Source organism: Polypterus senegalus, chromosome 5 (genome assembly GCF_016835505.1).
Source record: "Polypterus senegalus isolate Bchr_013 chromosome 5, ASM1683550v1, whole genome shotgun sequence".
Classification (NCBI taxonomy): Eukaryota; Metazoa; Chordata; class Cladistia; order Polypteriformes; family Polypteridae; genus Polypterus; species Polypterus senegalus.
In genome coordinates, this window is record NC_053158.1 from 133,115,701 (window position 1) to 133,259,879 (window position 144,179).

The 144,179-nt window shown below is 37.6% G+C and overlaps 1 protein-coding gene across 5 annotated transcripts; it reads left to right on the forward strand.

Annotated features, from left to right (window-relative positions):
* Positions 1-1,611: 1,611 nt before the first annotated feature.
* dspa (desmoplakin a) lies at positions 1,612-115,860 on the forward strand. 5 transcript variants are annotated; one of them, XM_039753380.1, is made up of 25 exons: positions 1,612-1,744; positions 13,082-13,236; positions 18,986-19,082; positions 30,903-31,054; positions 37,226-37,376; positions 44,054-44,179; positions 44,485-44,538; positions 48,438-48,599; positions 50,629-50,733; positions 52,902-52,997; positions 64,940-65,065; positions 69,968-70,120; positions 76,074-76,228; positions 78,528-78,654; positions 79,681-79,918; positions 81,785-82,131; positions 84,260-84,438; positions 88,704-88,842; positions 95,071-95,264; positions 96,498-96,660; positions 104,546-104,629; positions 104,830-104,937; positions 106,600-106,698; positions 109,138-110,964; positions 112,574-115,860. In XM_039753380.1, exons 2-25 carry the CDS (start codon positions 13,157-13,159, stop codon positions 115,832-115,834), a joined length of 8,223 nt encoding a protein of 2,740 aa, XP_039609314.1. In that variant the 5' UTR covers positions 1,612-1,744; positions 13,082-13,156; the 3' UTR covers positions 115,835-115,860. The 5 variants fall into 5 exon arrangements, with proteins under 5 accessions (XP_039609314.1, XP_039609313.1, XP_039609312.1 ...); XM_039753379.1 differs by having other exon boundaries at positions 13,099-13,236; XM_039753378.1 differs by lacking the exon at positions 1,612-1,744 and having other exon boundaries at positions 12,857-13,236.
* Positions 115,861-144,179: the final 28,319 nt, after the last annotated feature.

A 144,179-nucleotide genomic window follows, 5' to 3' on the forward strand; every position in this document is an offset into this window, starting at 1 on the left:
GAAAACTGATAAAAGAATGTCTCAAAAAAAAAAGAAATGGAGATTCATAGAAAACCAAAGTCAAAGACAAGATCTTAACATCACAGGTGTGTAGGACTTGAAGTGTGCAGTACATGCAAGAAAACTCAAACATCACAAATTTTAAGCAGTTATGTAAGAAAGAGTGAACAAAAATATATCCAAGCTGATGTAGTAGACTGAAAGGCACTTACAGGAAATCTCTATAGAATTTATTTCTGCTAAACCAGGAACACAAGATATTGAAGTTAAGGTATACTTATCTTTTTCCACAGCAGACATTTAAACTTCTGAATTTTTGTTGAATAAATTATTTTAAACAATAATTTTAATTTTTACTTACCTTTATCTATAAATATATTTGAAATATAGGTCAAATACATTAAAATATGCTGAAGTATATACCTTTTCATGGGGTATACATAGTTTTAGTATTTTAGTATTAGTTTGTTACTGTTAAGTTATTTTGTCTGTTGTTATGTTTATTGCTATTAATGTCATATATTACAACAGCCACATGCCTGAAGTGTTTAAAATTATGAAGGGAATTAGTACAGTGGGTCAAGACTATTATTTTAAAATGAGTTAATCAAGAACATAGGGACATAGTTAGAAACCTGTTAAGCTTGAATTTGCACAAATTTATTCTTCACACAGAGAACCATGAATACATGGAATAGGTTACCAAGTAGTGTGGTAGACAGTGGGACTTTTGGAACTTTCAAAACTAAACCTGATATTATTTTGGAAGAATTAAGTGGATATGACTTTAGAGATTTGTTGGGGTGAATGTGCTGTTCTTGTCTAGACTGTTTTAATATTCTTATGTTCTAAAAAAAAATAACAGAACTATAAAAGATATTGACTGAAAGGCAGGAGCTCAATGCTCATTATACCACCAAGTAATTAACAGTAGTTATAAACTGACAACATCAAAGGACCAATCTGAAATACAGTACACATCCCATTAAATATGATTGCTGCTTCTTGCATCTCATTTTCACTAATGAAGGCACGTTTTAAAGCTCGTGGTGAAAGGGCTTTCTCCGTCTGTGCACCCAGGCTCTGGAACTCCCTGCCCTTAGTGGTTAGGCAAGCCGCTTCAGTCGCCACATTCAAATCTCGCCTAAAAACGCACTTCTTCACATTGGCTTTTAATTCTTAACCTGTTTCATTTTCCACTTGCCTTTTGCTATTTTCTCTATTTTATTTGGTCCCCTGACCTGTTTTTAGTATCTCTGTTTTAATTCTCTCTTAATGTTTGTTTTTAATATTTTGCTTTTAGTCCTGCTTGTTGTAACTGTACAGCGCTTCGGTCAGTTGTAATGCTGTGTTTTTAAGCGCTCAACAAATAAATATGGTATGGTATGGTATGGTATTCCTAATTTTTCAAATACTTGGTAAAATGCAACACTTTGGAGTACTAATGCTCCAGCATTTGTGATTTGGTCAAAAACACTATTTTGCACACATGTGAAACTAAAACCACTCTAACAGGCTTATTTATCTTGACTTTGCTTTAAGCACTAAGCTGTCATTTTACTGTGAGTTAAAAAAAGCAGTCAGTCCTGTTATCCCAGATGCTGAGGCTCTTGCAGCACACCCAGGCGAACACTGAATTTTTTTACTAAAGCAAAAAGCGAAAAAGACTAAATATTTCTACGATAAGAGTTGTACATTTCTTCACTAAGAAACGGATTGGAAACGGTGAAAACATGAGTAAGCGGTAAGTTTGTGATCACTCACGGATAAAATGCTGCAAGGGCAAAGAATACAAAATGAAATGACAAAACAATAAAAGAAAAAAGCAGCAAACAGGTGTAGCTAGAAGTTGTGTAATACAGAAGGCATTTACTACAGTCAGTCCTTCAGGAATAGCTTAGTGCAAAAATATTTTGTGCATGAAATTCAAGAGTAACAATTTTACTTTTTAAACGTTATAATAAATTCATATTTGTAATAAGAAGGTTAAGAATTGTTTCCGTAAGGTAGAGAATGAAACTTAGGCTTGCCTGGTAGGCTGCAAAGCAACACCAAGCACAAAAAAGTTTCTTGCTGCCAAACAGTATGAATAAAATGTAGCTAAATATAAATTATTGCTTCTTAATAAGCACTGTAAGCTAAAACTGTTTCTGAATTTTAACACAAAATGAAAGGAGCGTCTTAAATGGCAACAAGAGAGGATACATTTTTATGCATACAATAGCAAATTACTTGGTAAAAAATTATTATATGTTGCTCTAATTCTACATTAAGAATGTATTGAAACATACAATAATGTAGCATTCACATCTTGTAGCACTTGTACTTCACTGTTATTTAGTGTACATGTGAAGCACAGAATGTATGATCTCCAAGAAATAAATTCAGAAAATATATACATATGAAGCAGCTTTATCAGCATGGCGATTGTTTTGTTACCAAACAATATGTCATTTAATTTATTCTTGCAAAGCACATTTCCACCAATTAAATCGGACTATATTATAAATGTAGCACTGTTACCATAAAACGCTAAATTACATAAAACAAAAAACAAAAACATAATGATACAATGATTATAGATAAAACAGACATAAAAAATGCAAAAAGGGCCTTCTTGTTAATAATGTTATCCCTGATGGTCTGAAGCTGTTTTAATTTTTAAACTATAAAGTATCCTTCACTCTATGCTAGGACTACACATGATGGACTGTTTTTTACTAGAATGACTTTTTCAATTTCAGCATTAATTAAAAATTAAAATTCCCTATACTGTCCAATGCCACAGGGTTAAGGTAAAACTCCCCATAATGTCATAAAGGAAATATATAGTTTATGAAGTGGATGAATAAATGGATGTGTTAAATTGGACAGGTCTTGATTTAAATTTGTACATTTCTGAAAAACATTGTGTCATATTTCATGATACACAGGGCAGCACTGGCTCAAATATATGTCTATTGCCATATCTCCATCCTTAAAGTGCTCCATCCTCTGTCTGAAGAAGCTGTTTTTGTAGCCTGTTTGCAGCCACTAAGCCTGTGTTTAGTAAAGATTTTTTATCTACACTGGGCTTTATATTATTTTAGCAAACATATGTGTCAATGCGCATTACATTTTAAAGTTCAATAATAATATTTTGATTACTTATGATGTTATTTATTCAGTAAACTCTGAGTTTGTTTCTAAACTGAATTTCTTTAATTTTTGTTACTGTTATTTTTTAACTTGACATGCTGACACTTGGCTCATCTAGCAGGGTTTCACAATCAGGTCACTGAGAGCCTGGCATGTAGCACAAGAGTGGTAATTAGGAAGGTTTGGTTCTGAGAATGTTGGTTACTTCATTCATTTCTGAAGGATAAAAATATTTATGTATGGCTCTCATCTCTGTAAAACTTGTTAATAATTTTAACAAGAAAAACTTTGCTTGCAACATACTCCATAAAAGTTACAGAATTTACATATATAATATCCTAAATTAAGTATATCTGTTCCTGTGCTCCAGAACCAAATTCCCTATGTCTTCAGCCTGTTTCCTGGAAAGGCATAGCTTTCTTCTTGCCAAAGTCCCTTTTCATGACAGCAGGTCCAGACTTTTCTGTGGACTATTTTCAGCAATAGGTCATGCTCAAAGAGTATACATTTTATCTCATTACTACAACACTATTTTGAACAAATTATCAGGGTAGGATTGGCAAACTTTGTTGGCTGAATAGCTTGTTATTGTAAAAAATGTTTTAATGCTCAAAGTATAGCCCTGTGTCACCTCACGGATCTGACTAAAAAACATGATTCTTTACTTCTTAAATTCTGTTTTGCAGTTGATTTCTGCGTATGATTGTTGAATAAGAACACATCGTTTATCCTATACGCCATTCTCAAGAACTTTGAGAAATCATCCTGAATGTCAAAATAAAATACTTTAGATGCATTTCCAACTTCAGCATACAAACTCCCTCATTTTATGTACATGGCTATTTACAACAGTATCTAAAATGTGTTTGGACATAAGTTGATTTTGGAAAGATGCAAATGCAAATTTGACTTACTAATGACCCTGTGCTCTGTAAGAAAGCATAAGTGTTAGTTGTTAAGAATTCTACAGAAGGCCATCCCGTATCACGCTGATTGTTGCTGAGCTTGATTTTGAGATCATTTGTAGATTGGTTCAAGATGTCAAAATGGCATCCTATCCATACCAGGATAGTTTCTGGATGTCTTAATGATCCTAAATTGTACTAAGCAACTCAGAAGACATATGGACTGGTATAAATGTCAAGTATCTCAAGCTCAGAACCAGTTTGAAGGTTTTGTGAATACTATCCATTAGTTTAAGACTGTTGTGCTTCATTATTTCGTAGTCAATGTTATTTTGTCTGCAGGCCTTTCTAAACATGGGTGTTTTTCTTTAAGTTCAAACATATTATTTGATAGTCTAGGGCAGTGTCTCTCAAGTTCATTCCTGAGGGCTCTGTGGGCTTACAGCATTTTCCTTCATAGTAAATTCTTGCTTTTAACTGGACTCCTCTCTTAAGTGAGTCCACTATTATATCCCAGCTTTCACCTTTACTACAAAGTTTCTAGCACAGTTTATTTGCTTTAAACAAAGTAAAGTATGTTTAATATGTACATATAGGTACATTTGATACCTGACTATTCTTGTTAAGATCTAACTGTTGTATATATTTTGAAATATTTTGGTCATTTAAGCCTTTATTCACTTTCAAGCACTTGTATGAATAATATATAAAAATAGATGCTGAAACTGTTAGTCTTTTTCTGTTCTAGTTTTTGGATACTTCCAATACTGGAAAATAATTAAGTGAGAACTCCATATTAAAAATGAAATTTAATTAAAAAATATATAAACTCTTGAATCTTTAATAACATGGTAACAAAAATACACATCATTCTGAAAAATAACTACAGAAAAAGAGCAGAAAAAGTGCCAATTTATTACCGTCAATGAAGCGCTCATTAAAAAGAGGAACGAGTCATTAAATATGACATCCAGGGCTACCTCTGAGAATTATTGGAACAGGGAGTTGTGCAGAAGGATGCAAAAGATAAACTTCACTGATGTCTAAGGGAGTAAGCCAGGTATCAGTTGAAGGAACAGTCCTCCCAAAAATATTTTTTTGTATATTACTTAACCCATGTAGTTTGAAGTGATGATGGAGAAAAACAAAATTAATCTCATGCTTTCAATGTGAATGGAGATGACAACATGAGGAAATCTCCTGTTACTGATGTTGCATACTCCATAAACTAAGTCATCCAGTTGTTTGCTCATAATAACCAAAAGGCAATAATTTTATATTGGTAAATATTGGTAAAAAAAACAAAAAACCTCAGAAAAATAAAAGTAGTCCACAAACAGGACACCCCTTCACATGGGGTTGTCCTTTTCAATTCAAGATCCATCTCCTCCTCTTGACTTTTGGTCAAGAGTCCTGTCTTCAATTTAAAAGCTGAAAAATTTTTCTACTAAAACATTTTTAGATATGTTATTTAAGAAACATTTTAGATTACATGGGTTTCCATAGATAATAATTTATGATAGAGGACCACAATTTGTTTATGGCTCAATTTATGTTCGAAAATTGGAATTAAACTCAATGTTTAATCTGGGCATCACCTCGAAACTAGTGGTCAATCTGAGTATGTCAATCAGGACAGAGAGATTTCTAATGCGCACAGTAAATTCTTTTCAATCTAACTGGAGCAATTTATTGCCTTTTTCAGAACTTTCTAAAAGCATGTTGTAGAATATTGCTATTAAGATGTCCTTTTTAAACGTATGTATGCGTTAAAGCCACCTCTCTCTCCTTTTAAGATCATCTGTGAACTCAGTATTTCCTGACTTGTCTAACTATTTAACTATCTTGGAATAACAGGAAGCAAATTCTGGGATTGGGTGGCGCAGTGGGTAGTGCTGCTGCCTCGCAGTTAGGAGACCTGGGTTTGCTTCCCAGGTCCACCCTGTGTGTAGTTTGCATGTTGTCCCCGTGTCTGCGTGGGTTTCCTCTGGGTGCTCTGGTTTCCTTCTACAGTCCGAAGACATGCAGGTTAGGTGCATTGCCGATCCCAAATTGTCCCTAGTGTGTGCTTGTTCTGTGTGCTGGCACGCTGCCTGGGGTTTGTTTCATGCCTTGCGCCCTGTGTTGGCTGGGATTGGCTCCAGCAGACCCCCGTGACCCTGTAGTTAGGATGTAGCAGGTTGGATAATGGATGGATGGAAATTCTGGGATCACCTATGAGAACCCCTACAAAGGATTTCAGTCATAAAAAAGCAAATTGCTTTGGACTATAAAATTGAGCAAAAGGTTGCTGCTCACAACTTGAGACTTCCATGTAAAAGTGCCATCTCACAAATCTGCTCCACATAATATTTCTCCTTAAACTATTATCCATAAGCGTTGCCCATTTATTTATAAATTGGCTCTATATAGTCATGTTAAGGTTTAAATATGTCCCAGGTGTCTTGTCTAAAACCAGTATATAAGGCTATTTTACTTCTAATATGCCTTCACCTCCTTGAGCTATTTAAATCAATGCCAAACAAGAAAGCAAATCCCAACAAATTTTAAGTTCACTGTTTGGGCCTTACTTTCCAGCAAAGGCCAAAATCCTGAAGAGAGGACTTGGGTGACTCTTCTGGTTTTCTAACAGTCACAGCCATACTCTTTATGATTTCTGGAGTGGTTTCTCTCATTTGACTGTTGTGTTGGCCTGATTATGGCTTCACTCATCCTTCTTATATCCATTTTGTTGGATTCAAGAAACATTAGCAAAGCCTTCTTAAAAAGACCAATCTTTGTTAGGAACTATTGTATAATGGTGACAACCTGCTTTATTATTTTCTGACTTTGACTTTTCCTTTGTTTTTTACAATAATTTTACTTTGACAATGACTTCTGTATGCTTTTCATGGTCATTTTTTTGCCTCCTCTAATCATTTTTCATTTACAATATCACAATCATATTCACAACGGTTTTAGTCTCTTTTATGCTATTGTTCCTCACTATTTTGTGATTTACATCTGTTCCATTAATCTAACAGTAATACAAATTAACTTAACTGGCCAAAAATAACCAGGGCTGTATATTCTTCCCTTTTATTAATTGGTCCAATGTTGTCTGGCTTTAAATCCTCCGGAGATTGCCTGGTTTATACAGACAGCCTAAATTCACTGTTTTTGATTGACTTAATGATTACATTCAAGTTAGTCAAATTGAGTCACTGTTTTTATTCAAGTTATGTTGAGTCATAGTTGAGAAGACTTGAGCAAAACGTGCTTTCAATTTCACCACTTTCTGTAATTAATCTAATTATGATAATAAGTGATTATACCAACATCTAAGCTAGTACTTTCTCAGAGAAAACAATTCTTAATAAGAAGCAAGAGCAACTGGTATATAAAATAATTGTTTAACTTTGAAATAATTTGCAAATACACTATCAATTTTGCACATTCCGCCTTAATAAAATAATAAATGTCTATGTGTATGTCTGTGTGTTTGTCCTGTTATTATGTCTCTGTCATTCCAAAAGATGGTGCATCTCAAAAATTTTTATAAAAAGCATTGCATTTGCCATTCCAATGGATGGCATATCACAAACATTAACACTGCTTTTACAAATCCCATACCAAATGGCAAATAACAGAGACATATACATATATGCATTGTATGGTGCACTGCAAATGTTAACGCTGAGGTCTACCTTGATTATTTAGATTTCAACCCATCTTAGACAAGTAGCACAGCTAGTTTCCTTATAAGTGCACTGCATCTAATGCACACAGTATTTAAAAAAATAAATTTTGTCAGCCAATGTCACTTCAGAGTATCCATCCATTTACTAAACCATGTTTATCATGCACAGAGTTGCTGTAGCATATCCCAGCGAGCATAGTGTGCAAGGCAGGAACAATCCCTGGATGGGGCTCCAATTCATTACAGGGTGAACACACTTGCACACAAACATACACTAGGAACAATTTAACACTGTCGGCCCACCTAACCTTCATGCCTTTGAACTTTAGGAGGAAACTGGGGCACCTGGACACAGGGAGAATACATAAACTCTGTACAGAGAGGACCTAGGACGTGAACTTCAACCTCTCTGTTGCAAAGCAGCTGCACATTAGTAGTTACATCAATACCTCTCATTTTTAAAATAATTTCTTTACATAATTTTGCATATCTATTAACTAATTAAATATTTCAGCAACCCTCATCATTTAGAATGCATTGTACCTGCAGAAAATTAAGCCTTGTGTTAGACTATCACTCCTGCCCCCCCCCCATGTCTATTAAAGACCTGCTTAACAAGGTAACTGTATGAAAGCACTGCTGGTATTCTCACTACAACTTTGAACAATGAGGGAGAATTATTTAGACTGTTCTGATCATTTTGAGCACCGTAACTTTCAACATTTTTTTTTTTGCATTTTATGGTACGATACAAACAGCTCTGATTCACTACTCCCCTCCTGTGGGTCCTGTATCTTAATTTTACAATGACCATCTCTAGTAAATAAAAGTATATAGAAACACTGAAGCAGTTATAACAGATAGAGGGCATAAAATAAAATATGTATAAACAGATGAAAAACCCTGATAAACTGACCACATAATAAAGTAATTATTCATATTAAGCAGTAAAGATGTACATAGACAAGGTTTGCTGTTATTTATGTATTTTCTTTCCATTAATGACAGCCACACACAGAGGGCTTGGACATGGAAAGAGTAGTAGACACATTTGCTAAAGTGCATAGTAACAGAAAAATGATTGTGTCATAATTGTATAATATTCTGAAATAATGCAGCTATGAAATTCTGTAAAGTGCAGGGAAAGTGTATGTGAAAGAAAATGGTGTTCATTCTGTAGAATCATACATTGAATGGTGTTCCATGATCATTCTGCATTAAAGTCAAAATTCAGGCAGCACAAAATGAAAATTGTTCGTGCATAGCATTTAATGTGCTATCACATGAACTTTTTCTGGTATTTTTGGTATTTCATGTAACCACACAGGAATTGTTTTATTTGCTCTTTTGTCTTGTTAAGATGTTTTACAAGAGGAAAATAAAGTAAATGTACAGTAAAGGGGATGTAGTATGTTTTCTGATAATCTAACTTAATTAGCAATCATAGACAAATATTTTTTGCCAAGGTTGTTAATATTAAAATGCCTCTGGCGCTGCACACAAATTTCTAGTGAAATACAAAAACAAAGAAATAAAGTAGCCATAATTTCTGTCCAGGATTAAAATGTAATAAATTCAGTCTCTTAAAATGTTTCTTATCCCCTTTAGATGCATTGCCCACCAAAGGGTCTATGCATGTTAATCACTGCAATATACCCAACAATGAAAAAATGTAATGACACGCCAACTGTAGATTTTACCATATCCCTTTGGAAGTGTTTACCTTGTGCATTGTTTGCTTTTAGTAGGCAATATTTCCTCATCTCCCATGAAACAAATCAAAGTTACCATGTTAAAATGAAACAGTATGAAGGCTGTGAGTGTGAGATCTCCATGCTGGCTTTAAGATAATGAGTTAAAGATATAATACAATCTTAACCATAACATCACTCAGATTACATTATGCATTTGTTTTAACCATCAAAATATTACCTAATTCTAGCATCTCAGGCAGCATACTATAACATCTCAGCCTTTCTAAAAAATGTAAAAATAATGAGCTACAGAAGGGAACTGCAACATTGGCCACAACAAAGTACTTAGGGAATAGAACATAGCTGTACTTGCAGTATACTGTATGATAAAGCACATATTGGGCTCTTCTCTGCGGCATCCCCTTGTGTGGCATGGTGGCTGGATCGACAGTTCTCAGGGATGGGAAAACAAGTAGATTATGCGTTGCACTCATACCCCAATGGGTTATACAATTTTGCACAGGACAGCAAGGACAGGGGTTATGGAGGGGCAAAGTGAAACATAATCAGTGGAGTTGATATGTTGCGACATAATCAGTGGAGTTGATATGTTGCGGAGGAGAAACAATTAGTTGAAACAATGACACATCACAATGTTTGGGGTCATCTTCCCAGCAAGCATCCCTTTCTTTAGGAATCTTGAAATGACAAAGCTTAAAGATGTTGTTGATGTGTTGCTGAAGTCTGACCCTCTGATCTTGCAGAAGACAATTCCATTCTTTCTAGTGTAGTCTGCAGTAAATGGAAAATATTCTAAATTGATAAACCCCTTTGCTGATGTCCTCCAATATGCTGATTATTCCTAATGATATATGTAGGTATGGAGCAATTAGATCATTTTAATGAAATGAAAATGAAAAGAATGCAAAATAATAATTATAGTACAATAAAATGATGAGTCATTTATCTGTCCGAATCAAGTCGAAAGTCATTAACAAGCAAGTCCAAGTCAAGTTGATACATTTTTTAAATACTGTCAAGCAAATCACTAAAATTAAGACTTGTGACTTGAGTTGTCCATCTCTGATAAATAGTGTCTGGTCCTCGTGATTTGTTCTTATGCTTTAAAATCTCTCTGTAATCTCCATTTTTTTAAGTCCAGGACAGAAATTATAGGATGATATATTAGCAACCCAGCATTCTGTATTGTCTGGCCATCACAGGGAAGCATGACACTTCCTGTTCTCTAACTAACACCACCATTTAATAGAACACATCATATACAATTATTACTTAAAATTTAATTCTTCTTCACTGTTGCATTTTGGCATCCTTTTTACCATTGTAGATCTCTGTTGTTTCTGATCTGTCAGGTAGATGAATCACCAGGAAATTCTAGCCTACTGTTTCTCGTTGAAAGATTGTAGTTAACCATATATGAACTGGCTCACATGTTTGAAGGTTGTGGTGTTTTGGTGCTTGTTTAGGAGATAGTTATTGAAGGCACTGTTACCGGCATTGTCTGTGTAATTTTTAGATTGCAAGTTTATGTGAGCTTATTGTTGTCCAAAGTCTCAGCTATAAATTTGTAGTTTAATGATAGGGCCTATGTTGGCATTAACATTTTGTCTTCTACATAGGTTCTCCTTGCTGCTGGTAAAAAAAAAAAAGATTTTGTAAAATTTACATTTTTTATGTGACTGCTAGTTGCAACAATTTCCACTGTATTTGGTAGCTCGTTGTTTGGATTCCTTGCACTACTGTACTTGCAAACTTGCATTTCATGTGTCACAGTGAAAATTATTGATACTGAAGCTCAGCTTTGATATACTGCACAGTAAAGTTTGTCTGCATGTTACAGATGAACCTCAAAAGTCATGACATAGATCAAAATTTACACTGAATTGATCTGAACTTCTGCAATGTGGCAGCACATTGGTTGCTGTGGCAGCTTCTCACATCCAGACTCTTGGGTTTAAATTCTGCCACTGTCTGTAGAATTTGCACATGAGACTTCTATAGATTTTCTGAATTCGTCATACATGCAAAAGTTGTAGATAACTGATTGTTTGAGAACTCTACATTATGTCTAAGTGTATTATGATGAATTTGGCTCCAGACTAGTGCCAGATCGTCCTGGAATATGGCTTTGACTCTCTGTAGCTATAAATTGAAATACTTTTATTTTCAGAATGGGTGAAAGACCTAGTCACTGTTCCCCATGAAAGCTTTAGTGTCTGTCATACCTCACAACAATAAAAAACAAAGTGCAAACTACTACATATGTTGAAGACCCACGACTAAACATATAAAACAACATACATTTTGTGCATAAAATGTCACATGCATCAGTGTGTACTGCATCAACTGATTTATGTATTTTACAAACTGCTCCCTTACAACTGACACCATTCCATCCCTGATAAAATATGATAAAGCAAATTAAATATGAACCACTATCATAATGAAGCAGGCTTTTCTCTTCTATGTTTTTAGTGAGTCAAACTTCCTCTCTATCCAGTTCAATTGCAGATAAAACTTCCATCTTGCACTCACTTGTAACAACAGTGAGCCCAAGAAGGACTTTCCACAAGAAAAATTAAACTCTCAATTGACAGCTAATTTCCTCCAGCAAACTGAATGACAGTAAGTAAAATTTTCAGATAAAACTTGTTCTTTGCACGTCCATAATACCTAACAAACTTTTCTAAAGTTTTCCATGCTTTTTATATTTAACATAAATGCTTTTCAGTTTTATAAAGTCACACTTCCTATTTTTCTTCCCCATTTTTTATAACCCCAAATTATGCAATTACATGAATTACAGTTTTGTAAGCTCTTGGTCATTTAGGGTAAGTCTTCGGCAATCAAATATCCTGAATTGTAATGTGTGGACTGGAAAATGAATGGGAAGATGTCATGCCATCATGCCACCCATGATCTCCTTTATCCACTACAGGAAATTAGGAAGTTGCTGACTATATCAGCATTAACTGACAAGACAGCCAGCCACCTATCAGACATTTTTGAATGTAACAGGAACAGAAAATACTGATAAACATCGGGTAGATAACAGGTATGCACCAACATAACCGTTTTGTAGTGTGGATAACTGGAAAGGTAGAATATGGCTGCTGAGCAGAGGGGAACAGGAGGCATACAGAATCAGGGCTTGTTATCGAAAGAAAGAAAGAAAGAAAGAAAGAAAGAGATTCGCATTGCTTTCCCTGATCTTTGATACGCCTCATGCATAAATAAAAGAATGGGAACAATGCAGTATAAGGTTGCCCGCACATACCCTTCCAAAAACACCCACCGTCCTCCCACCTCTTTCAACTCCTCCTCACAAAAGACAATAAAGGTGTGACTGAAGCTTGACTGGGCGTGTGTCAAAACTGCAAGGTGTGGCTTGTTTGGACTGCCAAGGGGGGATTCTTGTCTGACGACGATTGACACCAGTCAGCGCGCGCAGAACGACCGAGAAAGGTGAATCTGCCCCCCTGACGTTTCGTTTGTGTGTGGTGGTGTTTTTAGTTTGTTCTCCGAGAGATTTTTACAGACGGATTTTTCATTCTGAGAGTATCTTGCATGGGGAGATCAATATGAGTGGAATGGGCTCAATGAACAGGATCAATACGATTGGAGAAAGGTCTAACTCCAGGCAGGATCTTACCTCTTACAGCTATACCCAGAGGAGTGACGGCTATGGCGGCGGCGGTGGCAATGGATACAACACCGAGATGCTGAAGTACAGTCGCAGTATGAGCGGAGGAGGTGGCGGTGGAGGTGGCGGTGCCAGCTATACGACGTATATGATAAGGTAGGAGAAATAAAGCAAAAAACGCAAATGCTTCCATTAGGTTATTGCAACAGATTCGATACAATGTATATTTTTTTGCATTCTCGGTCACAAGCGTGCCCTCTGCTGTACTTAGCCCAACTGCAGGCGAAACTTTCTGCCCCGCGCACACTTTTGCGTATAACACATTTTTCGCCAGGTGAGAGACTGTTTTAAAAATATTCAGAATAAGTATTTATTACCTTCCACACACACATTAAAAAGTAAAGAAGCTGCACCTCTCTGTCAAAAGGAAGAGCTTATTAGTGACACAAAATGGGCGCTGCGTTTCGCATGTCAGCGAACTGGAACTCACCTGGACTGCGCGGCCGCGCCCGCGTGCGACATTTATTAAACAAAAGAAGAACCAAAAACATTTCAGGGAAAAGTAATATCTAAACTAATAGCATATATACACGATGCACACGATGCAAAGTTTGCAGTACAATGATGTATACTTTTTTTTTCTTCAGGGAAATGAATGTATTACCATCTAAATAGAGGAACATCCTTTATGTAAAAAAAAATACTTAAAAAATTTCAGAAGCAAAGTATTTTTTATAGATTTTTAAAAATATTACTGTATTTATGGCAGCATAGCACCCCAATGCTTAAAAGCTTCAACCAAATATTTAACTCGCAATATTTATTTGATTAATGGTATTTAATAGAATTCAAATTAAAGATAAATCTGATTTTTGACATAGTTTAAGCCGTTATACGTTGGCTTGATTCTGTTACTTCTTGGTAGCACTGTTCCGCCCTTCTTCATGGAATGCCATCCAGTTGGTTGCTGGCATGATTGATGTTAGTGACTATGTATTAGAAAAATATTAGAAGAGACACAGAAAAAAATAGCTGACGGTAAATCTACATATTCATTGGAGATACTGACACTTCCATTCGTCTTTGTAAAGTTCAGAATGTTCAGAATAGAATAAAGACAAATCGGTCCGATGCATCATTTATTATCATCAAGCTGTATTGTTGCAGAGGGGTGAGGAGATCTGTCATTCTGGTCAGTCAGTGCCACATCTTTTTGCCTCAGGCAATATCCTCCTTCAGGCCTTTCTGTACTAATGATTTCTGATCATCTAATTTTATGTCTTCCTTTGCTTCTCCTGCTGGTGAAGTCCATCTTCATCATTGTCTGACTATAGTGCTTACTCCTTACCATACCACCAAACCACTTTAACCTTATATTTTGCCCTTCGTCATTGAGGTCGACTATTCCCCACCTTATTCTGATGTCACTGCTAATTTTCCTGTCTCCCAGGCTCACTCCAGCAATCAATCGTAATATTTTAATTTACGACTTCTTCAAGAGATCCCTTTCTCCATTTCTCATTGCCATTCTTTCCAAACCATATAGCAAAACTGCACATATTGTACACTTGTAAACTTTACTTTTTAGGTACTGTGGTATCTTTCATCCATTCATTATACAACCCGCTATATCCTAACTACAGAGTCACAGGGGTCTGATGGAGCCAATCCCAGCCAACACAGGGTGCAAGGCAGGAAATAAACCATGGGCAGGGCACCAGCCCACCACAGGGCATGCACACACACACATCCACACAACAAGCACACACTAGGGACAATTTAGGATCACCAATGCACCTAACCAGCATGTCTTTGAACTGTGGGAGGAAACCGGAGCACTCAGAGGAAACCCACACAGACACGGGGAGAACATGCAAACTCCACATAGGGAGAATCCGGGAAGAGAACCCGGGTCTCCTAACTGTGTGGCAGCAGTGCTACCCACTACGCCAATGTGTTGCCCACTGTGGTATCTTATTTGGGTGATTTCTTCTCAAAATTGTCTATGCCACTTTAATTCATTATTCTATACTCTATACTATATATAGTGTTGCTTTGGTTGGTTTCCTCTTCTCTTAATGATCTTAATTTTTTATGGCTCTTTAACACACACACACAATTTGTTTAGGTCTGGTAGAAATTATCTTTAACCCTTTACCTTCCGGACAATTCTGCTGACATTCTTCCTCTGAATCTACTGCTGTTACTGGGTCTTCTGCGTAACTTATGTCCCATGTATAGGCTTTCTCACACATTTTAACTGATGGCATTCATCATTGTTATGAAGAGTAGGAGACTGAGTGGCAACCCTTCACGCACATCTACTTTCACTTCAAATCAGTCTGTCACTGCCCATCTCACACAAGTTGTGGCAGTCTGGTATATGGCTTTGGTCCATTATATATTTTCTTTAGTTACACTCTTCTTTCTTAAGCTCCAGTATATCACCTTACTAGGAACCCACATCCCAGCATGTGGTTTATATTCCCTTTCAGCATCTAGTGTAATTGTCTGGTGATAGCAATGGCATCCACATTTCCTCTGCCTGGCAGAAAACCAGTGCAGAAGATTTGCGATTTTCATAGCCTTTTTTAGCCCCTGATACATCACTTGTAGTAAGATTTATAGAGGTGTTGTAGCAGTTTCATCCCTGGGTAATTTCCATGTCTGTCTGTCTGTATAAGTCACTGGATTTTCCTTCTCGAATAATGTGTGTCATAACACATTAATAGCAGGTGCATTGATATTAGTGCCCTGTAATGAAAACAATTTATAATAAACACTAGGTCTTCTAGAGCTTTCCTTTGATTTGGCAGGATAGGTCGCTTATTTTTGCACTCTATGTGTTAATTGGGAATCAAAATGTTGTAGATTTGAGTTCTAGTGGGAGAAACCTATGGGGAATGTAGTGCAAACAATATGTATGATATATTTGAGGTAATGTCTCTTTGGGGTCTCTCCAGTTTGGAGTAAGTCCCACAGAAGCTCATTATTATTAAGACATAAGCTGTCTACCTATCCTAAAGTAACAACAAAGTAAAACAATTTAACAAAATGAGTAGTAAAACAATTGTAAACAGTACAGATGATCTTATCATGTTTTCAAAGGCCAATACCAGTCACCAATTTCATGTTACTTGATTTTTTTGATTCTTATACCGATTCAGATTTTTTTGCCCTTTATCCCTTTAAAAAAACTTTCTGCACTAAGCTCCTGCATAACCAGACACAAAGAAGCCTTAAAATAAATAAAATTTCCTAAAAAAAAATACATAATAAAAACATGTATCCACAATATATATGGCATAAAATAAAATACTTCTCATAATTACAAGCTGGCATATTTTTAAATTTTTTTATGTAATGTACCTATCCGAAATAAGGATTATTAAAAAAGTAGTTTTCATCATACACAGAGTATATACACTCACACAAGCAATCAATTGGGATTGACAGTTAAACACTGCTCGAATGTGAATATACCTGCACTTACTGGTTAAAATCATTTTTAATCATTATATTGCATTACAGCTTTTATTGTTAAAATAATAATAATATTAATAATAATAGTAATAATAATGATAATAATAATAATAATGATAATACATTTTATTTATATAGTGCCTTTCCCATGCCCAAGGTGCTTAAGTAGTATACATTTACAAAGTATATTTTTGCTATATTTATACAGGTGTGTTTTTTAATTGCTTTGTTTAGGCTACAGGAAGTTCCCTGCAAAAAAAAAAAAAAAAAGGATGAGAGCTGACTCAAAACTGCTAAAATGCCTCACAAAATGAGCACTGCAACTAAATTACCATGAAGCCTAGAAAAGCAGGGGCAGAAAAGATTGATTTTTGTGATTGGACAATTTACCAATCACCAGTCAAGCTTTTTTAGTGAAAATAGACTGATTTAGATTGTCAGCCAATCAATCGGAGCATCTCTAGTAAACAGAAACCACCTCAGCTCCACTCATCCTTCCTTTTACAAGTAATATGTAACATAAGTGGGCAATGTGTGGTGGCATGTTCTCTGTTGTCATCTATCTCTGACTGCATATTTCTTTTTCTTCTTTCTGTTTTCTCATTGAACCAATACTAAGACTTACCTTTTGACAACAGGCTTATTGAGCACTGTCCTAGAGAGATTGTTTTAAACTTCTCTGGCCTGGAGTAATTCTTTCCAACTTCTTTGTTGATTTTTCAGTTCAAAATATAACTTTGTATTTTTACAAGCTACGAATATGCAATCATCTGCAGTGGGCTGGCACCCTGCCCAGGGTTTGTTTCCTGCCTTGCGCCCTGTGTTGGCTGAGATTGGCTCCAGCAGACCTTCGTGACCCTGTAGTTAGGATATCTCGGGTTGGATAATGGATTGATGGATAGAATATGCAATCATATTTGGATAGCGCTTTGAGTATTGAGAAAAGCGCTATATAAATGTAATGAATTATTATTATTATTATTATTATTCACTTTTAATGAAATGTGTACTCAGTACAATGAAATTCTTACTTGGCATGTCTCCTCAGAACAGTTGGAAATAAAGCAATACCAAGAGAAGAAACACAAAAATAGCATGCACTAAAGTATATAAAAATTGGTTCAGATGGACATGTGATGTTTAAAGGGTCTGGGATTAAAATTCACTGAGATGCAGATTTAGATTCCATCATTGCTTTCTTACTGTCAGTTTTGTAATTCATTTTTAATTAACAGAAAATAAATACATTTATTCTGTTATTAACAAAGCCTAGTTGCAACTGAATCTGTTGTACATTTCACTGAATTGTAAAGCTGTTTTGGGGAGGTTTTTACTCAGAAAAAATCCCCTTCAAAATAAAGTTTTAATTACATGGCTTCTTTGTTTGACTTTGAGTTTAATATTCAGTTTTGTTGCTTTGTTTTTTATTACTCTTTAGAGGATGAAGGCTAAATTTCTTCTAAGTGCTGCTTACTTCATTCTCCTTTCTTAATTACAGAAACAGAGAAGCTGCACATGACTTTATAGAAAAGACCAAGAATTACTGTATTTTCACATTTGACGTATTTGGAGTTGTAACAGAGATTAATCAGTAGATTTTTTTACATCTGTTGACTACTCCAGTTTAAATTTGAAAAGTTGTTGTAAATTTATGGATCAAATGAAATCATTTAAGTAACTGAATTACTGTCTATTATTTTACTAGTTACCATTCAAATATACATGGCACCAATCAGACTCTATTCTTAAGGGATTGCACATACACTATAATTCTAAGCATTTGACTGTGGAAATCACATTTATATTTTGCAAACAATACCTTACATACTATAAGGTTGATTGTAGCTGTATGTTTCAGCCAGAAAACCTTTAAAAATCTGAAAGACTTTAGACTGATCATATTATAGATTATTACATTTTTTTCTACAAAAATTCATTTGGAATAAGGGGTGTAAACCATGAAGCAAGGTAGGTATTTTCGTTTATCAAAACAAGCCAAATTTTGTGGTTTTAAAAAAATAAAATTTGAAATTCTGTTCACTAAGCATATTTTTATAATGAAAATACAGACAAAGATATGCAGTTTAGGCAGGTAAATGGCGAATTTTAGGTAAATGCAGAACCTGTTCCTAGGTCAGATGACAACTTCCACTAACCATTTATTTTTGGTAAAAAAATCTAATTATATTAAAGTTTTTCCATGTAACAGAGATTTAAAGCTTGAATGAGAAACATTCAGTAAACGTAGTTAAGACATTATATTGTCTGAATAAACTTGGTCACCTGTATCAGGGAAAGTAAGTTTAGAAAATAGATGTTTTCTTTACAGAAAAGATAAACTCTAAAATACAGACTGCATAATGTACAGTTAAACTAGTCATAGGAAGTAAATCTTACCAGTGTCTTTGATTTGCTTTCACAGCCAAGGTGATACCATTCAAATGCTTCACAGCCAAACATCGGAATTAATGAGGACATGTGAAGAAACCTTGAGAAAAGCAGAGGCCAGTCTTCAAAATGTAAGTATTGCTTCCTACTTTTTGTACATTTTCCACATTTTGTACTTCAAAATCATAACATGTTTAAAAAGGCCTTGCACGAGGAATTTCACAAAGATGGAATGATCACAATGTAGGCATTATAGAAACATTCAGAAGCTTTTTGTACAGCAAATGTATACTATTAATTTTGCTCAAGTATCATTCCTCAGTCGTAAATATGTGTCACTCAAAATGAAGTGATCTACACTGTATGTAGTATAGCTGATATAAATCACAGAATGATGTGTAAAAATGATAGGGTTTGCTTAAACGGTACAACAAAAAAAATAGGTGATTTAGCATACAAAAATGTTTTAGAGTATTTTATAACATACTAATGACATAAGTAATTATGTCCTTTGCATTTTGCTTTTATTTTCTGAAGAAATATCTAATATTTGGAAGCAATGTACATTTTTTATTATACTATAGGGATGCTTGTTTGCTATCAAAAGAACAAAGTGTCTTTGCCCTGGGGGAGGAATCTGGTACAGAAATCTTTATAAACTACTGTATGTGAAACTCAGTTGATGTTCACACCCTCATTGCTAAAGTGGTTAATGTTTGAGAAATTCACTCCCTTTTTTCAAAATTTAAGAAGCTGGAGCAACAGCTTGAAAGCAGGTAAACAATTAAATGCAATGCTGTCGTTTATAGTTATAGATAAGTTTCTGATCATCATTTGAAAGGGGGCAGTGATGTACCTGAGAAAAGTTAGAAAGATGCGCTAGTATCTGTTTATCAACAGCAAAAATAATCTTGTTTTACAAATCTTTGTAAAACATCAGGAAAATAATATAAACAAAGTACAATTTACAAGATCGCATGACATAGTTTATCAAAATTTATTTAATTATTTTTGATGTTCTAATGTTGGTAGTTGGTTATAGGTCTATGTTAAAGGTCTTGATATATATTTCTTAAATTGAAGCAACCATGATTGTCATAATACAAATTCTTTCTGAGCTTTTCAACTCAACATAACAGATTGCAGAAACTGAGTATATTACTCTGCATTTGATTTTCCTATAATGATAGTAACACAATTAAAATAGCTAGATAAAAGTGGAATAATGTTGTAAAGTTAACTGCAAACCTAAAAAAAATGAAGAATTTATTGTATGTATTTGGATTATAAGTAAAGGTAATGAATTTATACATAAATAACTATGCCCATATACTTTGCATGATAGAAATGTCTGTGTAAACATTTGACATTCTTGTCTTCTATATTTTGGTTTATGAGTAAGGTTAATAAACCCAGATTTTTTTTCCGCTAAATAAAGCTTTCCTTCCCTGAGATGCTGCTCAGGATAAAATGGGTTTGGAAAATGACTTACACAATTTTTATGCTGAGGGAAAATTACTGTTATTATTATTATTATATTATTATTATTATTACTATTATACATGATCACATAGTTTTATACAGTATTAGAATATTAAACTGTATATAATATGATTGAATTCTAAATCTATTAGTTTTCAAATGTTATAAAATTTCACATTCTTACATTTTATTTATAATTTAATAGATTTAGATCGATTGGTGAAAATCTGCAATATAGAAAGACCATATATATAACCATTTTCTTTATAGTTTAAGCCTTAAAATACCCCTCCCACACGCTTTAAACATATGTATTAAAACACACTTTGTAAACACATATGATATGGGGATGTCGTGCTAAGGATATGAGTAACATCTCTTTATTATAAAAAAAAAATCTTGGCAGGGAGACCAGGGGTCGTGAGAGACATTTTAACGTCATTAAAGACAAGGCAGTGAGACAGAAGGACAGCTGCTGTAGAGGCTTTTAAATGATCGTAGTGCAAAGCGACAAGCAGAACAGGCATCTTGGCAGAAGCAGCACAAAGCCAATAGCTGATTCGTCTGCTTTCCCTTAGCTTGCGCTCAGCTCCCCCACTTCATAACGTGAGCGGGAGAGACGCGAAGTGGCAGGAGCATAGTGCGCCTCCAGGGAGGTTGACCGAAGCGATCCTTACCAGATCATCTCGGGGAGAAACTTTGACGACATGCAAGACTAGACATTACAATCTTTGGAAGCAAAACTCGTCAGATGGTGACTTTTGCACGTCACGCCCTACTTACAAAATTTAAAACAAGTTCACAAACATCTAACCTAGTAGTTGTTGGAATGCTTTTGGCAGACAAACCTCAGGTGCTCCCAGCTCTTAAAATGACAAACAGAACACTGCAGCAGACCAGCAGATGATCTGAGAGTTCCCCTTAGTGTGTGTTCAGCCCTCATCCCCCTCCCAATCCCCTCTCTTTCAGAACGCTGGCGGCAGAGGCGCGAAGTGGCAAAAGGACAGCTGCTGTACAGGCTTTTAAATGATTGACGCAAAACGCAACAAGCAGAACACACAGCTGGCCAGCAGCTGAACTGATTGCATCTCTTTAGTGTGCGTTTAGACACCCTCCCCTACACAACACGAGCAGCGTTATAAGTCCCGTGAGAAAGATTTAACCACGCCCAGGGCAGGAAATAAAGGACAAGTATTGTTTTTATAAAAATTCAAAAGTAGAAATGAAAATAATGCATATGTAACAATTCCCATGAAAATAACAATCATTTTAAATTGTTTATCCGGTAAGCTAAACACATGACTGAGACGAGCAGAGGCGGAGCCCCTAGTAATAATAATAATAATAATAATAAATCCGGGATGTAGTGGGTGCGCAATAGCTGAACCGCGATATAGCGGGGGATTACTGTACTCCAAAAATTGGACAAACTTTAATCAGCTTTAAATAGCTTATTTAATCAATATCAGAAAATATGCAGTGGTAGTGCTGTTGCCTCGCAGTTAGGAGACCCAGGTTCACTTCCGGGTCCCCTGCATGGAGCTTGCACGTTCTCCCGTGTCTGTGTGGGTTTCCTCCCACCATCCAAAACCATGCAGGTTAGGATGATACCCCATCTACAGTAACTGCTTTGAAGTTTTATAAGGAGAAATTATATTTGTGGACTGGTCTAAATTTTTCAAATCACAGATAGATGGATTCTGTTTTTCACCGAGGCAATATACAAGTGTTTGTCATATTTCAGACAACCGATGAAGTGAGCAGAAATATTACTAACTGGTCCTTCACACAATTCAGACAAATGCAATGTATAAACATACTTAAGTGACATAATAAATTTATGCTAAGATGTGCTTAATGGTGTGCAGTTTTACGATTCCAGTTATCTTCAGGTGTAACAGTAATGCTGAAATTGGAGGTAAAGTTTCATGTCTTGGTTCTTATTACATGTTATTTACCTTACAGTAAGAGAAAATATATTAAAATTATAGTTTCAAAAGCAATAAAAATTACTTATTTTTTGTTCTTGGTCATTAATTGAGTTTATCTGTTCGATCCCAGTTTGTGTTAGTATGTTCATTGGTTAAATAATGCTAAAAAACTGAAGAATTAATGTCACTGAAGATATGAAAGATTCCAAAAAATATAATCCTCTCAGTTTTCATCCCTAATATTTTTTTATACCCTCAAAATTTCTTTGTTTCTTTTGCATTTAGATTAAAGTTAAGTTTGAGCAAGAGTTAGTTTTTATTAGAATTTTTAACTAACACAAGATTGGCTGTTAAAAAAGTTTTAATTAATCTGGTGGCTGCACCTAATTTATTTTTACATTTATTGTTTGTAGTCGGTTGAAAAAATGGATGCATGGATAGATTTAGTACAGCATTTGTGTTTCTGTGATTTTAAAAAAAGATGCAAAAATTGCTTCTAGCACGAACTCTGTTTGTAGGAATGCAAGTGTAAATGTGAATATTAAAATTTACCTACTGTGGCATGCACAAAATGTATTTTCAGATAGATGTGTTCAATTAAGGTTACATGCAGATAACAGTCTAGAAAGCTTTTGGCCTTGAGCATAACATGTAGTGTGCATGTTCACTTGTGATGTGACCCTTTCCTACTCTCATAGAACTAGCCATAACACAGATTTATTTTGAACTTATTTTCATAGCACTTACCAAGCCTCAATTAGCACAGGCTTTTGTGACAAAACACTTAGTTTTGTGAAGTGATACGGTATTTTACTATCAGTACATAAACAATGAATTTGTCCACTGTGCCCCATGAAAATTATCACACATTAAATATCCCTTGGCATATCATAACTGCCGAGTTTGAATGACAACTCAGTGCCTTGGCTTTTAAGAAGTTAAATTTCCCAGAGCAGGATATGCTCTTTAACCTTGGGGTAATACTTTTTTCATTTTTGGAACTATGGCAATTGGAATTAGAAACAGCATTTCTGAATGATATGATATAACGTGAAAATTTATAGTGTTTCACTACGACTTCTTAGATTTATATTTATGTTTTTATGCTGTAGTCAAACTGTACCTTTAGCATCTTTGACTGTTTATTGTAATTACCTGTAGAATGAGAATTTTTGTTAATGTAAACTCCAAAAAATTGTTTTAAAAGTTTATTTTCAAAAAGTCTCATATTCTTCACTGCAGTATCTGGAAACATTTTACCTTCTTTATCAAGGTGGTTTACACAATAGTAGTGAATGTAATGATTGTTTAAATTAAACCAACACAAGGAGGTTTAAAGTGAAAAATTATGTAATATAAAATAATATTGTTTAATTATCATGTTTAAACCTATAAAACTGAACAGAGCACTGTGTCAGAGATGGTAGTAGTAGTAGTAGTAGCAGGATTGTTAAGAAATAACTTCAATTTGAAAAATAAAAAGAATACCATTACTGTGACAAGTAGATTTTCTGAGCCTTCGATTTAACTGCTTGATGAAGATCAGCAGTATTTTCAACATACTTGGTAATTTTTTTACGGAGTGAAATTAGTTTTCAACAATTTTTTCTTGCAAAATTTAAATGACATCTTCTATAAAGAAGCTTTTTTCTAAAATATGTTATATATGTCTTTAGAAGATACATTAGCAGTTAATGTTACTGTAGTTTTCCGCTCTCTTTATCTTCATGTCCTATGTTTAATAGAGTATCTAAGTGGCTGCCAATATGGTGGAGGATGGCTGGAAACCAAGTGTGTAAGATGTGAGTGAGCATGTGATGATGGGGGAGGGGATGAGGCTTTCTTGTCTGTTTTTAAAATAGGCTGCCCAGTAAAGGACTGCAGATGGCTAACACACTGTCTCTTATCTGCACTAGAAGTAGGATTATAGATGACAAGTGGAAGCTGCTGGAGCCTGTAAATGATAGTGGGACAGTTAATCCAGAATGTAGAAAAGAGAAAATAATGTTAATTAGATTTGTTTGCACATTGTGATGTGACATTGTAGTGAGGTTGATGGGGCAGTCCTACAGTCAACCTGCACATGAGACCTACACAATCCTTTTGCAATACACTAATGGCAAAAGGAACAAGCTTTGTAGAGAAAGCAGGTAACTCAGAATGTGTACTTTGCATACCTGACTCTTTGTTTAATTTGAGAGAATGGTTTGGGGAGACTGGTAAGAATTTGCAAGACTTCCTAGCTCCTAGGTGATAGCAAGGGGATTATTCTTGTAATGGAAGAGACTATATTACTTGTTCAGAGCTAGACAAGCAAATTATAGCCATCATTGACCTGGAAGTGAATTTGGGGTTTAACTGAAAGTGACACAGATAGGGGGTTTAAATCCCTGTTGTGGCTCTTGGTAAATGAGTAAATGAGAGACACAACTCATGGTAGAAATGGTTTTAAGACCTATTTTGGGAGGCCCGGAGGGGTTGCAGGTTTCTTATTTTGCTTATTTTACTTGATGGAAACTTATAGAGACCATTGGAAATGGCAAGGAAAAAAAGTTTGTCATGAAAAGGATGGTAAAAAGAAAAATGGGAACATTAAACACGGTGGCAAGAGAGTAGTCAAAAATGGCAAAGTTTTTTTTTTTACAGTGAGGCAAGTTTCAGAACCAAAGTAAAACATGTATAGTTAAAAGTTGTTAGCAAGAGTCTGAAAATTCTAAAGGAAAAGTCTAAAAACAGGAGCAAATTCAAAAGTAGAGATTTATCCCAATGGATAATGGTTACTCTGCTGCCATGTTTTATACACAATGTTTTTGGATGTGTACATTCCCTCACACTGATACCAATCAGTCTGTAACTACATGGGGAGAACATGCAGAATGCATTTATAATCTTATACTATGCCAGTTGAATGTCAGCTCTGTGCTCACTCTGTTAAAACATCTGTACTTATTAGACTTACTAAATTTTTTCCTGATTAACTGCCATTTCTTAGGTGGCCCTAGCATGTATGTGTTTGTGTGTGTCTGCCCTGCAATGGAATTGCACTGTATCAGGGTGTTATTCTTGCGTTTCATCCAATGCTTGCTGATATAGACTTCAGCTACCTACAATGCTGTCTGGGATATGCGGGTTAGGGAGATGGATGGATAATGATGACGATTATTATTATTATATTGGAGAAAAATATAAATAGATTAATGGATGCAATGTTTTATACCTGCTGCTTCTTAAAATCACAAACAAACTTAAATTTAGTCTTGCAGACCAGCCGTGGTTCTCAAGATGAGAATATATGTCTCAGGAAACTATATATGTCTCAGGAAACTTATAGCCCACACAGGGTTTCATCTTTAAACATGCCTCCAATAATTCCTGTCCATACACTTTAAGCTTTAAATGAGAAATGCTCTATGTAAAATATTGAGAAGTTGATTAATCAGGATTTATGAGATAATTTACATATGTTTGAATGCAACCATATGTGATGCTTACATGTAATTTGTTATTTGGTGTTTAAAGTGAGTAGCTCATTTGTCTGACTGGTCCTTCTTAATTATTGAAGCTGTCATCTGTTGTTGATTTGCATCATCATTTATCTCTGGTGTAGCAAATTTCCTGCTTTAAATACAACATAAAACACATTGTGATGGACGGCCGGCAGCTCAATCTGCCCGACACACCCAGGACGTTAGTTGGCGACTTCCCTGCAGCTTAGAGTTGCCCCGGATTCCCACAGGGCACTATGGGATATCGGAGTTCAGCTTCACAGCCTGCTGGGTACTGTGGGTGCCTCTGTGTGAAGGAATACGGAAGACGCAGGGATTTTTGTTTCCCATATAGCCTGGAAGTACTACCAAGTCACGGGATGGAAGAACAGATGTACTTCTGGGCTAAAGAAAATAAAAGTCTCCATCTTACCTGGAAGTGCTGGTGAATCACATGGAGGGAATGACAGAAGCACTTCCGGGTCAAGGACTATATAAAGGACTAAGTGGAGACCCAGCAGGGAGCCGGAGTTGTGAGGGACTGTGAAAGAGCGTCTTGGAGGAGAATTGTGTGATTATTATAGTTATTGCCTGGTCATTGTGGTGCAGGTGCTTTGGGGCACTTTAAAGAAGAAAATTAAAATATTTTTGGTGCTTTTAAACCTGTGTCTGCATCAGTCTGTTGGGTTGCACGGGGCAACAGTGCCCTCAAGCGTCCATTTACTTTCAACATAAACCTCCTTAATTCTATTTGCAGTTGTGGTGGTTGTAATAAGTCAGTATTAAATGGAAGGCAGAAGGTTTACCTGGACAATATACATCAAGTGGCCTACTAAAGACTCCCCTGGGGAAATTTTAGAATTGCCAGTTAAGATAGCATGCACGTAAAACTGCTTTAGACACAGGGATGAAATGAATTTTTGAAATTGGCAGGAAACTCCCTATTAAAATCTAGAATACTGATGGAAAATTAGCATCTATGATGGGAATCAAAGTCTGTATTCCATCCATCCATCCATCTTTTTCCGCTTATCCGAGGTCAGGTCACAGTGGCAGCAGCTTGAGCAGGGTTGCCCAGACTTCCCTCTCCCCGGCCACTTCTAGCTCTTCGGGGAATCCCGATGCATTCCCAGGCCAGCCGGGAGACATAGTCCCTCCAGCATATCCTGGGTCTTCCCCGGGGCCTCATCCCGGTTGGACGTGCCCGGAACACCTTGCCAGGGAGGCATCCAGGAGGCATCCTGATCAGATGCCCGAGCCACCTCATCTGACTCTGAGCCCTCCCAGATGACTGAGCTTCTCACCCTATCTTTAAGGGAAAGCCCAGACACCCTGCGGAGGAAACTCATTTCAGCCGCTTGGATTTGCGATCTTGTTCTTTCGGTCACTACCCATAGCTCATGACCATAGGTGAGGGTAGGAACATAGATCGACTGGTAAATTGAGAGCTTTGCCTTACAGCTCAGCTCCTTTTCACCACGACAGACCGATGCAGAGCCCGCATCACTGTGGACGCCGCACCGATCTGCCTGTTGATCTCACGCTCCATTCTTCCCTCACTCGTGAACAAGACCCGAGATACTTGAACTCCTCCACTTGGGGCAGGATCTCGCTCCCAATCCTGAGAGGGTACTCCACCCTTTTCCGGCTGAGGACCACGGTCTCCGATTTGAAGGTGCTGATTCCCATCCAAGCCGCTTCACACTCAGCTGTGAACCAATCCAGAGATAGCTGAAGATCACGGCCTGATGAAGCAAACAGGACAACATCATCTGCAAAAGCAGTGACCCAATCCTGAGTCCACCAAACGGACCCCTTCAACACCCTGGCTGCTCCTAGAAATTCTGTCCATAAAATTATGAACAGAATCGGTGACAAAGGACAGCCCTGGCTGAGTCCAACTCTCACTGGAAGCGGGTTACACTTACTGCCGGCAATGCGGACCAAACTCTGACACTGGTTGTACAAGGACCGAACAGCCTTTAACAGGGGTCCGGTACCCCATACTCCCGAGCACCCCCCACAGGATTCCCCAAGGGACACGGTCGAACGCCTTTTCCAAGTCCACAAAACATATGTAGACTGGTTGGGCAAACTCTCATGTACCCTCCAGGACTCTGCTAAGGGTGTAGAGCTGGTCCACTGTTCGCGACCAGGACGAAAACCACCCTGTTTCTCCTGAATCCGAGGTTCAACTATCTGATAGACCCTCCCTCCAGAAGCCCGAATAGACTTTTCCAGGGAGGCTGAGGAGTGTGATTCCTCTGTAGCTGGAACACACCCTCCGGTCCCCTTCTTAAAGAGGGGACCACCACCCCAGCCAATCCAGAGGCACTGTTCCTGATGTCCATGCAATGTTGCAGAGATGTGTCAACCAAGACAGTCCTACAACATCCAGAACCTTGAGGAACTTTGGGCGTATCTCATCCACCCCTGGGGCCCTGCCACAAAGGAGTTTTTGACCACCTCGGTGACCTCAGTCCCAGAGATGGGGGAAGCCCACCTCCGAGTCCCCAGGCTCTGCTTCCTCATTGGAAGGCATGTTAGTGGGATTGAGGAGGTCTTCAAAGTACTCCCCCCACCGACCCACAACGTCCCGAGTCGAGGTCAGCAGCGCACCATCCCCACCATATACAGTGTTGACATTTGTGAAATTTGTGAATTTGTTGACACTGCACTGCTTCCCTTCTGAGACGCTGGACGGTGGACCAAAATCTCCTCGAAGCTGTCCGAAGTCATTCTGCATGGCTTCCCAAACTCCTCCCACGCCCGAGTTTTGCCTCAGCAACCACTGAAGCTGCATTCTGCTTGGCCTGCTGGTACCTATTAGCTGCCTGTAGAGTCCCACAGGACAAAAGGATCTGGTAGGATTCCTTCTTCAGCTTGACGGCATCCCTCATGTATTAAAATGCATAATTTAAAAGCAGTTTTATATGTACTTGCTTACCTTAATGCTGACCTCCAATGACCTGTAATTTTTATTTGTTCTTAATGTTGCCTGTTTTTGTAAACAATTTCCATTGCTGTCTGTATCTAACATTACTGACTCATTTTACTATAATTATTATTTTACTTTACCTCACTCTTTCTCACTCCTCCACATTTATACATATAATAGGTCTTTTAAATTGTTAATGCTCTTTAAACCACATTTCCATAAAAAGCTATTCACTCTTTACAAAGTTTTGATGAGAGAATCCATAAGTCTTGATAATTTGTTCGCTATGTAATCCAGTTTACAGTATTTATAGATGCATACCAATCCCAAATTAAAAGATAATATAAAGAAAATGTAATTAAATTATGAAGAAATTTCTCACAGCTTCTTTCCCACATTCCAAAGTCATTCAGTTTAAGTTGAATGGTGACTCTAAATTGGCCAGGTGTAAGTATATTATTGCTTGAGAAAGTGTGCCTTGTGATGCAGTACCACTTGTCCAACCTCCCTGCTATAGCTGCTATGTTGTGCTTTATATCAATGGTAAAATAGACCAGACTAGTGTTTGGCAAAGTAAAAGCAGCTGAATCCATGACAGTCTTCTTCTTCTTTCAGCTGCCTCTTAGGGGTTCCTACATCAGATTATCTTCTTACATATCTTTCTGCCCTCTGCATCTTACACCTATCACCTGCATGTCCTCTCACCACATCCATAAACCTTCGCTTAGGCCTTCCTCTTTTCCTCTTCCTTGGCAGCTCTATCCTTAGCATCCTTCTCACAATATACTCAGCATCTCTTTTCTGCACATGTCCAAACCAACGCAATCTCGTCTCTCTGACTTTGTCTCCCAATCATCCAACTTGAGCTGACCCTCTAATGTACTCATTTCTAATCTTGTCCATCCTCTTCACACCCAGTACAAATCTTAGCATCTTTAACTCTGCCACCTCCAGCTCTGTCTCCTGCTTTCTGGTAGGTGCCACCGTCTCCAACCCATATAACAAAGCTGGTCTCACTACCGTCCTGTAGACCTACCCTTTCGCTGTTGCTGTGAAATAACACGTTCTTCACAGATATAAAGATAAATCCAAAAACACACAAATTTGTCAGTAGGAAATATTTTGTTGATAGAAATCTGGGAGAAGTTGCATTTTACATGAAGAACTGAGGGCTATTTAGGAAAAAAGAAAAAAGATCTTTCTCCCTTGCAATGCAGTACAGTAGTACCCCATTTCATCATATGGCATTTTAATGAATACCTGCTATTTATTGTTTGCAGATTTATTTCACCAGAGATCCCATAAAACTGCATTTTTGACTTAAACCTATATTATGCATTACTGAAATGCTGTCCATGATCTATCACCTGTTAAACTGGTTTGTAAACTTCAATGATTTGTTTATAAGGTTGAATCAAGCATTCATGGTTTTATTTTGCAGGCATACATCCTGTCTCCAAGTGCAATAGACACAAAAATATTTTATGCCCGCAACCATTAGGATTGCTACCGTAGATTACCAGTACCACTTTAGGCTATAAATAAAGTAGACATTGGGGACATCAGGTAATATGTGAATAAACAAGATTAGGTCAAATTTGCATGACCCAAAAAAACATTTTTTTTTAAACTTTGTACTCTATATAATGATCAAGCTGTGATGTTGGCCAGGTATATATGAAATTATCTAGTATGTTAGTTTGTTTAACAAAAGAGAAAACAATGGTTTATTGAAATTTGAAATTATAAAATGAAACCTGAATTGTTATTTAGTGAAATTGTTCAATAAAGAATGAAGATTTATAGGGTTTAACTTTTGAAATAATTAAAAAGTTTAAATTTGTGAATTTTTATACATTGTTTTTGAAATATCAGCTTAATTAGTGATGTACTTGTATACACTGAGATTTGGCCATCAACTTATTTTTTTTTGGTTTAATATGGTAGAAGAAGTCTGTGAGGAGACACGTTGCTTTGCCCCCTTTAAGTAAAAAATATTCCAACACCCTGTTTATTTTTGTTTTGTTGTGAGTATCTTAGTCAATTATAAAAATAAAATGTGTGGCTTTTGCTGCTGGTGTTTTTTGACTGAGAAATGTACTTTTTTCATTTAAGGACATGAGGTATGCTGAAACTGGGCAGAGTTTAAGGCGAAGGTACGAAACGGAATCGTTATTAGCCATGGCAAATGACCAGTTAAAGGAACTTGACATGTGTATCAGAGACATGAAACAATCGGGTCAACCTGTTGATCATCTGCAGAGAAGGTAACATTAACTATCTCTCTATTATATTAATAACGTTTTCCGTCATGAACTACCCTCCACACTACTCGCCCAATAGTTACTCCTACTGCACACATCCTCACATCCTCTCTCCAACGTGGTCTATTATAATGACCAGGCAGAAGAGCAAATTATTCAAGAATATCGAATATTAGATCGCAATAAAAAAAATAAGAGCTTATAAAGAACATTGATAAAAAAATGAACAAAAAAGAGCTGCATATAATAAAAATCAAGAACAATGAGAATCATCCAATGAATGAAAAAAAGAAAAATGTCCTGTACAATATGCAAACAGAAAATCTAAAAAGGAACGTTTATAGAATGTAAGTTAGAGGATAAAGTAATTCATAAAATTGTTTTTGACAAGGTGTTAATGTAATTTAATATAAAAATTTACTTTTTATTATGTGTTAAGTTTTATTTTTTAATTCTACATTTACTTTTTTACTTTTACTTTTTACAATGTTTTATTATTCATTAGTATTTAAATAGACAGTTCTAGTGAAATACTCAAGTAACTGATTTTCTACGTATCTATAATAACTAAGCACCAAAACGTCTTCCTCCTGCACCCAACATACTCTTCCATATACCATTTCTTTAAATACAATCGCTTTCTCTAACAGGGGAGCGTCCCAATGCCCTTTGAGTGACACAGCCGCGATATAGCAGGTACCCAGCACCCACCCCTGGGGGTTGGTGAGCAAAGTGAGCAGAGTCACTATGTCATTTTAAAAAAACAGGGTACATTTTTATTTTATTTAAAAATTTTACATTGAAATTTATTGATTCATTACATAATATTAAAAATGAATGAAAGTTGATAAAGTAAATTAAATTTCGAAACACAATACTTTCGTTATTGAACTTTTAGGAATAGATTAGGTAGAATGACCAGTGGGGGCTGGGCGGTCTCAGCACTATTCAGCAAATTTTAAATCAACCTCCAGGAACTGTGATTGAGTCTATAGATATAAAAAGTGGAGAGCTTTTCCTGGTGGATAATTGGCAAGTGGCTTCGTGTCTTATGGGACCATCCGCAAAACACATGAAACATAACATAGGTAGCTCACATACATTAACACAATAAAAAAAGTAATGCACATAATCAACAAAAGTAAAAGTAACATAAATATAAAATGAACAAAACAGACAAACATTAATTTGAACCTCAGCAGGGAGAAGGAAACCTGACTGAACTAGAACACTAGTGAACTCCAGTAAAGCAGGGGTGAAAACTAGAGAATCCAAGAACAAAAAAAACACAAATTAAAAATGGTAATTCAAAGCCAGAGTACAATGTGGAATCTTTATCACAATCTCAAGCTTCTTTTTATATACAGCTGGGGAAAACCTCCATCTGCATAATTAGGTTTTGTTGCCTCCCTGGGCTCCACATACAAGAGACAGGACAGACAACAAAAGGAAAAAAGGCCAATTTATAATAATTAACAATACCATGTGAAATAAAAAAAAAAAACAAAATGCCAATAACAGAACTAATAACATAATATACAAAATTGTATTGAAATGAATAGGTCTTTGTTGTTAACAGTACATATATTTTCCCTCTAAACTGTCTTAATATTTCATCTTGGTAAACTGTAGGTAATTGTTTAAAAAAATATAGTAAATAATATTTTGGTGCCTGCAGTGCCGGTGACCTTTAAATTGGATTAAGAAGGTTCAGAAAATGGATAAATTGAAGGGTGAATGGACATACAGCTTTCTGGTAATATAAGAGTCATAAAATGTAAATTTTAGTAGACTGTTGTGCATAGCGAAATGAGATTTGTCGTTTTAAATTTTAAGCTAAATCACAGCAGTGGTTTTCTGTCTGTCCCTGCTAAGAGTTACAGGCCCCCTTACCATGGATAGCACCTTATTTAAGTGTCCCTCCTCTATGCACCACAGTGACCTCACATTTACGCCATAAGCACATACTCTGCCCCAAGACACCTGTTAACCTGAATGACAGTATATTTATAATGAGTGAACATCTCATAGCATCCAAGACATGGAGTAATAAAAGACAAGAAAATATATTTGAATTAAACTGTAGTCTTGTTATATTTTGCTATATATAGTATTAATGGAGTTAAGCATTACAATACGTAATCAACAATAACATTTAAATAATACCAAAAGAAAATATAGAAGTGTCGGGTGAGACAAATATCCAGAGGCAGATTGCAGGATAGAGTCTTCACTCACTCTCCTCTGCTTTTATCTTTGCTTGTGGCTTGCTAGAAGGCTGATGGCTATTATCTTGGCAAGGGCATTTCTCTTTGTCTAACTGTAGCAATGTCTTTGAAAATGTGCATCTGCTCTTACCCCATAAAATATAAAGTGGAACCTCGTTTTGCGAGCATAACTCGTGTATTTAATCCAAAGCACTTGTATATCAAATTTCACCATAAGAAATAATGGAAACTCAGATAATTTGTTTCACCAAACCTACAAATATTGATATAAAAATGATTAATACAAAATTCTCACTCTATCTAATCACTGCTATCTGTTGGCTCACTGGAATCTTTCTTTTTGTGCGACTTTAACAAGGAAACCTATCCAATAACAGTTGCTTTTGCCTGAAGAGTCGCTATACTTGGACACAAAATTAAAAAAATGCTTTACGCACTGTAAGGTTTCTAAACTCTTTTGGGATTCCCCCAATGGGATAACACGTGGAAAAGCGTCCCGAAGCAAGCAAGCGCAGGCTCTCAGCACTGTAGCAGTTCGCCATAAAAGAGAATCAGAAAAGATCGCAGTCAAGGTATAAGCACCTGCCGTCGATGGGTGATGCAAGGAACATTATAAATGCAAGAGCACAGTATTACTTAGCCACTAACATGGTCACAACCCTGCCTGATTGCTGTGTCTCTGTATAGGAGAGCGGTAGATCCCGCTACAATAAATATCCGTGCTGTTCTTGTTTCATGCTGAATAAAGCTGGTTTTGCTAAAGTACTGAGACTCAGGCTCGTGTTTTGGTGTGCATGACAGGGACTTACACGTTACAGCACACACACACGTGATCACCATGCTATAGTAAACAGTATACGCTCATACGGATGTTGACTATATGAGTGAGGCACACCAAATGAGAACAAGCATGGGAGATGATTACCCACAATCCCCACGTGACATTTGGCAGACAAAGCATATACGTTCTACTTGTATTGCAAGACCTTGCTCGTTTACCAAGTTAAACTTTATTAAAAATTTTAGCTTGCCTTGGTTTCACTGTACAAAATTCTGCTAAATTTACTTGAGTCCATTGAATTCAATAGGTTGAGAGCATGTCGATGATCAGTAGCTTGATTGTAGAGTTCATATGCAGATGTCAATGAGTTCTTAGAAGGTCTACCCTCTTGTCAATATTTGGGAATTAGTGAAACTGCCCAGGGTGGAGTTGTTAACTTGGTTTTAGTGTTCTTTCTTTCTGCATATATCATTATATTTCAGCTCAGCTTTGGAGTCCTCACATGTACAGGATTTGCAAAAGTATTCAGTCACTTTGAAAGTCATCATAATTTTCTGAATGACAAAAGATTTGCACACATATTTATCTATTCAGTATTTTCAATGTGAACTCTTACTCTGTAACAATAAATTTCCAAAGTCAAAATAAACCATTTCCTTTAGATATTTAACTGAAAAAAAGAAAAAAAAAACTCAAAAGTTATTAAACCTCTGTACTTTGGAAGCTCAAAGTTTACACAAATGACAAATTAATCACAAATAACACAAAGGTTGATAGTCATTTGACCATAATTAAGCATAATTAGGTACTACTTGTTTGTCCTTTATATCTCTCTGGATATAAAAATCACACTTTGTGATTGCTCCACAAAGCTCTATGCAACTGTTGTTTCTGTTCTGTACAAGAGAACATGTTCTGGTCTGCTGTGAACCTACGGCTCAGGAGAAGATTCATCTTTCAACATGATAATGAGCCCAAGCATAAGGCCAAAGCAACACTGGAGTGGCTCAAAAACAGAAAGGTGAATGTTTTGGAATGGCCAAGTCAAAACCCAGATCTAAACCCTAAGTAGACTGTAGCATAGTCCTCTGCATTCCATTCCCACCTACCCAGGTTTGACAGGTTGTGCATTCAGAAATGCTATTCTATACCCCACTGTTGTAAATATTTGTTATTTGAATATTTGTGGACTTTTAACTTATACAGGTAAAATTCCGTTACAACAAACTCCCAGGGACCTAAAAATATTTAGTTGTAATGATGATTTCATTTTAATGAGATTCTGTATTTGTTACTCTAGTGCTTTCTTTAACTTGCCCAGGCGTTTGCAATCATTTCAATAGCTTCTTTTGCGTTAATGTTAATCTCCTCCTGCCTACAAGTTATGCTGATAACAATTTTTCTCAGCATTTCCTTACGATAATACACTTTCAGGGTGCGAATGATGCCCAGATCCAATGGCTGAAGCACTGCTGTGCAATTGGGTGGGAGGAATTCAACACAAACATTATCTAAATGTGGAAGCATGTTGTGTGCAGCACAGTTATCAATCAGAAGCCGAATCATCTTCTCTTTTCATATTGTGAGGTTTCTGAACACTTTTGGGATCCCCCACTCCCCACCCAACAGGAACGACACGCTGAAGTCCCGAAGCACGATTTAGCGTCTGTGGAAGATTGTTTGTCCGTTGTTGGGGCAGGGCAATAGCAGGCTCACAGCGGTGCAGTGAAGCGCCACAAAAGCAAATCATAAAATATCAGGGTCGTACTATAAGTCCCTGTCTTGCACCCCAAAACACCAGGCTTAGTCTCAGTACTTTAGTAAAACCAGCATTATTCAGCTTGAAACAAGAACGGCAGTTATTTATTGTAGCGTGATCTGCCATTCTGCTATACACAGACACAGCAGTCAGGCAGGGTCGTGGCCAGATCAGTGATAAAGTAATCCTGTTACGTGCATTTATAATGTTCCTTGTATCACCCATCGATATCTTTTCTGTTTGCTTTGGCAGAGAGACACATCATAGCTGAGAGACTCAGCATAGCTTTGAGCCTGCTGTTGCCCTGGCAACAGATAGTCTTCCATAGACGCGGAGATTGGACTTCAGGATGCTCTTCGATGTGCTGTCTAGGTCCCAAGAGAGTTTACAAACCTCACATTTTCTTGAATGAGTGCTGCATTAATATGTAATGTTTCTTGAACAAGCATCACTGAACCACATAAAAACTAATTTTTCGACGTCTTCAAATGCAGCATTTCACATACGTTTGCAACCCAAGGTTTTTTTTCTTTTTTTGCTTGGTCTCTCAAGAAAGGTGACAGCGTTGATGACAAAATTCTGGATTCACTGACAACGTCTTTTTTCTTTTGCTGCATTTGAGAGCTGCAAAAATGTAGTTTTTTTTTCTAATATGAACTGTTATCATTTTTTCGTGTCTGCTGTTTCTATAGGAGGGTGACAATGAGTTAAATTCCAATGGATGTTTTTCAAATGTTGATGAGCAATAAGCAAAAGGTATCACTGAAAACCGCAGGCAAAAAAGGCAAAAAAAAACGTACAAGGAAAGTTCAAAGAAAGAAAAAAAATTACAGTATTTCTGTTTAGGGATCGTTGTGCAACTGAGCTGCGCCACAGAACTAACTGCTCTGTAGATGATTCATTCAGGTCTTTTGGGGCACTTCATTGTAATTAAAGTATCTGCTGAATGTACTTTATAGTAATGAGATTTCTATAGACTCGTATCATATGGGGAAACTATCGGGACCATAAAAATACTTCGTTGTAATGAAAATTTTGTTGTAAAGATATTCGTTGTAACAGAATTTTACCTGTACAATTTATATTCTTATGTCATGGACTTCAAGAACCACCTTTTACAAACAGTTATAAATAAAACAATACTGAAAACAAAATCACACACCAACACACACATTATATATATATATATATATATGTATGTGTGTGTGTGTGTGTGATTTTGTTTTCAGTATTGTTTTATTTATAACTGTTTGTAAAAGGTTGTTCATAAGACATAAGAATATAAATTAAGTTGCTTTTGGTATTTCACTTTTCTGCAGATATCTAAATAAAATTACCAAATAATTAATAATAATAATCTGTTTTTAATAATACTTACACAAGCCAAAATTTGAAATGTTTTTTAGGAACAGCCAGTACAAAGATCAACTGCGAGCCCTGTACTCTACCATGGGTACTCAGAAATACAGGAAAAGCAGCAGTGGGAATATGAATAAAGGAATGGATGAAATGTACCAAAGCTATGAGGATGCAATCAACTGGATACAAAAACAAAAGGTAAATATTAATATATAGGGTGTTATAGCTGCATTGTTTCCAGGTTGCCTTTTAGTGATGAGTGAACCCTGTCGAGTTTGCTTCATCGTGAGTTTAGTGAAATCACAGAAACTTTAAGAACATCACCAAACTCAATGGAGAAGAGGAACTGAACTAGTTTTGAGTGGATTATAATGGTGCAGTGGTCTTTTAACTATCCTAGAGACACAGGGAAGCATATGTCAACTATGCTGGACCTATTATTATGGTCAAAAACGTGATCTGAGCTGTAAGGCAGCAGTGCCAACCACTGTATCACCGTGCCTCAAACAACAAAAGATGCAGACAAAAGATAACCATAAACAAAATAAAACAAATGACCACAAAAAAGTAATAAGCAAAAAACACACATATATAAATGTCATTATGCTCACAGAGTTCCAATTTTGAGTCACACATTGACCTTACCACAAAGTGGCAGTGTGGAACTAGCTCCTGCTATTATTTGAAGCAACATCTCTAGGGCCAGCTGAAAAGTCTTTTTGTTTCCGTTTTATCTGTGCAGATACTATGCACTTTTTCTTCCATCAAGAAAAAGAATCACCTTATGAATAGTAATAAATATTTTATTATTATTATTTCTCTGGGTCTCATTCTGATGTGAGGGTTGGGTGGGGGCTCTTTTAAGGCTAGCTGCACATGGCTAATTATGTGTGCATAAACGGCCATGTGGTGCTATGTGAGAGACTGAGATAGACCACAGTGATCAGTTTTAAATATTTTGCGGCAGTACTAATAATATTCTCATTATAGTCAACTAATATGCCCCTCAAATGGAAATACTGCAAGTTTTTTGTTTTCTATTTTAAACATAACCGAGGTACAAATTACCTGGATCGGGTCATGACATCACATGTGCACACAGTCAAACAGGCAGCAATCTTACAGTATGCCTGTGTGAAAGTTCTGCGCAGACTGCTACACTTCTGTGATGACCTTGCAAAGATGTGTGAAAAAAGTTTTTGGCTAAGCACAGCTAATTTCCTGGAAAATATTCGTCAAACAATGCCTTTGGTGAACACAACATATTCGCCGTGAAAAACGCTTTGACAAATTTTGCCAATCAACACTAGTTGCCATGGTTAAGAAGCTGTTGAGTTCATATTGTAGGATATAGCTTTGACTCCAATGTGTAATTAAAAAAAAATCTGCAGTACAAAGTTCGTTTGAAACCTTATTAAAAATTCAAAGATCATTTAGATCAATTTCAGGAAAAATGTAATCATGCACTCAAATACGCAATGTTTTCTGTAAATCTTAGGTTTTCTTATGTTAAGCTTCAATTACATTCTGTGTTCAAGTAATGATATTTCTCTAGTTGTATCTATAAAGTCCAGGGTACAATTTGAAACTGTTTGTCCTCATTCTTTACCAACTGTAAGACAGAATAAAGACTGACTGAGTCTTTACTCAGATGACAAGACAAGACAATAAGTTAAAACATTATATTTACATATTGCATTGCAGGGGAAAAGATTAAAACCTGCAATTTATATTTAGTTATATGCTATGACGTCATACATGTTTAACTGTAATCTTTCATAACACAGAGTTTTACATAACATTACCATGGTAAGAATGTTTTTATACTGTATAGTATATATATATATATATATATATATATATATATATATATATATATATATATATATATATATATATATATATATATATATATATATATATATATTTATATCATGAAGCCCCAGGCACCCCAACCCAGACACAAAGCAGAGACATGAGTTTGCCACACAATACACTGTGAACGCTGGCCCCGGCACAGACAGACGGACGACATATTTTGCCCAACACACTGTTTATTTACAATTATTATTATGTACAAAAGTCACGTGCACTCACACAACCCCAGTGCTGCTGGCACTGAATCCCCCAAAGTCCAGGGCCCACAGTCTATAGTGCCTTTCTTCCTGGCCGCCTCCTGTCCTCTTTCCAGCTTCGTCTTCACTGCCTCCCGACTTCCACTCCTGACTGGAGGAGGCGGCCCTTTATGGGGAGCGGATGGGCTCCAGCTGCTTCCCGGCACTTAACGGTGGCCACACCCTGTGTGGCGGAAGTGTCTCCCGGGGCTCCCGGAATAAACAGGCACTGGGCGCCGCCTGGCGGTGGCCACGGGTCCCTACAGGGCTGGGCTTCCAAGCCCTGTACCCGAGCCCCTGTCTAACCAGGACGGACGCCCCACTCGGTCTGGAGGAGGCATACGCCCTCCTCCGGTCCTCTAAGCGTCCGGCGGGCTCCATCCCGGCCGAGGGCCACACAGGATGAACCGGCATTGGGCGCCGCCTGGCGGTAACTACGGGCCCCTACAGGGTAGGGCTTCCATGCCCTCGACCCGTGGCTCCCAATAGAACCAGGACGGGCGCCCCTCGCGGTCTGGAGGAGGCACAAGCCCTCCTCACGTCCTCCTGGGCGTCCGGCGGGCTCCAGCCCGGCGGGGACCACAACACATTTATTCAGGTGGGAAGTGCTTTACTTGCTTCCCACAGCAGCACAACACAAATAAACAGCACCAAAGCCCAGTCCTTCTCTTCTCTTTCTCTCTTCTCCACCTGCGCTCCTTTCGTCCACCTACTTCTCACACTGGCTCTTCATGTAGTGGTGGCGGGCTGCTTTATAGGACACGTGGAAGGACTCCAGGTGTACAATGATCTTCTTCAGCAGCACTTCCAGGTGTGGCGGAAGTGCTGCTAAATAGGGCTTGGTCAAGGCCCAGGTGTCCCCTGACAGAGACCACGGACCCCAGCAGGGTTGAGCTGCCATGCTTCAAAACCGTGGCCCAGCTGTAAGCCAAGGGGCTGCCTTCTATCAATTCAGGGAGATAATGTCCTGAAAAAGCTCTCTCCCCATTCCTTCCATTGTAGAGGTGCCCGGCCAGGTAATATATATATATATATATATATATATATATATATATATATATATATTTATATATATAAGGTTAAGGATCTGGTATCTGGAAGGTTGCCAGTTCAAATCCTGTTACTGCCGGAGACAGGATCTTAACCTGTCCCTTAACCTGAAAATTGTTCCAGGGCACTTTACAATGGCTAACCCTGTGCTCTGATGTCCATATGTCATGTGAAAACAAAATTTCTCCTCAGGGATGAAAAAAGTATAACAAATCAATAAAAGACTAATAAGTGCCTGCCTACCAAATTAAAATAAGTCTCATTTGAATGGAACTACTCTTCTTATACTAAAATAGGCCACAACAGCAATAAAAATGTAACTGAAAGTATATTAAAGAATCAATTACTGTGTAATTCTGCTAATAAATACTTTTCCACTTTCAAGTCACAATTCCAGCAAAGTTTGTAAATATATGTTATTATCAAATATGTGCATTGATTCTAAAAGAGAACAGAGTGTATAAAAATGTGACCATGTGGTATATCTTTCCAAATGGATTCTCCTATTATCAGCTCAAACATGTCATTTTGTCCAGTTTTTCAAGCTTGCATGCCCTACATTATTACATAAGCCTTTGTAATATTCAATATACAGGCATTTTTCTAGTTCTGTAGATATTTAAGTAGAATAGCCAATTTATACAGTTCTTTCTGAATATATTTTAATAGATCAAAAGCTATGGGTTGAAGAGTTTATCAACATTCTAAGTGACTAGTCTTTCTTATCTATTTATTTGTTTATTCACTGGATAATCTATCTCAATTTTAAGGTGAAAAGAAAGTGCTAACTGAGCTTTTAAGGAGTAAACTGCTATAAGTTTTCCAGCAGTGTACATGATGTCAGCGTATCCTCACAACCGATAGAGGATGGTCCTGACTTTGGGCTAGACAGAGAAGGGAAAGAAATACACATGTGGCAATGTGAAGGGTACCCAGAAAGTAAATTTCTAAAGATGTGATAAAGAGTTATGTTTTCACCAACTGCAAGCCCCTTCAGGCCAGTTCAACTCTAGTGGCTTTCTAACAGTTCCCTGCACCCCTTTTTGTGACTTCAGTTTTGTCTTCATGTTTCCTGGTAAGTTTTTAATCTTCATCTTAAATGAATGCAATTAGTAAGTACTCTCATCACGCAGTCACTCAGAGTTGGATATGTAACTAAATTTAAAAAATGCATCCAAAAGTAGGTGAAGACATGGCACGATATAGTTATACCAGCTTGCAATGACATAATACCTCTGTGCACATAAGCCCTACTCTCTGCAGCTGTAACAAGAGTGTAACATTACTGCTGATGCTTCTTTTATGCAGAGAAAGAGACATCTGAAAAATAATAATACAGAATAAAAAATGAATGCCTGAAGAAGAGCTGACATACTTAAAAATTAGCTTTCTCCTGATCATATGATTTTTTTCTGATAAAGGCTTCAGTCGATTGTCCATTGATCTAAATTGGCTGATTTTCAATATACTGTAAATGACTTCATCGGTGATGGGCCTATAACAAAAACTATTTTTCAGCATCTACTTTTCTGAGTTTTATGGTAATTTAGTTGTAGTGTCTTTTTTATTTTTATTTTTTGCTGCAAACCTTCTGCAAACAGAGAGCTTATAAGGTTAACTTTAACAGAAAGAGAGTGAAGATTGGAATATTAGCCTATACATTAAAGAAAGTGGAATATTAAACTGAGAAAAAGAAACAAGAGGAGCTGTTCTGTGAAATTAAACAAATGGCAAAAAGCTACTTTAATGAATTAAGACATTTTATTTTGTCCTTTTAGTAAAATGAACACTACTTGTCAGAGTTTGGACAGTAAGCAAGTGTTTCTTAAGCTTACATTTTAAATTCGAAAAAGTTGTAGGAGTTTCTCAAAATGCAATATCAGGAGTCAAACACATATGAGAACCTCCTACTCTTAGTAAGAAACTAATACTTACAGGTTCAGAACATGGAGAAAACCTTAGCCCTAATTTGATCCTATTTGATGGAGATGTAATAAAACTGACAAAGCTGGGCGGGTGTGAGGTTTCTGAACTATTTTGGGACCCTCCCCAATGGGACGACATGCCAAAGTACGTCCAAATGCACGATTGCTGCGTCTGTGGAAGATTGCTTGTCCGTTGTTGTGGCAAACGCAGGCTCACAGCACTGCAGCGGAGCAACAAAGAAGCAAATCAGAGCCGATCGCAGTTGTGCTGTAAGCTCCTATCGTCGATGGGTATTGCAAGGAACATTATAAATGCAGGGAACAGTATTACTTGGCCACTAACCTGGCCATGACCATGCCTGACTGCTGTGTCTGTGTAAAAGAGAGTGGTAGATCCTGCTGCAATAAATAATGGTGCTGTTCCTGTTTCAAGCTGAATAAAGCTGGTTTTGTTAAAGTACTGAGACTCAGCCTTATGTTTTGGGGTGCAAGACAGTGACTCACGTGTCACAACTTACTCCCCATTAGCAAATCATCCATGACATTGAACTGAACAAATAACCGAATACTGATGTGTATGACCCTATCTGTGAATCACCCCTTTGTAATAAACTGTACAGAAAAACATTCAAGCAGATAAAGTAAATGAGACTGGAGAAACATGACTACTTACAGACAGCACATGGATATACACAACACATACATGTATATACATATATAAAAGGTATAAGTCACTCATACACATTCCCCAGTCCCTTTTGATCATCCTCTTTGGCTTTGAATCTAACTGGCAGGGTATTTCGCCATTAAATACAGCGCATTGGTAAAAGGTCACACTGACATGATTCCACTCTACAATATATAGGAGCGTTCTCACCTTTTTGGAAATAAGTCCTTTCCTGGATGCCAAAGTCCACCTCACCCGGGTATAATGGCATTAATGCATCCCTCAAGGCGAAGACGCAAGCATCACAACTAATAGCCAGTGCCGTGCACACATTTGTCCTCCACTGGTCAGTTAGCACTTTTTGCGTGCCTCCAAACCAATCTACACATGGAGTGTCCGTGCCTTTTGGATCGCTCCCTTTTAATCCTCTCTCCCAGCTCCTTCTCCTCTCTTTTTCCAAATGCGTGCCTCCTTTTTTTTTTGAAGACGGTCCATTCACTTACGACATACACCAGCACATTTATGCCAGGACCCACAGGCATGGTTTGGCCCCTTTTCTCTCCTTAAAGAGATATCCTTAAAATACTCCATACCTAGGACATATATTCCAAAGGGAGCAAGGGGGCAGAAACAGACACAGCACATAAAATTTGTAGCAACCATTATGTTTAGTCATTAAAATATCTGTTTATGAATATTAGTTTAAAAGTGTGTTTGTAAACTTAAATTTAAATCTAAGAAGTATGAGATTGTAATAGTACATTATCTGAGATTTTAATTGTAATTTATGAGACTACTGGCCAGTGCAGCAGTCTGTTGAGTCTTTGAACCAGTAAATACTCTCTCTAAGAAACATTTCTATGTAGTGTTTGTCTCCTGGCAATACACACCTTGACTCAGTCTAGACACTGAAGATCCACTTTTTCATCTTTTTTTCAGTTGTTTGCAGGCATCTACCTTCTGTTTAGCAGGTGCATATTTCTAATATTCATTGGTCATACAATGACATAAAATAAAAAAATAAAAATATGCTCTTGTAAAAATCATCTAAGTAAAGATTTTAGTAAAAAAACATTAGTGAATATTAAAGAATGGAAATAACTACTTTTCTGTTTACAGCATGCGATAGATAACTTACCATGGGGTGAAGACAAAACAACCATTGAAGAGCAAATTTTCCGACAAAAGAATTTTACCAGGGACCTGGAGAAAGCACCAACAATACTAAAGGCCAAAGCAGATATGGTATGTGTCATTATTTTTATCATTTTTTTGTGTGTGCCATTTTTTGTCTCATGTCTAATGCATGGATATGGTCAACATTTAGAGTCTTCCTAGTGAATTTTATTCAAAAAAGATTTTACAGTACATGATTTAAAAAAATATTTAGCTAGTATTTTATTTCTTAAGCTATTTTCTTTACATTGATCATGCAAGCTTTTATTTTTAGCTTTTCTCCATTTGAGGGATATATTAAACTACCAGGTTCTTATCTTAATCAAAACAGTACTATAAAACATTTGATGTTGTTTTATGTTTCCTTTTAATAGGAAGGTAATAGGTCTATGGTTGCAAGGCTTGAGGAAGAACACAGAAATTTGATGGTAAGAAGCACAGTAGTTGTTCTCAATTAATTATAATTTGGATATTTAATTAAATTTTAATGTTAATATAGTTAGCCAAAGTAAAATTTACATTTTCACTTATCAACTGTAATTTTCAAAATGATTACAGATTTAAGAATAAGTTGAAGTCATAAGATAAGACCTATAAATTAAAATATTAAATTTTGCTTATTAAACAAGCACATAATCTCCAATTTTATGGTGAGTCCAGAATAAGTAACACTGGTTTTACATGTACATTCAAATCATTTAAAGGTTAACATAATAATTTGCAGTTAATTCTCAGATTGCTGCCATGTCTGAGTTATCTAATAGAGTGCTGACATCTAGTGAATGGCTTGTGGAAAATAGTGTCATAAACAGATAATGTTGTCTCACAAAAGGTATAAAGCTGCCGATATTTTCAAACAACTAGTTTTATTGCAATATTAATATTTTAATGATAATGACAGTAATCAAGGTAGTGACAATCAATTGAATGATGTGGAACCTGTAGGCACTGGCACTGATGTGGATCGCTTATCCAATGGTGTTTCTTCATCACAAAGTGTTCGACTCATCACAACTGTCAGGACAGCTCTACATGGACATTTTTCTGCCCATTGAGCGCAAACAATTGCCAACTACCAAATGTGTTTTGTGCAACAAGCGTGGGCAGTGGAAAGAAACACATATTTACAGCACATGTTCATCTAAGCCTGCACTTTGTGAGGAGCCATTATTTTAGGACTTTAGTTGTGTTGCTGGTCAGAATAATTTTGACAGTTACTATTGATGACAAAACCATGCCTTTCTAATACATTTCTATACAGTTTTGACAGAGTTCTTTATCATATATGCATACACCAATACTGCAGCATTCTGGTTATAAATGGTCCGGCAGTCAACATGTTAAGATGTGCTCTTAGATGTGAAGCCTCATACTTAAGTAACCAACTATAGCTGGTTTACTAAACAGCAGTGTAATACTTTTCCATGATGACCTTATGAAGGGTTCAATTTGGGGTCACAAAATTTGCCAGGGAAGCTTGGGAAGTTCGGTTGAAGTTCATCTTATATTGCATTGAATACCTGCATAATTTTTCAAACAAATGGAATATAAAGCACAGACAGAAACATTAGAATTGGGACTTCCCAGGGGGCATCATGTCAGACATCGTACATGTTTCAAATTCAGGTGAATCAGAGCAAAAACTTGCTTTGTCACATTACTCAGATACAACTGTATGTATGATATCACTCACAAGCCTCTCCATTTACATGGCAATAACATGATAAATATTCTTGTTCTTTGAAGATGAGTGATGCTGAACAGAGTCCACCTAATGTGATGAAATATCATGCATTCTGAGGCATACTTCATTTGTTTTTGTGGTAAGCCTGCTTTTTCAGAAGATGGCACACCAGAGAATGAACAGGAGGTGCTTCATGCTGTTATGCAAAGTATGTTTGTTGTACAGTGATGTTGACATGAGCATCTGATCAGTCTGGAGGCTGACACACTTATGATGAGTTGTTTCATTTCAAAAACAAAGTGATCTGTCTGAGAATAAACGTGCTGATGATGTTATTTATGTTTGCTATAGTCATATTGGTAGATCTGTGCATATGTAATGCATTGTGTTTATCATTCATTTTAAAGTTGGATAATGTGAGTTTTCTCTAAAGCGAGTGTACTAATTATGTATATTTTCATAGACATTATTATGTATGTTATTAGATCTGTAAATTGAGTTTCTAGATAATTTGTTTACTTTGGACCTGAGTAATATCATTACTTCACCCTACTCTGCACTGCACGTATAGCAGAAATCACATGAATGTTGTCTGCAGATTTACAAACCCATTAAGTGATTTTTGTTACCTGTGGTAATGTGTGAATAGTTAATGCAAGAATGAACTACTAATGCTATATATTCAACACAGCAGGGCTGTTGACTCTCTCTTTGCCACTTTTTCTTAAGAGATATTAGTGACAATAAAAAAGTCTCATCCACATAATTGCTTTTCTGGGTTGATTAGCCTTTAAAAGCCTTTAAAGAACATATTACAGTTTTTAAAAAGCTGTGTTGCAATAATCTGGTGTGCCTTTTTAGTAACATTTCTGATTTTTGTGTTTGTAGAGCATTTTACAAATGACATATGATCCTTTAGCATGTAATAATTGCATATTATTGTAGATGAATTGCTGCTGAAAACTAAAGTACACTTAGGAGTCACAGTGTGTAAAATTTCTGAATTTTGCACTAGTCAAGTCACGATCACAAAAGTGCCTCAGTTTACACTTAAGAGGAGTCGTGAAAAAAGAGCTTATGATATATAGGTTATGGAGATATGTGCATAATTTAAAATGTAAGTACTATGAAGTTAATTTGGAGATAGTATAATTGGTTTCATCTCGATTTTGAAGTAGCTTCTCCTACTTAGATCTGATATGTCAGTTTCTTCTACTGACAAATTAAACAAATTATTGTAAAATAATAAACCTGTGTGTATTACCACTTTCCCACTTCATCTAGAAATTTGATTGTCATTGATGAATGTGGAAATGTACACTGAAATAACTTAATTCATAATTCTTAGTTTATACTCTAATTTGTGAGTACAGCAGAGTCAAAAATAAGGCTTACTAGATTTGGGAAGCTACACTGATGCACCCATTAAACTATGAATATTAAATAGATTTATCTACATTATCTGTAGGCATAATGAGCAAACCTCACTATTTTAAAAACTGTAGAACTGAAGTTTGGTTTTGCAGCTTCTATTGCAGGCTAAATAGAAAGTATAATAATTCCAAAAACATATTATTGATTTGTGCTGAATCAGACACTTAAAATTAACCTATATTTACAAATTATTTTGTTTTATTTAATATGTAAAATAATTTCTATTTTAAATAGGAAACATAATGTTTTAAAACTCCTTAATTCAGTTCTGGGTCTTTGGGGGCTGAAGCCTATCCCTAGGTATCACTGGGCCTAACACAGGAGTCATACTTGGATCAGGTACCAGTCCACTACAAGGCCCATTTGTACACACACCCAGATAGGGCCAATTAAGAATTGTCAGTTAACATAACCTACATGTTTTTGGGAATGTGGGAGAAAAGGCCAAATGCACAGAGGTGCAATACAAGTTTGCTGTTTGCTTGTGTTCTCCATAACATAAGAATTTAGTAGAGGTTAGGAGCATGCACTGATATAGTACGTTACTGCACCCACCACACAACGTACAACCTCAGCATCCCAAAATTATGACACAAGTGCAGCCATGCAATGAGTGACACCTCAGCACTACATTAGTTCGAATGGAATGGAATTGTGTAAGGATTTTTTTTACCGTGGCTGTAGCCACCAACCACTGAGTGCTCTCTGTAAGTTGGAGGACCTACTTTCAGGGTTGGATGCAGGTTAACGTCATACAATAGCATCATATTTAAAAGTGGTTATAAACCAACAATAAATAATGTTCCTATTTAATTGCATTGCAAGTTAAGTCAGGTCACACAAGAGTAATAACACTCCTAAGTCTGACAAAACCTCATCTGTACCAGTGATGTTAATGGACAAGCTACTGGCATTGTTTAAACAGCTGTCTTAAGAGGACTTCATCTTCATATCATAAAGCATCTGTCTCACTGTTTCATACTTTACCAGGACACTTGTAAACAGATGATGCTCACTATTAGGTTGCTTATATGAATGACTTTGATTGTGTCTTATCTGTAAAATAAAGTCCTATGAATCCTCTTTCTTTGCTGTATAGTCATGAAGAAGTACGAAAATGTACTATGAAATGTAAAACTTGCATTTAAAATTATTCTCAAAATAATATATTTAGATTTCTTATTTTTATCATTATTTTTCCTTTTCTAGAAAATGTCCAATGAAAGATTGGATCAACTGAGGCAGTTGTCAGAGGTAATAGATGACATTTCCAGGGAAATCATGTGGGTAAATGAACGTGAAGAAGAAGAGTTGGTATATGATTGGAGTGATAAGAACAAAAACATTGCCCAAAAGCAGGAATTATACTCGGTAAGTTTTATGTAAAAATGTTTTTTTATGAAGTATTGACCATTGTATAATTTAAAATGTTAACTTCACTTAGAATGGTTTGGGATTTCATTCCATATTTGTTCTGTAGTAGTTGATGTAGCAGTGGTGGCTACTGGCTATTGACTTGTTTAATGCATTGCTAAGGTTAATTTACAGTTGGTTTGACTGTATGCCTTCAAACACTGAAAGTAAATTGATTGTGCTTTTGCTAATTATATTAAAAAAATTAATTTGTGTGTAGCTTTATTTTGCCTGAGTTGGACTGATATACCTGTGAGATTTCTATGGATGAAAACTCAATTCTGTTTTAAAATCATTGGTTATGTAATGAATAAAAAGTAAAGGTATGAATCTGAAGACTAATGAACACTAAGGAAGTAAGAGTTATATTTAAAAGTCTATCAAAATTCCCAATTCAGGTTTGAGTTAAGCTAATGAGCGGCTGACAACAACCTTTAGATTCTGCTGGATCATCTCAGTTAATATTTTTGAAAAATCTGAAGACTAGAATTGGATCCCTATGTAGTCTTCTCTGTTTAAGACTATGAGTTTTTGTTCCCATTATCTTTTAGAATACAATAGGTCTTTAATATAGAAGTGAATGTGGCTGGTGTTCTCTGAATAACGTCTAGTGCTGCAGTGTATATTTTGAAGTGTGGCATGTGGTTCTTTCATGCAGTCTCAGCAATTGCTATATACTGTAGGTACATAGGGTTGAGGTAGCCATTTTAAAATGACTGTTTTATCATGAATGTTAATTTGATACTACTGTACATGGTTGTAGTACTTGGTGGAAGAAAATGGTATTAATTTAGTGGAATTTCTGTAGGGGTAAGAGGAGTGCTCAGATTACAAGTTAACCTTCTTTGGGATGTAATTCCCTCATTATCAGCCGTCTTCTTTTCATGAATATTGTTTTTTTTTATTGATAATTGTAACTGCTTCATCAGTTAACACTTGAAACTATTTATTTACTCATTACATCTAAATCTACTCATTCATTTTCATGAGGGTTACATTACTATTACCTAGTCTTTACATATTGGAGTTTTTTTCAGCAGCATTGTGGACTAGTGATAAACCAACCCTAGATTATGGCTGGTCTTTGCAGGCATACTTAAACTCAGACAAGGCTCACATTCATACAGAGCCAATTTGCAATAACTAGTTAATCTAACATGCCTGTTGTCAAGTTTTACACAGAAAATATGAATTCAAATAAATTTAAAGCATACAAGTCCTACACAAACATTCTCAGGTTTCTAGGTAAGCATTTAGGCTTGTCCTCTTTGTTTGTGCAATTTACATGTTCTGATGATGTCAACATGGGTTTTCTCTTTGCGCTCCAGGTATTTCACACTTCCCAAAAATGTGCATATTTGATTGATTAATGGCTCTAAACTGGTCCATAAGGAGTCGGTGTCTGTTTTGACAGCGTATCATGTTTGTCTGTCCCAGGTGATTTTCAACTATATGACTAATAATGTCATAGGCTCTGGCCCCACATGATCTCATATAGAACAAAGTAGACAGAAAATAATTATTGTAATATATCTTGCCTGATCTTATAAGATACTTTGAGTAAAGGTTTTGGCCAAATATATGATAGTTGTATAACTGTTTCGAATAAAATGTTGTTTCAAAGGCCAACCATTGTGAACCATAAATATAATTTTTACATGCACAAAGGTCTGTAACTAATGTGGCCAATGTTGCCAGAATGTAATGGGTGGCACAAAAATGTAAATAATTAATTCAGTGTTTATTAGATAAAAGAAACTTTTTATGGGATTGTTGAACCTTGTTAAAGCACATTTTAGCTGATTACACTAACTACTAACTTGTTTTTCTTTTTCTTACAAGAATGAGAGAACTATATATAAGATTATGATGTTTATTTTCCTTTTAACTTTTTATTGGGTACTACTGTAGAAGTTGTTAGTTTTTCCACAAAAGGACTTGGCAAAACGTTAATGAAATTAATGATTTTGTTTATTTTTTTGTGAAGAAACTAATGAGCCAATTAGAAGATAAAGAGAAACAACTAAATAAACTTAAGCAAAAAGTGGACAATCTGCTAACAAACGGTCACCCTGCAAAAGACAAGATTGAGGTAATTTATTTAGGCTTTGACAATTTAAATTGTATTTCAGAATTGTAGGTTCTCATTTTATACTGCATTTAAACTTCTTTGAATTTTGTTTTTGTTTCATCTGACATTATAAACCCAAAAACATTTAAACACGGAAACTTTTGTTTAGAAATAAATTATCAATTACATTTTAAATGCATTTTCCATTTGTCTGTTGTGTTACCTGCTTAGTCAATTTCATGATTGTAGGGTATCACAGTGTTTCCTTGCAACCTCAATGAAATACAGAGACCTTTACAAAACATACTAGGGTGGTGCATGATGCATTGTTCATTTTACTGAACTTAATTGAATTCCATATATAACAGCGATTCATAAATTGCTTTATGTATTACTTAGACTGAGGTGTTTCCTTTTCTTTTCAAGGTGTGGTCATAATCTTGCTTGTTTCTTTTAGGAAACAAACTGAAAGGACCATAGTAGCCTTTTGCTTCACCATAGATTGCTTTGTGTAATATTTGTAACATTTACTTTTGTTTCGTTTACATTGCTAAATTGCCAAAAAACTTGCATTTTTGCAGTACCCAGGCAACAAGAAAATTAAGTCTCCCCTAGCTTTGTGTGATTATAATTCAAAGATATGAAGTGCTTTTACTTATTAAAGTGATACATGATACTGAATACAATGCAAATATTTATTTTTTTACAAATAAATAGCATTTTTGTGTTTTCAGATATATATTGGTACTGGCTTTTCAATAATTAAGAATTACAGTTAAGATAATAACTCAGTTTAAAAAATACAAACTTATCGATGTTTTTAGTATGATACACAGAAAGCTATTGCATGACTTTTTAAAGTAATGCACTAATAATCAGCTTTTGGATATGTAAATCGATGAGGCTCAGAAAGCCAGCAGCCATACAACTTGCACTTCTGAATAGGTAATCCATTTAAAGCTAATCATATGTGGTGGTTGGTGGACTTGGAGGTATGCTCCTGACATGCCATCAATATATAAAATGATATAATATTAACAATATAACATTAAAATACTGAAATACTGTATATTGAATTATACATACATTTGGTATTATTTTCTTTTTTGGTTAAAGATAAAAACATCCTCAAACTTCACTTCATGTCAGCCATTTTTAGTTTTTTTACCTACCATAGGTTGGTCATTTTTTATATGTGCAATAATTTGCACTGTTAAAGCATGGGGCTATCTGAAAACAAACTCTACCCATGCTCATTAATGGAGCTTGTCAGAATGAAGCAAAATAAAATGAATGACAATTTTTTAGTGGCTTCTAACAGACAATACATGAAATTTAAATAATATAACTTTTTCTAAAGAAATATTGCATATTTGCAAAGAAATAGGGTACGGCATGAAAAAATCTCAACCTTATTGCACTTAGTATATGGATCTATTAATATAGACAGACAGACAGATAGATAGATAGATAGATAGATAGATAGATAGATAGATACTTTATTAATCCTAAGGGGAAATTCACATAATCCAGCAGCAGCATACTGATAAAAACAATATTAACTTAAACAGTGATAAAAATGCAGGTAAAAGATGTCAGACTGTCCGGCTGCATGCCTACAATAGAGCCTGCATTCCTCACAAGTTTATATATATATATACTGTATATATATACTGCACCCCATCAAAATAAAAACAGGAAGGTCTTAAATAATTCTTATTAAAAGCCACAAAATCATTTATTTTCATTTACTCTTACTCCCCCTTGGATAAAGCTGCTTTTACTTAATTAGAAGGATACAGAAGAAAAACAGACTGCTTTTCCAAATGTCCCTGAAGTTAAGCTGTGTTATTCTAGTTGGATGGAAATTGAAACCTAAACTTAAACATTTCCCTGAATGCTTTGTTCTCTTAAAAGTACATGCAAAGTCCAACATTGGGTCCCCGAGAATGCAGGAGACTCATTATTTATCTATTAAAATTCAACAGAATATTGGCTAGTTGTACTGTATGCTGATTGTCAATCACTTTTAAATAGCAAATAAAACCACTGATAACAATACCTGATTGTTTAATTGGTGTATCACTATGTATTTATTAAAGCATATGACATGTTATACTAATTTGTTATATATGCTTTTTGTAAGGACAGACAGTTAATGCAAAAACAATTTGTGTTGTGTTTCTCAGGCATACATGGAAACTTTGCAGACTCAATGGAGCTGGATTCTTCAGATAATAAAATGCATTGACGTGCACTTGAAGGAAAATGCAGCTTACTTCCAGGTATACACACTAATAATTATTCATTATGACTCATTCATGTATGGGAATAAACAATATAAAGCTGTTACGTAACTGAGCTTTATGTAAAAAAATGTAACCAGAAATTTAACGATTGATCACAAAATTCTATTATACATTTGATTTTGAATACTCTTCAATCTCAAGTTTCTTTAATGCATTGTTATACCTTTATCTTGAACAAGGCTCAAGTAATACAAAGTGAATAAAGGAAGTCAACACACTTTGGTTTGCCGTCATGATTTCAAATTAAAAATTATTTCTGTCTTGAATTACAACCATACTCAATGATGAACTGTAATTTAGGTTGGTCAAGTAACTTGATCCCTGTGGTGGACTGGCACCCTGCCCAGGGCTTGTTCCTGCTTTGCCCTGTGTTGGCTGGGATTGGCTCCAGCAGACCCCCGTGACCCTGTATTAGGATATAGCGGGTTGGATAATGGATGGATGGATAATCGCCTACTTTAACACTTTCTGTTCTACGCTGAAAATCTGGCTGGAGTTACCTTGGCATTTTTGACTGTAACTTGGTGTTATTTAATTCTATAATCATATTTTGTATGTCTTCTGATTCAGTAAACAATCAGTTTCCTGGTATAATATTGGATTGTGAAAACTTTATGAGGATTCCTATGTGTCCTTAAAAACGTGGAAAACCTTGAAATTAACAAAATGGGTTTTCAGCTGTGGAAAACCTTTGGAAATTGAGAAGAAATATCAGATGTTTTGGAAAACACTTGGAAAATATTTAATCTAAAAATACAGATTGTTTTTTCTATTATTATTTCAGTGGACACAGCAAAAATATTGAAATGTTGTGTGGATAAATAAAAATACATTACTTTGTGGAACATAACACCAGTTAGAGAAGAGCCTGTCTTTTTTCTGCATGGCTCTCATACATTCCAACTTCCAGCGACAAGGCAATATATAACATATATATATATAATCACACTTTATTCAACAGTAGGATGAAGCCTTGCAGTAGTGATAGTAATATTCATAAATTACTGGCTATGAATTTATAAATTAAAGCACCATGCATAAGGAGATACTTGGTTTGCTTCATGCTGATGGGAGACTCTTTGTTTTTCTTTAGTGCTTCAATTATATATTCTTTTTTGTGATGATATGTAGTTTTTCATGATTAGAAGAGGCTCTCACAAAAGGTATTAAGGTGTTAAGTTCTCAAAATTATTACAATTGGCACAGCACATTTAACAGTTTACAAGGCTTTCATTCATTACCATTGTTATATAAAAACATTAATATGAATTAACAGCACATAAAGCATAACCTGCAGATATCTTTGGTTGCTTTTCCGTGGTTACCTTATTAACCAGTATATTTCTGCCTTCTATGACACTATACCTTATAATTTGAACATTAAGCATTGAACATTAAGCTTGTCGATGTTGCATCCTACTTTTTTTTCCATCTCCTTTTCTAGTAAGATGCGACAACGAAGTTCCTCTGCAAGTTGAGCCATGAACACTCTTCTTTTCACAGTGGCCCCTGTGCATACCTTGCACAGTACATGTGCGTTCATCCTTCTGCACTGAATAAGCTCACGCCTTCTGGTGCACGATGTCAACGCAGCACGGAGAAAAAAGAAAAGAGACAAATATATGGGACATTGGGTATAAATTTATGGTAAAAAAAACCCCAAACACCCCCTCCCCCCCATTTGACACTGCTGTTTTGAGCATCATGATTTGAGTTTACCTCTGTTATAGCTTGTCTATGTGAAAACAACAGTGAGCAGAGTGAGAGTTTATTCTCTTAGCCGCATTCACGATCCCAGGGGGATCGTGAATGCAGCTGAGAGAATTAAACTGAATAAAAAAACAAAGCTAACCATTACAAGTATCATATATTACACCGGCTGTTACAGAATGGAATCAAATGTATGTTTTTTTCTAAAATAGTAAGAATACTTGCAGCTCAATTCTCAAAACAGACTCGTCCGGGATCAAACCCGTGAAGTTTAGATTATCAGTCAACAGCTGATACTGTTGCGCCACCGAAGCGCTCGTAGCAAATGCGTGTCAGTGTCGCACACGAATGTGGGTTGTTTTTCTGAAGTTATATTTTTGAATATAAGCACATTTGTTCTATTTGTGCCTTTTGTGAAAGTGTTTCTTTGATATTTGGAATTCAGGCTTCATACATTATACACTTCATGTCTACATTTTGTCAATTACTACTGAAACATGAAAAACTTTTCTGTTTTAACGATGTGTTTACATAGGTCGTTGTAGACACGGAACACATATGAAATGCAAGTGCTCCAAATAACGATATAGTATTTATAAAATTTGTCATTTGCTTGACTTCTCACTCTATACAAGTCTAAGCAACAGACACGCAGGTAAACAGACTTGAGCTGAGACAACTGTGCGGGGTGGGGGGATGTGATAGCAGGCTGCTTGCTGTTTATCCACACATTTACAGGACAAAGGACGCTGATGGAGAGGTACGAAGCGTTTTAAGGTGTGACGGATCTACGGGTTTTTCATAGGCTCTAGTAATTCTAGTTTTAAGCTGGCTTGACCGCATCCTTAAAATGAACCAGAACAGTATACCTAAGTTTGGTCTGAGATAGACACCACCTGGGAAGTGCAAACAAGGACGGCCTAAAACAGCCTGCCGGCGAACTGTGATCAATGAGCTGATGGAGATGGATGTAACATGGGGTGAAGCCGAACACAGCACAAAGAGGATTAATCTAATCTAGTCTTTTGGATTCCTAATTATAAACTAACTAGCAAAATACCCGTGCTTCGCAGCGGAGAAGTAGTGTGTTAAAGAAGTTATGAAAAAGAAAAGGAAACATTTTAAAAATAACGTAACATGATTGTCAATGTAATTGTTTTGTGACTGTTATGAGTGTTGCTGTCATCAAGGATTTGATTATCATTATTTCTTTCAATCAGGTTCGTATTTGGAGGATGTGTTGTGTTCAAGTTATATTCCGTGTTTGTCAACCGTTGTAAAGATACCCAAATCGGTACTCGTGAATCTAAGATGTTTAACAGGCATTCCCGGTATTAAGTTGTGGATTTGCCTGCGAATATTTAGCGACAACATGTCTATGAACTTAATTTAAACTTAAGCTTTACACCTTGCTTTCCTATTGATATGTCTACAAAGGCTTGTTCAGATTCAGAGGGTTGTTCCTTTCTTACTGCATCAATAAACAGCTCGTATTCCTCTTTATCTGAGACATCGCACACTACATGCACGGGTTTACCTTTCCCAGTCCTGCAAATTTTAGCGAAGTGGTTCAATTTACCACATTTTTTACACTGTCTTCCTTTAGCTGGACATTGACTTTTTCCACCGTGTGCTTTGTTTCTGCAGTACCTGCACTTATGAATATGCTTGTATGCATCACACACTTCATATTCTTTGCTACCTTCTCAATTCTGTAATGTTTTTTGTTCAGAGCTCTTTGGAGCTCTTGCTTTTTGTGTGCGTACTGCGTTCACAGTCAGTTCACGTGAGCCCTCAGAGTACATGCATCGAAGGTTCTCAGCTGTGGTTGTGCTATCTCGTGCAATATGCAATGTCCACGGCTTTATTGACTGTTAGCTCAGACCCGGCTAAATGTTTCTCTCGCACTTTCACTGAGTTTGTGTCAAACACTATTCTATCCCTGACCATCTCATCTTCGTTTGCATAAGCATAGTCCTTCACCAGCAATTTTAACTCCGTTACAAAGTGATCAAAAGTCTTGTTTATACCTTGTGTCTTCTCACTAAACTTGTATCTCGCGAAAATCATATTCGTCTTAGGCATAACAAAAGCCTCGTGCGGCAGCGTGTCTTTGGATTGCTGCTGACGGACGGCCTTATATGGGCAGGCACTCAATTACGTGGGAGGCGTGGGTATGGGGGCGCAATAAGTAAGCTGTAAGGAATGAGCCTCCCAAATTTCAGCCTTCTACCTACATGGGAAGTTGGAGAATTAGTGATGAGTCAGTGAGGGCTTTGCCTTTTATTAGTATAGACTAGCAAAATACCTGCGCTTCGCAGCGGAGAAGTAGTGTGTTAAAGAAGTAATGAAAAAGAAAAGGAAACATTTTGAAAATAACGTAACATGATTGTCAATGTAATTGTTTTGTCACTGTTGTGAGTGATGAGTGTTGCTGTCATATATATATATATATATACATATATACATATACACATATATATATATACACACACACATATATACATAATATATATATACATATATACACATACATCCACATATATATACATATCTACATATACACACATACATATACATACACACATACATACACACACATATATATATATATATACACTCTTTGGGGTGCGAGCAACTGTTGCTGGGCATGCCAGAATCCATCAAGGAAGAAAAATGAAAAACAGTATTTGTACAAAATCTTAATTTATTTATCCATTCCTAAATAATTAAATGGGCAGGCCATTTCGTATCAGTGCAATAAGCTGTTTGTTAAAACAGATGACTCCTGCTCTTACGTGCAAGTCTGTGTGGATATTATGAACTATCGTATCTGTTAAATTTTAAATAGAAGGAATTTTTATTTAGTCGACAGAAATATCTTTGGTAGGAATGTAAGTTAAAAGAAGGCATCATTGCATACATTTTTCTTCACCATACAAATGTAAAGAGTAAATTAAGCCTTACATTCCAACCAAAGATATTTGTGTCGACTAAATAGAACTTGAAAAGATATATTTTTTCGAATGTGATCACGCAATTCAGATCGAGTTGACGCACTACATCGAGCGGCATGCTATTGAATATTTATATTATAATATTAATAGTATTTAATGTTAGCTAAGACCCAGCACTTAAAAGTTTCTCTCGCAGTTTCGCTGAGTTTGTGCCAAACACCACCCTGACCATCTCATCTTCCTCTGCATAAGCACAGTCCTTCACCCGTGAATATTTAGCAGCAGTGTTTCTATTGGATTGCCGCTGACGGATGACCTTATATGGGCAGGCACTAAATTACGTGGGAGGCGTAACTCCGCCTCCAACGGGCATCAAGCAGAAGTCTATTATAGTATATGGACGAAAAAATAGGTTCCAGTTATGACCATTACGCGTAGAATTTCGAAATGAAACCTGCCCAACTTTTGTAATGAATGAGTCTGCCAAATTTCAGCCTTCTATCTACACGGGAAGTTAGAATTAGTGATGAGTCAGTGAGTCAGTCAGTGAGTGAGTGAGTCAGTGAGGGCTTTGCCTTTTATTAGTATAGACTAGCAAAATACCCGCGCTTCACAGTGGCGAAGTACTGCATTAAAATTTTTATTAAGAAGAAAATGTAACCTTTTTAAACTGAGGGAAAATATGCCAATAATTATTTGTTAAGGATCTCTTTGTATACCATGTTGTCAGTTCGCCCTCGGTTGTAATATGACCAAGCTATGCGCTGAGCTTACTCTTGAGCATGCAACTTACAGTTGGCCATGTGAACAGTAATATTGTCTCAAATCTCACAGCTTGGATTGCTGCTGTCATAATCGGTTTGAGTTTCATGGTTTGTTTCAATTATGACAGTATTTGCAGGATTTGTTGTATTGAAGTGCCATTCCGCATCTGTCAAGCGTTGTAAGCACACAGCCGGTTTCAGCGATAAAATCACATCCAGCTTTTGAGAGTTTAAACATTCATAAACATCAAAGTGTCCACTACTGAAATCGTCACCTGTGAATGTAAGATGTTTAAGAGGCATTGGCGGTTGTCGAAAGGTGTAAAATATTTGGCCATTTCGGTACACTTGAAAGCAACAACCGAACAATTCAGCGGCAGCCATCAACTCACATGCAGAACCATAGGCGAAGGGCTTAAGCATTTCATTCTTATAGTGCTCCTGTGTAGTATAATTACCTCCTGTACCGTCATCAGTCCACACCTTGAACCTGTCCCAGTCATTCAATACATAAGACACAATGTTCCTCCGGATATCAAGAGTGAGCCTGATATGGCCGTGCAATATGTAACAAAGAGAATGGAAAAGATAGGTGGTATCTCCGGGCATGGAAACCACTCGGTAAGTGATAGTTCTTTGATCGATATTGATCATCTCGATAGACATGGTAATGGGGTTGGAATGAAAAGGAAATGGGTACCTGAGCAATGTAAAGTAAGTGTAAAATACCTATACAATAACTATAATTGTAATAAACAAACAATAAAACAGCGGAGAAGCTGTGGATTAAACAAAAAGGCTGTAGTTATCAGTAGGGAGGCGTGAATCCCATGGCGAAGCAAGGAAGGGAATGTAGAGACTGGAGCGGCGGACGGCCTTATATAGGCAGGCATCCAACAACTTGGTGACCGAGCTGCAGGCTATGGGCGATATATATATGTAGGTAGGATTCAGTTAGCGTTGGGAACCCGTGTACCAAATTTCTTGAAGATGGGCCCATAAGTAATAAAGACTGTTGAAAAGTTCAATATGGCGGCCGACAATGGCATCATACCACCGGAATAAGTACGTACATTGGTTTCGGTTAGTGCAGGGAAGCTGCCTACCAAAAGATGGGGCCATAAATAAGAAAGTTCAACATGGCGGACTTGTTGACCGTTATGACCATTACACGTAGAATTTCGAAATGAAACCTGCTTAACTTTTGTAAGTAAGCTGTAAGGAATGAGCCTGCCAAATTTCAGCCTTCTACCTACACGGGAAGTTGGAGAATTAGTGACGTTGGAAAGTTCAATATGGCGGCCGACAGAGGCGTCATACCACCGAAATAAGTATGTACATTGGTTTGGTTAGTGCAGGAAGCGCCTACCAAATTTCGTGAAGATGGGGCCATGAATAAGAAAGTTCAATATGGCGGACGTTGTTGATCGTTATGACCATTACGCGTAGAATTTCGAAATGAAACCTGCTTAACTTTTGTAAGTAAGCTGTAAAGGAATGGCCCTGCCAAATTTCAGCATTCTACCTACACGGGAAGTTGGAGAATTAGTGATGTTTGGAAAATTCAATATGGCGGCCGACAGTGGCGTCATACCACCAAAATAAGTACGTACATCGGTTTTGGTTAGCGCAGGAAGCCACCTACCAAATTTCGTGAAGATGGGGTCAGCCTTCTACCTACGGGAAGTTTGAAAATTGGTGATTTTGGAAAGTTCAATATGGCGGCCGACAGTGGCGTACATCGGTTTCGTTAGCACAGGAAGTCGCCTACCAGATTTCGTGAAGATGGGGCCATAAATAAGAAAGTTCAACATGGCGGACGTTGTCGACCGTTATCGACCGTTATGACCGTTACGTGTAGAATTTCAAAATGAAACCTGCTTAACTTTTGTAAGTAAGCTGTAAGGAATAAGCCTGCCAAATTTCAGCTTTCTACCTACATGGGAAGTTGGAGAATTAGTGATGAGTCAGTCAGTCAGTCAGTCAGTGAGGGCTTTGCCTTTTATTAGTATAGATTCCTCTTTCCTGACCACGATATACGTCTTTTGATTTGACCGAGTTTCTTGATCCTTATTTGTTTTTGACTCTGTTTCTACATTCTCTTATATATGAGTTTAATCTCACAATATGAACTTTTTCTTTAGATCTCTGACATGCTGATGTGAAAAGCATGCCCCCGAACACAGACAGACAGACACCAGAATGTCCAAAATGCACACGTCTATTAATTTTACAGCACCACAAATGCCAACAGTCTCAGCCTCTTTCTCTTCCTCTCAATGTTTTTGAAATGCTTTTAAATGTAAAGTATGTTATATCATAAAGGAAAACAGGAAATGTGATTTTTATGTTGGTGTATTATTGTCTTTGTAATGTCTTTGCATGCTGAAATTTTGAAGTTAAAATCAATATGTCCAGTTTAATTATCATCTCTAGCAGTTAATGTTGAAATATGGAATATTTTGCTTGTAGATTTGGACTGCACAGTGCAGGTTTTAGTTAAATGGATTTGTGTTCCCTCTTTATTTTGGTTATGTAGGCATGAGACAATAATGATTTGTACTAAATTTTGTCACATGAATTTATATCAGTACAAAATGTGGCTTTTTATAGTATATTGTATGTCATTACCACATGACTGAAATGAAACACCAAGCTAAGAAAAAAACATCTTTCATCATAAGTGGAGATTTAAATAACGGATTGAAAAACTATGCACTTGTGCTTTGACAAAACTGATATTCACTATCTGCATAGTCCTGTGACATGGCATAAGTGGACTGGGACAATAGGTTATGTGTTTTACGTACACACATTTAATTTACTGAGTCCCATTCTCACAGCTAATCACATTGTTTCATAGATACACCACTGCATCTACACACTGCAGATGTGAGAACACATGCTTGAGACATAAATACACTTTTTACTGTTGCAGATCTAGAAACATGGGTATATTATAGCAAGGAGGAATTATATAGCAGTAGATCTTGACAAAGCAGTCATCTAGCATGGCAGAAAGAATAAGAATCCTAAATCCTAGTGCTTGTTTTTATGGTCAAGCCAGATATATGTACCCAGTGAGTGAGTGTGTGTGTTCAAATCCACAGAACACTGCAGAAAAATCTCTGTTTCATGCAGAGTGTTGATAGTCATATGAATTATAAGCTCTTCATGGATCTAGCCAGAAACCTCAGCTAATGGACAAGTGATGCATTCAAGCAGGAATTAATAGGGCAGCCATTGTCGGAGCAATGTTTGATGTTAACTCAGAAAATAAAAAGATAAATGTAAATTTGGGCAGTTTTGCACTGCAGTAGCTTTAAATTATAGGTTTATAGTGTTACTATTGTCATGTGTATAGTGTGTAGTGAAATTCTTACTTGTGTTTGCTAATCAGTATGCTTCTCATTTTATGTTACTACAGTGGAAATATTTTATGTAACTAAGATTATTTTATTGTCTCTCTATTATACATGAGGCTTTGTGCCAAGAGATTGGCCCAGGACCGTCTCGCGATGACGTAGAAAATGTTATTCTTGCAAGACACGCCCTACTTACAAATAAATACAGTAAGAGTAAGGGCAGCCAGCAACACACTCAATAGTGTTTTGGCTTTGAGCGTTCACAGATCCTGGGCTCTCAGTGCATATATAGCATATAAGGACAATACGTTATAAATGAAACGTAGACTACAAAGCAAAGAAGAAAGCAGCGTGGAGAAAAGAGACTCAAAAGCGTTGAAGAGACTAAAAAGAAAAAGAATAATCTAGTGTAGGTGCAAATTCAGAAAATAAGTAATTATCAGCCCGGAACAAGTGGAACTGAAAAAAAAGCACGTCCAATCAGGACGTTTGCGCTATACACATGCAGAGCAGGTTAGAGATTATAAAAGTAATGATAACTAATTATCAGCCCGGAACAAGTGGAATTGAAAAAAAAGTACGTCCAATTGAGACGTTGGCGCTGCACACATGCAGAGCAGGTTAGAGATTATGAAAGCAGTGGAATTCGAAAGGCTCAAAAAAATAGTTGGCGCGATACACATGTGGAGAACGTTAAAGAATACTGAAAATAGGAAAATTAGAAAGTATAAAAAAAAGAAAGTAAAGATCGCAGGAGAGCAAACAAACTTAAATTATTACTCGAAAAAGGGAAAATAATCACCATGGACCAGGTGTCATTAAAAAAAAAAGCAGGATAAAGCGAGGTCAGAAATAAAAAACAGAGTAGAAAACAAAGTAAAACGTCATAAAAAGGTTAAATAACAAGGGGGCCAAACACATGCGGAGCAGGTTAGAGATAATGAAAACTGGAATTCAAAAGACTCAAAAACGTAGGTGCGAAAACACATGTAGAGCAAGATACAGAAAGCAGAAAGCATGAAAGCAGAAAAAACGACTGTCAAAAGAAAGTAAACATTGCATTAGCACAAAGAAAGAGAAATTATTACTCAGAGAAATAACGAAAAGGCAAGTAAAGATTGAATATAAGGACATAGGTAATATGTCAGAAGTATGCAAATATTGTAAGGCTTTGAAGTCTAAGTCAAAAGAATTTCAAAAACTGAGTTAACCTCACATGCACTTATTGGTTACTTTGCAAAAAAAAATTATTAAGTGCTGATGATGTAGACTGTTTTGTCTGTGCTGAAATTCCAAACAGAGAAAACTATCCTGAATTATGGTACAAATTCATTAAACACATGTTTCACTGACCTCATTAAGTTGGGAATCGAAACATTTCAAATATTGTTTTTACAGAAGTTCTGAAATAAAAGTGAAACTAATGAAATAGCAACAATTCAAAGAAAAAAAATCTTAAAAGTGTGTATCCGGAAAAACAAAAGCGGAGTTGAGAAGGGCAAAGCCCCTAGTAATAAAAAAGAAAATGCTGTAAAACTTAATGGTAAAAGTTGGGTAAAAGTTGTAGTGTGTCATGTTGTTGGAAAAAGTAGATTCCCAACTTAAGTGTCTTGATATAACTAATAAAATGATAAGTTTGCCAAGGGCATGGTGAACATGTCCAATGCATCTGTTCCAAAATGGTGTCATATAAGTTTAATGTGGTAAAATAAAGGATCACAAATATTTTGGCTTCTTATTTGGGTGAAATATCTATCATAGAAAGAAAGCACCCATATAATTTATTGCATTCTTTTCAAAGTCCTTAATAGGGACTGAAAAAAGTGGGGAATTTTAAAAGAAACAATATATATCAATAGGGAAACAACTACATAATAATCAAAATATACAACAATGAAAGCTTAATTAGATCCCATTTAACAGATCAATTGAACAGTAAACCAAATATGAAAAATTTGGAGGTAAATATAAAAATTGTTTTCCCAAAAACTTTTCAGCTTACATACCATTTAAACAGATACTAAAACAATAATTTTGTACTGCTTTTTACACTATTCTGATCCCTGCTATGTTGCCATTAATATGTTGTTATTAATTTATCTTTTGATAGTAAAATCTATTGTACTGCTATGTATGTTCCGCTAGTACTTTTCAGGATATCCATACACAGCAAGGTTGTTTGAGGTTATTTACTGATTTAGGTTATTTTTCTAAAACTAACTAAATTGTACTTTTACTTAAATTTTTTTTTCAGCGCCTGTTTCTTTTACTTTTACTTGAGTAGTTTACATATCATTTTACCTTTAATTAATACATGTTTGCCTAAGCTATAATATTTTTACCTAAGTAGATTTTTTTGTACTCTATGTGTTTGTAACCTTTCTTCTCTTTTTCTCCTGTTGCTTAAATTATGCTTCATGTAGCATATTTAAAGTAATTTAAAGCACAGATTATTGTAAAGTATTAATTACAAATTATTATTTTACCCACTTGCAACATATCACATTAACTGAATGTCAAGTAGATTTAATAAGGCAGAACAGCATAAGTGTCATATATATTTAATAGTGTATGAAGTTTGCCCTTTCTGCCTGGGAAATTACTAATTCTCTGAAGTCAGGATTAATATGCTTTTTCCTAGCATAACAGCTAAAATCTCTAAAAATTTCTTTAACAATAAAATATAACAGATTATATAACTTTTAACAGTGCCATAAAGTTTTATTTTATGAATCAAAATATATGACCTTTCATACAGTTTCCCGGAAGACTGGGACTACCTAGTTTTATTTGGGTGTCACCTAGACCTTTATGAGGCAAGGCATGTAGAAGGCTCTTGAACACAAGTTTCTTAATTGCGATATGTTTGTAGCTCTTAAGGATGTGCATACTGTATATCACCCATAGAGTTTGGGATATCTCTAGGAGGTGAACTAAGCACCTTCCTTTTGAGGATCTTGGTCTTTTAATAAGTGATTTAAAGGGTGTACCCTATTATGCAAAGCACCTTTGGCAGTACTATCTACTGTATATATGTATATAGCATATCTTCAATAAAAACTTCCTTGCAACTTTGCCATATTTTAATTGTGGCTTTTAATCTGAACTTTTTTTTGCAATAGTTTTTCAGTGATGCACAAACAACAGAAAACAGCCTTAAGAAGCAACAAGAACTGCTAAGAAGTAAATTTGTGTGTGATAAGAACACACAACTGTCTCAGATTCAAGACTTAATAAGAGACTTGGAGGTAAGACTAATCAGTGAATTAATTGCAATAAATAGTGATGAGCATGTCAGGGAGAATTGCATTTTAAAATTTCAAGGTATTATTAAAAATATTTGATGAGCCATCTCTTCATGCTGGCGGCACAGTGGCGCAGTGGTAGCGCTGCTGGCTCGCCGTTAGGAGACCGGTTTGCTTCCGGGTCCTCCCTCGTGGAGTTTGCATGTTCTCCCTGTGTCTGTGTGGGTTTCCTCCGGCGCTCTGGTTTCCTCCCACAGTCCAAAGACATGCAGGTTATGTGGATTGGTGATTCTAAATTGGCCCTAGTGTGTGCTTGGTGTGTGGGTGTGTTTGTGTGTGTCCTGCGGTGGGTTGGCACCCTGCCCGGGATTGTTTCCTGTGTTGGCTGGGATTGACTCCAGCAGACCCCGTGACCCTGTGTTCGGATACAGCGGGTTGGAAAATGGATGGATGGATCTCTTCATGCTACATAACTATGACATTTATTTATTTTTCTGATGTGTGTTGAAAGTCCAATTACAACAGTGAAGAGCCTGTCACCCTCTAAAACCCTTCTCCTGTGATCAGAGAAGGAGATGCATTTTTAAGGGGCATTTCAATACATTTTATTTATACAAGGCGCCTTTCTGAAAACTCTAGTACGCCGAACAAACAATAAATAAATAAATAAATAAAAGACACAATTATAAACAACTAAAACAGAAAATATTTAAAACCAAGCATAACTACTGTAATCATAAAGAAAAAGCCATTTTAAACAGATGCATTTTAAGTTCACATTTGAAGGAAGAATATGATTTGATATTTCTTAGCTCAGCAGGTGATGAATTCCACAGCCTGGGAGCAGAATGGCTGAATGCTCTGCTCCTCATGGTGGTTAGATGGGCGATAGGGCAGTCAAATGGATACAGGAAGAGGACGAAGGTTACGGGAGGGAATGGCAACATGAAGAAGGTCAAACAGATATGGAGGGGCGAGGTTATGAATGGCCTTAAATGTTAATAACAGAATCTTAAAATCAGTTGAAACTTAATCGGGAGCCAATGGAGCTGCTGCAAGACCGGAGTAATATGGTGAATAGATGAGGTTCGAGTAATGATGCGTGCTGCAGAATTCTGGACTAACTGAAGCTTATGGAGAGATTTATTAGGGAGACCAAAGAGGAGTGAATTGCAGTAGTCCAGCCAAGAAATAACAAGACTGTGAACAAGAATGGCAGTCATATGAGGAGTGAGGGAGGGCGAATCGATTAATATTACGTAGGTGGAAGTAAGCAGACCGGGTGATGTTATTAATGTGGGATTGGAAGGATAGAGTACTGTCGAGGATGACACCAAGACGAGGTGATGGGGAAACAACAGAGTTATCAATAATAAGAGAAAGATTATTGGTTTTGGATAATGATGATTTTGAACTAATGAGGAGAACCTCAGTTTTGTCACTGTTTAATTTAAGAAAATTGGAAGAGAGCTAGTATTTAATTTCAGCAATGCAGTCAATAAGCAAAGGTGGTGGAAAAGAGGAGGTGGGTTTACTAGCAAGGTAGAGCTGGGTGTCATCAGCATAACAGTGAAAATTAATGTTATATTTACGGAAAATATTGCCAAGGCGACGATGGTAAATGATAAAAAGAAGAGGCCCCAGGACAGATCCCTGGGGCACACCTGAAGTAATGGTGGTGGGTTCAGAAGTGAAGGTTTTACGCTGTATGAACTGAGTTCGGCCTGAGAGGTAGGATCTAAACCAGTCAAGTGGAATGTGGGTAATGCCAATCAAAGATAATCTATTAAGGAGAGTGGTATGACAAATAGTATCAAAGGCCGCACTCAGATCAAGGAGGATGCAATGTATGAAAAATAGAGCCCTTTTGCACAAAATATTACATTTTACCTTATCATAACTGCGGAATTGTCAACACTAAGTATTATGTAATGATTTAATAATTAAAAAAAAAACTTGTTTCATATAAATCAGTGGTACTTAAAGTCGTTCAGAATGAGGATGAATTTGCTGAAGTCAAACATGCAGTGGTCCATCTATGGCCAACAGCTTCTTGTTAGTGTTCTTCTGCATTACATTTACCATATTTATTTTACTATATGTAGTTGTCTGAAAAATGATAAAATTATAATCCGGTGTTGCTGGCTTTGCGTTTCAAAGCCCTAGATTTCAGCCAGTCATCCATAACAACCCCTCAGACATGAAGATAGACAACAGTGGTCAGCCTGACAGTACTGATGCAGTAGAAATGGTTTATGTCAATAGCTACATGAAATTAAAAGACTGAAATGGCTGACATATTTTGAATTTAGCAACAGAGACCCGCGTGGCCGATAAACATTTAATTGGAAAAAGACTGTGATTGAAAAAGTGTTGAGTGACAAAGAGTAGGCAATCACAACAAGCAAACAAGAGCAGCACTGAAGTAGTGTTGTAGAGGGATGTAGTACTAGTAAGATTCTGGAGGGTCACAGTGGCTGCAGGTTTTCGTTATAGTCACTTCCTTAATTAATAACCAATTACTTTACTTTATTGGTACTGCTGCTGAGATGTAAGTGAGCCAACAAAAGACCTGTAACATGATTTCTTTGTACCCATATGTTCATAACAATATCTATTTCAGTTACATTTATGTAAAATAACAAAGTGAACCTTAGAGACATATGATCTGGTGTGGGCTATAAAACATCTTGTAAGCTCTCAGAAAAAAAATAAAACCAACAATTTTGGAAATGCCTGGTGTGGAAGAGTGAGAGCACTAGCAAGTTATTGAAGTAAATAGCGTGTTTCATTAACAGCAATAATTGTCTTCTTACTGAGAAATTGGCTGGGTCAAAAATTGTAGACCTTCAGGAATGCCGTGAGTTTGAGACCCTGGAGTTATATAGTCATTAGCTGGTTCACTTTGTGTCTCTTTATTTTTTGGCGACTGGTTAAGGACAAAAGAAATAATTAAGGGTTAAGAATATTATAAAAGCAAGTCAGTTAAAAGTAAGGAAAAAAAATGTTTAATTAGCAGCAGGAATTGAATTCTGATTAACAAAGTGTGTGGAATTAATCCTCCATCACCTGTGGTTCTCCAGAATCTCATTTTGATAGCTCTGCTGTAACATGTGCTGTAGCATGGGCATATGCTACTAGTAACATAGCAGTATGCTGCTTACTAAAAGAATTACAGCATAATAGAATGTCTCTGGAATTGAGCACAAGCGAAAAAAGCATCATAGGAAATGGGAATGCTGTTTTGTTGTTGGTCATTAATGAAGTTATTACTTATGTTTTAATTAACCCCGCTGAGTCATTGTGAATCTTTTCCTCATGCTCACACATGGAAAAGTTAAGAAACAATTATCATCTGCAGGGAAGTTGGATGGTGTTTCTCATGGTGGTAATGTTAGATACTTCACTATGACCATTTAGTAGCATGCATGTCGGGCTGCAGCCTGACTGGTATAAATAAATACTGTAAGTATGTACAGTATATGGTGGGCTGATGTATCCAAGAGTTATAAAACTTTGCTCTTATATGACGAATGACATTTTGCAATCCACCTGATTAACGCTTGTGGATCACACTTTGAGAACCAGCTGCCAACACGGTTTACCCATTGTAGCATTTTAGCTAATTACATTAATTACTTGATCAACTAATTAATCAATGGATCAATTAATTAATGAAGCTAATCAAATTAGTAAAGCATTATCAGAGCGACCCATCACTTGCCATGTGCTTGGTTGATTGGTACTACACAAGAAAGCCATATATTTTTTATATGTCTACTGCCCTTCTCCTTACAAGTCACCAGAAGCACTGTTTTGGTTGTGGGGGGACACCTGGCAAGTCTTGCAATATTGTTCAGGTACAGTATTTTATAAGCATGTATTTCTCTTTTGAGCCAGTGTAACTTTCATTTTTCAATTGCTGATAGACTGACCTTTTAAATAGTTATGGTCTGCTGTTTTGGTGTATAGTGATCCTCGCTATATTGCGCTTCGACTTTGGGCTTCACTCTATTGTGGATTTTAAATGTAAGCATACCTAAATATATATCACGGATTTTTCGCTGGTTCGGATTTCTGGACAATGGGTCTTTAATTTATGGTACATGCTTCCTCAGTTTGTTTGCCCTGTTGATTTCATACAAGGGACACAATTGGTGGGTGGCTTAGAAGCTACCCAATCAGAGTATGCATTATGTATTAAATAAAACTCCTCAATGATATCGATATGCTTCCTGCGCAGTGCTTGATTGTTTGCTTTTCTCTGTCTCTCTCTGACGTTCTCTGCACCTGACGGAGGGTGTGAGCAGAGGGCTGTTTGCACAGAGGCTGTTTGCCTAGAGGATTCGGACGCTCTCTAAAAATGCCGCTTTATCGCGGTGCTTGCATACTTAAAAGCCCAAAAGTCCGTATTGATTTTTGATTGCTTGCTTTTCTCTCGGCTCTCTCTCTCTCTCGAAATTCTCTGCTCCTTGTCATGGAGCACAGTATAAACTTTTGACTAAAGGGTGTTATTTCATGTCTAGAGGGCTCTAATAATGTTAACAGTGTGGGAGAGTTTATAAGGGCTTAAAATATATAAAAATAACCATACAAACATATGGTTTCTACTTGCGGATTTTCACCTATCGCAGGGGTTCTGGAACGCAGCCCCCAATCGAGGAGGGATTAGTGTATTGTGTTACATTTTTTCAGTCTGCATTTTAAGCTATAAACAAAATATTTTTTTTTTCTTGGTGGGCCTGTTTTCTAAATATATTTTTATGTGTTATTTCCCTTCATATCTACTTACTGTTGCTGTTCAGCCTCTATTTTCCATTATTTTAATTTTAGTTTAAAATGTTAATCTTTCTTGTACTAATTCGAAGACAGTTATACTAGAGACTTTTATAATGAATTTTGCAGAAAGAAAAGGAAAGGACTTCAGAATTTAGAAGACATGTGCAACATCTAATAAACAGATCAAAGACGATTGTACAACTGAAACCTCGTAGCCCAGACTATAAAATCACCAGTCCTGTCATCCTTAAGGCTCTATGTGACTTCAAACTGGAGCAGGTAAGCCTGTAAAAGTTCTGAGATACTGGAAATATGGTTATTTCATTATGTTGATGTGAACTGACTTTAAGGGCATACGTCATTTTATGTAGCCTGATATATGTGAGGGATTTAAAAAAAATAAATGTTATTAAATTTCAAAAATATGCATTACAGAAGAGATATAACAGTCAAACACACACTGCTATAAACAAAAAGAAAAAAAGCATAAAAAGAAATAACAAGCAATCCTGTAAGTCACAGAAACAGGTAAGTTTTGATAATCTTAAACCTCAAAACACAGAGCTAAATGATTTTGTGATCAACAGGGGTGCTAAAGAGCCCCAAACCTCAAACACAAATACACAGACAAGTCCCATGTTCAAACAAAGGTTTTTATTTTAAAGAAATATCTCCATAAAGCAATTAGTAGTACTCTTCTTCTGTCTTATCTCTTTCTAGGAAAGCGTTATCTGTCTCCTCTCTTGGCTTCAACTTGCCTGAACAAGGCAGTCAGTTCTTTTTATTGAAGATCCAAAAGTACTTCTGGTGCCAGGGCATCGGCCATCTAAAGTATTTTCGGGTCATACGGAAATCCTAAAAAGTAGGGAGTGTAACTCCCTGCAGCGCGCCTTTGAGCAACCACGGTCCCCAACAGGGCTGTGCTACTGGACTACAATTCAAAATAAATATATATATATTATGGCGGACCCGGCCAGGATGCCCCTTCGCTATATATTCAGGGGGAGCAGCCATGGACTGTGCAATACCTCCCCCTGGATGCTAGATGGCAGCCCCCCTGGGTTGGAGCAGTGCCTTGGCTTCCCGCAGGGCTCCATGGGAATTGGAGCTGGGTGCAGCCAACAGGCGCACCCAGGGGTGCTACAGCTGGGACTCCTGAGCCCTTATGTGCATTGTAATTCCTTTGAAACCACAACAGAACTGGATTAATTTGGCACTTCTTCACTCATAACATGTAAAGCACGGTCACATTAACCATATAAAATTAACATATTTAGGGGTTATGTAAAAAAAAATTTCAGCACAGAAATTTTTAACACATTATTCATATTCATTAACAACGACTAATCAGCAGCCCTACTTTGTTGTGTTAGCGTGATGTATATAATTTTGCTTCTCTTCCTCTTTCGTCTCCAGCGGATCATTTGTTCCATATCTTCTTGTCCTCTAATTCTTGCTCTTTCACACCCTTCACCCACCTGCATGTCTTCTCTCACCACAACCATAAACTTTCACGTAGGCCTTCCTCTTTTCCTCTTGCCTGGCAGCTCTATTCTTGGCATCTTTTATCAATATATCCAGCATCTCTTCTCTGTACATGTCCAAACCAACGCAGTCTCACCTCTCTGACTTTGTTTCCCAACCATCCAACCTGACCATCTAATGTATCATTTCTAATCCTGTCCATCTTCATCACACCCAATGCAAACCTTAGCATCTTTAACTCTGCTCTGTCTCCTGCTTTCTGGTCAGTGCCACTGCCTCCAACCCATATAACAAAGCTGGTCCTACTGCCATCCTGTAGACCTTCTGTTTTACTCTTGCTGATACCCGTCTGTCACAAATTACTCCTGACCCTCTTCTCCACTGATTCCAGCCGGTGTGCACTCTCTTTTTCACCTCTCTTCCACAATCCCCATTACTCTGTACTATTGACCCCAAGTATTTAAACTCATCCACCTTCGCCAACTCTACTCTCTGCATCCTCACCATTTCACTGACCTTTCTCTCATTCACATATATGTATTCTTTCTTGTTCCTACTGATCTTCATTCCGCTTCTCTCTAGAGCATATCTCCACCTCTCCAGGGTTTTCTCAAACTGCTCCCTACTCTAACTACAGATCATAATGTCATCAGCAAACATCATAGTCGAAGAGGACTCCTGTCTAATCTCGTCTGTCAACCTGTCCATCACCATTGCAAATAAGAAAGGGCTCAGAGCTGATCCCTGATGTAATCCCACCTCCACTTTGAATGCATCCATCACTCCTACTGCAGACCTCACCACTGCCACACTTCCCTCGTACATATCCTGTACAACTCTTACATACTTCTCTGCCATTCCCGACTTCCTCATACAATACCACAACTCCTCTCAAAGCACTGTGTCATATGCTTTCTTCGCATCTACAAAGACACAATGCAACTCCTTTTGGTCTTCTCTATACTTCTCCATCAACACCCTCAGAGCAAACATTGCATCTTTGGTGCTCTTTCTTGACATGAAACCATACTGCTGCTCACTATTCATCACCTCCCTTCTTAACCTAGCTTCCACTAGTCTTTCCCATAACTTCAAGCTGTGGCTAATCAAATTTATCCCCCTGAAGTTACTATAGCTCTGCACATACACCTAATACTTAAATATCGGCACCAGTACTCTTCTTCTCCACTCCTCAGGCATCCTCTCGCTTTCCAAGATTCCATTAAATAATCTGGTTAAAAACTCAACTGCCCTCTCTCCTAAACTCCTCCATGCTTCCACAGGTATGTAATCTGGAGTTTCTTTACTTCCTCATTGCTAACCCGTTGCACTTCCTGATTCACTGTCTCCACATCATCCAACCTTGTCTCTCTCTCATTCTCGTCACTTATCAGCCTCTCAAAGTACTCTTTCCATTCTCTCAACACACCCTCCTTGCTTGTGAGGATGTTTACATCTTTATACTTTATGACCCTAACTTGCTGCACTTATTTTCTAGTTCAGTCCCTCTGTCTAGCCAATTGGTACTGGTACTTTTCTCCCTCCTTAGTGTCCAGCCTCTAATAAAACTCATCATACGCTTTTCTGTAGCCTTTGTCACCTCTCTCTTCACCTTGCGCCTTATCTCCTTGTACTCATGTCTACTTTCTGCATCTCTCTGACTTTCCCACTTCTTCTTTGCCATCCTCTTCCTCTGTATACTCTTCTGTACTTCCCCATTCCACCACCAGGTTTCCTTTCCCTTCTTCCTCTGTCTAGATGTCATGCCAAGCACCCTTCTAGCTGTCACCCTTACTGCGTCTGCTGTAGTTGCCTAGCTGTCTGGTAACTTCACTGCCACCCAATCTCTGTCTTACCTCCTCCCTAAACTCAACCTTCTTCGTTCTTCTCCTTGACACCTTATCTACCCATCACCTCCTAGTTTCTTTGTTCTCTTCACCAACATGTCCATTGAAATCCGATTCAATTACCACTTTCTGTCCCTTGGGTACACTGTCCATCACTTCATCCTACTCACTCCAGAAATCTTCTTTCTCATTCATCGCACACTCAGCTTGCAGGGCATATACAGTTAGGTCCATAAATATTTGGGCAGAGACAACTTTTTCTAATTTTGGTTCTGTACATTACCATAATGAATTTTAAATGAAACAACTCAGATGCAGTTGAAGTGCAGACTTTCAGGCTTTAATTCAGTGGGTTGAACAAAAAGATTGCATAAAAATGTGAGTGAACTAAAGTATTTTTTTAACACAATCCCTTTATTTCAGGGCCTCAAAAGTAATTGGACAAATTAAATAACTGGAAATAAAATGTTCATTTCTAATACTTGGATGAAAACCCTTTGCTGGCAATGACAGCCTGAAGTCTTGAACTCATGGACATCACCAGATGCTGGGTTTCCTCCTTTTTAATGCTCTGCCAGGCCTTTACTGCAGCAGCTTTCAGTTGCTCTTTGTTTGTGGGCCTTTCTGTTTGAAGTTTAGTCTTCAACAAGTGAAATGCATGCTCAATTGGGTTAAGATCAGGTGACTGACTTGGCCATTCAAGAATTTTCCACTGCTTTGCTTTAATAAACTCCTGGGTTGCTTTGGCTGTATGTTTTGGGTCATTGTCCATCTGTATCATGAAATGCCGCCCAATCAATTTGACTGCATTTAGCTGGATTTGAGCAGACAGTATGTCTCTGAACACCTCAGAATTCATTTGGCTCCTTCTGTCCTGTGTCACATCATCAATAAACACTCGTGTCCCAGTGCCACTGGCGGCCATCACACTGCCTGCACCATGTTTTACAGATGATGTGGTATGCTTTGGATAATGAGCTGTTCCATGCCTTCTCCATACTTTTTTCTTGCCATCATTCTGGTAGAGGTTGATCTTGGTTTCATCTGTCCAAAGAATGTTTTTCCAGAACTGTGCTGGCTTTTTTAGATGTTCTTTAGCAAAGTCCAATCTAGCCTTTCTATTCTTGAGGCTTATGAGTGGCTTGCACCTTGCAGTGCACCCTCTGTATTTACTTTCATGCAGTCTTCTCTTTATGGTAGACTTGGATATCGATATGCCTACCCTCTGGAGAGTGTTGTTCACTTGGTTGGCTGTTGTGAAGGGGTTTCTCTTCACCATGGAAATGATTCTGCGATCATCCACCACTGTTGTCTTCTGTTGACATCTAGGTCTTTTTGAGTTGCTGAGTTCACCAGTGCTTGCTTTCTTTCTCAGGATGTACCAAACTGTAGATTTTGCCACTGTAATATTTTAGCAATTTCACGGATGGGTTTTTCTGTTTTGCAGCTTAAGGATGGCTTCTTTCACCTGCATGGAGAGCTCCTTTGACCGCATGTTGTTTGTTCACAGCAAAATCTTCCACATGCAAGCACCACACTTCAAATCAACTCCAGGCCTTTTATCTGCTTAATTGATACATACATAACAATGGACTTGCCCACACCTGCCCATGAAATATCCTTTGATTCAATTGTCCAATTACTTTTGAGCCCCTGAAATGAAGGGATTGTGTTAAAAAATGCTTTAGTTGCCTCACATTTTTATGCAATCGTTTTGTTCACCCCACTGAATTAAAGCTGAAAGTCTGCACTTCAAATATTTATGGACCTAACTGTACACTAACAACATTCATCATCACACCTCCAGTTTCTAGCTTTATAATCATTACTATGTTTGACACTCTTTTCACTTTCAAAACACTCTTGGCATACTGTTCCTTCAGAATAACCCCTACCCCATTTATCCGCCTATCCACACCATGACAGAACAATATGAATCCACCTTTGATCCACCTGGCTTTACTTCCCTTCCATTTAGTCTCATGCATGCACAGTATATCAACCTTCCTTCTCTCTATTATATCGGCTAACTCTCTCTCCTCTTACCAGTCATGCTGCCAACATTGAAAGTTCCTACCCTCAGTTCCACTCTCTGTACGTTCCTTTCTCTCCTCTTTCCTCTGGACATGTCACCTAACCCACCTTCTTCTCCTTCTTTGGCCAGCAGTAGCCCAATTTGTACCAGCACCCTTTTGGCTAACAGAACAGTAACAGGTGGCCGTTGTTAACCCTGGACCTGAGCAATCTGCTATGAAAATCTGTATTGTTGTCCGCATGTTGATCTGGCAAAATTTTACACCAGATGCCCTTCCTGATGTAACCCTCCCCATTTACCCGGGCTTGGGACTGGCACGAATAAACACACTGGTTTGTGCATCCCCTATGGCTGGGTTATGTATATAATTTTGCTACATTAGCAATTTTAGCATTACTTTCAGCTGAACCAGTAGCATTTTAAGAGTTTGTTATATACTGTATGTGAGTTTAACTTTTGGTTTGGATATGTGCTTTCTTAAGAAGCAAATGGCAAATTTGTATATAGAATATGAATATATATAATTTATCAATATATATATATACATATACGCTTGACATTATAAGAAATTATAAATTTAAATGTTTAAGTACACATTTCTATATGAAGTATGCATTATTAGTGTCTTCACTTCTCCTTCAACAGATTATTTGCTATTGAATCATTATGATTTGTTCCCAAGCAAATGATTCTTTATTTTTTACAAGCCTCTGTACAGGCAGTTAAAAGTAGCGTGTCATGATGTAAGTAAAACTTTTAACATTATGTAAAAAGCCATAGTATATTGTAATACTAATGTGTGGTAAATTGCATTTTTTATTTTGTTGCTTTTTGCTAAATCATTGTTCCGTAATTTGTCTTCCAGAAAACAATCAACAAAGACAACGATTGTATTCTACAAAATAACTCTCAACGCAGCAAGTGGAAAGTAACAGGCCCAGGTGGACTGGAAATGGAAGTTCCTTCTGTTTGCCTTATTATTCCTCCTCCCAATCCTCTGAGTATTAACATAGCTTCCAAGTAAGAAGTCCTTTGCTTTCTGAATAATGTTTGATATAAACAATTAATACAACCTTGGTAAAACTTAAAAGGTATTTATAGTGCTAAACTTGTGTGCATGTGCAAGAGTTATTTAAAGCCTTCTTCAATGAAAATTGTTACAGGAAATAGGAAATTCTATTAAATGCAGTTAATTCAATAATAATTTTTTAAAACAACAAACATAATAGCAAAGTACAAGTCTGTCATAAGAAAACCACACATCAAGTGAAATAGTATGTTCCAAAGACACTCCATGAAAAGCAGCAATCAACCCCCACTCAACAAACAGATACAGTGTCCCATCTAAAATTACTCTTTATGTAGAGTACAACAGCAGATCAGATAAAAAGGTTAAAGGGTAAGTTCGGTATTTTTCAAGTCAATGTAATTTCTTCACATTCATGGAATATATTAATGGGAAGTGTTTTTTTTACATTTAAAAGTACTTTGCCTTTTCTTTCATCTTACAATGGGGCTATAAGGAACCACGCTATCATAAGTGATAGAAAAAGCCTTAAAACTTACAAGATAGATAGAGGCAGAGGTTTATTTCCCAGGGGGAAATTGTTTTTTTATAGAACCTCTTAAAATAAATACATAAATAGGTAGATAAGTCCGTAAATAAATATACAAATACTCACTTTGGTGTGAACACTTACCAGAATGACTATAAAGCAAGAAAATTGAAAACAAAGAAAAGTTTTGACTTGGGTGTCATAGTTACAGTGAGGCATTATGCAGACATATTGCTTTTAGTATAAAGGAACCCCAGTAGCGTTTCATGACACACGTCTGCTGACTAATTTGTTGGCAGAAAGTACTCGGTGTTAGTGTGTCAGAGACAGGATGTGCAGCATTGTTCATAGTGGTACTTAGTTTTATTTTAATTCTCTCTTTTGCTATTTCCTCCAGGGGTTCCAGAGTGTATCCTATAAGTGAGCTTGCCCTTTTACTTAGCTTGTTGATTTGATGAGCCTTTCTTAAAGCGATGTTACCAGCCCAGCAGACCACAGTGTAGAAAATTGCACTGGCCATCACACAGCTACAAGAACAACATTTATTTATATATTATTTTTCATACAGGCAATACAGCTGAAAGTGCTTTACAAGATGACAAAAAGAAAATTATCTGAAATGAAAAGCAAATAAGATTAACAATATTAAATAATAATTACCAAAGGCAAAAAGTAAGGTAAGATGGCCAGGAGGACAGAAAAAAATCTGCACAGATTCCAAGGCCAAAAAGACCACCTAGCCCCCACTTGGCATTCTGCCTAACATAAATGCAAATTACTATATATATTCATGTATAATCGGGGGCCTTGAAACCCGAAAAAATCATTCATAAAATCAGACCCCAACTTATACGCCATTTCAAAAATACGACACTTAAATTTTATTATTTTTTTTACATCTTGTTGCTTCCTCCAATCTCGCACCAGTTTCTCAGATACATCGAACTTTGTTGCAGCAGTGCAATTGCCAATTTCTTTCGCCACTTCAAAGACTTTTAATTTAAAACCAACTTCATGTTTTTTTCTGATCGAACGCTCCATCGTAGATAAGGGATGCTGTTACGATAAAGGTGTATCAGGGTGTGAGATACAAAAAATATTATCAACAGGATGGAGCAACCGCTCATATGGCGCGGAGATCCATGCAAGTTTTGCAAAAGATATTTCTGGGGGAGTTGACCTGCCTGTGCGGCAATGTCAGGTGGCCTTCACGTTCGCCTGATCTCGCTCCATGCGATTTTGTGGGGCTATTTCAAGTCAAAGGTATACATACACCAACCTCAAAACCTTGAAGCCCTCAAGGATGCTATTCGCCAAGAAATTGCTGCTATTCCCCTCGAAATGGAACAAGAAATGCAAGCGTTCAGAAATCGTCTTAAAGAGTGTATAGTTAATGATGGCCACCACCTTGAAGATATTGTGTTTAAAAAAAATCTGTTTTGTATACCCTTTCTTGTGTTGTAATGAAATAAATTTTTATCTTGTAGTGTTTTTGTAGCATAAACGTTTGAAATGTGGTACTTCTTTTTGGCTCACCCTGTATTATTTTTAATGGGCCTTTACATTTTACATTATACTAGTAAATACTGTAAGATTCAAAGTAGCATTAGGGGTAGAGTTAACTGAGCAAAAGTAACCTTTTTAACTCCTGAAACATTATAGGTTCATAGTGATAATAAAAATTGGGAAACAAGAAACTACTGACTTTATTGAATTATTCACTAATTTGCTTATTGTACACGTGACTGATATTTTTCTCCCAGAATTGAGCAATACTATGAAGCAATTTTGACCATCTGGAATCAGCTGTTTATCAACCTCAAGAGTATAGAGTCTTGGCACTACTTGATGGCAGATATTACAACCATCAGTTCCCTAACAATCAACACGGTATCTTTATTTCAATTTTATATTAATTCTTATTGTTATCCTTTATTCTCTATTAGTGAAAATATTATTGTGGAATAACATCAACAAAAGCATTAAAATATATTGTGGATATTAGGTGTCCACACTAGTGCAGAAAATAAGTTAATTATAGTGATAATAATATTATCATATTAATTTTAACGTCATAATTTAAAGTCCTTGTGCTGTGTTTTTGGAGTACTTATTATCTTATATTCAAACCATAGTCTTGTGTCATGTTATGGCACAATAGTATAGACCAGTGGTTCCCAAACTTGATCCTGGAGACCCACTGTGGCTGCAGGTTTTTTTTATATATTATTGCATTTAGACGAAATCTTACATATTGATTTCTGACCAAAAATGTGGAGCTATAACCAAAGTTTTGGACATTCCACATGTTCTGAGTAAGATCACAGCATAGCTCTAGTTTTTGTCTCCCTAATTAAATTTAATTAAATTAAATAAATACATGAAAAAATACTACTGATGTGAAGCCAAAAGAAAAGAATGTATTATACAATTTGCATAAACTGGATTTATAAATATATTATGCCTCATTACAAACAGCTTCAGGTAGGAACATGTAAGCAAATTAGAAATTTGAACAGCTTCATATGGAAAAAGAAACTGCTAGTGAAGACATTAAATATAAAAGCTTCAAATATTAAGGGAAGTTGCTAATACATTTATAAGCAAAACATGTTATTATCTGCAAGTATTTGAAAATGTAAAGGAAAAATTGAAACAATGGACTAAATATTGTAAAAGAAAAAGGGTAAGCATGTAATACAATAGAAAGTAATAACCATGCATCTTGTTCTACATTTTTTTTAGTTGATTGCATTTTGACATTCCTGTGCTATTCTGCCACATGGATTATTGACTTTACATTACAAAAGTAAATTTTTCAATAACAAACTGACTTTTGAAAATTACTAGGCTAAGTTGTATATCCTGTTTATTGTCTGACGGAATATAATAAAAGTCTTGTTGTCCCTATTTCAGCTGAAGACAATGCGACCTGAAGATTATAGAAGGATGGTCAAGAATTTAGAGATACACTATCAAGAATTCTTGAAGAACAGTAAAGGGTCAGAAATAATTGGAGAAGAGGATAAAATGAAAATTCAAGCAGAATACAATGTTGTGCGTGAACACTATGATGAATTGATAGTAAATTTACCACAAGAAAGAAAAGAGGAAAATACAGTGGTTTCAAACAATGTTGGTTTTTATGACAGTGGTAAGAAAGTTTCTGCATGACTAAAGGTGTATGTTGTACTTGTTTAATAATCCAAAAAAAAACACTGGATTTATATTACTCAATTCGTAACATTTATTTTGTAAGCTTGAGTCTTTCAGAGTATGTTTGTGGAACTGTAATATTTCAACAAAAGGAAAGTGCCATGCAGGGGTGCATTTCCCAAACGCATAATTTCTCAAAACCCATCTTAACTAAAGAAGCATGTTAAATACTTCATAATGTACACACTTCTCAATCAATTCGTTAATTGCTGAGTGCTCCTTAAACTGGCTAACTCTTCCAACAATTATGGTGACAGACACTGAATATATAAAATTTACTCGATGACAGTTTATAAGTGTTAACATTTATAATTAAGATTATTTTGTTTTCATGATGAAACAAGAATGCATTTGTAAGATTATATTTTATAGCTAAGTTTTAAATAAAGGTAATAGTTTAAATTGTTAACAATTAAACACAAAGCTTAGTGGTGGAAGGCTGTTTAAAATAAAATTGGCCAACAGCACTCACCATTGCCAGTATGGCTCTGACAAACCATGGCCCTTTATTAGAGTAAGTGGCTTTTGAAAAACAAATTAATTTATAAATCTTTCTTTTCTTGTATTATGTACAATTTTAGAATATAGTGCTTAATAAGAATCAGTATAACATAAGACACACAACACTGCCTTTTATATTTAAATGTGTAAATATCATGTTCCTTAAGTAAATGCTACTGTTGCAGTGATTGTTGATATTTCAAGTGTGCATGGTGATACTGTTTAGACATCTGTGTAGTACAGATTTGTTTGATAACACTTCTGGCAAAGTCTCATTCCACTCTGATCAAAATTCCATCCTGGTTCTGTCGGCTCTTTGTTGCTTCTGCAAAACGTTCTATACCACTCCCAACTACATTCCTGCTTTCTTCTCTAAAAGTCATTTGAATTTATCACATAGCCTAAGTAAATTCCCAAAAAATGGTAGAGTCTACAAGCAGAACACACAGCTGTGAATAAATCTGTTTAACTGCTTATTTGTTTACACAATACGGTAAGAGTAGACCTGTTCCAATCATTTCCAAACAACAGACAGATAGATTGTGACCAGACTCTTTCTCTTGGAAATGGTGTATATTTGAGACTGGTCTGGTTGTGTAATAGAGTGCTTTAGGGGTCTGCGACAGTACAGAATTTTGTGAATGAAAGCACCTTTATATTTTTGTGTTTTTTGGAAGAGAAATGACAACCCTTGTTTAAAAAGGTGCTATATAAATAAAATTTATTATTATTATTATTATTATTATTATTATTTATTATTAAAAGCGTACTTAGAAGTTTAAAGTGTTTAAATTTATTAAAGTTTATGACTAGAAAATGAATAAAGGTTAATTTTATATAAAGGTATGCATCAAGTCTTAAAGACGCCAAAACCATCCTCATCTTTGAAAACCAAAGTCTGGTCACCTTAATTGGTACAGTAGATAGATGAGGCTGCACTGGCATGTGTACCATTAAAACAAGCATTTAAGATATGCACAATCCATGCAAACACCATAGAAGATTAGATAGAGACCCTCTCTAACCTGTCCAAAAAATAATACTCCAACCAGCTACTAAGCACATGCACCACAATGCCTTTAATAATTTATTTGAAAACTCAGTTGAAACAGTATTGATTAAAATTTTGATGGTAAATTATAATAGTAAACTAAGATAATTATTTACATATGGTTTGTTTATTTTTCAAGAATACATTTAAAATCTTATAAATTTGTTGCAAAATATACATCTTTTAAACTTGTTTTATCATCACATAAAAAGAAATTGTCCAACAAATCACATGTAATCTTTTTTTTTATAGGAATTGTGATCTCAACCGCACCAATTCAAAAACAAACACCTGTATCAACATTAGTATCAACATCAGGATCAACAGTAGGATCAACATTGGGATCAACATCAGGATCAGCATCAAAAACAAGAAAATCTGATCATATTGGTGTAGGAGCCTCTCTAGATTTGAGGCGCAATACTGTTGTAACTGATTTCTCAAGTGACCGGTCCAGCATCTCTAGCCAGCGCTTGCTGGATTTGCAGCAGTTTCGACAGCGACTGGAAGGGTATGAGCTTGATATGACCAGGCATATCCACATTCCAATAGGTGGTGACATGGTGAAAGAGTGCAACCAGAGAATAACAATGATGGAGGTACAGTATACCATTTCAACAATGCTATTTGGTTAGGATAATTTTTATACAGCAAAAAGCAGTAACATTAGACTCAGGATCAATCTAATTTCTAGGCACTTTTCAAATAACACAAACATATGTGATTCAATCAAGGTAGTCGGAAACGTTTAGTGGCACTGATGGTTTCTTATGACTTGCTTACTCATATTTGACATCTATGGCATTTTGTGTATTTAGTATGTTCATTTTCTTGCTTTTCTCATAATGTACATCTGTAGACTCTGAAAAATTCTGTGGATTAAATAAACTTGGGATCACAGTTCTTAGAGTCATTGGTAATTAATACTTTTGAATAAAAAATATAGTTGTGGTTGCTCTTTTAACTTTACTGTAAATTCCTTAAAAATTGTACTTGTTGTAAACTGAGGTCAGACCACTTGCTATAAGTTGTGGAATTTGGACAGAACTGTTGTGTTATGGGTCCACAGCTCGTTTAGCAAAGGCCAGCAGTTTTACATTAAATAAATCACGCGCTAGGCGGCTTCGTGAGGGGCGTGGTGGCCATAGCAAGTCACGGGGCGATCTGCGGTGTGGGCATTTCTCACCTAGTGCACAGGTGAGGGACTGCCCACATCCGTGATTGTTCCGTGGCTAATGTGCTGCAGCTGCTATGGCACCTCAAAGAAGCATGAGTCGGTTGGGAGGAGATCAGAGAGAAAACGAAAAGGATTGAAGAAAGGATGGAGGTTACAGGAAGCGAGGGAGCAAGTCGGTGCAAGAGAGAGAGAGAGAGACAAGGAGCGTGTGGGCGAACGAGCGCTCGTGGGCAGCTGCGAGGAAATCTGGGTGTTAGGCTGACACCCAGGAGTTGGAGTTGAAGTTGCTCCCACTGAGTGATCAGGTAGCGGTTGTGACCAGGGAAAGGCAGCGGGTCGGGAGGCTTGGTGTTGGATTCCCCAACGTGCGCCCTGGCGTTGGCGGAACCAAGTCTCGGGACTGGGATGAGTGCCAGACCAAAGCCAGGATTCGGAGGTCTCCAGACCTGTGTTGCAAATGGAAAAAGGCAGCTGCAGAGAGAGCGTCTCACTTGTTGCAGGGCCCGTATGGGAGAAGCAGGTGAGACGCTAACGCTAATAGAAAAGAAGCACCGGGCTTGGCATTGTTTTAAAGACTGCTTCCTTAAGAACGCTTTTAACCTCGTTTTAAAAGGATTGTTTTTTTTTGTAGTGTTTTAACCTCCACGTTTTCTTTTATTGGATTATTTATTGCATTTGGAATCACTGCACTATTTATTTGAAATACTTCGTTTGTTGACTGTTTTAATAAAAGCACTTTTGCACATTTATACCATCCCTTGCTATGTTGTTGCCTCCACTGTCTAGCTCATCTTGGTTATATCTATCAACGCGTTGTTGGGTTCAAGGGCTCCCAACAGCCGATGGGAGCATGGAGCCGAACCGCATCATCACAAGAACACAACCAGCACCAATCAAATTTAATACAAATTGTATTCTTCTCAAATTGTGGGATGGCTTGTGTTATTTAAAGCATTTTTATTTTCCCTTTCACCTACTTAGTATCTTCATGTTTTGCAGTATGATTATTAAGCAAATAATTAACTCTGCTTGTCAGTCTGTTAGTACATTTAGTAGTGCTTTACCAAAAAGGCAACCATGACCTTGAGAGTTACATAACAGAGAATAACTGTTTTGATAGCTGTACATATACTGAACTTGTAGCAGTATTTCAGGAAAATTGTCTACTTTCTCTTGCACCCTGCAAACAACTGTTCATTTGTGATAATTGCCTATATAGTTTTGATCACCTTGAAAATTTTCTGTCTGGGTATCTCCCCAAATTTGTAGTACTGGAAGAAGTTTCTCAAGCTCTCTATATACCTGTTCTTTTACAATAATATTTCATATCATTTGAATGAAGCTTTAAACTCAGTAAAAAATATTTCCTCTTTTATATAGGGAAATGAGTGCACGTAAACAGTATGAGCAATGCAATTTCTCTGAGATATAAAGCATATACTGTATATATTGTATTTCAGAAAAAGTTATTCTTTTAAGTGGCAATGGATAAAATGCTTACTTCTGCAATTTGGTGTCAAATACCAATGTGTTACTGTGCCTTTTTTCAGGGTATTTATGGTGATTTAAGAGCTATGCAAGATAACTTTTCAAAACTAAAGGAGCAGATTTCAAGACAGCTTTCTGAAATTAATGATCCAGATCAAAGAAGTTTTCTGGAATCAGAGCTGAAAATCATATCTAAAAGACTGGATTGCCTGAACGGCTTTACAAATTTATATGTAGAAAGGTATGTTTGTCAAGAGACAAAGGAGATAAATGATTAAAAAAGCTAGTGTCATTTAAATTCTGTGAAGACCTACAAATGAGTAAGGTATTTAATTTTGAGAAATAAGTACCATAAAAATTCATAATGCCTGACCACAATATAAAAATCTCAGAAAATGTAAATTTTTAAAACACAGCATTCACAAATTTTATTTTGGAAATGTTCTGCTTCATTTCACAAATTTATATTCTAACATGATCATTTTGGTCTGTTTTAGAACATCAAAGGCAATGAAGATATTTACTGTTTTTCCAAATCACTGAATTCACCACAGTTGTCATTAGAAATTAGATATTAGGTGCAGGCATTTTTACATTCATAGTCCATTTACTTGGTTTGAACAACAGATGATAACTTACTTTGTTTCAATCTCAATTTGGATTATTTGCATTTTACACAGCAAACTTTCAAGCAAACCAGAGTGTAACAATAAACATGAAGTGGGCATGCTGTTTATTTCTTTCATTGTGTTTTAACAATTATTTCCTGGGAATATTTCATGGGGAGTCGGCCACAGCTGTGTTTGTGCACTGCTGCATTTGCAATAATTATGTGTTTTGTTGCCCAAAGAAAGTATTGTGGGCAAAATGTCAATTATATGACAATTTGAAGTATTCATGAAATTTATACACTTTTTCACATGGTACAGAAAGGACACATTTCATCTAGGTGACTCAGCAGAATATGGCAAGCTCTTCTGAGAGCATGAAGTAATATTTTTCAGTTTCATTTAGGCAGTAGATATAAGGTGAGTTTAATTTCACTGTGAGAGGTTGTGTATTTACTCTCTAGAAGCCAACTTTATGAATGTAACCTCTGTTTAGTTTATCTCAAATCACACATATATTAACCGTGTTCATTATGGAATATTTAATTAACATCTACTACATAGTATCAAAGGTATAATATATGCAGTGTCTATATCGTGTCCGAAGAGTGACTACTTTGAGAGATGCACCTGCATACAACACTCTTCCAGTAATCACAAGCAAATTTACACATTTTCAGCTGCTGTCTGATAACAAGAGAGATGTAGAGTCTATGAGCCTGAATCAGATGCTAGGCTTGCTTTGAGTGAATGGTACTTGTGTGAACTGTTTTATAAAATTTTTGTTGCATTTGTATGTGTGTGTGCATTTATTTTTACATTTTTATTGTTTTTGTTTTTTAAACTTTTTCAATAATTGTTTAAATTTATATTTATTTTAAAAAAGTAAGATGTCTCTATATTAAAAACGTTTTTCTTTATGTCCGCAATATTCAGCCTTGACCACTCCCCTCTACACTGCTTGCACAATTGTTACTTCTACTGCCCACATCCTCTCTCCATACCACCCTGTCACATTCTTGGCACTAGCTCGCCCTTCAATGCAGTCGGTCTTAATGGCAAGGCAGAAAAGCAAATGACCTATTCAAGAACTTCAAATTTTATATCACAATAAAAAAGAGCGGCAAGAGCTGATAAAGAACGTTGAAGAAAAGAAAATGAACAAAAAAGCTGTATATAATAAAAATCAATAAAAAAGAACCACCCAATAAATGAAAAGGAGAAAAAAATCCTGAAAAATATGAGGACAGGAATGCAAGTTAGATGATAAAGTAATTCATAATATTCTTTTGAGGAGGCGTTAATACAATTTCATTTATTGTTTACTTTTAATTACATTTTACTTTTTTACTTTTTACTACGTTTTGTTATTCATTGGTATTTAAAATAGACAGTTGTAGTGAAATACCCAAGTAACTGATTTTCTATCTATAATAACTAAGCACCAACCGTCTTCCTCCCGTGCCCAGCATACTCTTCTATATACTTTAAATACAATTGTTTTCTCTAAAAGAGGAGCGCCCTAGCACCCTTTGAGAGGCTCAGCCACAAGATAGCGCACCCACCCACGGGGACTGGCGAGCAAATCAGGCAGGAGGCGGAGCGCTCTAGTATTTAAAGTATTTAAAAATAAAAATTTAAATAATGATATATTTAATTGTTCCAAGGATGCAATATATGTTGCTTTTTATTAATCTAGATATAATCTAACTGTTGAATTTCAGGTTTAGCAATAATGATTCTTAATTTTTAGAAATTAATAAATTTGTGCATTAAATAAAGTTTGCACCCAGTTTCATCAGCACAATATTTGCATCAAACAACACCAACAACAAACAACGGCAGTCTTTCAGTCTCCCACCTGTGTTTTGATTAAAAACTTACTGTACACAGAGAATAATCAAAAAACACAGTGAGAAATCAATATGTGTTTGGCGGCAACAATGGTTCAGTGACACTTTTATTCTATACTGAATAAATGTGTACTCAGTTTTTCTCTTATCTTCACAGCTGTATTATCTAAAGATTAAAATGAAGCAATATTTCTCTGACAATTTAATTTATTGGCAAAACACAGAAAGTACACTTCAATTTATCACGTTCTGATACAGCCAACTATTTTAGCAACTTCAAACTCATGATAATGTAAAATGTATTTTAAAACATGATTTATGTATACCTTTAGTACATGTAATTACATTCTATTATTGGTGTTTTTTAATTTGGCTCACTGCTAAAAAATGTGAAATAAAATTGAGGTGAACTCTTTGATAAAGTGATTAGAAAGTTCTGCAACTTTAAAATCAGATAACCAGGTCTCTGAACACCCCTGAATATTATTCCATGCATACGAGGCGTGGCAGAAAAGTAATGCGACTGGCAACACTGCAAGCGATCTGACAATGCTGCGCTGTTGTCCTTGATAGAGCACGTGTATCAGTACCGTCCCATAGCTCAGTGCGAGTTTCAACTCCTTTCGTTAACTACGTGATTTTTGTGACTGCTATTAGCGAAGTTGTGTTTTTGGTTGTGCGTCATGCAAAATGGAACAGCGGAATTTGGAGCAACGTTGTGCCATTAAATTTTGTGTTAAGCTTGGAGAATTGGCAAGTGTTCCTATGTGGAACATTCTTTATCCCAAGCTCAAGTTTTTCGCTGGCACAAATCATTTTTGGAAGGCAGAAAACACGTTGAAGATGAACACCGTTCAGGGAGGACTTCAACTTCGAAAACCAATGAAAACATTGAACGTGTGAACACTCTTGTGAGATCAGACCGTCGTTTAACATTAAGAATGTTGAGTGAACAATTAAATTTGAACAGATTTACCGTCATCAAATTTTGACTGAATATTTGCACATGCGAAAGGTCTGTGCCAAAATGGTGCTGAAAACCTCACAATTGAGCAGAATTTTTAACCTCAAAAGGCATTCCTGTGGTTCCCCAGCCCCTTATTCACCTGACCTCAGTCCGTGTGACTTTCTCCTTTTCATAAACTGAAAATGTCCTCAAAGGACGTCATTTCGGGACTTTAGAAAACATCCAAAAGAGTGTAATGGACATGCTGAAGACCATACCGGTTGAAGACTTCCAGCGCTGCTACCAACAGTGGGAGCAACGTCTCCATCGGTGTGTAGCTGCCCAAAAAGAGAACTACTTTGAAGGGGATAACATTGATGTTTGAAAAAATAAAAATTAGTCTCATTACTTTTCTGCCACACCTCGACTTTGTTTGTCATTTTAAAATAAGTATTTCTAAAGTGTGTGATCTGTTATGAATCTAAAATAAACAAGAAAATATCAATGGATAGCAAACACATTACATAAACATTGTAAAAATTTAACCTGATGGAAATAAAAGGCACTTGCAGTGATTTTTCATATTAAATGAGCTATTCATTCCCATTATAATTTATTAAAATTCTCAAGCTGATATTTGTAGCGAGTCCATCAGATTCACAAAATATATGGAATTAACAAATGCACATAATCAAAAGATAATTCCAAACTGAAATAATGTGAAATTTAGAAATAATGCATTAAAGAATCTGATGACATCAAATAATCAAAATGCTGTGTTTATACATGTTCATGTTGTAATTGCACGATGATGTAGCAAAACAATAAGAACTGTATTAAATAAAATGAGAAATTTATATTGTTATTTACAAACATGTGGGATCTATAATCAGACTGCTGATGTTAAAGTTTCTTTTACAATCTTCTGGCACTGACAAAATGTGTATGGACAGACAACTACATAGAAGCGATAACAGTACATTCTACCAAGCTGACGCATTTTGGATAATAAGTCAGCCACTTTACACTATCTAGACAAATGATTGTATTAAGGTATAGCACTACAGCATATGCTGCCCTTCAACTCTGTCTTTTTCAGGCTGAAGGCCCTTAGAAGTTTGCTTCAACACATTGCTATGGCAGAAGATACAATCAAATTATATGAAGCCAGGCTTACTGAAGAGGAGACCATTTCACTTGATCCTGAGAAAGTAGAAGCCTACAGGAGTGCATTAAAGGTAAATGAAGCTATGTTGGTGAAAATCTATTTGGGTTAATGACTAACTAATGGTGACATGTGCTCCTTTTATCGGTGCTTCATATAAAAAATTGTTTTAAAAGGCAGTGAATGAAGATCCTACGCCTGGTTAAACCTTTTGCTCCTAGAGAAAAATAAAAACATGGTGATTAGTACATATGTTAGAATTATTTTAGGCTCTGTTAGTTTCTTGCAGGGTTGCAACATGACTAATCATTTATATGTGCAAACTAAAAAGGCAACACATGTGTACTTGGTAAGTCATTATAGTAACAGCAAGCACATATACTGTAGGCATTTCTTCTCCTTATATTTAATGTGCAGTGTCAGCTAAGGCAGTTAACCTTAAAACCACAAGGCTGCTGATTCAGTTCCCAGCTCTTTCTCGCCTTGTAATCTTAAGCAAGTCAACCAAACCCTCTTGCTTTTGTAATGTAAAAATACTAACTTTTAAGGTTGTTTTGGTTAAAGGTGTGAGCTAAATATACTGAATCTCATAAATCCTGCAATCATTTACTGAATATGCTGGATATTGTTACTTTTCTATAATAATAATAATAATACATTTTATTTATTAGCCTTTCCCTTGCTCAAGGCACTTATACAATTTAAGAAAGAATGGTAGGACATACAGTATATAGCATTGTACAAACCAGATAAATAAAGAAGATTAAGACAGTAAATTCAGAGAAAAAGCCTAACAGACAACATAACTGATGGTCTAGCACACACACATTGGTTACATGAGCATCTTGACATAGAGGTAAACTGAGAGAAGGGTGATAAAGTCAAGTAGCTAAAAGCCTTCCTGAACAGATGAGTTTTGAGTTGTTTTTTAAAAGAATTCATGGAGTCAGCTGATCTGATTAATTTCGGTAGGTCATTCCAGAGTCTGGGCACTATACAGCTGAAGGCCCTGTCACCCATGGAGTGTAGATTAGTGTGGGGCACAACAAGATTGCCAGAATCAGAGGACCTTAGTGGGCGGACAGGCACATAGTGATGGAGAAGGTCACTGATGTAGTTTGGCACAAGGTCGTTTAAGGCTTTGTAGGTTATTAGTAGAATTTTATATTCGATTCTGTAAGACACAGGGAGCCAGTGAAGGCGAGCAGGATGGGTGTGATGTGCTCACTGCTGCTGGTTCGTAAGGACTCTTGCAGCCGAGTTTTGAATAAGCTGGAGCTGTGATATAAGATTAGAAGGGCACCTGCCAAGGAGTAAGGTACAATAATCGATGCGGGATGTGATAAAAGCATGGACAAGTTTCTCAGCATTAGAAAAGGAGAGGAAGGAGCGAACACGTGATATGTTACGGAGGTGAAAGTAAGAAAGTTTCTTAATGTGATTTATGTGGGGAATAAGAAAGGAAGGAATCAAAAAATGACACCAAGATTCTTTGCAGTAGAGGCAGGTCTGATGAGATCACTGCCAAGATGGACTGGGAAGGAGCTCATTTTATTAAGTTGCATTTTAGTCCCAATTTGCAGGAGTTCAGTTTTGTTGCAATTTAATTTTAAAGAGTTCTGCTCCATCCAGGTTTTAATTTCACTAAGGCAGGTTGTGAGCTGAGAAAGCTCTGATGAAGTTCCACTTTTAACATTGAAGTAGAGTTGAGTATCATCTGCATAAAATGATAGCCCAGTCCATAGCTACAAATAATATGGCCAAGGGAAGCATATAAATACAGAAGAGAAGAGGGCCAAGAACAGAGCCCTGAGGAACTCCTTGTGTGACTGTTGCTGAGCTGGATCTGCTGTTGCCAAGACTAACAAACTCTTGCCTATCAGTCAGATAGGACTTGAACCACTGGAGGGCAGTGCCAGAGATACCCAGCATGTTCTCCATTCTGGACAGTAGAATGTCATGTCTGACAGTGTCAAATGCTGCACTGAGGTCTAATAGAATTAATATGCTGGTTTGTCCAGAGTCTGCTGCCATAAGCAAATCATTGGTTACCCGTAGCAGAGCAGTTTCACAGCTGTGCTGGCCTGAAACCAGATTGAAAGGGTTCCATCAAATTATTAGGTTAAGTAATTGGTGAGCTGGGAAGCTACAACACGCTCAAGATCTTTTGACAGAAAAGGTAAGTGGGAAATAGGCCAAAAGTTGTTAAAATTGTCAGCATCAAGACCAGACTTTTTTAACATTGGGGTTACAGAAGCGTTTTTAAAAGTGATCAGCACAGAGCCAGTGTCAAGGGATGAGTTTATTATTGTTGTAACAGTCGGGATTATGGCATGAAGGCAGGATTTAAGTAGTGTGCTGGGGATGGGGTCCAGTACACAAGTAGTCAGTCTCATCTTACAAAGCAGGTTATTAACAAACGCAGATGTGACTGGTGAGAACTTAGAGAAGGAGCTGGATGGAGTGGGAAAACAAGGAGAGATATAAACAGATGATGTATTTATGTTAGTTGAATTATTTAGATCTTTAATTTTGTTATGGAAAAAGTGGAGGAATTCCTCACAGACTTCAGTAGAAGAGGTAGTTGGGCCAGATGCGGGTTTGAGTAGTTTATTAACTACAGAAAACAAAACCCTTGGGTTATCGTGGCCACTTTCTATTATTCTGCCATAATGGGTGTTCTTGGCAGCAGTTAGTGCTTCTCTGTAAGCTCTTTGGTGGTCAGAGAAAGCCTTGATGTGAACAGTGAGGCCAGTCTTACGTGACATTCTCTCAAGGCGTCGGCCAGCTGCTTTCATAGATCGCAATTCTGAATTATACCAAGGAGCTGAACGCTTAAAGGAAACCTCCTTATGTTTTAAAGGAGCTGTTTTATCTAATGCTGAATGAAGGGCTGAGTTATAGTGGTCAACAAGACTATCTAGTGTTGATGGAATAGGTGCAGACAGTAAAAGATCAGAAAGGAACAGAGGGACAGATATTTTTAAGGTTTCTGTAAGAAATTTGTTGTTTACAGGTAAGAGGAGCGAGAGATAATGAGACTGAAAAAGTACTGCTTTATGGTCAGAGAGTGCCAAATCAGTGCTGTAGATGTTGGCAACAGATAGTCCAGAAGTGCAGATCAGATCCAATATATGACCACCAGAGTGGGTGGGAAAACCAACATGTTGTGTCAAGTGAAAACAGTCCAGTAAGTTTAGATGTAGTAATGTCAATATGGATGTTGAAATCACCAAGAAGGATAATTCTCTGAGAATAAGAGCTTAGGTGGGTTAAAAGTTCAATCAGATCAGATAGGAAGGATGCATTGTATTTTGGAGGATGATAAAGAACAATGAGTGAGACAGGACCTGTTCCGTTATTAGTTTAAGAGCCAGGCACTCAAAAGACAGTGGACAATCAATTGGGATTCGTTTGATGTTTAAGTCTACTCTGACAATTACTGCAAGTCCACCTCCTTGTCTTGAGCTGCGGGCTCTGTGTGGAAATTGAATCCAGGTGGAGTCACCTCCATGAGTGACGTAAATTTGTTCGGTTTTGCCAAGTCTCTGTTAGACACAGTATATCAAGTTTGGTGTCCGTGATGAATTCTGACAGCACCAATGCTTTGCCATTAAGAGATCTCAAATTAAACAGTGCATTATTAGAAGAAGAACAGACTGTTTCAAGGTTTTACACAGTAGTGTAACTACAGGCAGTGTGGGTGGAGCATTTATACTAGGGTTCATGTGGGCACATGGGAGTGCTGCATGGCTATTGTTTTCCAAGGCTTTTTTGATTAACATGTGTACTTAATATCAGGAGGAAAATCTTAATGGTGTTATCATTCCAACAGCTCCATTAAGCTTAATTTTGACTATTGAACTTTTATGTAGCTTATATGCCTGACTTATCTCATTCTTGGTAGGGAACTTTAATTTCACATTTTTTTGCACTCGCACCCATCAAATTCTAGTTGTACCATTGATTCTCAATATTTTTTCCAGGCAAATAAGAGACAGTTAATATTCAAAACATACACTATAAACTTCATATAAGACCATGACTACTTTTACATTCTAAATACTTTGAGTACCCACTGTTTACATGGGTCACAAGCTTTGTAAGTATTTTACTATTTAAAAATGGAATCAGAAGTAATTCTTGGAAGAAATACAGAATAAAAAGTTTTCATATGGTATACCACATATCTTTTTGAAGTCTGATGTGCACATAGGTCAATTTCTTACTTTTACCTTGAGTATTAATATTTCTTTAAAATATTAATGAAGGCATACATAAATTGTGGAAGATTTGTAGTGTACCAAGTAATGCAGGTTACCACAGCCACTTCTGGTTTACTATATTTTAGTTATGTTAAGGATGGGGAATAAATTGTTCTTTACCATTGTTTACCCATGAGCATTCAACATAAAACTGAGAGTGGGAAAACCTGCTAGGACATATATCAATATCTACATACGCCCATTCTTCGTATTAACAGTCATTGGGACTAGTGAAGTTTGAGCTGTAATTGGACACCAGTACGAGAATGAGGGATGACTACCAATTAACAAGTGTGATGTGTAAGTCACTGTCTTGCACGCCAAAACATGAGGCTGAGTCTCAGTACTATAGCAAAACCAGCTTTACTCAGCTTAAAACAGGAACAATACAGTTATTTATTGTAGCGGGATCTACCACTCTCCTATACACAGACACAGCAGCCAGGCATGGTTGCGGCCAGGTTAGTGGCCAAGTAATACTGTTCCATTTATAATGTTCCTTGCATCACCCATCAACGATAGGCACTTATATCGTGACCGCAATCGATTTGCTTCCTTGGCGCGCCGCTCCACCACTGTGAGCCTGTGGCTGTCTCGACAATGGACAAGCAATCTTCTACAGACACTGCAATCACACTTTGGGACACATTTCGTTGTGTCATCCTGTTGGGTGGGAGGGGTCCCAAAAGAGTTCAGAAACCTCAGAGAAGTATAATCTCCAAAATTAGTAGAAATCTGTTTACACATTTCATGTGCTTGGTAGTTGGTTCATTCTTCATTGTTATAACTATATGGTCAAAAGATATATCAAGACAGAGGACAAGCAATTTCAGTACCTTGTGTACCACATCAGGCTATTCCACAAGTAACCCCAGATTTTAGAATGAACCTTTTAGTTGTTTCTGGTTGTCACCAGTTTGTTTTTGCTTTGTTCATTCTTACATATTTATGGCAACCACTTTATTATATGATAGCAGATCACAGATATTTTTATAGACTGTTTTCAAAGTTGTGCTCTCCTAGACATGTTCCTTAGATATTGTGAACGCTGGCCCCAGCACAGACAGACGGACGACATATTTTGCTTCCACACACTGTTTATTATATACACTATATACAAGTTATTAAGTCACGTGCACTCACGAAACCCCAGTGCCTTCAGCACCGAATCCCCCAAAAGTCCAGGGCCCACAGTCACTGTGCCTTTCCTCTGGCCACCTCCAGTCCTTTCTCCAGGTCCGTCTTCTGCCTCCCGACTTCCACCAATGACTGGAGGGAGGCGGCCCCTTAAATAATGCCCCGGATGAGCCCCAGGTGTTTCCGGCCTCTTCTCCTTAACCACGCCCCAGCGTGGCGGAAGTGTCGGCTGCTTTCCTGGCGGCTCTCCGGGCGCCACACAAAGTCTTCCCCGCAGCACTTCCTGGTGTGGCGGAAGTGCCGGGCTCCCGGCTCCCGGGATAATTAGGCAAGCCCTGTACCCGAGGCCCCCTGCCTAACCAGGACGGGCGCCCCCACTCAGTCTGGAGGAGGTACACGCCTCCTCCGGTCTTCCAAGCGCCCGGCCAAAGACCACACGGGGTAAACCGGCATCGGGGCGCCGCCTGGCGGTGACCACGGGTCCCTACAGGGCTGGGCTTCCAAGCCCTGTACCTGTGGTCCCCTATATAACCAGGACGGACGCCTCGCGGTCTGGAGGAGGCACAAGCCCTCCTCTCCTCCTCCTGGCGTCCCGGCGGGGACCACAATATTAAAAATCTATCCATTTTCTGCATAATGCAGTTGCTAGCATACACCTTTTTTATTTTAAAAGATTACAAGCTCATTAGGAAAAAATAATATATCATTATATACTTGTACATTAATGCAAAGTAAATGTGTTGAAGAATTAGTGGTCATCTGTTATCTATCAACATGAAATGTGTTTGAAAGACAGATAATTAAATGAATGCATGAGTTTCATATGCATATAAATAAAATATAATAGCATATATAAATTCACGCGCTAGTTCTTCAAATATTATCTTTTTTCTCCTCAGCAAATGAAAGCAGAAGTAGATCAAAATAAAAACATTTTTGCATCATTATATGATGATCTCCAGAAGGCTACCTTCTACAATAATCAGATTGATCAGTCTCTTCATAAGTGTGATGTGGACATTTCTAATTACACTGAGAAGGTGGGCCAAATGTCTGACCGCTGGCAAAGGATTCAAACCCAGATTGACAGCAGGCAAGTTTTAAATCCCTTTCATTTTGTCTTGTTTTGAAAAAATGTGCTGTGATCTTCTAGGGTTGGCTGGGAGGATTATATCTCCCAGATGGCCTGGGGTCTCACAATATGAGTTGGTAAGCATGGCTTAGGAAAAGTATGTTTGGATCTCACTGCTAAGACTGTTGCCCCCACGACCCAGCTTCAGATAAATGGTGGAAAATGAATGAATATTTTAGATTTCATATGCAGTAGGTATACCGAAACTATTCATAAGACCTAATAGTCAAGCAGCCTTCTGCTTCTGCATTTTGGCTTAATTTTTTAATTAAATATTGACATGGTGCAATATGTCATGTGTTGTTGTTCATCTGAGATTTTATTTATCTAATTTTAGGGCCTGCTAAGGACTAGGTGATTTTTATGATGTTCTGATACATACGACCTTAGAAGTGAAAGATTGTGTACTTTCTTTTTCACATGACTGCATATTGTTTTATATATTAGGATGTAAGTAGTAGTCACTTAGTCCTCACCAAGTTCTAACTTTATATAAACCTTCTCTTAGGTGACAAACAGACTACAGATTCTTCTTTGTTGCAATTATCTGAAACCTTCATTAGCAGCATTGGGTGAAATACAGAAACCAACTTTGCCTTGGTTTGCCTTAAATAGATCTTGAAAAACCCTGTCTGTCTGGTAGGTTGGGCTTACCATTTGCTCAACAGAGTACAAAACCATACCACTCCATTTGTGACATCCCATCTTCACCATTTAAACATTCTGTTATCTGACTCATGACAAATATGAAAGTAAAATAGCATCTGAGCATATTTAAAAAGCTAAATTTAAAAAGTATGGGGCAATATTTGGATTAAGATACATTCAGTAAACCACTGCAAACATTTTTATATTTTGTCAGGATTGGGTATCTAGTCTGGATGGGAATACATGTCTATTAGATGCCGACTCTTACTAGGACAATTTACCAATAAATCAAACACATGTCCCTTTGCTATATATGAAAAATCCAGAATATGTAATGCTATTGTGGACAGTGGAAATACGTTAACATTAAATGCAGACAATAACACGGCTTGGAACTGAACACCTGCCATTGAAACTGTGAGGACAGATGTAGGCAAAGATAAAACTGAAGTTGAAATGTTGACACACTAAGGGTTTGAATTTCTGTTAAATTATCATTTTTGACTATGTTGAAAAATAAAATAATATATATAATTATTTTTAAAGGCTTTGGGACTTAGAGAAGCAGTTGAAGCAGCTGAAATACTACCGTGATAACAAGGATGCGGTTAATAATTGGATAAATGTTACAAAGCAGCGTCAAGATTCCCTAATGTCAGCTTCATTTGGCGACTCAAAAGCTCTTATTGAAAATCTTAACGATCAGAAGGTACTGTAATACTTGTTGTACATTTCCTCATTAAGGTGTTACTATTCGTACCAACATCCATCCATCTTCCAACCCGCTGAATCGAACACAGGGTCACGGGGTCTGCTGGATTCAATCCCAGCCAACACAGGGCACAAGGCAGGAACCAATTCTGGGCAGGGTGCCAACCCACCGCAGGACACACACAAACATACCCACATACCCAAGCACACACTAGGGCCAATTTAGAATCACCAATCCACCTAACCTGCATGTCTTTGGATTTTGGGAGGAAACGAGCGCCGGAGGAAACCCATGCAGACATGGGGAGAACATACAAACTCCTCGTACCAACATGTTTTCACTATATTTTAATTTCTTTTCTTTTTTTTTCAAATTCTTGCATCTTTTAGACACTTAATGTCCTTTTATAAATGTTTTGGGTTGTTGAATCATTCCTGTAATTTTTCTGGATTTCACCAATTTTAAAGCAGTTAAAAATAAATCACATTTTACAGTGACACCAATGATTGTTTTTCTTTAAGTACTGCATTGTAGGGTGGTTTTGGTTATTGTTGTCAAGGTGTTACTGTGTAGGGATTATTGGGAGTTAGTTGTGGCATCAGTGGCGTAACCGTATAAAGTTTCTGAGTCGTGGACTTTATGGTTATCTAACTTACAAACTTTGTATGTTTCTGTTTGTTAGCTTCCCAGTAAAAAAATATTGTAATTTCTCCTTTTTACTATGATTTTTAATTCAGTGTTTTGGCCTAATTACACTGGACAACAAAGATTTTGTTTTTTGAACACTTCTGGATGTTTCTTATGGATTTTAGCCAGCTGAAAACAAAAATCACCTTAAAATTTTAACATACTGTTTTATTGCAATAACTAGCTTTTGTGATTTCCACTCCTACATATACTTACACAGTACAACAAATATTACTAGAGCATCTGTGGTGACATAAATTTAGTGACACTCCTACTAGTAATGCATCTTGAATATACCAAGCACTGTTGTTTCATTTGCAAATAGGACAGCCATGCTACACAGTCTCATTACATTAACAAGAGATGGCCACTCCATCCACTCCTCCACTTGGAAAAGACTTTCGACCGTGTCCCTCAGGGAATCCTGTGGGGTGCTCCAGGAGTATGGGGTACCAGACCACCTGATAAGGGCTGTTCGGTCCCTGTACAACCGGTACCAGAGCTTGGTCCGTATTTCCAGCAGTAAGTCAAACCCGTTTCCAATGAGAGTTGGACTCCACTAGGGCTGCCCTTTGTCACCGATTCTGTTCATAACTTTTATGGACAGAATTTCTAGGCGCAGCCATGGTGTTAAGGGGATCGTTTTGGTGGACTCAGGATTGGGTCACTGCTTTTGCAGATGATGTTGTCCTGTTTGCTTCATCAGGCCATGATCTTCAGCTCTCTCTGTATCGGTTCGCAGCTGAGTGTGAAGTGGCTGTGATGGGAATCAGCACCTTCAAATCCGAGACCATGGTCCTTAGCGGAAAAGGGTGGAGTGCCCTCTCAGGGTTGGAAGCGAGATCCTGCCCCAAGTGGAGGAGTTCAAGATCTCGGGGTCTTGTTCACGAGTGAGAGAAGAATGGGCGTTAAATCGACAGGCGGATCGGTGCAACGTCCCCAGTGATGCGGGCTCTGCATCGGTCTGTTGTGGGAAAAGAAGCTGAGCCATAAGGCAAAGCTCTCAATTTACCAGTCGATCTACGTTCCTACCCTCACCTATGGTCATGAGCTATGGGTAGTGACCGAAAAAAGAGATTGCGAATACAAGCGGCTGAAATGAGTTTCCTCTGCAGGGTTTCTGGGCTTTCCCTTATAGATAGGGTGAGAAGCTCAGTCATCCGGAAGGGGCTCAGAGTAGAGCCGCTGCTCCTCCGCATCGAGAGGAGTCAGATAAAAGAGTCAGATGCCTCCTGGACACCTCCCTGGCAGGTGTTCCGGCACATGCAACTGGGTGGAGGCCCGGGAAGGCCCAGGACTATGAAGAGCTAGAAGAAGTGGCCGGGAGAGGGAAGTCTGGGCATCTCTGCTCAAGCTGCTGCCCCAGCGACACGACCTCAGATAAGTGGAAGAGGGATGGATGGACAGCCACTCCATAAGTCTTTGGTTCCAGACCACAAACACGTGACACATGAACCACTTTTAACCCAGTGTGACGATGTGGGTTCAGGCTCCACACTCCCTTTGCTATTGGAAGCACTCAACCCCACACGTCGATAATGAAACCGAGTGAGCTAGTCAGTGAAGGCAAATAAACAATTGAGCAAGGGGTGGTGCAAAAAGTGCAATAGTGCTTTTATTTAAAACTGTCCATCAAAACAAAAACAGTGTTCAAATAAATAGTGCAGTTTCAATGTTCATTAAATAAATAATCCATAAAAAGAACACGTGGAGGTTAAAAATCAATAAATAGAAAAACAAACACATCCTTAAAAACGAGAGGTTAAAACCTTCTTTTGGAAGCAGTCTTAAAAACCAACAACAAATCCGGTGCTCTTCTGTTAGCGTCTCACCTGCTTATCCCGTTTGGGCCAAGCAGCAGGCAAGACGCTCTCTGCAGCTGCCCTCCTGAAACACACGCATGAGACTGGAGACCTCCCGATCCCTGGCTCGGTATGGCACTCATCCCAGTCCCGGAGACCTTGGTTTCCCACAACGGCCAGGTCGCTCACGTTGGGGATTCCCACCACCAAGTCTCCCGACTTCCGCTGCCTTTCCATGGCCTTCATGCGGCCAGTCGCCTTCCCTGGTCACTCCCGCTACCTGATCGCTCAGCGGGAGCGACATCAACACAAACGCCTGGGTGTCGGCCTAACACCCAGCTTCCACGCAGCTGTCCACGGCGCCGATCGCGCTCACCACACTCACGCACCGTCTTCTTCCTCTCCTGCTCCCGGTAACCTCCGTCCTCTCCTTTCCTTTCCTTTCTCTCTCACTTTTTCCTCCCTTAAAACCGACTCGCTTCTTTTAAAAATGACGAGGGCCACCGCAGCTGCAGCATTAGCCACGGGACAATCATGAATGTGGGCAGTTCCTCACCTGTGCACTAGGTGAGAAACGCCCACACCCTACGGATCGTCCCCGCGGCCCACTATGGCCCAACGTCCCTCGCTAAGCCGCGAGCACATCGATTATTTATTAAAAATGGCCTGTGCTCAGTGAGCTGTGGACCCTAACACCAACCCAACAAAGATGTTTTTGCCTTCTCTTCATATAAAACTTGGACTGATGAAAAATTCAACAAAAGCAATAAACAAGGAAGGTGAAGAATTTTGATATTTGAGAAAGATTGTTTTTATCAATAACTAAGGCCAAGGAAGACATTTTTGTTTGTCCACAAATCAGACATTTTATCAGTGACAAATGGATCAAAGATGTTCTAATGACACCAGAAGAAATTGCAAGGAAGGCATTCAAGGATGTTGTTAAGAATTTTCTTGGCAACTACAGAGCGTCAGACTGCATTCAGCTGGTTGAAAACATGCACCAAGCATACAAAATCATGAAGTGGAAGCTGTTGCTAAAGATTCATTTTCTGCATTTACACATGGATTTCTTCCCTGCTATCTTGGTGCAATCAATGACAAACATGGTGAAATATTTCAGGACATTGCAATGATGAAAAATATGGTTTTAAATAGAATCCACCAATGCTGGTCAACTATTGATGTGCACTGAAAAAAGAAGCATCAGATGCTGAGTATACAAAAATCAGCAGCAAAACATTTTTTTTTGATTGAACTAATGCAATGTGCGGTGTTTTCAAGTTTCTCAAAATTCCTCTGTTATACATTCAACCTGAAATTATATATATAATATAAACTGCCTTTTCTATGATCTTGGTAGTCCAGAGTGGGGATCTATCATGATGCTGTCCAGCATATTCTGATGCATCTGTTGCAACAGATGAACAGGTCAGAGCTAAGTACCTACTGATGTAAGTATGATGTAGTATAGTACAACAAGGATGTTACATTCAGTGAAGTGTTTTTACTGGCTATGTCAACCAGTGAACATCATTTTTAATCATTCACTAGGGACCCACCGTCTTAAAATAAAATGCCTTACTTCTTGTGTACTTCTTCTGATTTCACTGCTTCTTTTTTCTTTCTGCATGTTATTTGGTCAGTCGATCACTTTGCTCTAAGGAACACATGAACACATGCATCTTGTCATAAACGTCCTTTATTGACATTTTATAAAGTTTGATGTTTGATGATCAATAAGCACAATATTTAAATGTGATTATGAATTCTGAACACATATGTACCATATCATGGAAGTTTATCAGTAAATGGGCATGAGGGAGCCATGCTTTTATTACAGTTCATTTTTCTGCCAGATTGACACAATGTAATATTTTTGAATTTCAAGAACATCAGTGTTTCATCTGCTTATTTTTCTTGTTCTGCATCACTTATGTAATGTGCTTGATGCTCAGCAGATGTTGCTGCTCTTATTTGTGTTTCTTCCGATTACAGCGTTATTCACCATATTATTGTCACTGCTGTTCTTTCTCTTTCTTCCTTGTCACTTGCTATATCGATCACTATACTGTAATAAACACAGATTAAATTGCTGAGGTTGCTGCTACCAGACATTTTTTTATTTCTAGAACAAATCAGATCATAATCTTTTGATTAAGACTAAGATCAGGGTTCAAGTCCTAGTAGCTTACAAGTAGCATTTTATATATGAACAACTGGTTACTTTGCCAAAGCTGCTGCCTAAATGTTTTAGAATTTCTAGAAAATATCAAATCAGAAGCTTTTGATAAAGACCTATATCAGGGCTCTGACCCCAACAGTTTCAGAGTAATCACATGACTATTTTGTCATTCTTTTGCATTGCTCGTTATAGCTTGTTTACTTGCATGATGCTTTTGTTTTTGTATTTAATTTGTTCTCTGCAGAACTTTTTATAGAATAGAATATAGAAGAATTTCAGCGAATACCAAGGGAGGCAAGGAAAAATGTACTATTTGTTGGTTTAAACAGTGGTATAAACAACAAAAGGAAGTTGATCGAGTGACATAGAGTGTCAGAGAAACTGGAAAGCTCAAGTTCACAAAGTCACACAATGCTTGAAATAAAAAGAAATTATCAGATATCAAAGTCGCCATGAAAAGGCCAGTCGTAGCTCACCGTCTGAGTGTCATATGAAAGCTTATTAGGGTAGAGGAAAAAGAAAAAAAAAAATAGGGACACCGTGGGGAAAAAAGCTCGAAATGTCAACTCTAATCTCGAAATTTCCACTTTAGTCACATAGTTTATTTTGTCATTAAATTAGAACATCATAAACTTCATCTTAACATCGTTTAATTTACTAGTTTCTCAAGTCCCATCTTTGCTAAAGTAGCACATTAAATGCTTTATATGTGTTCTTCTATGTGTTCCATGTGTGTGAATCACTACGTGCTTCTTAAATGGGCTTTCACTTCCTCTAATAGGACACAGAATCCATTACATTCGTGATATTACAGTTCTATGAATAATTTAAATAAAGAGATGTATACTTGATATAATTTCAGTATTCATATCATATCAATTAAAGCATGTATTAAACATTTGAATACAGTGGCACAGTGATAGTGACGAACTGGCCCCATCCAGAGATTATTCCTGCCTCCCGCAAGGTGCTTGCTGTACCGTCGCGACCTTCAATGAAATAATTTATTGCAGTAGTGCTGTCTCTTTCAAACATACTAGATTCCTGTACTTCCTTTTCTTTCTTCAAGTACCCAGTCATCACACAATCAGCTCAGTAATAGGCATTAAGCCATCTGTAAGCTTAGAACTCAAATTCTTCAAAACTATTCAGGAACGTTGAAATATCTTTGTAGTACATGTTTAATTATTCTATTCCATCTATCCTTCCAGTGTCACGGCAGCCCCAGCAAGAATACAGCACAAGGCAGGAACAATCCCTGAACAGGGCACCAGCTCCTTGCTAGCGATGCAACACCGTGTCCTCACATGTTTAATTGTTAAAAATATAGATTATTTAAATGATGTTAGCATTTTATCTGTATAATGTAATAAACATATTTTGCTGTATTTCATCTTAAAAATGATATTGTCATCATATGTAAATATGTGCTTTATAAAGTAGCACAGGTTGTGAAATATTATAACTGTATCAAAAGTTTACAATGAGGTAATTGTACTTATAAGTACAAACAGAGCGCGTTTATAGTTCTTGGGATGAAACTGTTTCTGAACCACGAGGTCAGTACAGGAAAGGCTCTGAATCATTTGCTGTATGAGAGCAGTTCAAATAGGCAGAATGGCTGAGGCAGCGTGTGCTAGATGCTGTATACTGATAATTCTCTTTCTGATCAGCTGCTGTAGAGCAGTGATTACACTCAGATACAGTGATATAAATACTCTGCGTGGTGCAGTGAGAGTAATATGGAAAAGGATGATCCGCTGTGGCAACCCCTAATGGAAGCAGCTAAAAGATAAAGAAGGAAGGTGCAGTGAGAATAACAACGCTAAAGCACCTGTGGTATTTGGAATAGTTTTGTTATTCCGTGGTCCATTATATTGTTAATTACAATCAGATGCCTTAAACTAATAAACAATATGTGGTTAATTTCAGTGTATATGATAAAGCCGCTTCAGGGATGTAGATCTAAAAAGAAAGGGAAACCACACTGAAGCAAAAGCACTGCTTTGACGCTGGGTGCGGCAGTTTGCAAAACCGAGCAGAGAACTTGCGTACACCAGGGTTTGAGCTAGCATGAAAATGTGTGTGGCTTTACGCCACGTTTAGGTTTTATAACTTGATATATACTTTTATGAGCTACATCACAACGTTGTAAGGGTTTCAAGATATGTTTTGAGAGGTTCAGATAGGCAGCGGACTCTTTGTATACACTGCCCATAATTATATTATTTTAATACAGTACATACATTTTTCCTACAGTGTGGTGCTTGGTACAGGAGTTATTCAAATACTGGATTTATATAGCCAAAATGTTTTGGTTTTATTTATTTTTTTTGTTTGTTTAGTGTGATTGCGGTGGCTGCCGCCCTACCCGGGGTGTGTTCCTGCCTTGCGCCCTGTGCTGGCTGGGTTTGGCTCCAGCGGACCTCCATGACCTTGTGTTAGGATGTAGCGGGTTGGAAAATGACTGACTGACTGTTTAGTGTGAAAAATATGTCATAACATTTTATCAAATTCAAGGAATGTAAACAGTTAACCATTGTTTGGTTCACTTGGGAGTTTAAAATGATCTTATCAGTACAATTTATTAACATTTGCATTTTTTGCATAAATTCCATAATTACATTTAGCTGTGAAATGAGACATCTATGTAGGTCGGCCTAGAAGGTGAGTTCTTCCTCTACACAAGAATGGTGAAAGCCCACTTTCTCTCTTTTACCCCAAACATAAAGTAATGTGCAGAAACATTCACATGACCTCATTAAAGGTTTCTTATTTAGTTACTTGATTAATTGTTTTATGTTGTTGAAAAGCAAAGTGTTCTGGTTAAATACTGTAGTTGTTTAAAAGTATTTAAGTGATATTTGGGGAAATTGGTCAGGGGTTTTCTGGTGTTCCCATTTCAAATGATGGGAATTTTTTTTCCGACCTTTTATTAGGAACAGATTAGAATCAGATAAAGAGGGGTGACTGTAAATGAACTCACAATTGCTGCTGTGGTCTTATATTGTTCTGTGGATAAACAGTCAAAAGCAAAACTTTGTATATTTATGCAATTGTTTTTACAACCTAGAGGCTGTAAAATGCACTGAAACAAAAATATAATGGTGGCATTTAATGGCCTACTTCCTACACAATGAATTTACTATTAAATCAGTTTTGTTACTTGAGTGTTCTTTACATATGGTTTATTATTTTCATTTACCAGAGTCTGCATACTGAGATTATAGGAAGAAGAGACAAAGTAGATGAAGTCCAGAGGAGTGCTGAATTAGGATCCAGCGCCATCAAGGTATATTTTGTACTTTTTAAATTTTTCATACAGATTTTTTAAACTGTAATCACTCTTATGTAAATTTGCTAAAATCCTTAACTTGCATCTTAGTTAGATCAATAAATATTTTTGATACATACCACAAAACAGTAATGTTATAATACTAACATTACTATGATTATTTGTTACAATAATAAATTGTAATTTTTATTTTTTAGGATTATGAACTCCAGTTAGCTTCATACAGTGCAGGTCTGGAAACTTTGTTAAACATCCCAATTAAAAAGACCATGGTTCAGTCCCCATCAACAGTGATATTACAAGAGGTAACTGACTGCTTTTAAAATAATTTATAGCCTATGTCAATTTGTATTCCGATGTATTGTTCACAGTAGGAATGGCAATGGATAATGTGTGCCATATTTTTCATTAATGCCTTTGGTATAAAATGTCACATGCGTTTAAATAAAAACATGAAACAGTTTCTCATTTTGAGATTATCCACCCTAATTTATTAAACTGTCCACTAGATATTGCTATTGCCTGCACAAGCAAAAATGTCCCCATTAAAAGCAGCATTTTGTTTCTTACAGTAAAGTGCTTTCTATAAAAGAAGAATACTAAACTTGAGGTTAATTACTCAGGCTGTCATCTGAACCAGCAATTGAGATTTTAATGCTTCATATTAAGAAATATATTTGTGAGAATGCATAATATTTAGAAATTCTGTTACTACATGCATGCAGAATCCCATATGACAGTAACATGAGCAGTATTAACTTGCTGTTTTTACAATATTGACTTAACTTTAATACATTTGTGTTGATCACTGTTTGGTTCATTGCACTACTAACACATCAATGTAAATTAACAATCCAAAAAAACAATATTAACACCATATCTCATCATTTTAATTTATTAAGGATTTTACTGTTTTATTTTGTGTTTTTTTTTTTTTGTTTTGCTTCAACTGTTTTGATGGTAAATAAGACGAGATCCAAATTTTAAATGTTGGCTGTCTTTGGATGAAACTGAACACCACACCCATTAAATTTGTGCTTATAGTTTGTGCACTGCCTAATGAAGAATGAATGTGAACAATTCAGCTTTTGGGTGGTTATGCCAAGTGCGTGTTAAAAGCGTGTCTCTTCATAAAGCATTTTGGGACTGCTTATGTTTTCTGCCCCTTTGGTTTTCTCCTACATAACCTGGTGTAGTAATTCTATCAACAGTCAAGCAAGTTAGATTATTAGTTTTTATCTAGCATTAATAATAACAATAGTACTAAGCTTCTTGTAACCCAAGGAATAAGCAAAAAAGTGGTTAGTGGCTGAATGCAATGTGTTCAACTAATCATCGGTAACTTGGCCAGGGCAATATCCATTGTATGTAACTGGCGAAATAAGACTCTGAAAGTGCACAATTCGTTGATTTTCCTGTGATCACTTTAGTTTACACGTAGAATCTGAAATTCACATCTGTGTGATTATAAATCAGCCTTCAAAAGCACACTTCCTGGCGGCAAGAGTTGCTAGATTACAGACAGCCATACAGCCTTTTACCATTTAGAATTCATTGGGGGATGGAACAACGCTGCAATGGAGCCCTGCAGGGCAGCTCACCTTGTGAAAATGGCCAAAATTTTAAGAATTTATATTCAGAAATAAATGTGACAGCCCTACTAGATTCAATTCTTTCATGTAGGATTCAATTCTTTCATGTAGGATTCTCATAAACTTTTCAAAGAGTCTTATTGAATCCTGTTATCACAGTTTTCAAGACAAAAGATGACCTATTTCTGCTATATTATCTAAAAATTTCCAATGATATTTATTTTTTATCTAGTACTGTTTCAGTATTCTGTAGATTGTAACAAAATACTGTATACTGCTGCATATGTGGAATACTATATGAGACTGTTAAAAAACAGAATGTATTTACAAAAATGCTTCAAAATATTTCTTAAACAGCTTGTTTTTATGTTTTAGTCTGCAGATATTAACACACGCTATATTGAACTTCTAACAAGATCTGGGGATTATTACAAGTTCCTGAGTGAAATGCTTAAAAATATGGAAGAGCTAAAGGTAAGAAAGAAAAACTCAAATATAGGTATAGTAAATTAATAATTAAAAATTCTGCAGTATGAATTAAAAATTACTAATGCTTGCTTCCCAGAAATGGATGGTTGCCTTTAGGCATTTTTAAACTATTCTGTAATGTATGACTAATAGATAAAACGTGTATAATAGAAAATCCCCTCTACAGTGTTGCCATATAGCAAAAGAAAAAAAGTGTGGATAAAAGTCTTGGTGGATTTTCGTTGAATAATATAGAAACCTGAAACTATTTTCTGAGGTGGCATGCTGAGATACCTGACCATTTCTATAACACATCACATCAGTCATATTTTTAAAACTCCAGCCAGTAGCCTCTTTTATACTGAGAAGGTAGGATATTCTTGGGCTATCTATTGGAGGAATTTACTGGAATTGAATCATTCATACATACCTGGTTAAACTTTTAAATGTACTGGGTTTATAGTGTTTAAACATATTTAGATTAAGATTACTGGCCTGGAATCCCAAAAAGTCTACAACTGGCAACATTGTTTTTCTTTCTTTTTTTATTTAAAACACCAATTGTTTTTTCTGTTATAAAATGTGATAGTCACATACATAATGCAAAGAAAAAGGACAATGATTTAAAAATATCCACCCATCGATTATTAAACCATTCCAGTTTGAATTTAAGAAATGGAAGCCAAAGCCTTTTATAGTAAAGGGACCATATCTCTACAAGTCCAATGCAGCGTTCATTCACACATAGACCCCCAATCAGTTTTGCTCAGTCAATTAAATTAACCTATCTGCGTGCCTTTCAGATGTCGATCAAATTAGAGTACCTGAGTAAAGGCTATGCAAACCAGAGAAAAGCATGCTTAGATTGGGATTTGGGCAAAAAGATAGTTTTCACTGTAAAGAAGCCACATACTGTACCCTCCTTTTCACTGCACCTCTCTCCCTCCACTCATGATAAACTGTTGATTACTCTGTTAATGCCCAAGTTCAGTTTCATCATTGATGCAGAGTAGGACTTTGCAATATGGAAAAAAAAAAACACAGTTTTTTAAAAGTTATGATTTATTTAAATAGTTTTACATTTTTACAGAACTCACTTTCAACTATTCTTGTGGGGAGAAAAAAAATGAAGTTGTTCACATTTTGAAAACTGTCAAATTGTTTCCTTATTGTCAATAAAGGAAGGAACAAAATATAAAATTCTATTTCTGTGCAGACTTTTCTGTACAATTTTTGTGTTAATTTGTTTTTACTTTTGCACTCCTCATTTTCCCTCCCTGGGTCTCTATACTCCTTTCACAATTGCATACAGCTTTCCTCATACTTTAGTTTTCTTAACAACTTTTTCTCCTTTTGCACCCATCACTGTTCTTCCTTATACCTTAGACATGCATTCCACTACAATCAAAGTCAGTTTTCTTTTTTTCCCCAAACAGTTTAGTTTGCAGAGCACACCATCCAGCTTCTTCCCTCAACAACTAATACAGGTCTCCAGATTGTCCTTCTGTGGAGGAGTCACAGGAGTGGGCTCTGATTGCCCTCCAACATCACATATTAAGACAGCCACTGGACATGGAACACTCTCTTCTTAACATAATTATGCTGTTTATTGGGATATATAATAGGGACCATGTTCTGTGTGGTGCTTGCTGAAGCTGTTAGATGTGGACAAGCTTTACCTTCATCTCATACTTTCTTGCATTTGTTCCATTCCACTGGGTATTTTTGTTTTAAAAAGACAAACTGGATGCACTACAACTTTGAACTGCTGTCGTAATTTAGCAGACATTGCATTTTAAATTTGTTTGTTCATCATCCTACTGTATAATTCACATCCAAACCAACTAAAGAAAACTGAATCAAAGTTACAGCCTTTCTTTCCAACAAGCTCATGCAGTAGAGAAATGCTGCTTGTCTCCATTTTTGAAATATGTTCCTACTTTACATACGTGAACAGCTGATCAAACTGTAATGACCGATAGGCTGATTTTTTTTCTCCATTGACAAATTCATTGTTTGCATGACTGTTTAACTAAACTAGTTGGTTCTTTAAAAAAAAGATAAATGTGATTTTCAATTTTGAGTTTCGCTTTAAAATGTTAATTTGAATTACACAATTTAATCAAAATATAATCTAGGTCATGTAATTTTATGTGTCAGCTCAAATCAGTTGATTCCCTTTAGAGAGTCTTATGCATAACTGATGTGATGTTTTGCTTGCTTGATTCTTGGATTTTTAGCTCCCGTTTGCTTATATATTCCCTTGACTTTGCAATTCTACTGGTAAATTCCTGGAGAAGTCTGCATGTATGAAAGGGGCAAGTTATTAGTAGGGTGTTTTTTTTTTCATTATGCTTAATTTTGCTGTTATTTGGGGATGTGGTTTTTTTTAAATATTTATGCTTAAGCAAATTTTACATGAGGCTTTCATTTTTAATTGTTCAGATAAGAAACACCAAAATTGACCTTTTGGAAGAGGAGCTGAGACTTGCCAAAGATGAAAACCTTGACAATTCACATAAGAATAAATTTTTCAATGAAAACTTGGCTAAGTTGCAGGCTGAGTGTTCAGAGTACAAGTCCAAAATTCTTGCTCTGGAAGAATACAAACTGAAGTATGAACTGGAGTGTAATTCTGCAAGGCAAAATCTGGACAGTAGTTTCAATCAAGTGAAAGATTTAAATGATCAAGTAATAAAACTCACATTTGAAATTGAGGAGGAACGTAGGAAAAGAAAACTGGTTGAAGACCGGTATTCTAATCAGAAGGAAGAATATGATCTCTTTATAAAGAAGAGGCAAAAGGAGCTAGATGAGCTAAGCTGGCAAAAGTTGGACTCTGAGAAGATCATCAAGGATAAAGAGAGAGATATTGAAAGGCTGAAATCTCAACTGCGAGATGAAGAAGAACGAAGAAAGGACTGTGAATCACAGCTTGCAAAGGTAAGAAGCCAACATAATCAGGAATTGCTTAACCTTAAGACTACACATGAGTCAGAGATCAATGTCACAAAGACAACCATTCAGCAGATATCTAAGCAAAAGCATGAGAGCACAGAAGATTTAAAACTACAGCTTGAACGGGCTTTAGCAGAAAACAGAGGACTAAAGGAGGAAGTGGAAAGAGTAAAGTCATCAATATTAGATACAGAGCAACTGTGGAAGAAAGCAGAAGAAAATGCTCACCAGCAAAAGGCCAGTAGTTCAGAAGAAGTTAGAAAGAGAAGAGAACTGGAGATTCAGTTAGAAATAATCAACAGACAGGTTTCCGAGCAAACACTGAAGCACAAGCAAGCACAGGAAGATACCTCAAAAGCCATTGCTGATAAAAATAGAGAGCTGGAGAAATTCAGACAGTTGTACGAGGAGGCAAAACTAAAAATGAAAGCCATGGAAGTGGAGAATGATGAACTTAAACGAAACCAGGTTGACCTAGAGAAAAAGGTACATTCCCACACTGAAATGATTAGTAATCTAAAGGTAACATCTCAGGAGGCCAACAATGTCAAAGCAGATCTAGACAGGGCATCAAGAGACAAAAGTAACTTAGAACAAGAAACAATTCGGCTTAGAAGTTCCATTACAGAGATGAAGGCTATAAAAAGCCAACTTGAATCAGATCTTGCCTTGCATAAAAAGGCAGCTTTAGATGAATCCACCAAAAGGAAAAAGTTGGAAGAAGAAGTAGAGCACCTTACTCGTTCTTCTAAAGAGCAGACTAACACAATTAATCACCTCAGACTGCAAATTGAAGATATTTCGATTATCAAAGAAAAAACTGAGCATGGCTTGAAGCTTCAGCAGGATTCTCTGGACAAAAGCATAAAGGAAAGGCAAAAAACTGTTGAAGAGCTTAATCAAATGACCATTGAGCTACGAGCGATGCAGCAGAAACTTCTTGTAGAACATGAAAGTGTTAAAGAAGCAAATTCGAGAAATGAACAGTTATACAAAACAATTGAAGAAAAGAGCAAACTTTTGAATGAAGCCAGGTCTGAAATAGACAGGCTTCAATCCCTTACACAAAACCTCACTAAGGAGCGCTTAAAGTTGGAAGAAGAAATTCGAAGTCTCAGGCAAGAACTGGATGACATGAGAAAGAATAAAGAGAATGTGGATAGCGATAGGATGGCCATGATTACAGAGCTCCAGTTGCAGCTTCAAGCAAGCAGTAAAAGAATACTTGAGCATCAGGGTCTTATTAAAGAATTGTCGAGTGAAAGGGAAAAATTGAAACTGGAAATTGACAAATTCCAAAAACAAACTTTGGAGGTATACATAATATCTATTTTTTACATTCTGCAGATCTGCTAAACCAATTATAAACATGATTTCTCTACCTTTCCAGCTAATGAAAGCTTCATTAATAGCTCCCTTTTTATTATGCTTCTTTGCTTTCTGTTTTTTAAGTTGGCATGCTCATAAGTTTATTTCTGTACACATCAGTTTTGTTAATGCAGCTATGCTTGTTTTCAATATTGTGTTTAATTTCAGGTTATTAATTACAGAATAGATTTTGTTTCAGGTTCCAATAATGTAGACAGCATGGTAGCTGTTTGTGAATTTTTGAAGTTTTCTTCTTTTTACATGTCATAGGACACATAAGGATAATCCCACAGCATAAAAAAGGAGGCTCACAAGGCTATTAAAATTCTAATAAAGTCTCTTTCTGTACAGAGTGAAGCAAACAATTACGTATGTATACCTAAGTACAAAATAGAAAGTAAATTTAGCATCTGCACCAGGCCAGACTAGATAGTTTATGTCACTTATGCTGGTTCCAAAAAGCCAGCTTGTTCACCTTCACAGAAACAAGTCCTCTACATAATTATTGATATAACAGACCCTTGTTAGTAACTTTATATGCCCACCTGAGTTCAGCCCTTTTTTATCCTATTTGATTATGTGTAATCGTATGCTTTTCAGTATATTTAAACCAAGGGTCATCCTTAATAGCCCAACAATAATATACTACCATAAAAAAAAATTAAAAGGCTGTGTAGTCTGGTAGCCATATTCACTCCTTGAACTAATGTATTGCCTTTTGATTCTTGGGGTGTCCAATCTAAATGCTGCTGATGCTTCCAGCAGAAGAGAGGTAATAAGGCCTGACCCATGCTAATCACCATGCATGTACTCATGTATACGGGTTCCTCTGTGACCCCACAATTGCTCATAAAGGGGCTGCAAATCCACTCTATAGGTACAGTATCTTATCGCTCCCATTGTCTGTATGTTGGTCCTCCATACACCTACTCATAGCAACAAACACAGTGATTTACTCTGTACAGCATTTGCATGCATTTTATTTGGTGTCTTTCTTAAATTTTCTTTGTTAATAACTCTTTAAGAATAAGTAATATATAAGCACAGTTAATTAATATTAAATTTATTCTTCATTAATACAAATCATTCTCTTAATGCATTTCTAATTATCTGCTACTTTATTAACCTAGTGAGAATCTGCTTTCTTGCTATAAAACAGATCAGACTTAGATTTTCATTAATCTTAAAGCAGCTTTAAAGCAAAGGTTCTCATTTTCTTTTGTTGTTCTTCTGTTCTCCTAAACACTTGGTCCTTATGATGTGGTCACTACCTCCCACTGTACTGTAATTTGGATCCAGTGTCTCCAATTTTTGGACCCAATTTGTTATATTTAGCCCACTGAAATCAATCCATGCTTATAAGTTCACTGAAGTAATATTCTCTGATTTACCCCTTTGTTAGTAATTTAGTTACACTATGAAAAGGGTTTAAGTTGACTCCTTGTTTGTGAACCTTAGCTGTAAAGCTGCTGTTTTGTAATGTCCTGTACTATTTTCCTTAGTTATGGTAAAAACAAGCTGATATTATTGATATTGATGTATGTTTTGTGTCTAGGTAAACAACATGGCCCAGGAATCTCAGTCACACTACAATGAACTTTTGCAAGAGAAAGAAAGTCTTTTGCTAAAGTTAAAAATGATGGAGCAAGACAAGGCCAGACTACAAAGATATGAAGATGACCTGAGTCGAGTGAAAGCATCATTAGAATCTGAATTGCGCTTGAAGCAGAGATTTCAGGATGAAAATCAGCAAATCCGTAATGAGTTAAGCACATTAAAAATTCAGTGTGAGAAGAAAGAGGAAGCTGTTAGGAAATACAATATTGAGAAAGATAAGTATGAGAGAGAGAAAATTTCAATGTCAAGTGAAATTGAAAGGCTTCTAGGTGAACTCAAAATGATTGAGGAAAAATACAGGCGTAGACTTGCAGAAGCAGAGAAGGAAAAAGACCAATGGGAAAAGCTTCATGCAAAAATGCAAATAGAAGTCCAAAGTCTTAACCAGCGACCTGCTTTATCTAATATGCATACGCAAACAGATGAAAATGTTGTTACTCTAGATTCCTCTAACTTAGTATTCGATGGTCTCCGCAAAAAAGTTACTGCTAAACAATTGTATGACTGTAAACTTATTGATAAAATTACTTTGAATCAAATGCTAAAAGGACAGGTGACAACAGAAAATGTGGCAAATGACATTCAGCGTAATCTGAAAGGTACAGGTGTGATTGCAGGCATATTTGTTACACCCAAAGAAAAACTAACAATCTCTGAGGCCAAAAACAAAAAACTTATTGAGCGAGAGCCGGCCCTCATGCTTCTGGAAGCTCAAGCAGCCACAGGACATATAATTGACCCAAAACAAAATGAGAAGTTAACTGTTAATGAGGCATATAAACGAGGCCTAATAGACTCAGAAGATAAGGAGAGACTTCTCACAGCTGAAGCAGCCGCTACTGGCTTTATGGATCCTTACACTGGTAAATTGATTTCAGCAGGTCAAGCTGTCAAAAAAGACATGATTGACAGAAAATCAGCAGCTCGCTACCTAGAGGCCCAGCTTGCTGCAGGGGGAATTGTAGACCCTGTTAACAGCGTGTTTGTACCAGAAAATGTTGCGCTTGAAAGTGGTCTTGTTGATGATGATCTCTATAGAGCACTGAATGATCCGCTAGATGAACCCAAAAATTTCCTTGACCCAGTTTCTAAGAAAAATGTCAGTTATCAGCAGCTAAAACAAAGATGCAAAACAGAACCACATTCTGGTTTGCTCATGCTTCCAGCACCTAAGAAGAGCATGTCGGTTGCAGGGCTGAGAAAGCCAGTTTCTATGGATGAACTGGTTAACTCTGGAATCATAGAAGCATCAAAAGTTTCAGAACTTAGTGCTGAACAGGTGGAGGCGATAGCTAAACCATACTTGCAAGGCTCAAGCTGCATTGCAGGGATTTATGATGAAGTAAAGGAAAGAACATATGGCATATATGAAGCAATGAAAGAAGGCCTTCTTAGACCAGGTACAACTCTTGAACTTTTAGAAGCTCAGGCTGCAACTGGCTTTATGGTAGACCCTGTGAATAATCTGTGGTTGACAGTAGAGGAGGCATATAACAGAGGATTAATTGGTAATGAATTCAAAGCTAAACTCCTTGCTGCTGAAAGAGCTGTGACTGGATATACTGATCCTTTAACTGGGAACACCATTTCTTTGTTTCAAGCAATGCAACAAGGGCTCATAGAAAAAGGTCATGGTATTCGTCTTTTAGAAGCACAAATTGCAACAGGGGGAATTATTGATCCTGTTGCCAGCCATCGCTTGAAAGTAGAAATTGCATACAAACGTGGATACTTCGATAAAGAAATGAATGAAATATTGTCTGACCCAGGCGATGACACAAAAGGATTCTTTGATCCAAACACAGAGGAGAACTTGACATACTTACAGCTAAAGGAAAGATGCATCACAGACAAGAAAACAGGGCTCTGTCTACTGCCCCTGAAAGATAAGAAAAAACAACAGAAGACAACCCAGAAGAACACCCTGAGGAAACGCAGGGTTGTTATTGTAGATCCTGATACACAAAAGGAGATGACTGTTCGGGAGGCATATCACAAAGATCTGATTGATTATGAAACCTTCTTAGAGCTCTCTGAGCAAGAATGTGAATGGGAGGAAATTACAGTTACATCTTCCGATGGCAAAACCAGAGTAGTCCTTGTTGATCGCAAGACAGGTCGCCAATATGATATTCAGGAATTACTAGATAAAGGTTTCATTGACCAGAGTGCTTTTGAGAAGTACCGCTCTGGAACTATGACTCTGACTCAATTTGCAGACATGATTAGCAATAAAACAAACGGCGAAACATTAGTGAGTACTTTTAGTGTTGAATCTACAAGCCGTAAAGTCACTTCGGCAGTTAGTACATTCGGTGTTGAGTCTACAGGCCGTAAAGTAACCTCTTCATCACCATCATCGCCATCACCAGTGACATCAAGTACATCACAAAAACATTTCTCAAGTTATTCCATTACCGTTGGCAATTTCTCAGAGCAGAATGAACAGTCCAGCCCCATTGCAGCTATATTTGATACAGAAACACTTGAAAAAATAACTATTTCTGAAGGTATACGAAGGTCGATTGTTGATCTTATCACTGGACAACGTATTTTGGAAGCTCAGGCCTGTACTGGAGGGATTATTAATCCAGCAGATGGGCAGAAATTTTCTGTGGAAGAAGCAGTGAAGCAGGGTCTAATAGAAGAAGATATGGTGCCAAGGCTAAAGCAAGCCTACAAAGCATACACTGGGTTTGAAGATATGAAAACTAAGAGAAAATTATCAGTAGCAGAAGCAATAAAAGAGAAATGGCTGCCATATGAAGCTGCTCAACGATTCATGGAATACCAGTACCTAACTGGAGGTCTTATTGAACCTGGAGTTCCTGGTAGGAGAACTATGGAGGAAGCTATAAGAAAAGGCATGCTGGATGGAAGAGCAGCACAGAAGCTTCAAGACACAAGCAGCTACGGAAAGCATCTGACATGTCCAAAAACCAAACTGAAGATTTCCTATAAAGAAGCACTTGATAACTCGATGGTGGAAGAAAAAACAGGATTGAGGATGCTACAAGCAGCGTCTGTGTCATCTAAAGGTATTAGCAGTCCCTATAATGTTTCTTCTGCCCCTGGCTCCCGCTCTGGTTCTCGCGCTGGTTCAAGAAGTGGGTCTAGGCGTGGAAGTATTGATAATGGTTTATCATCAAGTTTTAGCTTCTCTTTGTCAACTACTTCAACAAGCACTTCTAATTATTAACACAGTTTCCTTCAGCTCTATTAGTACTTCAGCATGAAAAAGGATATAACAAATTTGCAGCTAAAGTGGACTTGGTTGGGTGTCTTTGGGGTATACGTACATCTCTTGATTTAATCAGACTAGTAATAATCATATTTTAATAATTTCAAGATACAAGCCTAGCAAGATTTAAAAATATAATATTTTCCAACAGAGTTTAACATTGATATTGAAATTTTTTGTAATATCTGCTTTGAAATAAAAATTTTAGAAAATTAATTTTTTGGATGTTTTTGCTTATAACCTGCCTATAACAAAATATTAGTTGGCTTAATGGAACTTGTCTATTCATTTGCTAAACATGCCTAAGCTAGTTCAGTTTTTAAGTTTGCACAGAGTAGTGATCCATCCAGACAGCATCAAGTGCAAGGCAGGAACCAAACCATGGGGGCAGCAGTTCAGTGCAGGATACACTCACACAAAACTGAGCTAAGTTTAATCTAAAACCAACCAAAGACAAGCAAACTCCACAGAGAAAGTGAGCATAATGGGATCCAAATTATGTCTGTGATTTGGTCTGTAATTCATTAGTCTGCTTGAAGACCAATGGAGATAGACAGGCATTTGGTTCCAGAATGTTTCTTTTTTTCACCTTGTGGTGCCAGGGTAGGCTTCCACTCTACACAACTCAATAATAGAAAAAGTGGGTTACAAAATTGGTCTGTGGATTGATAAAGTTTACATATGTTTGCATGGTTTACTCTGCATTTGTTGTTGAATTGTGCCTTGATGTGCAAGGAAAAGTCTCTGCATGCAACTAGTTTTGTGAGCAATTCTCAGACATCAGATTTTGCATTAGAGTGCAATCAATAAAACAATATATATTTTTCGTCAAAGCTCTGCATGTACTATTCACAACATAATGAGTGTGAGCGCGTACAAAATCGGGATACGATGAACAACCCAAATAAAACAGAAACCTGGTTTCTTAGAAACTCTCCTTATGGAGTTCTCCTTTGGCAAAATGGACCAAAGTCATAAAAATGCATTAAAAAAGATTAAACATCATCAATGGCTGCCATGAATGCAAAAACAAGCATGGAGCCCATGTCTACTGGGATGGTGCTGCTTCCACCAGAAGGAGGAATAATGTGGTCACCTGAGCTTTTGCCTCAAGAAATGCATCTCTGTTGACGATTCCAACTTTTTACTACCCATAGCTAGTAGATTTGTATGCAAAGCTAACAGATGTACTGGGTATCAGAATGCAACAGATATTCGCAGGCTACAAAATCCTCAACTAGTTAATGGTTTACATGGCTGCATAACCTGGGTACTCGCAGAGAAATCCATGTTTGTAGATCTGGTTTCTCTAACCAGAATAAAGGTATACATGGCATTTTTGAAACTGGGTGTCTGTGAATAACCAAGGCATTAAAGCATGAACGTAAATGCCCTCAATGGAAACATAAGTATTGTAAACTACAAATACAACCTTTTCTCTGTAGCCAAAAAAATCTCTATGTACTGAAATTGCCATTTGGTACAGCATGGCATGACTTGAAAATAATATTTTGGACTATTTTGATCATTTTGTAATGATGAAATATGGTAAACCAAAATTCAAAAATGACTACAAGGAGGGTTAGACAAATGGAGCATGCAGAGTATAAATACAAGTAAGCAGTCAAAAGCCGCTCTATTCATCTAGTGGGTGTTCTGACACAAAAAGGCTGTTGACAAAGGAGGTTGAAGTTTCACAAGGACTGAGACATGTGAGAGTGAACAAGTTCAAAAAACAAAGCAAGAATCCAAAAGCCAGTAAGACAAAATGCCAAAGCCCAATACACAAACAGGTATTTTGAAATAACTAAAGCACGAAAAGTTTTTTAGAATATATGGAAACTCAGACAAGGTGTGTAGCTCTCGTGTCGTTGTGAATAGTCCCAAATCGGTGACATTGTGTGACGTTTGCCTTCAACAGTCACTTAGCAGCAGCGCCAAATTTGCTTCAGCTGGTAGGTAAAACACAAAATGGTGCCTGTGATTCAAAACAATACCAAAAATGATGGTGTGATACTGCCATAAAAATAACAGTAAAGTACTGTATTCTCTCAGTAATAAAAGTTCAAAATTAAAAAGCAATGCACAGAAAATATTCAAGGAGCTTCAAATTGCTAAATCATGATGTTGTGTTGGCTTATCGGTTTGCTCAACACAATGCCACCCCAAACCACTGTCCTTCTGTCCTCTGTCACTTGTAACCTTGCCTCACTTTTCACCATCATCTGAGGTTTTGTTCGCTCTGTAAATACTTGACATACTGTCAAGCACTGACTTTTTTACAATATTCCTTACCCGCTCCCTGTTCCCATCTAAGGATTCTTTACAGGTTAAATTTCATTTATGTTTTTTTTTTGTTAACTTTTATACATGTTATTTCCTTCAAAATTAATTTTGTGTATTTTTTTTTACCTTTTTGGCACTTTAAGTCACTCTGTTTTCATGTTGCCAGATATACTTTCTCTTCACTGTTTTTTCTTTTAAAAATTAGTTTTATTCTTTTTTTGTTTGTTTTTGACTTATTGCAGGTGTCACTGTTTTCAAATAACTTTGTTTCCAGATAAACTCTCCTATCCATCAATCCATCCATTTCCTATCGCTCCTCTGGGTCCAGGTAGTGGTGGCAGCAGTCTGAGCAAAGATGCTCAGGCATCCCTTTAATTAAAGTAGCATGTAGTGATTCGCTGACTGGTTCAGTGACTGGTCTCTGAGGCTTTTTGAATGCCATGCCAGAAGTCAATCACCAGGGGCCTCATGCATAACGCTGTGTGTAGAACTCACACTAAAGCATGGTGTACGGACAAAAGTAGAATTGTGAGTACACACAAAAAAATTCAGATGCACAAAACCGTGCATAAGCCAACTTCCATGCACGTCAGTTCATAAATCCCAGTCAGCATGAAAAGTAACGCATTTGCACGTGCCTGCCCCGCCACCCTGATCGTCCCAGAATTTTGCATATTTTAATATGCAAATCAATATAACTATCACCTTCCCCTTTCAGTGTTTGGTTAAAAGACAATGCCAAAAGCATATGAAAAAAAATAATTTCAGTGAATGCAAAGCGGAGGCAAGGAAAAATATACTATTTTTTGGCTCAAGCAGTTGCATAAACAACAAAAGGAAGTTGATAGAGTGATACAGAGTGGCAGACACTCAAAAGTTAAAGTTTAGAAATTCGCACAGTGCCCAAAATAAAAATGAAGTGGTCAGATATCAAAGTCAACGTGAAAAGGCGAGTCGTAGCCAACCGTCTTAGTGTCTTAAGGAAGCGTATTAGGCTATAGAGAAAAGAAAAAAAATCGGGACACAGTGAAAAAAAAGGCTGAAATGACCACTTTAATCTTGTAGTTTATTTTGTCATTAAAGTAGTCAAAATCAATGTTAAATTTACTATAGCTTCTCATATCCCATCGTAACTAAAGTAGCACATTAAATGCTTCGTATTGTATGCATTCTTCTATGCCAACAGGACACAGAATACATTACACTATACAATTTAAATACCAAGATGCATACTTGATATAATTTTTATGATGAAATTAATTAAAGCATGTATTAAACATGGGGGCACGGAGGTGCAGTGGTAGCGATGGGCTGGCGCCCCGTCCAGAGATTGTTCCTGCCTCCCGCAAGATGCTTGCAGGGACATGCGTGACCCTCTGTGAAATGACTGAATGCAGCCGTACTGTCTCTTTCAAATGTACCAACCCCCAATTCATGTCCTTCCTTTTCTTTCTCCACATAACCAATCACCACACAATAAGCTCTTTAATAAATATCAGCCCATCTGTAAGCTTAGAATGCCGATTCTTCAAAACTTTTAAGGAACATTGAAATATCTTTGTAGTACAGTCTTGTTTAATTATTCCATCCATCTATTCATCGAATCCCAGCAGGAATATAGTGCGAGGTACGACCAATCTCTGGACGTGCCGACACGTTTAATTATTAACAGTATTCATTATTTAAATGAAGTTAAAACATTATCCGTGTAATGCAATACACATACTCTAATGCATTTCTTCTTAAAAATATCAAGAGCTCCAGGAAGATAGCTCTTGCAAATCTAAATCGACTTAGAAGCCAGTCGTCATCATCTGTAAATATGCGCTCTCTTCTATTGAATTGAATTACTGTTATTGTATGGTACAATGAGATTCAATATGCAAATCCTCCATAAACTTATTTTCCTATAAAATAACAATAATAATCTGCGGTGGGTTGGCACCCTGCCCAGGATTGGTTCCTGCCTTGTGCCCTGTGTTGGCTGGGATTGGCTCCAGCAGACCCCCGTGACCCTGTATTCGGATTCAGCGGGTTGGAAAATGGATGGATGGATAACAATAATAATGATAATAATGCGATAAAAAAACAATGAAACATATACAATATGAAAACACATCTACTGTTTCATCAAGCATAATACATTTGGGGGATTTCAATATACATATGGATAATATCAATGCCCCTATTACTAGAGACTTTACATCCTGCCTTGAGAGTTATGGATTTCAGCAGCATACTGATGTTCCCACTCATTCCAAAGGACATATCTTGGACTTGATTTGCTTTTCTGGAGTCACCCCGCTTGATTGTACTGTAGATGAACTCCCCATAACTGATAATTTTTATATAATTTAAAGTTCTGAAAACTCTCAGGTCTAAGTTTATAACTTGTTTTCATTTCACAAAGACGTTTATCGTGTGGTGATTGGTTATGTGCAGAAAGAAAAAGCAAGGATAGGAACTGGAGGTTTAGTACGTCAGACAGAGACAGCACGCATGCAATAAAGAAAGCCCGCTCAGAAGAACATCCATTGAATTCTGCGTTCGTGTTTCCGACCACCACATCATGAACCCAACATTTACACGATATTCCAGTTAAACCAATGCGATACCCATTCATATATCCAGTTTTTTGGAGCCTCGTCACACCTGCCATAAAGTTCACTACACTGAACATACACCTGAGGACCCCTTAATGCAAGGGAGCAGCACTACAGCCACGCCACCGTGCACCCCACCACCCATGTTTAATACATGCTTTAATGCATTTCAAATATTTATCGTAGTATTCTGAATGTTCTTAGAGCAGGAAATCATGAAGTCAATGTGCGGCGATCGCTGTCTGCAAGATGAAGTAAGAAGCGCATAGAGATTAACAACTGGGTCGGGGAACACTTAATATAAAGCATTTAATGTGCTACATTAATTTATGACGGGGTTATGACGGGGTTTGAGAAAATCTAGTAAATTAAACATTCATTTTAAGATGAAGTTTAGTTTGCGACATTCTACTGACAAAATAAACTATTAGAATAAAGTGGAAATGTCGAGAATAAAGTCAACATGTCGACTTTAATCTCGACATTTAGATTTTTTTTTTCTTCACTGTGTCCGTATTTTTTTTCCCATCGTGGCCCTAGTATTAATTCCCTTATGGACATTCATAATTTATCTACACCTGAAGAACTGGTCTCGCACTATAACACTGGACTTAATGGTATTCTTAACTCTGTCGCTCCATTAAAAACTAGATCTGTTTCTTTCTCCTTTTCTGCTCCCTGGTTCACGCCTGAACTTCAGCTTTTGAAAGCCACAGGCCGGCAACTTGAACGGTTGTATAAAAAAACTGGACTCTTTGTTCACAAAGGGATGTACACAAACTATATACTTTATTACAATGACTGTAATGCCCAAACTAAATCTAACTATTATAATCAGATTATTTCTTCCAGGGAAGGCAGCACTAAGTCATTGTTTTCACTGCTTATCACAAAACCCCCGGATTCTTTACCTTCTCACCGCTACTCAACTAATTTTTGCAATTTCCTTATGTCCTTTTTTAATGAAAAAATCCAGAAGATTTATCAGTCTCTCGATACAGATTACTTCAGTACTTCATTTGAATTTCACCCACCAACTCACTCATTTTCCTCTTTTCAGCTTCCTACTTTCTCAGAAATCTCAGATCTTGTGTGTAAGTCTAAGCCATCCACCTGTCAACTGGACCCCCTCCCTCCAGTTCTGGTCAAAACCTCTGGTCACTACTGGTACTGTTCCTTCATCTTTTATCATGCCCCTCGGAGACGCAAACGCAACCGCCGGCGTTGTGGGAAAACAGCCGGAATTGCTGTTAAGCAACGCCTACTCAAGTCCCAGAGCTTTGATTCCCGATGCCTGCGAGTCGTCAATGACCCATCTTCTCCTGCTCAGGACTCCATCACTGGATTATGGGCGCTGGACAACGGATTTAATTTCTCCATTTCAAGACAGCATCACTTTTACTCGGTCCACAATCGAGTAGTAAACACTGCTAATCTCTGCACGTTCACCAGTGCTCATCCTGCAACGAGCTCTTCTACTTCTATCAAGGCTGCTCTCTTGAACGTGAGATCAGTGTCTAATAAAACTTTTATTCTGCAAGACTTTATTACATCAAAAAATCTGGATTTCTTCTTCATCACTGAGACTTGGATTTTAAATGGTGACTTTTCATGTTTAACTGACTTGGTTAGTTATTCATTTTTAAACTCTCCTCGTCTGACTCGTGGTGTTTTTAAAAGTATGTTCTTGTGTCAGAGCCTTACAAAGGGTCCGTTTAGCAGCTTTGAACTTCAACTTTTCGAAGTGTGCAGCTCCCATTCTCTGCTGTTTGATGTGGTTTATAGACTGTGGTGTTATGGGTCCACAGCTCGTTGAGCAAAGGCCATTCATTTTAAATAAATGATCAACGCGCTCGCGGCTGAGCGAGGGGGCGTTGGGCCATAGCGAGCCGTGGGGCGATCCGTAGGGTGTGGGCGTTTCTCACCTAGCGCACAGGTGAGGAACTGCCCACATTCGTGATTGTCCCGTGGCTAATGGTGCAGCTGCTGTGGCCCTCGTCATTTAAAAAGAAGCGCGAGTCGGTTTTTGGGGGAAAAAAAAGATCGAGATCAAAAAAGAGAGGAGAAAAGAGGACGGAGGTTACAGGGAGCGAAGAAGCAGGCGGTGCGTGCGTGTGGTGAGCGCGCGATCGAGCGCTCGAGGGCAGCTGTGAGGAAGCTGGGTGTAAGGCCGTCACCCGGGTGTTTGAGTGGATGTTGCTCCCGCTGAGCGACCATGTAGCGGGAGTGACCTGGTGAAAGCGATGAGCCGCGGAAAGGCAGCGGAAGTCGAGAGGCTTGGTGGTGGAGTCCCCAATGTGTGCGTCCTGGCCATTGGGGTAATCAAGTCTCGGGGACTGGGATGAGTGCCATACCGAAGCCAGGGATCGGGAGGTCTCCAGTCTCGAGTGTGTAGAGGAGGGCAGCTGCAGAGAGCGTCTTGCCTGCTGCTAAGCCCAAACGGGATAAGCAGGTGAGACGCTAACAGAAAAGAAGCACCCAGCTTGTTTGTTGTTTAAGACTGCTTCCATGAGAAGATTTTAACCTCTGGTTTTTAAGGATTGTGTTTTTCTATTGATTTTAACCCCCACCTTTTATTGGATTATTTATTGAAGAAAGAACTGCACTATTTATTTGAACACCTGTTTTGTTGACTGTTTTAAATAAAAGCACTATTCACTTTTTGCACCACCCCTTGCTCAAGTGTTTATTTGCCTTCACTGACTAGCTCACTCGGTTACGTTATCGACGGTGTTGGGTTCAAGTGCTTCCAAATATCAAAGGGAGTGTGGAGCCAGAAACCACATCGTCACATAGACCTCCTGTAATTAATGATATATTCATTTCTGAATTATCTGATCTCCTGGCTGATATCACCCTCTCCCATGACAAAGTATTTATTGTTGGTGATTTCAACATTCACGTTTGTTGTCAATTGAAACCTTTGGTCAATGACTTTTTATCACTACTGGACTCATTTGATTCTATACAGCATATTAATACGCCAACTCTCTCTCTCGGTCACACCCTTGACCTTGTTCTTACTCATGATATTTCAGTGAATAATATTGATTTGTGATGTTTCTTTCACTGATCACTTTTCTATAATGATGGATCTGCATATTACTTTTGAGCTCACAACTAATAGCTGTTCCCACGCTGCTCACACTTTTTAAATTCTTCTATTATATCTGATTTTGAAACCATTTTCTCTAGTCTTTATGTGCATGACCAAAATAATGGTATCGATGACTGTCGTAAAATTTAATTCCTCTTGTAAAACAGTTTTAGACGCAATTGCTCCGCCCAAGATATGCAGTAATAAGGTAAGACCTGCTCCCTGGCTAAATAAAAATACACGATCACTGCGCCACGCCTGTCGAACTGCTGAACGGCGTTGGAAAAAAGATGGACTGACTGTCTCTAAACAGATTTTCAGGACTTCTCTTTTCAATTTCCAGGCTGAAGCTAAGAAAATGAAACAAGACTTCTTTGCCAATTTAGTACCCCGCCATTCAAAGAATCCTAGGGTGTTATTTAATTCAATTAATGTGGCCATTCACCCTCATTCTGTGATGGGATTAAATAGCACTGTCCTTTCATGTGAGCAATTTCTATCATTCTTTGTCAGCAAATTCAATACTATCCGCCATGGCATTGTTCAACCTGAATATAAATATCCTACTGTTAATCATTACATTGTCCTAGAATCCTTTGATTTAGTCTCGCTTTCACAGCTAAAAAGAACTATTGACACCCATAAACCAGCTTCCAGCCCCCTCGATATTGTACCACCACATCTCTTAGTGGAAGCCTTTGATGTGTTGGGCCCATCTTTACTTACGATTATAAATTATTCTATTAGTTCGGGGGTTGTGCCCTCATTTTTTTAAACATACTGCAGTCCGTTCCCATCTAAAAAAGGCAGAATTAGATCCTGGAGTTTTAGCCAATTTTCGTCCAATTTCCCAACTGCCATTTCGGGCTAAAATTCTAAAAAGAATTTATAATCAATTGATCGATCACCTTAACTCCAATAATTTATTTAAAATCTACCAATCTGGTTTTAAGCATTATCGTGGTGTTGAAATGGCACTCCTGAAAATGTTCAATGACATCTCTCTTATTACTGACTCAGGTGATGCGGCAGTCCTTGTCCTTCTTGATCTGTCCGCTGCCTTTGACACCATTGACCATGAAATATTGCTGATGCGGCTTGAACATCTTGTTGGGCTTAAAGGGGCTGCTCTTAACTGGTTCAGGTCATATTTAACTGGTAGACACTTTTCAGTGACTTTAAATTCCTCTTTTTCATCTACTGTTCCTCTTAAATATGGTGTTCCTCAGGGATCCATTTTGGGTCCTATTTTATTCTCTATATACCTTCACCCTATTGGAGCGATTTTTAGGAAATTTAACATTTCTTTTCACTGCTATGCTGATGATACTCAGGTTTATATTCCTGTCTGCACCTCTGCAACAAATCAACTCCACAACTGTTTGTCTGAACTAAGATCCTGGATGGCTAATAATTTTCTTGATCTAAATCAAAATAAAAGGTGCTTATAGTGGGTCCACCAGCTAAAGCCCAAATTGGTCTTGGACTTCTCGGCTCTTTCTCTGTCTTTTCCAAACCTCAAGTCCACAATCTTGGTGTTACCTTTGATAGTAACCTCTCTTTTGAGAAACAAGTAAATTTTGTAGTCAAGAGTTGCATTTTCCAACTTTGTCTATTAGGTAAGATCAAGCCTTTTTTATCTTAAAGGGATCTTGACAGAGCTACTCATGCTTTTATTTTTTCTCGCCTCCATTACTGCAACTCGCTGTATTCTGGGATTAACAAATCTCTGATACGCAGGTTACAGTGGGTCCAAAATGCTGTCGCTCGCTTTCTGGTTGGGGCAAGGAAGTATGATTCTGTTTCTCCTATTTTAGCTTCTTTACACTGGCTGCCTGTCAGTTTTCGAATTGATTTTAAAATCTTGCTGCTAGTTTTTAAATCTTTACATGGGCTCGCTCCTGCCTATTTATCTGAATTATGTGTTTTACACCAGCCATCCAGAGTGCTTAGATCTTCTGATCAGTTGACTCTTGTTGTCCCTCAAGTGTAAAACTAAGGGGGACAGGGCCTTTGCAGCTGCTGCCCCTCGCCTGTGGAACTCTTTATCTCATCATATAAAGGAGTCATCTACAATTGAACTGTTCAAAAAAAGATTAAAGACTCATTTCTATTCACTTGCATTCCATGACCTTCAGTAATACTGATGGTTTCCTCTTTGTTATTATATAACATTATTTCTATTTATTATGTATCTTATTTTATGTTCATATATTTTATTTCTATTTATGTTTTTATGTTGTTTTCTTTTTCTTTTATTCTATTATTGTAAAGTACTTTGGCCACAGCATTAATTTGTTGTTTTAAATGTGCTATATAAATAAATTGACATTGACATTTTAAAACTGCTGCAATAACCCCAATACTGAAAAAACCTGGTGCTGATCCGACTAATTTCAGTCCTATTTTTAATCTACTCTTCATTTCCAAAATTCTTGAAAAAATAGTGGCTATTCAACTTCATTCTCATTTATCTCAAAATAATCTGTTTGAACAGTTCCAGTCTGGTTTTTGGCCCCTCCACAGTACAGAAATGGCACTTATAAAAATTACTAATGACCTCCTTATGGCAGCTGATTCTGGTTTAATTACTATTCTCATCCTCCTTGATCTGAGTGCAGCCTTTGACACTATTTGTCATACTACTCTTCTCAATAGATTATCTTCGATTGGCATTACCCACACACCACTAGATTGGTTCAGATTTTACCTCTCAGGCCGCACTCAGTTTGTTCAGCTTAAAACTTTCACATCCCAACCCACTGCTGTTACTTCAGGTGTGCCCCAGGGCTCTGTCCTGGGGCCCCTCCTTTTCATTATTTACCTCCTTCCCCTTGGCAATATCTTTCGTAAATATAACATTAGCTTCCACTGTTATGCTGATGACACCCAGCACTATCTCACTAACAAACCTACTGCTTCCTTTCCACCCTCCTCACTTATTGATTGCATAGCAGAAATCAAATCCTGGTTTTCTTCAAATTTTCTAAAATTAAATACTGACAAAACTGAGGGTTTCCTCATTCATGCAAAATCAACATTATCCAAAACTGATCAGTTTTCATTTGTTATTGATAATTCCTCTGTCTCCCCTTCCCCACAGGTTAAGAGTCTGGGTGTCATCCTTGACAGTACTTTATCCTTTCAGTCCCACATCAATAACATCTCCCAGACTGCATATTTCCACTTGCGTAACATTAATCATATTCGCCCCTCCCTCACTCCCCACACCACTGCTATCCTTGTCCATAGCCTTGTCACTTCTCATCTGGGTTATTGCAATTCCCTTTTCTTTGGTCTTTCTCGCAGATCTCTTTATAAGCTTCAACTGGTCCAGAATTAAGCTGCCCACATCATTACTAGAACCCCCTCTATTCACCATATCACTCCTGTTTTGCAGCAGTTTCGCTGACTTCCAGTTCAGTTCCGCATTAATAATAATAATAATTCTTTACATTTATTTAGCGCTTTTCTCACTACTCAAAGCACTCAGCAATTGCAGGTTAAGGGCCTTGCTCAAGGGCCAAACAGAGCAGAGTCCCTTTTGGCATTTACGGGATTCGAACCGGCAACTTTCCGATTGCTAGTGCAGATTCCTAGCCTCAGAGTCACTACTCCACCTACATTCAATTCAAAATTCTCCTAATAACTTTTAAGGCTATCCACAACCTTGCCCCTCCATATCTGTCTGACCTCCTCCATGTTGGCATTCCCACCGACACCCTCAGATCCTCTTCCTCCATCCACTTGACTGTCCTCATCATTCGTCTTACCACTATGGGGAGCAGAGCATTCAGTTCATCTGCTCCCCAGCTTTGGAACTCACTACCATATGAGCTTAGAAATATTGAATCATTTTCACTTTTCAAATCTAAAGTTAAAACTCATTTGTTTAAGACTGCTTTTTCTCTTTGACTACAATTGCTCTGTCTGATTTCAATTTTTGTATTTCAGTTTTGTTTATAATGTGTGTTTTATCTATTGTTTGGTGGCCTTGAGTGTTTAGAAAGGCGCCTATAAACAAATAAAATGTATTATTATTATTACTGTGGTGGGCTGGCACCCTGCCCGGGGTTTGTTTCCTGCCTTGTACCCTGTGTTGGCTGGGATTGGCTCCAGCAGCCCCACTGTGACACTGTAGTTAGGATATAGCAGGTTGGATATTGGAGGGATGGATGGATTATTATTATTGGGACAAAGGCTCAACAGGCAAAAGGAAAAGATGAAGTAGAAGGGTTTCAGCTTTAAGGTGAATCTCGTAGTCAAGAACATCAGTGGAAATTAAGGGGAAGTGCATTTACAGCTAAAGCCAGAAAGCACTTCTTTATGGAAACAGTTGTGGGATTAAGGAACAAACTACAGAGCTATTCAGTTGTAGCAGAAATCTTGACAATCTTTAAGAAAAATCAGGATAATCTATTGGGACAGCTTAGCTATTAACTAAACAAACAGGCTTGATGGACTAAATGTTCTCCTCTTGTTTGTCAATTTTCTTATGTTCTTAAATAGAGAGTGTTGAGGTAAGCAAGTGGGCAAACCACCCCATTTATGTGGTGACTTGGTGGCAGATGAAAGCCTGCTGATGTAGTTCTGAGGGTTCTCCCACTTTGTCCCCTTTTCCACTACTGAACCTTTGAATGTATTATTTTATATTCTATCAAGTCACACCTTGCGCTACACAGCAATGCCAATTGTGTCATGAAGAATTCTCCAAGAAACAAAAAATGACATTATTTTTAGATTAGAGATCTTTATTATCACATACACTGCAAGGGCATAGAGAAGTTCTTGTGGCTACACTACATTCCAAAATTAATAGAGTGGCTCAAATCATCAATCAGCAATCATTGACAGTAGCAATGCATAAATGATCTTGAGGGAGGATAAATAAATGGCCTTATGTTGTAAAACAGGAGTTATAAAGCTCCTTAATCTGAGGACCCAAATATGAAAATCAGTACCATACTGGGACACAAGAAGAGGATTACTGCCATGATAACAGTGGAGCCATACATAGACAAGTAACAATGGCCATATTATAAAAAACTGTATGTTTTCCTTCCATTTAAGCATATGAATATTGCTAAAAGACAAAAGCGGAAAGTAAAAAACTATATATATAAAAGTCAGTGTATGTGTGTGTGTGTGTGTATGTATGTTCCAGCATCAGCGCCAAACGGCTGGAGCAATTTTCATGAAACTGGTGACTGCCAGTATTCTTTATGTTTGAGTGCCCCTGTTGCTTTTGTGGAGGATGGCCGGCCATTTATCCCGGCCAATACCCCCAAGCCGCCAGGTGGAGCCCTCCTTGCAGCATGGAGGTCCCCAGAAGACCAGCAGGGCATCATGGACAATGTGGTTTTTATGCACAGCCCTGCTGGATGCCATGGGGGCCACAAGAGGGAGCTGCAGGGAGGATCGAGGACTTCTTCTTGCCCTATGACCCAGAAGTTCGTCATAGGAAGAGCGACGGGCTTCCGGGTTGAAGTGAATAGCTTTTACCAGTCCCGGAAGTGATTGAGAATCACATGGACTGGGGATTGGGAACACTTCCGAGTCAGGAGATATAAAAGGACTGTGGGAGCTCCCAGACGGCGAGCTGAGCTTGGTGGAAGGGTGGCAACGCGTCTGGGAACTGGAGGATTGGTTTATTGTGTATTTGTGTTTTTTTATGAGTATAGTGGTGGAGAGTGTGCTTTGTACACTGTGGAGATTAAATAAAGTCAACTTGAGGATTTTTACCTGGTGTCTGGAGTCGTGGACAGGGGTTCAAGGGAATGAGAGTGCCCCCTATCTACCACAGTGGCGTAGTCGGCAGGATACTCCAGCGTCTATTGCGGAGGACCTGAATCAAAATTTTCTGTGGGTAGTGAACCCCGAGAAGACTACGGAGTCAGGAATCACCACAGCATCCCCAAAACCCAAAAATTCAGAGTCCAAAATGGGGAAGAGGAAGGGCAAGCAGAGCGACAACGCCAGCGGGAGTGCCTTAGGTGCAATGGCCGACGCTCTGGAGGAGTCAAGGAGCGGCCTTATAAGTCCGGAGAAACCTCCAGGATTCAACGAGCGCTATGAGGTACGTGCTGGGAACGTTAATAACAATCCATTTATTTTTACTCACTTTGTCCTATGCATGTACCTTGGAGATGATCACCTGGAGGCTCCGAGGGAAAAAGGAGACTGCTCCAAAGACGACAGCCTGCTCCTGTCTAAGCCAGAGCACCTAGGAACTGACTTCCGCATGACGGTAGCCGACGAGGGACACGGCAGCAAGCCCGGTGCTTCCTGGGAAGGAGATGGTCCGCATCCCGCTGTTTGCGCCTTCGAAACCCGAAAGGTACAGACTTGGTCTTTCCGAAGGGGAAGGGGGAGGCGAGCGGAGCACTACTCACCACTCAAAAAGGTAAGGAGGGTCGGGAATTGGCTGTTCGGGATGTCATAAAAGGGAATAAGACAGACCACAGTCTGCCGAAGGAAGCAACCCGATCCTCGACCGCAGCCTTAGAGAACTCCAAGTCCCAGAAGCCTCCGTGAGACCCGTCAGAGCACGTGCCAGAAGCGGGTGTGCTCATTGGCTCCCGGCCGGAAGGCAAGACAGACGTGGAAGTAAGTCTTATACCGGCCGAAGTAAATAAGATTGACTTGCGGGAACTCGAGTGCTTGATCGAGCCCATAAGTAGTTTTCTACAGGTCCTGATGAGCATTGAAAAGATTGTCGGGGAGTTGGGAGCTGTAGCCAAAGCGCCGTTGGAGAAGCCGAGGGATTACGTGCGGCGATTTGGTAAGGAGCCTCCCGTATATCATGATGTGGCGGTACAGGTATGTGAAACCCGTACTGTATATAAAACAAGAGGGACGCAGTGTAATCCGGGCCCGCTTTAATAAATAGCGGGTGCCAGTACACTACGTGCCCTACAAGAGAGGCCGGTACATTAACCGAATGGTCGGCGGAAGGGCTAATCGATCCGGGGCAGCTAGACAGTGCTGATTCCCGGAACGAGACGGCCTTAAAGACGCCGCCACCGGTAAATTGTAAATCAAAAGGGGTGCAGACAGTAAAGGGTCTCTCTTTACTTAATAGAGAGACTCAGACTGTGGACAAGCCCCAGATCAAGCAGAAGATCCCAAAAATAAAACGGGGGTCTCCTGACAAGAAAGGGATAGAAGCAATTAGAGAGAAAACACCATTAGAGGAGGCAGGGGTTTCTCTCCCAGCAAGAGAAGGGGCGGCCCTAATGTTTCCCCCTTGTTTTCAGTCCCGCAGGGGGAGAATACCAGGAGTGTTACCAGGCAGAATACCAGGCAGTGTTACGGATGCTGAAGGTTGGGCCACATTTGGAGGAATTGTCCTTGGAGAGAGGGGGACAAGCTGTCGGTTTATACTAATATTGCCCCTAGGTTCTCCAGAGACCAAGATGTCCGAATTAATCAAGGCTCAACCAGAACATCCTCTTGGAGGAAGACTTCCCTCTCGGGGCAGGCCGATCCGAATCATTATAATTCGTCGCTGGGAGGGGAATACTGTGGAGGATGGCTGGCCGTTTATCCTGGCCAATACCCCCAAGCTGCCAGGTAGAGCCCTCCTTGCAGCATGGAGGTCCCCAGAAAACCAGCAGGGCATCATGGACAATGTGGTTTTTATGCACAGCCCTGCTGGATGCCATGGGGGCCACAAGAGGGAGCTGCAGGGAGGACCGAGGACTTCTTCTTGCCCTATGACCCAGAAGTTCGTCATAGGAAGAGCGACGGGCTTCCGGGTTGAAGAGAAGAGCTTTTACCTGACCCGGAAGTGATTGAGAATCACATGGACTGGGGATTGGGAACACTTCTGAGTCAGGAGATATAAAAGGACTGTGGGAGCTCCCAGACAGCGAGCTGAGCTGGGTGGAAGGGTGGCAACGCGTCTGGGAGCTGGAGGATTGGTTTATTGTGTATTTGTGTTTATTTATGAGTATAGTGGCAGAGAGTGTAATTTTTGTACACTGTGGGAATTAAATAAAGTCAACTTGAGGACTTTTACCTGGTGTCTGGATTCGTGGACAGGGGTTCAAGGGAGCGAGAGTGCCCCCTATCTACCACACTTTTCAAATTAAATACAGTTGGCCGGTTCCAAGTGTCAACTGGATGATAACATGCATACAAGACCGTTAGACAAACTAATTAATGAGTCTTCATTGTTAATCTATTTTTATTTTGTGTTTTTTTCAATTATATTTTTCCTCAAACAATTTAAAAAACACTATGGTCTGACTTTACAGTTCCTCTGAGCAATCTGATTGGTCAGTTTGTCTTTGGTGATGTGACAAAAGAGGATGTGCGAGCGTGAGATGTCACGAGGAGGAGTAAAGGAGTATGAGGCACGCTGAGATAGTCGCATTCAAAGACAGCAAGTATAAAGCTGAACAGGAGGTGAGAAAGTTCCTCAAAAACAACGACAGAGTCTGAGAAGCGGGCTTTACGGAAATGCACTGGAGAGAGGGAGCTCTGCTTAAGAGATGTTCACACACGCAGATAAAGAGGAAAGATGCTGAAGGTACATGTAGGGCAAGAGATAGCAAATATTTTTCTGAGTTATTTTATTACCTGTCTTCAATAGGTGCCATGGCTAGTTGTTAATAAAAAATAAATATTATTCAAAACAGGCAATACATTCCTTAGGTATATTTTACTGCCAGTGTAAACGCTTCATGTTAAGCTTCAGTAAAGCTCTATGGGTACAGCCTGAGGAAATTTTGATTTTTGAAAGGATAGAATGAATGACAACTTAACTTTGTCACTTGACTCATGGTGCCAGATAATGAATAAACTAGTAAAAATCCATCCATCCATCCAGTATCCAACCCGCTATATCCTACTACAGGGTCACGGGGGCCTGCTGGAGCCAATCACAGCCAACACAGGAAAGGAAGGAAGGAAAGGCAGGAAACAAACTCTGGGCAGGGCGCCACCCACCGCAGACTAGTAAAAATAATAAATCCATCTATTTACTTTGTCTTAAATACATTTTTTTAATATTCTTTTCAAATGTCCTTCATTATTAACAATTTGTCTTCCTAACTGAGTCCACAAATAGTTCAACATCCCTATTTTAACGTAACAATTCATTTCACTGTGTAAAAAATTCAGTCACACAGTTAAATTATAACTAACAAATTTGCGCTTGTTATTTGTATTTTATATGGGTAACATATTCTAGTTTGATTTGTTTAAACCTTCCCACTAGCATGCTGAGTTATCGAAGACTCTGTTCTACAGCTTCTGTCACTCTTTTGATATTTTTCTGCTGTTCTTTCAACTCACAATGGCCCAAATAATATTCTCTTTAGACTACTAGTAGACTGAGATTTATGAACCACTGTAAAATGATGCTACGAGCAACGAAACCTCTTTGCACTTCTGTTACAGATGTATCCTGTAATGGTGAACATGTGATGAGGCACTGACCAGTTTTCCATGGCCACTGAAACTGCATTTAGATAGCATACAACCCTGCCATCAGCACTGGACTTCTGCATGGGCTAACAACCACATGATGTATGAAAACTATTTGTTCTTTGTTTTTCAAAGAAACTATGGGATTACACACTGTTGTGAAGAGGGTGGCTGAACACACCCCAAGGGGACACCGCCGCTCCTCCGAAACGCCACTTAAACGGTGATACAAAAGGGAAATAAATACCGTTTTTGTTTTACCTCCTCTTTGCTCGATCAGCTGCTGCCGTGCTGCATGATTTGCACTTTGCTCGCCTATCCCTTCCCCACCCCTGGCAGCGCTACGCACCGTTGTGAAGTGGGGGCCTGAACGAACCCCAAGGAGATGCGTTCGCTCCTCGAAAACCCCTCTTAAACGGTGATTTAATGAGAAACAAATACAGTGATCCCTCACTATATCGCGCTTTGACTTTCGCGGCTTCACTCTATCGCGGATTTTAAATGTAAGCACATCTAAATATATATCACGGATTTTTCGCAGGTTCGCGGATTTCTGCGGACAATGGGTCTTTTAATTTAAAGTACATGCTTCCTCAGTTTGTTTGCCCAGTTGATTTCATACAAGGGACGCTATTGGCGGATGGCTTAGAAGCTACCCAATCAGAGCATGTATTACATATTAACTAAAACTCCTAAATGATATACGATGTGCTTCCCGAGCGGTGCTTGATTGTTTGCTTCTCTCATTCTCTCTCACTCTCTCTGACATGCTCTGCCTGTGAGCAGAGAGGCTGTTTGCACAGAGGCTGTTTGTGTAGAAGATACGGAGACTACTCTAAAAAATACTAAAAGACTACCTTCACATTGCTCCCTTCTTTGTGGCTGCTTTATCGCGGTGCGCATACTTAAAAGCCCAACAGCCCTATTGATTTTTTGATTGTTTGCTTTTCTGTCGTACGCTCTCTCTCACTGACATTCTCTGATCCTGCTGTGCTGCGTGACTGCATTTCGTCTCTCTTCTCCCCCAGACATCCTCAGGCACTATCTCTTTTTGCTGTTCACCAAGTAATATTTTCCGTTTTATTTGCGCTAATGGGATCTTTACTCTCCTTCTCTTGAGACTTTGGAATTTTCCTACTTCCATTATCTCTAACCTGCTCTGCATGTGTATCACAGGATTTGCTTCCAAAGGTTGTAAGTATGACGTGACTTGATTGTCTTGCGGGATGTGAAAGTGTCTCTGTCTCTCTTCAAAAGATCATGTCTCGTCGCAAGATTTTTTTTTTTTATAATAGAAAGATATTCCTGCGATTAGACTGGAAAATCCAGTCCTCTTTATCCCTGTGGTAATTTGCCCGCCACTAGTCACAGGTACGCTGTCATTACCCAGTTTACGAGTCTCCAATGAACCGCAGGTAGTGATCGAGGGTGACTGTTAGACATTTGTGGTAGCTGGAGAAGTGAATATGGGCAGTTGGAACTGAAAGTGTTACTACACGATCATGTGATCACTGTGGAAACAACAACCGTCACCCCATGGGTGACCTAAAACTTCTAAAAGAAAACAGGCAGGAGGGAGTTTAAATCATAACCCATTTAGGGTTATGAAAGTATAGTCGGCTATGTCCTCTCTTGCACAGAGCATCAGTATTGGCAGTTCAATCCAATTTATCATCCAGCTGCACTCCCAGGTATTTATAGGTCTTTACCCTCTGCACACAGTCTCCTCTGATGATCACGGGGTCCATGAGGGGCCTGGTCCTCCTAAAATCCACCACCAGCTCCTTGGTTTTGCTGGTGTTCAGTTGTAGATGGTTGGAGTCACACCATTTAACAAAGTCCTTGAATAGTTTCCTATACTCCTCCTCCTGCTCACTCCTGATGCAGCCTACGATAGTCCCATCACATTCCAGCCCTGGGCCATCAAAGCTATTTACATTCTAGGTGATGTATTTGTTGAATCATGGACTTTTGAACACTCCAATCTCTAAAATCTTCCTTTTCTATTCCTTCATCTTCTTTTTTTTTCTTTTACATACCACTTAGATCTGTTTTTTAAGGTTGTAGCATTCCAACCTCTTCTGCAAAGCATCCTCTGTATGATTTCTCAATTACTCTGTCGCCTTGCTGGAAGCCAGAATCAACATTATACACAATGCTTTGTTAGGCATCCCATTTCTCACTATAAATTAAGTTAGTTTGATAACCAATGACACGAAAGTAAGTAAAGGTGTCCGTGCAGAACAGCAAGAGAGAATTAGGGCTGAAGGACCATAAGGTTGTCCTCTACTCCTTGTATTTCGTGGAATTTAGATTTTAAAAAAGTCTTCTTCGTATCAAGAAATCCTAATTATCAACAAACTCAATTTAAAATGTGTTCATCGATTGTATTCTATGCCACATAAACATATGCTTGGGGAATACCCTCTGACCCTACTTGTCACCTCTGACCTTTGAACACACCAGGCACATTTATGTAGATGTTGTGGGACTGACCTTCTGTATTTAGTCTTTGGACTGGTGTGTCTGATTTCATTCTCTCTATTAACATTCCTTTGCTTCTCCACATTTTTTACTTCTAAACTTTTCTTCACTTCATTTATCTCCAGCAGAGGCTGTTTGCTTTAGGGACAAAGCCCTAATTCTTTCTTGCTATTCTGCACGGGCACCTTTGCTTAGCAGTATTGGGTTGAACAGGGTTAAAAGGAGGACGGGCACCTTGTTATTATAATTTTCATTAAAATGGTTTAGTTTTTGCTTTAAAATGTTGGTTTTTGTATTTCAAAAATGATTTCATCAAAAATATAAATAAAACTAAAACAAGCCACTCCATTTACAAGACAGACTTGAAACTATGGAGGCCGGCCCACTATAGCATAGTTTTTTTATTTATCCTGTTAATTTTTTTTTTTTTTTAATTATTTATTAATTTTATTACAATCAATACATAGCAATCAAGTTTTTACAAAAAAAAGAATTATGTTAAGAACAGATCGATCCCCACCCTTGAGAGAGAGAGCAAGCCAAATGGTGTAAAATTTAAGGCTTGTAAAAAATACCTAAATCAACAAATTCTCTGTGCTTTATAAACTCATTTCAAAATATTACTGATTAGATCCTGCCATGTTTTGAAAAAAGTCTGCACAGATCCTCTAACTGAGTATTTGATTTTTTCCAATTTTAAATAATATAACACATCAGTTTCCCACTGACTTAAAGAGGAGAGTTTGGGTTCTTCCAGTTTATCAGAATAAGTCTGCGTGCCAACAGTGTAGTGAATGCAATCACAATTTGTTTGTCTTTCTCCACTTTAAGACCCTCTGGAAGAACCCCAAACACAGCTGTTAATGGGTTAGGAGGGATTGTGAGTCCAAGACTGTCTGAGAGGTAATTAAAAATTTTTGTCCAGAATAATGTTAATTTGGTGCAGGCCCAGAACATGTGACCTAGTGAGGCTGGGGCTTGGTTGCAACGCTCGCAGGTTGGATCATGCCCTGGAAACATTTTGAGAGTTTTAGTCGAGACAGATGTGCTCGATATATAATTTTGAGTTGTATAATTGTATGCTTTGCATATGGAGCTTGAGTGAATTCTCTGCATTGCTACTTTCCACTCCTTTTCTGATATATTAATTGAGAGGTCATTTTCCCAGTGTCCTCTTGGATCTTTGAAAGGAAGGGATTGTAAAAGGATTTTATATATTGTAGAGATGGAGTCTAACTCCTTGAAATTGAGCAATAATTTTTCCAGCGTGGATGAGGGTGCAAGATGAGGAAAATCTGGAAGGTTCTGTTTAACAAAGTTCCTGATTTGAAGATAGTGAAAGAAATTTGTAGCTGGAATGTTAAATTTGGAATGTAATTGTTCATAGGATGCAAAGACGTTGTCTATATAAAGATCTCTAAGCAAGTTAATTCCAAATTTTTCCAGATATTAAAACTGCATATGTTTGTGAGGGTTGAAAGAGGTGGTTCTTTTGCAGGGGTGCCACAGAAAGAAGCTTCTCCGTCTTAAAATGCTTTCTACATTGGTTCCAGATTCTAAGTGAGTGGAGCACAATTGGGTTATTAGTGTATTGCCGATAACGTGTGTTTATTGGAGCACAGAGCAAGGAATACAAAGAAGTACTGCAGGATTTTACTTCTATTGCGGTCCATGCCTGTGTATGTTCTTCTATTTGTGTCCAGGTTCTTATCGACTGTATATTTGCCCAGTAATAAAACTGGAAGTTAGGTAGAGCCATGCCACCTTCTGCCTTTTGTCTTTGTAGGGTCGCTCTTTTGATGCGTGGATGTTTAGAATTCCAAATAAATGAGGTTATTGTTGAATCTAATTGCTTAAAGAACGATTTATTAATGTATATTGGTATGTTTTGAAATAAAAAAAGGAGCTTAGGAAGAATATTCATCTTAACAGTGTTAATTCTTCCAGCTAGTGTGAGATGAAGGGTTGACCATCTATGCAAGTCTTGTTTAATTTTTTCCATGCAGACGACGAAATTTTGTTGATAAAGAGCTTTATGTTTACTTGTGATGTTTACCCGAGGTATTTAAACTGTTCTGCAATGATAAAAGGAAGGGTGTCTAATCTAATATTATATGCTTGCGAATTCACCGGAAAGAGTACACTTTTATTCAGATTAATTCTGAGACCAGAGAGCTTTTGAAATTCTGTGAGTGCTGCTAAGACTGCAGGCACAGAATTTTCTGGGTCCGATATATACAGTACCATGTCATCTGCATATAATGAGATTTTCTGTTCCAGTCCTTCTCTGCTAATCCCCTTTATCTGATCAGTATTTCGACAATGTATTGCCAGTGGTTCAATGGCAATTGCAAACAGCAGTGGTGACAAAGGGCATCCTTGTCTTGTGCCACGCTCTAGTTTAAAGTAGTCTGAGCAAATGTTATTGATGCAAACTGAAGCTTCTGGGTTAGTATACAGTAATTTAATCCATGCACAAATGTTCGGGCCAAACCCAAACTTCTCCAAAATAGTAAAAGGTATTTCCATTCAATCATGTCGAATGCTTTTTCTGCATCCAATGATAATAATATTTCTGGGGTGTTTGATTTAGTTGGTGAGTATATTACATTAAACAGGCGTCAAGATTTGAAGATAAGTGTCGGCCCCTAATAAATCCAGTTTGGTCTTGTGATATTACTGGGGGAGCACTTTCTCCATCCTTCTAGCTATGATTTTAGAGAGTATTTTAACGTCGTTATTCAGAAGTGAAATTGGTCTGTATGATGCACATTGTAATAAGTCCTTATTTTGTTTTGGAAAGACAGTGATTAGTGCTTGGCGAAAGGTTTGTGGAAGAGATTGGTTATCTCTGGCTTCTGTAAATGTTGCTAATAGGAGGGAGCTAGCTGAGCGGAGAATTTCTTGTAAAACTCTGCAGGGTAGCCGTCAGGGCCTGCTGCTTTTCCACCTTGGAGTGACTTTATAGCATCCAGTAATTCTGATAATGACAGAGGTTTATCGAGTTCCTCCACACTAAAAGCGCCAATTTGTGGTATCTGTAATTTATCCAGAAATGCATTAGATTGTATATTGTCTTCTTTAAACTCAGTAGTATATAGGGATTTATAGTAGTCTCTAAAAGTGTACATTATATTTTTGTGTTCGATGATTTTATCTCCATTCGTGTTAGTAATTACGAGATTGCGCTATGCATATCTTGCTTGTGAATTTGTTGCGCTAAAAGCTTATTAGCTTTCTCCATGTTCATAATAATGATGTCTGGATTTGTAAATTAGTTGTTCGGTTTCTTTAGTTGTCAAGAGGTTTAATTCTGAATGTAGAGCCTGCCTCCTCTTATGTAGAGTCTCGCTTGGTAGTCTGGCATGTTCTTCATCTATTTTAGTAATTTCGCTTTTTATCTCTGCTACTTTCTTCGCTTCGGATTTATTTCTGTGGGAAAGATATGAGATAATCTGTCCTCTTAAGAAGGCCTTAAGAGTTTCCCAGAGTATTCCTGCAGAGATCTCAGGGGATGTATTTGTCTCTAGAAAGAATTCAATTTGTTTGGATATAAATTCAGTACAATTCTCGTCAGCTAATAGAAGCGGATTGAGGCCATCTGCGGGTGAGTGTATGGGGCTTAGTAATTTCAGCTCCAAGATCATCGGAGCATGGTCTGAAATAACAATAGCATCGTATTTACAAGATTTAATCTTAGGCAAGAAGTTATTATCTATAAAGAAGTAATCAATCCTTGAGTAGCAATGATGTACTGGTGAGTAGAAAGAATATGTTCTTGAATTTGGGTTTAAAAACCTCCAGGGATCTGATAAGTTGTGATCAGTTATAAACTTTGTAATTATCTTTGCGGTGTTAGTTGCCGTTCCCCCTGTGGAGGAAGTCTTATCTAAAAGTGGATTTAGAACACAATTAAAGTCCCCAGCCATTATAAGTTTATGAGTGTTCAGATTGGGAATGGATGCAAATAAATTTTGTATAAATTCCTTATCATCAACATTAGGTGCATAAACATTTATCAAAATCATTTTACAGTTAGATAAGTCTCCCATGACCATCACATATCTCCCTTCAGGATCCAATACTACATCTGATGCTACAAATGGTACTGTTCTATGTATGAGAATTCCCACCCCTCTAGTTTTCTTTGTAAAACTAGAATGGAACATTTGGCCAGTCCAGTGTTTTGCAGCCGGAACTGATCCTTACTTAGTAAGTGGGTTTCCTGTAAAAATACTATTTTAGCATTTAGACCTGTTAGGTGAGAAAGTACTTTCTTTCTCTTTAATTCGTGATTCAGGCCTTTAACATTCCAGCTTACGGTTAACTGTCCCATCATGGAGACACTGATTCTGAGTTTTTGTGTCATTTATAGTCTTAACTGGAAGTGAAATAGTTTAGGTCTTAATTTCCTATTCCCCCAAGAGTTGTTGCCATGCAGCTTATTATTACGTTGATAGTTATAATTATAAAGATTGAGATGATAGATTAGATATAGATCAAGCCTGCTCTCTTTCTCTTCCCCCCTTAACCCCCCACCCTCCCTTTTTGCCTCCCCAGGTGAGGCTAAAACCCACTTCATGCAGTCCCAGTCCTCTGACATACCCAGAGACAGAGCACGCCCAAAGCACATCAAGCCCCCATGCAGTGGCGCTTTAAGGTTAAAAGATAGAGATATCTGTTACCAATATAGTCTTTAAAAGAGGAAAAAGAAAAAAAAGAAAAAGAATTTTGCACTTAATATATACATATATATATATATACATATATATATATATATATACATATATATATATATATACATATACATACACATATATACACATACATACATACACATACATACATATAATCTTCATCAATTTTAGTGCATTAAGATGATATCCCCAGATAATAAACCCAGGTGATGGTGTTAAAGATGTGTCCAAAACAAGCATAACAAGTCTTAATGCAGTAATAGCAATAACAGTAAACCAAGGGTATGATATTGAACAGTCTCATTTAGGGTACACATGAAATAATTAGAAAAGAAAAAAGAGGAGGAAAACGTAATTAAGCACAATAAAACATAAACATTTAGCCCTAGTAATACTAAGTAATAATAAGTAATAAGTAATAATAATAATAAGTAAGTAATAGTAAGAATATGAGAATATATGCTGATAAAAAAACCCGTATTTTAAAACAAATAGATCAGACAGTAGATTATTAATCCTAGCTTTATCATTTACCGCCATGACTCACAATTATGTATCAGAATAGTCCCGGATCAGCTTTCTTAACTCATTTTCTGCCTCCTCCTTGCTAGCGAAAACATAGAAATGACCCTGCCATTCCACTTTCAGTTTTGCCGGATACAGGAGGCCGATTTGACATTGGCTTGCCGTAGCGCTGTTTAATATTATAGAAGGCTGCGCTTTAATAGCTGTTGCTGGAGAGAAGTCAGGGAAGACGCGAATGTGGCAATTTTCATATATAATATTTTCCTTTTTCTGAGGAGTTCCATCACCTCTAACTTAAATGATAATCGCTCAAAACGAACTATAAAAGATCTTGGTCGGGTCTGACGGTGTTTGATCCGTGACGCTGTAAGCCGCTGCTATCTCAGATTCTGCTTTAAAGTCGCCCGATTATTTTAGAAAAAGTTCAGTTGCAATTTCACAGGGTTTAAACTTTCTCGATTCTCCGCAGGCCTTCAATTCTGACATTATACCTTCTACTGCCATCTTCTAAAGCAGCCAGTCTGTCTCCAAGTTTTTCTCCGAGTTTTTACATTCCGAACTGGCATTTACTGCTCTTTCCTCGGCACTGGAAGCTAGATGTTCGCTATTTCGATCCGATTCGTGAATGTCTCACTAAGATGCTCCAATTGATCAGCAAGCGTGCTCAGTTTAGCCGAGTTTTTCTCAATGCGCTCTTCAATTTTGCCCAGCACCTGTCGGTTCAAGTTGGACCTCTTGACGCAGCCTTTCATTTGCCTGTTGGAATTCCTGTCGCAGCCTTTCATTTGCCTGTTGGATTTCCTGTCGCAGACATTCATTGGCCTGTTTCATCTCCTGTTTTAATTCCTGTTTCAGTCTCTCAAGTGCCTTTGCCGTTGCTTTCTCATTAGCCTTCTCGCTTTCCTTTATATCTTGCGTGAGCTCAGCGAGCAACACTTTCAGTTCAGATAGCTCAAATGTGCCTTCTTGTGCCGTAGATGAAGCAGCAGACTCTGCTGAAGCCGGTGTCCCCGCTGCTCCAGTCCCGCGTAATTGCGTAACTGAAGCCGCGGACCTCCCGGCCTTTTCCAGTTTCAGGTAATCCTCTCCAATCGGCGAGCTATCTACATCTGCACTCACGATCGCACCTTCGCTCCCCTTTTCGCTCTCAGCCGGCGACGATGTAGCGGACCGTGGTCCCGAGGAGTCTGTACTTTCGCCCATCTGATCCAGGTCTGTCTCTGACAGGCCGTATCTTGAGCTAGGGCTTGCTGATCGTAGCTTGGATGTAGCTTTAGTCTTCGATTCTTTCGTTCTTTCCTTCTTGTTGGCCATGTTTATATGTGTTTACATATACTGTAGCGGTCCCTCTCGGGTCGAATAAATACAGGATATCTCAGAATAATGAGCAAATAATATGAAAAATAGCACCACTGCTAGCGGAGCTCCACTTCAGACGTCCATCTCCCGCATCGGACGAGACCAACTCCTGTTAATTTTTAATCTTTGTGAATTCCCTATATTAAAGTATCCCTTGTGTTTTATCATTCATTTAATACATCTGTCATTCTGGATAAGATGCATGCTACAAGAGTGTTAGCTGCTGTCCTGCACTGGTTCCTGCCTACTGCCTGATGTTGCCAGCCAGGGCTCTTGACCCTGACAAATCTAAACTTCTTTGAACTTATTTTAGAAAATGGATAGATGGGTGGCCTTTTATTATTTCAACACCCAGCAAGAAAAGTTAGTTTGTGGCCAAAAAGGATTACTGGAAAATGGAGATGGCAGTCTTTTAAGTGAGTCGGGAAAAACTGTAAGAAGCAAACCTAACCTGAACACCCAATCCGAAAACACAAAATAAATGAACCATCACTCAGCGCGTTTATGTGCACACACGTAATCAAGTTAAAGTGAATGTCCCAAATAAGCCAGAAAGCTGCCTTTACATGTGTAAGTAATCTTCTGGAGTTCTCCTTTGCCAAACCCACTGATGTCATTAAACTGTGCAAAACAGAGTTAGGCTTCATCATCGGCCACTGTGAATTTGAAAATATCATAATTTACTTGTCTTATATATAAACATCTATGTGTACAAATGTGTCTGTCTGTCTGGCCCGGAAGTGTGAGGGTATAGCATGAAGCTCAAAGAAATTGACTCACTTAACTCACTTAGTCGCTGATACACAAGCGAAATGAGAACATTGGCAAAACGAAACCACTGAGAAAACAGAACCTCGCTTAGCTGCAAATACACAACCGATGTGATTGATTGATTGAAGTGCCAGAATCCATGGTTTCTAGGAGCCCAGGCTTTTTACAGTACGGGCTTACACAGCTAGTGTTTTATACATATGTTTAGCCAAATTATAGGTTTCTGTTACTGACTTGCACACAGCAATCTCTTTTTTGCTTGGCAGTGTGATTGAGCCTTACAAAGGTCTGACAGGAATAAAATAATAATGTAGGTATTTTTACTTCAATAAGATATGCCTTATGTTATTTGTTACTTTAAAAAGTAACTGGACCACGTAAGATGGATTAGCACTGTACATATTGCTCATGGAAATAAATTTAGCAACTTCTGAAGGAGAAGGAATAATGCGATTGCCCAAACATTTGCTTCAGGAAATGTACTTTGTGGACACTTTTGCCCTTGGCTGCTGAAAGAGTGTGTGTACCACATACATGAAAAGGCCAACAGGGTGCAACGGACAAGCGCAGACTACAAAATCCTTAACCGTAACCTGGTTATGTGTTAACATGGCCACATTATTGGATTGACTACTGCAATGCGGTGTTCACTGGCTGTTCAAACTGTTCTCTATACAGCCTCCAGTTAATCCAAAATGCCGCTGCAAGAATTATTACAAGAACAAGAAAATATGAACACATAACCCCAGTTCTTAAATCTTTACACTGGCTCCCAGTTAAGTTCAGGGCAGATTTCAAAATCCTCCTTTTAACATATAAAGCATTAAATGGCCAAGGTCCGGCTTACTTGTCTGAACTTATCATGACTTACAAACCTGAGCGCACATTAAGATCTCAAGATGCCGGTCTGCTTAGGATTCCAAGGATTAATAAAATAACAGTGGGAGGTGGAGCTTTTAGTTACAGGGCCCCTAAATTGTGGAATGGTCTTCCTGCTTCCATAAGAGATGCCCCTTCAGTCTCAGCCTTTAAATCCCGGCTGAAGACTC

Excerpts from the sequence above, each read along its gene's own strand:
- dspa (XM_039753378.1), top strand. The coding sequence starts at position 13,019 with ATGAGTGGAATGGGCTCAATGAACAGGATCAATACGATTGGAGAAAGG. Across the intron at positions 44,539-48,437 it reads AAGAACACAGAAATTTGATG|AAAATGTCCAATGAAAGATT; the intron begins GTAAGAAGCACA and ends TTCCTTTTCTAG. Across the intron at positions 106,699-109,137 it reads AAAATATGGAAGAGCTAAAG|ATAAGAAACACCAAAATTGA; the intron begins GTAAGAAAGAAA and ends TTAATTGTTCAG.